General features: G+C 36.0%; 9 protein-coding genes and 2 pseudogenes across 16 annotated transcripts; 9 read left to right on the forward strand and 2 right to left on the reverse strand.

The window, feature by feature from the left end:
• Window positions 1-3834: 3834 nt before the first annotated feature.
• LOC110738797 lies at window positions 3835-7754 on the forward strand (annotated as a pseudogene).
• A 1089-nt stretch (window positions 7755-8843) lies between these two features.
• Window positions 8844-11538, forward strand: LOC110738785 (alpha-amylase-like). The gene is made up of 4 exons (XM_021919222.1): window positions 8844-9591; window positions 9880-10009; window positions 10181-10986; window positions 11081-11538. The coding sequence occupies exons 1-4, from the start codon at window positions 9502-9504 to the stop codon at window positions 11333-11335; spliced, it is 1281 nt and encodes a 426-aa protein (XP_021774914.1). The 5' UTR covers window positions 8844-9501; the 3' UTR covers window positions 11336-11538.
• Window positions 11539-12987: 1449 nt separating this feature from the next.
• Window positions 12988-17725, forward strand: LOC110738804 (F-box/LRR-repeat protein 10-like). Its single transcript, XM_021919240.1, has 4 exons — window positions 12988-13401; window positions 13910-14115; window positions 14366-14459; window positions 15958-17725. The coding sequence occupies exons 1-4, from the start codon at window positions 13207-13209 to the stop codon at window positions 17404-17406; spliced, it is 1944 nt and encodes a 647-aa protein (XP_021774932.1). The 5' UTR covers window positions 12988-13206; the 3' UTR covers window positions 17407-17725.
• Window positions 17726-18760: 1035 nt separating this feature from the next.
• Window positions 18761-23222, forward strand: LOC110738810 (protein FAR1-RELATED SEQUENCE 9-like). Of its 4 annotated transcripts, XM_021919252.1 has the most exons (7): window positions 18761-19274; window positions 19799-20907; window positions 21152-22154; window positions 22233-22322; window positions 22398-22481; window positions 22565-22630; window positions 22717-23222. In XM_021919252.1, the coding sequence occupies exons 2-7, from the start codon at window positions 20480-20482 to the stop codon at window positions 23197-23199; spliced, it is 2154 nt and encodes a 717-aa protein (XP_021774944.1). In that variant the 5' UTR covers window positions 18761-19274; window positions 19799-20479; the 3' UTR covers window positions 23200-23222. The 4 variants fall into 4 exon arrangements, with proteins under 4 accessions (XP_021774944.1, XP_021774955.1, XP_021774948.1 ...); XM_021919263.1 differs by lacking the exon at window positions 22233-22322; XM_021919256.1 differs by lacking the exon at window positions 22565-22630 and having other exon boundaries at window positions 18764-19274.
• LOC110737016 (protein FAR1-RELATED SEQUENCE 5-like) lies at window positions 19175-20472 on the forward strand. The gene is made up of 2 exons (XM_021917366.1): window positions 19175-19274; window positions 19799-20472. The coding sequence occupies exons 1-2, from the start codon at window positions 19175-19177 to the stop codon at window positions 20470-20472; spliced, it is 774 nt and encodes a 257-aa protein (XP_021773058.1).
• A 128-nt stretch (window positions 23223-23350) lies between the features above and the next one.
• On the reverse strand, window positions 23351-25021 carry LOC110738840. The gene is made up of 6 exons (XM_021919281.1): window positions 24655-25021; window positions 24408-24567; window positions 24177-24305; window positions 23958-24101; window positions 23643-23843; window positions 23351-23543 (listed from the first exon to the last, which is right to left on the reverse strand). Exons 1-6 carry the CDS (start codon window positions 24699-24701, stop codon window positions 23430-23432), a joined length of 795 nt encoding a protein of 264 aa, XP_021774973.1. The 5' UTR covers window positions 24702-25021; the 3' UTR covers window positions 23351-23429.
• A 22908-nt stretch (window positions 25022-47929) lies between these two features.
• Window positions 47930-57557, forward strand: LOC110738870 (serine/threonine-protein kinase STY46-like). The gene is made up of 16 exons (XM_021919319.1): window positions 47930-48418; window positions 48523-48637; window positions 49269-49336; window positions 49426-49545; window positions 50172-50226; window positions 50462-50572; window positions 52001-52051; window positions 52466-52662; window positions 52747-52854; window positions 53235-53308; window positions 53836-54011; window positions 55710-55805; window positions 56118-56198; window positions 56301-56354; window positions 56600-56734; window positions 57128-57557. Exons 1-16 carry the CDS (start codon window positions 48183-48185, stop codon window positions 57203-57205), a joined length of 1755 nt encoding a protein of 584 aa, XP_021775011.1. The 5' UTR covers window positions 47930-48182; the 3' UTR covers window positions 57206-57557.
• Window positions 57558-58851: 1294 nt separating this feature from the next.
• Window positions 58852-63328, forward strand: LOC110738877 (annotated as a pseudogene).
• A 706-nt stretch (window positions 63329-64034) lies between these two features.
• On the forward strand, window positions 64035-81082 carry LOC110738849 (serine/threonine-protein kinase ATR-like). 3 transcript variants are annotated; one of them, XM_021919307.1, is made up of 19 exons: window positions 64035-64504; window positions 64630-64774; window positions 65600-65712; window positions 66621-66955; window positions 67068-67192; window positions 68440-68584; window positions 68708-69292; window positions 69387-69462; window positions 70327-70636; window positions 70911-72164; window positions 72637-75985; window positions 76078-76641; window positions 77216-77839; window positions 78077-78271; window positions 79293-79493; window positions 79810-79949; window positions 80053-80289; window positions 80397-80551; window positions 80668-81082. In XM_021919307.1, exons 1-15 carry the CDS (start codon window positions 64345-64347, stop codon window positions 79458-79460), a joined length of 8148 nt encoding a protein of 2715 aa, XP_021774999.1. In that variant the 5' UTR covers window positions 64035-64344; the 3' UTR covers window positions 79461-79493; window positions 79810-79949; window positions 80053-80289; window positions 80397-80551; window positions 80668-81082. The 3 variants fall into 3 exon arrangements, with proteins under 3 accessions (XP_021774999.1, XP_021774991.1, XP_021774984.1); XM_021919299.1 differs by having other exon boundaries at window positions 80044-80289; window positions 80678-81078; XM_021919292.1 differs by having other exon boundaries at window positions 80678-81078.
• Window positions 81083-86313: 5231 nt separating this feature from the next.
• LOC110738886 (DDB1- and CUL4-associated factor 8-like) lies at window positions 86314-91787 on the forward strand. Of its 2 annotated transcripts, none has more exons than XM_021919341.1 (5): window positions 86314-86702; window positions 87252-87503; window positions 88230-88373; window positions 88991-89749; window positions 91027-91346. In XM_021919341.1, the coding sequence occupies exons 1-5, from the start codon at window positions 86589-86591 to the stop codon at window positions 91339-91341; spliced, it is 1584 nt and encodes a 527-aa protein (XP_021775033.1). In that variant the 5' UTR covers window positions 86314-86588; the 3' UTR covers window positions 91342-91346. The 2 variants fall into 2 exon arrangements, with proteins under 2 accessions (XP_021775033.1, XP_021775040.1); XM_021919348.1 differs by lacking the exon at window positions 91027-91346 and adding an exon at window positions 91353-91787 and having other exon boundaries at window positions 86317-86702.
• A 191-nt stretch (window positions 91788-91978) lies between these two features.
• Window positions 91979-119343, reverse strand: LOC110738899 (protein DJ-1 homolog C-like). Of its 2 annotated transcripts, none has more exons than XM_021919369.1 (9): window positions 118687-119343; window positions 118388-118588; window positions 118006-118155; window positions 117710-117889; window positions 94486-94554; window positions 93477-93677; window positions 92917-93054; window positions 92428-92762; window positions 91979-92344 (listed from the first exon to the last, which is right to left on the reverse strand). In XM_021919369.1, the coding sequence occupies exons 1-8, from the start codon at window positions 118927-118929 to the stop codon at window positions 92550-92552; spliced, it is 1395 nt and encodes a 464-aa protein (XP_021775061.1). In that variant the 5' UTR covers window positions 118930-119343; the 3' UTR covers window positions 91979-92344; window positions 92428-92549. The 2 variants fall into 2 exon arrangements, with proteins under 2 accessions (XP_021775061.1, XP_021775052.1); XM_021919360.1 differs by having other exon boundaries at window positions 92420-92762.
• Between the last annotated feature and the right edge of the window lie 17833 nt (window positions 119344-137176).

The raw sequence follows: 137176 nt of genomic DNA on the forward strand, positions 1-137176 counted from the left end.
ATAAACTATCTTTGCGCTTGGGGCAATGACGCAGCTAGTGAGGTACTAACCGAGGCGCGTCAATTGCTGGTTGAAAACTATTTCCAAACCCCCTCTTCGACCTGGGCTTGACCTTGGTCGTCGAGAATTTCTGGAAGGGTTCCCTCTCATGAGGGTAAAGCCCTGCAGTTCAAGTAAAAATATTTATTAAGTTCGTTCAATTCACTTCTATCGTACATGAAATACTGTTTGTTAATGCATTGGATGCTGGCAATGAAGGACTTAAGGTGTATAATGTCATGAGACTTGCAGTTTCATGTAAATGCTACAAGTTTAAGAAATTACTAATGTGGTGATACATCCATGCTTAACAGAGCTCTGTCATCATGTGGGCTTTGCTTGTGGAGGCCTGTTCTAATTTTGCCATTCACAAAAATAGCTCTCTTAATCCATCGATGAGCCTTGAAATTTACTCAAATACTGTGACAACGAAACAAATAGAACATTTTTGTTTTAGGTCCATTTCAGCATCTGTTATTACATACGTAGTATAAACTTCTGATTTTAATATTAGCGATGTAGAGGATGTGTTTATATAGATTGATTTAAAATCAGATTTAGCAGATATTGATCTTAGTAGTACAGTAATCAAGATCTTCTATTCATATAAAATGGTGATTCTTTTAGTCCCACATCGCAAACAAAAGAAAGTTGAAGATTCTATTCATATAAAATGGTACTCAACATCTGTTCAATACTCACGCAGCCACGCAGTGAGCACAGAGCGAACTATTCTTTCGCCTTTTACTAAAGAATACCGTGTGCTCACTGCATTGAGTGGCATACGTTTATTTTTGGAGGGAATCCTTATAGGATCTCCCAATAAGTACCAGTGTTTAAATTGTCTTTTTACATTATACGGAGCAAATTGTTCTGAAATTATATGGGCCTTCGCTATCCTAACCATAATTTTATTAATTCTGGTTTAAAATTGCAAAAATGAACTGACTTGTATGTGAAGTGTATATTGAACACAACTAGAATTTACATGGGATTTGGCTGCGCATCTTTGAAATGACAATAGTTTTTCCAAAAAAATAATGCACTGCATTTGAAATTACAATAGATTGTTATATACGTGTATTAAGAGGTCACTTTAAAATTCAGCAGATTAAATGGTTAGATTGTTATATTAAAGTCTGTTAAAAATTCAGTAGATTTTGGAGAAAAAAATTTGGACCATTTCTCGATTTGTGCGTGTCATCCTTGCGCAGGGGCCATGCTAATCTTCTCTGTATCGTTCCAATTTTATCAGATGTCTCCGAAGAGATAATATGTATTGTTCCTTCACGATATATAAAAATGGCACTTTGTTTCAAATAAGATGATGTGGGACAATATATACACTTGTATAAAGTTGCTCCCTATTCCCTATTGCTGAGGGAAAATCAATCATACATACTACATCAAAATGCAAATTGTTTTCACCATTATAACCCTGAATGGGGCAGAGGAAACTCAGTAAAGTCAAAGGCTGCTTCAATGGAGGAAAATAAGAGAGAGAGAAGGAATGCAGTGTAAAAGTGAAAAGCACCAAAGGAGCAAAAAAAAATTTATAGGAGGAAGATTAACCCTGGAAAAATATCAATTTCCGTTAGCTTTTTATTACTAACCCAGCTTCTGCACAAATACATTGGAGAACTCAACTCACAACAAAGGTTCTAAGGCCACTAATCCCATCCTCGCACCGTGATTGCTTTGCCAGAATCCCCCTCAGCTCCCTTTCTGGCAACCGAAAACCTTTAAATATACCGCGGTCTTCTTATATCCTTCATATAATTGGTTAAGGTAATTTGATACATCCTACATCCTATAAGCGAATGGTCGAATCAAACTACCAACTTCAAATTTTTAGTTGGGGGTATGACATGAAAATATCAGTGAAGGAAATCATTTATGTTTCATACGAGTGCCAACACAAGGCTTGTAATTGCCAGATAAGTTGAAATTACAATTTGCTAAATGCACTAAAACCAACAAGACGCTAATAAGAACCATTTTGGTTCATAAGAATAAACAAACAAGACAAATGAACAAGGAAGATAAAATCTACTTCATATAATATAGCTATAAGTAAGTTCCTTACACAGACATTTACTATTATTGACTACGTCCATGTCAAATGATATGAGAAAAAAAAAAAATACAGGAAGATTATAATATAAATTGGTGGGGTGTGCCAGGCCAACGCAGTAGTGCAACGCAATGGCGACACTCAAGGATTCCAATAGCAAGGGGAATTGAGTAAAAGTTTACATTTTTCTTCTCTTCAACCTTTTTGACAGTAGAGATTCTCGAGTCTTGACACTAGTCAAAGACAATTTGGTCACAATATATGACTGAAAGTAGACTTACATTTCATAAGAGTTTTATTTTATTCAACTTTTATCAGACATTGTTTTATCTTAAAAATTAAAAATTACATTCTTTTAATTTAATATAAATAACACGTTGTGTGATACATGAAATATGCTTTGAAACCAATAACTAAATTTACATCTCTTCCCAGCCAAGTTATGACTTCAATCACTAAGTGCATGCCTTGGATGATTTTATACTCATCTGAGTACGGCGTATTGGCTAACTGATAATAACCACTCTGGGAACCAACCTCTGAACTCTCAACACTGCACTAAAGAGACATTGGAAACACTACAGAGTACAGATACATTGTGCTATGGTCTCCAATCAAGGCATATATACAATCTTGTTAGAATTATTCATATTTACTAACATTTCAGAACAAACTTATGATAAAATTAGATAGGGGCCGCGCGAACGCAGGCCCCCACTACCACAAATTATGACGTAGACTCTCCCGCTTGGGGAGATCTTAGGCTGATGCTCTTCCTAAGTGCAATGGAAGCCATCACCCTAGGCCATGAGCCTTCTTGATCGCCCATTGACCCCGTCCAGGTAAGTAAGTAATCCAGGGCCACCCAAACGCTACTTATACTACTTTCTCTCTCTTATGTATTTTAGATTTTCGATGTGGGATACACTCTGAACTCCTGCCTTGTTTTGATAATTTCTTTTTCTTCAACTTGGAATTTCAGCATTTACATATAGTACTTCGTATAAGATTTGATTATGTAACTAAGTTTTTTGTAACAAGCACGTTTTATAATTAGTTACACACTATAAAGTTGCAGCTTATAAACATTTCACATTATAACTAGTAAAAGCTATATATGACACACGAATAAAATTATGAAAGATGCGAGTGGTTAAATCCATACGTACGGAGTATATAGTACTATATAAAAAACACATCATATATCTTAACATGACCATTGTATTAATGACAATCATAGGTATTATGGAAAATTATGTAAAAACAATTTTATCAATACAATTCTATTGATTGCTTTACTTGATTTATTTGGATTCCTGATCAAACTTTGCTTGATTTGCATGTTATCAACTTATCATAACATGTAACACTTAACTATTAAAGTCATTATACAACCATTTCACATCTTTATTTTGATAACAAGCTATCAAGAACTAAATCAAGCACCGATTCTCATAGATAATTATTAACAATCATACAATAAAATATTGTATTTTTATAAATACAAAGTTATGGCATGTTCTCGTTGACTGAACTGAACTGAACTAAACTAAACTTATTAGAGTTGAAATGAACTGAATATTTTATGAGAGAATGACATTATGAGTTGAACTGAAATGAAAATAATCAGATGAGAACAGGGCGTTACAAATTACATCAAATTCCATCAATATACTAGTAGCAACACTCTTAAGGTTTGGATTCAATTTTTTAAGTAAGAGAAAGTTAGGTTGTTTAATTTGGTATTAGGGGACCCTCTTATCACATGAATTCCATTCCTCCACTCCTTCCTTTCAAAAGTTCACTACTTTTTCCTCACCCTTCTCTAACACTTGCAAACTAGCAACAAAACTTCCGGATAAAAAAATTAAATCCCCTTTTTATCCTCCCACAAAATGGCTTTATTCTCCCTAACGTCGTCGTTTCACACCCCACACCTCCCCAAACTCCGCCACTCAACTCCACCTCACCGCCTTCTGAGGGTACAAATCAGGTGCTACACTCCCACATCGTCCGCCATGCCAACCACCGCATCATCCACCGTTCAATTCGATCTGCGCACATATTGGACGGCTCTGATTGAAGAGATCAATCAGAAGCTAGATGAATCAATCCCAGTATCTTACCCTGAAAGAATATATGAGGCTATGCGATACACCGCCCTCGATAAAGTCGCCAAGAGGGCCCCACCTGTTATGTGCATCACTGCCTGTGAGCTTTTAGGTGGTCACCGCTCTGCTGCCTTCCGAACTGCTTGTGCCCTTGAAATGGTAACCCCTCATTTCTCTTTAATTTATGTTTTGGGAAATTATGGATTAATGATTGATATAATCATATCCCAAATTGGAAAATTTTGGATTAATGATTGTCTTCAAAATTGCCGGATTTAATCTCATTTGTACTGTTTGGGGATGAACTATGTTACATATTACATATACCAAGTACTAATTTGGGATGTTCGGAAATTTGTTTCTACTAGTTTTTTTAATAGTGCCCTTATATTTGGAATGTGGTTTTGGGAGTGTATGAGGATGATCAAATGTATTACTGTATAAAGGATTGCTGGTTCTTTTATTTTAGCTAAAGTATTGTTGTATCCTAAAACTGTATCTGTGTGATTTTGTGGATGGAGGGAGTAGAATCGGTTCGAGGTTTTGGGTACTACTGCATGATTTTATTGGCTAATCTAGTTGAAATCCATTTGAAATGAGGGTTTGTTATAGGTGTGATTGTGTGGGTGAATGTTTGGGACGTTGCGTAAGACTGCTCTATTTGTAGCCTTTCCTATGATTTACATTGATCCTCTCAAAATGGTGTGCAAACTAAGACTGTTGATTTGATGGAAAACATTTTCCATGGAGAACATTTCTTAGTGGAATGCATAGTTTTCAATTAATCTTCCTATATTTTCTACAAGAGAATTTATAGAAATTAGGAAAATGAAAGTGGAAAGAAGGAGAGAAATTGGGAGATAGGGAGTATGGAGGAGATTTATCTCCCTGTTCTTGCTAAAAGATAATGTGACTTCCTTCTCTTACAAAGGATAATGTTTTCCACACGGAATTTGGAAAAGTTGTTTTTCTTTTTTTTTAGCACCAAACGAAGGGCGAAGAGAATATCACTTTCCTTGAAAACATTTTCCACCTAACCAAGTACTTTCAAAGAGTATAAGAAGATAGGGGCTCATTTTGGTTTGGGCTGAATTGATTGTCATTTAGTAGGAATTTGCTAGTATGAGCAAAGAGGATTTCAGAGCACCAAGTCACTAACAAGTTACAATAACCACTACGAATGTTGCTTTCACTGATTCGTTTATATGAGTATATTTGTATCAAGTTTACTCATAGAGAGTGTTTACGTTTAACGATCTTCCAAAAATATGATTTCCTATTACTGGGATAAAAAATAGTTATCCTAAAGGTAGAACATACTTTTCCCATAATTGGAAACCATTTTTCCTTTTGTAAGGAAGGTTAGCCATGATTTTCTCTCAAACTATGTCCTCCCTCTTTCTCTCCTCACATTTTCCTTTTCTATACAACGTTTCTTGTAATTAACCAAACCATGAAAATCTAATTTGTAGTTGTGTTTTTCCCTTATATTCATTTTACATTGAAAATGTTTTCTGGCAAACTAAATGGATTCTTAATGTCAATTTATCTTGTAACCTTGTTGATAAGATGTATTGTCTACTTCTGTGAAGGAGGAACGTAGGATCAGTAGAAATGGCATAAGACTATGGGCTCAATGTATTCATATTTGAGAATATGGCAAAGAAGTCAAGAACTGTGACTTAGGGTTTGGACTTCTGATTTTTATTTATTTTTTGTTTTTTATTTTTTTATTTTTTTTATTTTTGGGGTGATATCTGAGGTTGGTTTGTGAGTGATTATTGAGAAGCAGTAACCGTTGGATATTTATGTTCATGGAAGAATGTACATATAAGCAGCGAATTGCTATTTCTTTCTTTGTTGTTTTTGTTTATTTCTTGTTCTATTTTGTGGTTGAGTGATTTTGGTACTTAACTTTCATTTTGGTAACCTAGTGTCATGGTGATACCCTGTGAAGATTATGGGGAAATGAAGGGGCCAAGGGGTGCACCCAATCCAAATTACTATATTATTAGGCATCAGACAAAGCTAGATAATAACCATCAAGCACCCACCGGGTTGTTGACTTTTGTTTAGATCTCCATTTGAAGGTTGGTGGGAAATTCTGTATTGAGCTTTCCCCCATGATCTTAATTGCCTCAGGCATCTTTATAGTATTCTTTGTATTCTAAGCGACCAGCTGAATTTTGTGCAACGGAAAACAAAAAAGCCCTCTTTAAATCGAAAGTTAATATGAGGAGGATTAGTGTAGTATGTCCTCTAAGTGGCTCTATTGATTCCCATTCTCTTTTAGAGATTTATCTTATGTATTCAATCTAATTTTGCTTAGTAAAGTTATTAAGTAGAATGCTGTTGAGACTAATTACTACAAGTATACCACCCTCTAGTGTATTTGTATCAAAATTATAAACATTCTACTTGGAATCATCATTTTATTAATCTATTTCCTTTAGATTTTGTTAGGTCTTTTTTTGTACTATGTTTTGCTAAACAGCATTTATGTGCAAACAGGTTCATGCTGCTTCACTAATCCATGATGACCTACCATGCATGGACAATGACCAAGTAAGACGAGGTCATGCAGCTAACCATGTTGTCTATGGGGAAGACATGGCGATTCTTGCAGGAGATGCACTTTTCCCTCTTGGCTTCAGCCACATTGTCTCACATACCCCGCGTGAACTAGTCCCCGAGACACGAGTTCTGCAGGTCATTGCCGAGATAGCCCGAACTGTGGGATCCACAGGTATGGTTGCAGGCCAATTTTTGGATCTTGAAGGTGGGCCAAATGGTGTGGACTTCATCCAAGCAAAAAATTTGGGGAGCTTGCTGAGTGTTCAGCTGTGTGTGGAGGCATCTTGGCTGGTGCCAATGATGATGAGATCCAACGGCTGAGAAGATATGGTAAAGCTGTTGGCGTTCTGTATCAAGTGGTGGATGATATTTTAAAAGAGGGAGCAAAGACTGAAAACAGTGAAGGGGGTACGAAACGTAGGGGGAAAAGCTATGTGAGTGTTTATGGGTTGGACAAGGATAAAGAAGTAGCTGAGGATTTGCGATCTCAAGCAAAGAAAGAGTTGGATGGTTTTGAAAATTACGGAGAAAAGGTTATTCCACTTTACAGCTTTGTGGACTATGCTGCAGACAGAGGGTTTAGTGTTGGCGGGTGAGATAAGATTAGGTATGTTTTGCTTCTGCTCAACCTTAAGTAGCCTATTAATTCCGAAAATGGCTTTACTTTTCCATCTATTTTGTAAATTAGGAGGTATGCAAATGTATAATATGTAAGTAGAGGTCGCAAATGGAAGAAATTTTACTACACAAGTGAATGTTTGTAGTGTTGCTAGATGACTCCTCTTGCAAGTAAATGGGGATGTGTAATTGGATATGGAGCATATTTATATAGCTCCTTCTCAAGCTGAGGATTTTGTAATATTAACTGTGTAAGAATTAAGAAAACTTGATCCCGCAGGAATTATCTGCGGGTAGCATATTTGGGCTGCTTTGAAGACCATATTGTTCTTTTGGAAGTTCTGCTCTAATGTTAACCTTGAGAGAGGGCTGTTCTGAATCTGAGAATGATGCCCTATCTCAGATATGGACAATATATGGTCGAATCTGAAGGTTCGTCACAAATCAGCCCTAATAATTTGCACTTATCGAATCAAGAGAACCTTATAATGCTACTATGAATGTGTCGTGAATATCACTAAGATAGTAAGATTATGGTACAAGATGAAGTGAAAGTAAATACATTAGTCGAGCTCTCACTTATTGTCTCCTAGGTTTAACTTCCATCTGAATTTGTTTGTTACTTTGTTGCTGCAAATTATATTATCAATGTGATAATCAATTTCGTAAAATTAAACATGTGATAATTGCATCTTTTACTACTAATTTGGGTGCTTAGGGATTTCTGCCGTTTGTGGCCAAATACTAGAATTTGAGTTGTGCAAAAATTATTTAGCTTTAACTCCAAGTCTTTAACTATGTAATTTCAGCTAGAGGGCTGAGTGAAATGCATATTGCTTACTATGAAAGGTGGCTTTGAGACTTTGAGCGGTAAGTGGGTCTCAATCTTCTTAGATCAAACTTATCATTACTCACATATGTGATCATACCGTGGTATTAAACCGAAAGTGTGTGCTATATTGCTACTAATAGGATCACAACAATGTGTCATAATTCAAATTGTGGGAAACAATTGTGTCTTTTATTTAAGGAGCATCAATTTGTTTGATTAATCTTGTTTTTAAGTACTTCCTCCATTCTAAAAATTTCTCACTTTGACTTTTGCACTATTTATGTGCTTAAATTAGATTCTTTAAAAATAGAAATGACATACCGAGTATTATATTATGAAAACGTAGTTGGACTAGTTTTCATGTATATTTTCAAAATATAAAATTTGTATGGAGTATATATAATTTGCAAACAAATGATTAAAGATAATGATCAATACTAAGGGCCTCTTCACTTCAGCTTAATTTTATTTCATCAGTTCAGTTCAGCTCCAATCAATTCAGTTCGTTTTAGCTCTAATTAGTTCATTTCAGTTCAGATCTTGCTTTCTTTCTCTCATAAAATATTCATTTCAGCTCTATTCAGTTCAGTTCAGCTCCAATCAGTTCAGTTCAGCTCCAGTCAGTTCTGTACAGTTCAACTCAGTAAATGTGAACATGCCCTAAGTGTGGGCAAATGTGGCTAGAAGAAATGAAAGTTTTTTTTTTTTTAATTATTTTTTAATTATGCGGCGAAAGGAGTACTAGATTTGGAGTACTAGATATGAACATACCTAATCAATTCTCGTTGCCCCCATGCATTCTTATCATAAAACAAAAGTGCAATTTATTTATGCGGCAAATGGAGTACTAGATATAATATACGTAACCAATTCTCGTTGCATCATTAGACAACATAGACTAATCGGTTGCATAGTACATTAAATTATATAACTGAAATGTGAAGAGCTTTTTACACAATCTACATCCATGATACACACATAATCTGTTACAACTAATCAGATATGAAAGGATAGGAGAAGCTATACAACAAACTGACCCATCCAATTATAAATTTTATCCATATAACATCATTCTGCAAGCAAAAACGTCAGGAAATGCGGCTAACATTACATTTTCAACCAATTTTACGTTCACTCGTAAAACTGGCTACTTTGTTTCTCATGCATTTGTTTCTATATATACCTCTTATTGTTGTTCATTATACCATATCTTCTTCCAAATTAATTCTGAATCTTTCTAAATTGTAGTGAAGATGAAGAGTTTTAATCTTGTCTCTCTTTGCTGCCTTTCTCTTTCACTTTCTCTTCTCTTTAATTTTGCAGCTTCTGCCTTGTTGTTTCAGGTACATTCGTCTTGCAATATGTTTTTGAATTGTTATATGCACATACGATTACTCGTTTATCTCTAGTTTATTCAAGTATTTCACTCAATAAACACACAATGTCACATTTTTTTTAAGAAAAGGAATGAATTTGGGGTGGTACAACAAAAATTTAGTAGAAAAAGCATGAAACAAACATTTAGAACAATGCCATTTTCCCTTCTTTGGTTAACATTTCTTGACATGATTTGATCATTTCTTTGTGGTTTATTTCATTGGCTAACTTTCGTTATTGATTGATGTGATTAGGGGTTTAATTGGGAATCCAATAAGAAAGGAGGATTTTATAACTTCCTTCAAAACTCTATTGATGATATAGCTAAAGCAGGGGTTACCCATGTCTGGCTTCCGCCCCCAACTCATTCTGTTTCGCCTCAAGGTATATATATAATCATTGTTTTGTTTATACAGAAACTATATATGCAACTAATGTACAAAGTCCTAAACAAGTTGAACAAATGTACTGTTATCTTCAAACGTAAAATAATACTTTTAAAGCTGTTTGGGTAGTGTTAATGTTTTTGAATGTAAATTTCTTGTTGATTTATAGGATATTTGCCTGGGAGATTATATGATCTTGATGCATCTAAGTACGGAACCAAAGCCGAATTGAAGAACTTGGTTAATGCCTTCCACCAAAAAGGAATCAAGTGTCTAGCTGATATAGTGATAAATCATAGATGTGCTGATAAGAAAGATGGCAGAGGGATATACTGCATTTTCGAAGGTGGAACGCCTGATGATCGCCTCGATTGGGGTCCTTGGGCTATCTGCAGGGATGACACTAAATACTCTGATGGTAGCGGGAATTTAGACACCGGAGCTGGTTATGATGCTGCCCCTGATATTGACCATCTTAATCCAAGAGTGCAAAAGGAGTTGGTGGATTGGATGAATTGGCTCAAATCCGAGGTGGGATTTGATGGTTGGAGGTTTGATTTTGTTAAGGGATATGCTCCTAGCATAACCAAAATATACATGGACAAGACTAAGCCAGATTTTGCTGTAGGAGAACTTTGGGATTCAATCACTTATGATCCAGATGGTAAGCCAGACTTTAACCAAGACGGACCGAGAAATGAACTTGTAGGGTGGGTGAATTCAGGAGGTGGTGTTGTTAATGTGTTTGATTTTACTACCAAAGGTGTTCTCCAAGCTGCTGCTGAAGGAGAATGGTGGAGAATGAAAGACTCTAAGGGTAGGCCTAGTGGTATGATTGGAATTATGCCGAAAAATGCTATTACTTTCATTGATAATCACGACACCGGATCCACGCAGGAGTTATGGCCCTTTCCTTCAGACAAGGTCATGCTAGGATATGCTTACATATTAACTCATCCAGGAACTCCATCCATAGTAAGCACTAAAACTTAAAAAATACTCGATTTAGACTTTAATCAGCTAATCTATATCTAAACTAATGTGTGTTTTTCTGATATTTGTTTTGCAGTTTTATGATCATTATTTTGAATGGGGACTGAAGGAAGAAATCCTTAAATTGACCTCAATCAGGCAAAGAAACAGTCTAACTGAATCAAGTAGCGTGAATATAATGGACGCGGATGCAGATGCATATGTAGCAATGATCGATGGAAAGGTTATTGTTAAGGTCGGACCAAGGTTTGATGTTGGCAAACTTATTCCTTCCAACTTCAAGGTTGTTGCTATTGGTAAAGACTATTGTGTTTGGGAGAAGCAAGCTTAGCAACAGATCGATTGTTCATCAAATTCATGTGCACTATGCATATATACATGCTATGAAGGCCAAATGAATTCAAAATATCTATACCATTACCGTTTTTAAAGTTTATAGATTTTTTTTATACACTAAAACTTCTTCTTTGTCATTGTATGACATACGGAGTATTGCTTTTACAATATATAGAGCACATCATGTTTTTTCTTTTAGTAGTATCATTTTGAGATTAATAATAACAATAGTGTGATGATGTTCACCTATTGAAGCATTTACGGAAAAAATAAGTTTAAATAATCATATTTCCTTCGTTTTTGAAAGTTTGACTCGATTATTTATTATTTTATACAGTTACAATGAACTAACTTTAACTACGTAGTATATTTTATAATTTATACATAAAAAGAAATATATTAAAATGGGGATTATCCTTAATATTCACCTTAACATAATATTAATGGTCAAAGATGCACATTTAAAACTGCACAAATACGAACTGAATTAAAATTTCAGAAACAAAACTAATTATGTGATCATATCACTTTAAGTAAATATTACGGATTAAGGCTGTAAGGTCTTTTGATTTGTTCATCTACTAGTATTTGTTTGGTATTGAAGGGATACACTCACATCACATAATCACATTACTTGTAAAATGATATAATCCTCATTAATCACTAAAGAAAGAGGTTTGCGTAATTAAATGAGAAGTAGGATTTGTGAGATTAGTTAATAAGATTAATGATTTAATGTTAATCAAGTAATCAACCGACAAAACAAACTAATGAAATTGAGGGAAGTTTCTTTAAAAAATGCATGTGGACTGTTTCTTGATCTAATAACACAAATTTTTGCTGCAATTAACCATCTTCATACATACATCAGCTTAACTACGGAGTATTTAACCCATGTGAATGAGTATATCATAATGAAAGTGAACATATTGCCTTACTCCCTTTTACTTCGTATATTGTCCTTCATTCAAACAAAAAAATACTAAGTAAATAAAAGTATCACTAAGGACCTGTTCACATTTAGTGAATTGAGCTGAACTGAATTGAGCTGAAATGAATATTTTATGAGAGAATGAAATTAAGTGCTGAACTGAACTGATTAGAGCTGAAATTAAGTAAATGTGAACAGGCTCTAATACTAATAAGGATCTGTTCTCATATGTTGAAATTCAGTTCAGTTCAGTTCAGTTCAACTCCTAATTTCCTCCTCTTATAAAATATTCATTTCAGTTCAGCTGAGTTCAGTCAATGACAACAGGCCTTAAATCCGATTTGATCTCAAATCTTAAACATCATCTCTCAAGACTTTAACCAACTACACTACGCAAACATTAATAGTTTTTTTTTTTTTTTTTTTTTTAAAGATTGCGTATACTAGTATGATATTATAATACTCTTTTTTACTTTAAAAATAAGGGTAATATTATATGTAGTTTTTTTTTTTTTTTTTTTTTGAACAAGATGTTGCCTTTAAAGCTATGAATAAGCAAAAAATACATGATAAAATTATGAGCAAAGAGTAATATATATATATATATATATATATATATATATATATATATATATAAAATAAAAAACAAGGACTTCATCTTTTTTTTTTTTTGACTTCATCTAGTTAATGTTATATTTTTATCTTTAATTCCCTATATGTAACCCTTACTTAACCGCATAATTTTCCTAAAAACTAAAAATAAAACACAAACAAAAAAATCTTTTTAATTTCTTGTTTCCTTCTCCTTGCAATTTGCAAATTAACAATTCCCCATTAATGAAATGATTCTTGTCTTGAAATTGCAATAAAAATCTTCAATTTCCACCAATTTTAGATCTCCCCCAAAAAATTAAGAAGCAGAAACAGAGAGAGAAATGGAGAATAGGGAAGAAGGAGAAGGGGATGAAGGAGGAGAGAGAATGGGGTTGGATCAACTTCCGTCAGCTTTGCTTGCGACGATTATTTCCAAGTTAGACATGGCGTCAATCTGTTCCGTCGCTTCTACTTGTCGCACTTTCAATTCCTGCGCTTCTCATATTATGACTTTCCTTCCTACTGTTCACCTCCTTGTAAATCTCTCTCCTTCTTAATGCCTTTTGTTTTATTGTAATTATGATTTATTTCTGTTAATTTGTGGAATTTGATTCAATTCTGTGCTAAATGTTAGAAAAAGTTTTGTTCTTGGTTAGATTTGCTTTGTTTTAGGGCTAACTAATCTGCATTTTGGCTGTATTTTATTGAAAGTTGTCTAATTTCATGTTTCTGATGAACTAAAAGTAAGCTTCTTGTGAGAAATCTGTGCCATTAATGTCAATTTTTACATATATTTTTAAGTTTATAATGAACTTGATTCGATCCCGGGTCTTGGGTACCAACTATATGAGTTTAACAGTGATATTATATATTATAAGCATAAAGAGGAGCCTATTTATATGGGATTTGTTGATTCATTTTGTTGGTGAAATATTATTTAAGAAAGCAAGCTAGATAGTGGAGAAAACTGTTGAATATGTGTTCATAAGGTGTTTATTTGGATGGATTTTGTTTGTTGATTTTAACTAAACTATTGGGTTTCAGGATGTTGCACCATCAATGGATCTGTTGGCTCCCTTATTGCCCCCAAACCCTTATCTCACAAGCCTGAAAGTTGACTGTTGCCGGCTTGATGACTCTGCGATTACTCAACTCATCCGACCCTCTTTACATGAGCTTTTTCTTCACAATTGTGGGGATTTTAGTGGTAGATTGCTCTCTGAGATTGGTGCTAAATGTCGTGATATTAGGTACGATTTTTATTCTATTGTTCTTTATTTTATTACTGTATCATGAGCAATCAGTGCTCATATAATGCCAACTCTTGTGATATTTTTTTTGTTGCCTGACTTGCTACTAGATGTTATGGAATTTTGTGTGTACTTGTATCATTGTGATGTGTTTTTGTTTATGTTCTGTTGTTGAATGTGGTATACTCTCTGTTTGATTGCTGTATTAGGTGATGTTGTCATCTCTTCTATCTTGCCTTTTCCCCTTCAGGTCTCTCTACCTTGGGTGTGTGGGCGACAAAAGAGGTCGTGCAATCCATATTTCTGATCTGGAGGAGTTACTCAGAGGTTGCAATGAACTGGAAGTAAGATTCCACAGCTAAAGTAAATTTCTAATGACCTAATAAGATTGCTTACAGGGAGATCATTAATATTATCACAGGGAATGATTACTTCAATTTTATGATGCTCTTCATCATAGAAGTATTTGCTGCTCTTTATTTTTCTAAATGACAAAACAAAATAAGTTCTGGTGAAAACTTAAATGTGCTAAAGAGTTATGCACCGATCATAGTTTTTCTCTGTTTCACACATTTTGGCTGACTTGTATGAAGAGACACTCCTTTTCTGGTTGTGATAATCTTATTGGTGTAATTTTATGCAACTACATATTGACCATCCTACCCTAGTGTATTAGTACCATGTTAATGGCGGGACACATGCTGGGTGGTTTTGGTTCTTCAAGTATTGTGAGGTTTTTTACCTGAACTCTTTTGTGTTGGTATAAATGATGTCTTCCTCCGTTCTTTCTTCTTTTTATTCCTCATTACTGTGCTTCCGTGCCTCCCTAGTGTTACTAGACTACAAAGGAAGAATATTGTATCTAAGATACATCTTTCCAACCTGTGTTGACTTAATTTGTTGGAGTTCGGTGGTTGAAGCTATACCGTTTTGGTTACTTTCTCCTCTATCCTATTCTGTAAAGTTGGACTTTGCACCCACCCGCTTACTTGTTAGGGATGGAGATAATATATTATGGAGCAGTAAGTTTACTTGTGTAGAGATGCATGGGTTTGGATGATTGGGCTTGAGGGTCTATAGTTTGTCAGATTGAATTACCACTATGACTTATGTGTATGATGAAGGTTAGATAGAATGAGCATAATACTTTTGAATCCTAGTTGGTGACTTGTTAATTGCCTGTGTCATATTGCCTAGTTGGTGTGTGGGTTAACGTCTAGACCTTGATCAACTCACTTCTTGTTTATTGGTTGAGATGGGCAAACTGAGATTGAGTGAAAGCAGGTGCAGTCTGCTTAGTATCAGTTTTGACAGCCAAAATTTTCAAGCTTTATCCTCTTGAATGTTGAACTGTTTGTTCCTTTTGGAGAGCTATATGGTTTTTGTAGAAGCTATTATGTACGCCTTCCGTTCTTTTTTGCTCTACTTATGGAAGTGTTCAAGGTGAAGTTTTTTTCGTGTAAGGTGTTCTTGAAGAAAAGGATATGTACTGGTTCCCATTCTAACCTGTCAAATACCACGTATATGTGACCAAACTTTATCCACATATAAGATATAACGATCATTGGCTTATGTAGTTATGTAGCTATAGAAACAGTGAAGGCTCTTATTCTTGTTTTTGGACTATATGAGTTGTAATGACTTGGCCCATATTGGGATGAAGTTTCCATTTATTTGTGAGATATTCTGGAGGACCTTTGTCTGAAAATTGAAAGAAGAATAGTAGAATTTGTAATGGACTGGATTATACATGTCAATTGTCTATATTGAGCAGTGCTAAAACATTCATAATGGACCATCAACTTTGTTAATCCTATCTGATTTGTGCTCTCTATTTTGCAGACTCTCAATCTGATGTTTGATGTCTCAACATTTCTTCGGCATAATTTTGCCCGGGCATGGACTTTGGCTTCTGATAAACTAACTTCTCTAGAAATCGGTTATATCTCGTCAGTCATGGTGACAGAATTACTCAGCCCAACTCCTGGGCCTAGTCAGTTTCTGCAGCAAGAGCAGCCACCTGTACTACCGAATCTTCAGAAGTTGTGCCTTTCTGTAGATTATATCACTGATACTATGATCAACACAATATCCCAGAATCTCACTTCATTGACTCATTTGGATCTTCGAGATGCACCTATAATTGAACCAAGGGTGACCTTTGACCTCACCAACAACGGTCTCCAGCAGATAAACCGACATGGAAAGTTGAAACATCTTTCATTGGTACGTAGCCAAGAGTTCCTCGTAACTTATTTTCGTAGAGTCAATGATCTAGGTATCCTCTTAATGGCTGACAGTTGTGCAAGTATGGAAAGTATATCTCTTGGTGGCTTTTGCCGTGTTACAGATACAGGTTTCAGAGCTATTTTACATTCATGCACTAACCTTTACAAGATAAAAATATCGCATGGGACCCAACTCACCGATCTGGTTTTTCTGGACATCTCAGCTACCCCTCTTTCGTTAACACATGTTGGCTTGAGATGGTGTAATCTGCTGACCAATCTTGCAATTACACATGTGGCATCAAATTTGGATCTGACTGTGCTTGACCTGAGAGATTGCAGAAGCCTTGGGGATGAAACTCTGGTAGCAATCAGCCGTCTTCCTAAATTAAAGTCATTACTTCTTGATGGATCTGATATAAGTGATTTTGGAATCTCACATCTGAAGGAAATGGCAGCTAGCTCATTAGTTTCTCTTTCTGTTAGAGGCTGCAAGAGACTTACAGATAAATGCATCACGGCCCTATTCAGTAGCACTTCAAAGCCCGTGTTGCAAGAACTGGACTTGTCAAATCTGCCTAATCTGAGTGACAATGGAGTTCTACTCTTGGCTAAAAGCCGAGTTTCAATTTGTGAACTCCGTATGAGACAATGTCCTCTCATTGGTGACACTTCGGTCATGGCATTGGCCTCAATGCAGGTTGATGATGAAAGATGGCATGGCAACTGCCTACGTTTGCTGGATCTCTATAACTGTGGGCGTATATCTGCACTCTCATTCCGCTGGCTGAAGAAGCCATACTTTCCGAGATTAAAATGGTTGGGGGTGACTGGAAGTGTGAACAGGGACATGGTGGATGCATTAGCTAGGAGTAGACCTTACTTGCATGTTGCTGGTCGTGGTGAGGAGTTAGGAACTGGTCAATGGGATCATGCGGATGGATTTTACATCCATGATTACGAGGAAATGGATGAACTCGAAAGATTTATTTTGGAGGGTGATGATGTAGTAAGCGATGAAGAAATGGCAGAGGCTGCTGAACATGAAGAACTAGAGGAATGAAATGGCAGGTAAATTCCTTGTAACTTGTACGCATGTCTTTGTTCTAAAATATGCCGATTACGGCTCTAAGTTGATTTGTTGTAATTTTAGTTTTGTTCTTTTTAGAATGGTTTCAGTTTCTTGTATTGATTTGTTGTAATTTTATTTATGTTTTTTCGAATATTTTTTTAGTATGTTGTATTGATTAATGGATTATGTTGAACTGGTTGCAGCATGTTGTATCTAATTTGTACCATGGTTAATAAATATGGTTTACAAGCAAATTAAAACAAGTAATTCATGCAATTTCTGCTCTTTTATCAAGCCCACTGTTGCCCACATTAAAATGTCATTTACTGAAATTCTGTTTTATGACTTTTTTAAAAGTATGCTTATATGTTAGGCTTTAGCTCCTGTCTATAGACTAAATATGGGTTAGTATAGTAGGAGTGCATTGTTACGAAGCCAAATTTTGCATGTTTTTTGGTCAATATCCCAGCCCAGCAGGGGTAAATCCATTGCAGGTCATATGCTGGCTCAGGCCAATTTGTTCTAGATTATGTATCATTTGCTTCGAGTTGGGTCATATTCAAGTCTATATTTGACGATTGGCTTATGATAACAAAATCAATCAACATTAGCCATTAATTTTCAAATCAAGTTAGGTTGGTTCGATTTTAAGTTTGGGTTAAACTCGGCTCATGTAATATCAGGTATTCAGGTGTCGTTCGGGTACACCAGTTTGACTCAGTCCAAAATTCATTACAGCTTAATTTGTCATCAAATTTGGCAAGTGCGCACCCAAGATGAAGTTATATTCAATCTTCTTAAACTTGTCTTGGTTTCATTTGTAAAATGAAGTTCAAGTTTCCTCCTGAGTGATTGGGAAATTACTGTTTACTGCTGTGAACTAAGCAGCAAACTTCTCATTAACTTGATTTCCTGTTTTTACCAATACACTAAACTATATACTGGTAATGTATCTCTTTTTTGGTTTGATCAATACTGGAAATATGCAACACTTTTCCATTTGCAAAGTGTGAAGAGCTGCCTTCTGTTGACAAACAAATTTCTGCGCCTTTTTGGAGAAACATAGCATTCGATCTTTTGCTTCTGTCCGTCGCCCTATATAAACCCTCTTGCAGTCAATGGATTGATCATTGAACCATCCATTCATTCAACATCCGTCTTATAATAGTGGTGGTATATGTTACATGGCTACCATCAGGTCATCAGCATGTATCCTAGCCTTTACAGTACTGCTGGGTGTTTCTTTGTTGGAAACATGGATGAGCAACAAGGAGCCAGAGCCGACAACGACACAACGTTGGGGCAGGGATTGGGGTAGGAGTCACGGTGAAGGTGCGGGTTCTCCTCAGGGACAGGGTGGGTGGCCTGCTCCTGCTGGTTACAATTTTAGCCGCAGTGGTTGTCTCTTGTTGAAAATTTTACCCTACACCCTAGTGTAGGGTGTGTTCCCTACACCCCCCCTATGCTACGTCGTTTTGTAGCTGGTATTGAGTTCTCATGTGCAGCTTCTTTCCTTTTGCGATTCTTTCCTTTTTTTTTTTTTTTTTTCCTTTTTTTCTTTTTTTCTTTTCTTCCTCTTTTTTCCTTTTTCCTTTGATTCTTATTATTCAATTTATGTATATATATGATTTTAAACCCTATTTTTTCTCTCTCTTCAATTGATCAACCAACCTCCATTTTTGATCTACATTTTTCTCTCGCTAATTCATCTTCTTCATTTGATTTTTTGAACGAATTCGTTAATTGTTACCGATCATCAATGGCGAATTCTGCATCTGGAGATTGCGTTGATTTTGATCGCGATTGCGAGCGTGTGTTTCCTTCTGGACTTCGTTTCGTTGATTCGTTTGTGCAACAATGTGAGTAATTGTGATCATAATTTTTCAATTTTTAATTATCCCTAATTTGTTCTGTTATAATGCTCTGTTAATTTGAACTTAATTGATGTATTATTATTCACTTTCGATTTTTGAATTTACTACTTTGATTACATTATGATGAACGTTTTTGGATTGTTGTACTTTGTATGAACATTTTGTTGCTTCATTTGTTGTTTCATTTGTTGTTTTCTCTGTGTTTTAGAATTGTGTGTTTTTGTCGTATATTTTGTAGATTATACTTTCAATTAATCGTTTATGTTTTCTTATTCATTGTTACTAATGTGTTTATGTTCAGTCTTAAAGTCATTTTTGATCATTTATTTTTACATTTTTATATCGATATTATGTGTAGTGGTAAATAATGAAAATATTGTTCAAAATATTATGTGCTGAAATTCTTTTTGCAATTGATCATGTGCTGTTTTGATATTGAACATTTTACTTATTTGTTATTGTTCATTCATGAAACTCTTTATGATCATTTATAATTGTATATTGTGCAGTGGAAAAAAATGATGATATTATGTATTTAGAAGCAGAACAGTCTGAATTAAAGGATAAAGAATTTAAATCTGAAGATGAAGCTTTCGAAGCGTATAATGAATATGCTTTTAGGAAAGGTTTTGGAATTCGAATTGGGAAGAGTAAGAGAAGAAGAGATGATTCTTTTTTGATGAAAAGATTTGTTTGTTGTAATGAGGGATTCAAAGATAATAAGTGTAAGAATAAAAGGATTTATGAGAAGTTGGATCATCGAACTGGTTGTTTAGCTTTTGTGCAGTTTCATATTGATCATTTAGGGGTCTATACATGTACAAGACATGAAATGGTTCATAATCATGCTATGATTCCTCCTGAAAAAAGGCATTTGATAAGGTCTCAAAGAGATGTGAATAAAGAGCAGCTTCTTTTCATTTCAACAATGAAATTGAGTGGAGTCAAAGTTACTGATTCTTTGAGGGTTCTAAAGAAGGAGGTTGGGGGATCTCCTAATCTTTGTTTTACTGCTTCTGATGCTTATAATGCATTGTCATCTGAAAAAGCTGCCCAAATTGAAGGATGTGATGGTAACCAATTGATTAAATATTTTGCCAAGAGACATGTGGATGAGACAGATTTTTATTATGATTTTGAACAAGATGATAGTGGTGCTTTAGTTAGTTTTTTTTTGGCGTGATGGTAGGATGATGAGAGATTATCATTACTTTGGAGATTTGTTGGTTTTTGATACAACTTATAGAACTAATAAATATGGAATGATATGTGCTCCATTTGTTGGGATGAACCATCATGGTAACAATGTCATGTTTGGTATGGGTTTTATTCTTAATGAGCGCACCGAGTCTTTTGATTGGTTGTTTGATACATTTTTGCACTCAATGGGGAGGAAAAGTCCCATTACAATTATGACTGATCAAGCACAAGCGATTGCAGCGGGTATAAGAAACATTTTTCCTTCAACTGTTCATCATCGTTTATGTGTATGGCATCTTGAACAAAATTCTAAGAAACACATTGGAGCATTGAGAGCTTTGGAAGGCTTTACAGATTTGTTTGGATATCTTTTGAAGTATTGTGAAACTCCTGCTGAATTTGAATATTTCTGGAAAAGGTAAATTATTGTTTTTTATATTTATTTTTTATTTTTATTATGTGATATATTTGATTATTATGTGATATATATATGAACATTTAGTGTTTTACATATGATCATACAATTTACTTTGTTATGTATGTTATCATAATATTATTAGTGTCCATATTGTTTATGATCATTATTCTTTACACAAATGTACATATTTTAATTTATATTTTGTTCATTTTTAAATTAATATATGATCATTTCTGTTATACAGGATGTGTGATAAATACAAATGTGAAAATGATGATTGGTTATGTGATTTGTATAAAATAAAGGAAATGTGGTGTCCTGCTTATTCTAAGAAGTATTGGTCTGGTGGTATATTGTCTTCTCAACGTAGTGAAACTACTAATAAGTCAGTTTCACAACGTCTTAATAAGACTCAAGGTTTATGTGATTTTTATCATGTTTTTCTTGATGTCATTTCTGAGTGGAGAAGTAAGGAAGGTGCAAGAGATTACAATACTCTGAGGGGTAATAGGCACCTAGCTTTTGCTAATATTGGTATATTAGTTCATGCAAGATCATTGTACACTATTCAAGCTTATGTTCTTTTTGAAGAGGAGTTCATTAGGGGGACAGCTTATGATCATGTTGATAATGGTTTGCGTTTTCCAGAATATTCATATCTTCTTTGGAGGCCTGGGAAGGATATAATTAAGCATGAAGTTGTTTTTAATAAGGAAACACATGCAATTTGTTGCACATGCATGTACTTTAGTGAGACTGGTTTACTTTGTTCTCATTCTCTTCGAGTATATCATTTGCATTGTGTGCGTAATATTCCACAAGAGTATATAATGAAACGATGGACAAAGGCTGCCATGTGTAGTCATGGTATTGAAGAACCTACTTTGAGGACAAATGTTGTGGCTACTAGTGTTTGGAGGTCACAAACAATCAGAAAGTTTGTTAAGTTGATAACAAGTTGTCAGAATTCTTTGAATGCAAGGGCAGAGGTTGAGTGTTATTTCAATCTGTTAAAAGAAAAGGTTGAGAGTGTATCAGGTGTAATTGACTTTAGTGAACCTGTTAAAGAGGTTGAAATTGTTGATCTTGAGATCAAGAATCCTCCAAAAGCTAGGCCTAAAGGTGAGAGGAATGTAAGGCCTAAGAGTACCTTGGAGAAGCAGTGTAACAAGGCAAAGGGTAATTTCAAGAGGAAAAAGTCTCTGTACACTCCTTACAAAAGGGGTATAGGGCAAGCAGTTGTACAGGTATATGATCATTTCATATTTTCAAATTGATCATTTCAGTTTTCGTAAATGATCATTTATGTTTTTTTTTTTAAATAGGAACTTGATGAGAACGGTTGTGCTGTTACTTATGCTAATTCTATTAGTGATCCCATTGAATTGATTGTTTTGAGCAATAAACGGGCTCAGGTAAATTCAAATGTGCCAAAAAAAACATTTTATTTATATTTTATTAATATTGATTTTTATAATTTAAAAATATAGGTCGGCTTAAAATCAGCTGTTGTAGAAGAAATTCCTTCTAGTTCTAAGGAATCAAATCATAGTATTTCCAATGATTTTGATCAGGTATATGAACATTTATGATCTATATTATAATTTTTTTTTATTTAATTTTTTATTTTTTATATTTTTTTTTGGTTTTTTTGTAGGCTACTGGTGAAAGCTCTCTTTCATCTATCATATCTATTGATGTTGATATTTCATCTATTGCTAAGGTTTTTTTTTTTCCATATTTGTTTGTATAAGTGTTTGTAACTGATCATATACTGGTTTATTAATGATCAATTTAATTTTTTTAAAGGCGAAGGATTTAAATCTTGAAGGTGTTTCTGCTGTTCAACCTTGTTCTAATTTTGGTGCAAATGAAGGTGCTTCTGGTGTTAAAACTTACTCTCAAATTAATCCAAGAGTTCCAATTCATACTAGTGCGTCAACAAAATCTCCTGTTGTTATTCAACCTACTGTTCCCAGGAATGTTCAAAATCAAACTCAGAATTGTTCAAACACCAATCCAGAAATGATCATATCCAACTCCAGGAATGTTCAATCAACAAATGTTCAAGTTATTTCTCCTACGGTTCAAATAAATGATCAAGGATTTCCTGTTCAGAATGTTCAAGTTACTCCTCCCACAGTTCAAAGAAATGATCAAGGTGCTCGTGTTCCAATTCTTCAATCAAGAAATGTTCAATTAGGTTCTAAAAAGATTTCTTCTAAATATGATAGGTTGTTAGCCTTTTTTGATACAAGTGTAGCTAAACGTTTGGCTAATAAAGATAAATAATTAGTATTCCAGAACTTTATAAACATTAGACTTTTTTGTAATGTTGATTTAATTACTATTTTGTAATTTTGAATTTTCGATCTATTATATAAAAAACTTTCATTCAAAGATTAAAATGAAATATCAATTACAATAATATTAAAATAAAATCCATAAGTCTACTTCTAAAAAAAAAAAATAGTCATATATAAGAAATGAACATATACATAGTTGTAAATGAACATTTGAAACTACAAAGTTGCAAATTTTCTAGCTTTCCTTCTATTTGCTCTTGATTCAGTGTTTTCTTCAAATAACATCAGTTCTGCTGTGTATTGGAGCCTTAGATTTCTAATTTGTTCCACCTGTTGAACAAAATGAATTGTCAAATTTTAATTAAACAATCTTTACTGTTTCATAAATGAATATTATATCTTAAATAATTGATCATTTATAACTCTTACATTGTTTGGTTTTAAATCACAAATCCAGCTCTCATTAGGATCAGCAGTGAAGGTTTCCATATGCTTCATAATGTAAACTCCACAGTTTGTATAGTCATTGTTGCTACGCCATTTCATCTTTTCCAAAACAACTGTGTAGTCTTCAATTCTTTTTGCATCTTGATATCCAAGGTGTTTCATGTACTCTGCCAATCCTTTTAACTGATAGAAAAAAGAGTAAAAATTGTTTAGAAGTTTGTATTGTGATGAAGACATGAACAATTAATAAAATATAATTGATCATGTAGTCAACTATAAATGAACATATTATCTCACCATCATTTTTGGTTGTTCTTCATATTTTGCTTGGACTGATACCTTTTTTGGTAGTTTTCTATTGTCAATTATATGAATTTTGTCTTCTATATGATTGACGCACAACAGAAAAAAATGTTGAGAAGTTGATACTGGGAAGAAGACCTGAACAAATTATATAATGTTATTGGACAATATATTGAAGGTAATTGAACATTTGTATTAAACAAGAATTAATACCTGTTTATATCCAACAATGCTGTCAATTTTATTCAACTTCAGTTCATTGTCAATTCTTTCTATGAAGGCATTAATTCTTGTCTTCATTGATGATCCTTCTTGACAAACTCTATTTGTGCACATAATGTGCTGTTGAAATACAAACAAACATATAGAAGTTAAATGAATTTTTAGCAATTATTTATCATAGGAAAATAGAATCAATAATATAAAAAAAGAAGAAAGACTAACATGAAGCACTGTTGAGAAATAAATCTTGTTTCTCGGCTTTTTATGATTAAGAAACCTTGCCCATCCATCTATGACACAATTTGTCACTTCAACATCATCTCCAAGAGTTTTCATTTCATTTCTATTGATGAGATTCAAGCCATCATAGTATAAGAGTGCACTGCATTATGAACATTTAATAATATGAATGTGAACATATTTTTATAAAAGATATTAAACCTTAAGTTTAATTAGTGTAAGTAATTACCTTTCATCTTTTCCACCAAGAGCAAAGTCTACTGCAATTTGGTTCATGGCTTTCTCATCTTTAAACAGATCCTTGTACTTGACCAAGTAAGGAGATCGGAAAGCAGGAGGAAGTGTTTTCTTTTCGCGTTTTGGTCTTGTTGTTCAATATAAAATATTGTTAAATTAAGAAAATTATGAGGAACATAAATGAACATTTGAGTGTATATAAATAAATTTGAAATTATACCTTTCAACCTTTTCCTTTTCAGTTTTTTTCTTCTTTTCTGCAATTGACTTTTTCTTATCATCATTCCTGGTCATATTACATAACACAAATGTACATTTAGGTATATGAAAATGTTCATTATTATTTTTGAACATTTACTTAATATAAATAATGTACCTTTTTGTGACTTTTGAGGATGAAGCAACAATCTTCTTGTTTTCACTGAAAAGTGAAACAATGTCAGTACATATTAATAAAATAAAAGCTTCTTATGTAACACCCTGAATCATTTTCAATTCATAAAATGAAAGATATTGATTTAACATAAACCTATTGATTTAACATAAACCACACATTCATATTACATATTCAACAAAATAATGTTCACACATACAATAGTTTGAGAAACACCAGTTTCAAGTTACAACACGATAGTAACATAAGTTAAATTGTTCCATCTAGATATTTTATCCTACACCATTACATAACCCTAATAGTAAGACATGTCTTCAGGATTTTACCCCTCCACTTTTTCATCATTTTTTGTTTTTTCAAAAACATCTTCCTTGTTTTGTTTTCCACCTCCAACTGTGTTTTTTGGATCATCACTTTTTTCACCACCATCTGACCTAGGGTCAGCATCAACCACTGAACCAGATCCTGCATCTAAGAAAAAATTTAATTAGATATAATATAATTTCTTTGTAAATGAACATTTGAGTATTTATAATTGAACATTATACCTGTTCTAGGCAATCCTTCATTATCTGACCTAGTGTCAGCATCAAGTTTTGAACCAGTTGCTGCGTCTAACAAAATAATACAATTAATAATGAATATTTCTTGTTTGTAAATGAACATTTTACACTTTTTAATTGAACATTATACCAGTTCTAGAAAATTCTTCAATTCTTTGTTCTGAAGCTGCTGAAGTTTTACCCACATCCTTTTCTCCAGCTGTATTATAAATCATCATTTTGGAGATACACTAAGTTAATAGTATTTACACATAATAATTAGAAATGAACATTTCTACTTAAGTTTATGTACATTATTATTAAATATATGAACATATTACCATTTGTTGAAATTATTGGTTGTTCAATTATATCACCAAGTGTTGAAAAGGTGGGCCCTGTTTCTGTTTAGGACAATTTAGACCACAAATTTAGAATTTTTCATATAAAAATTAGGATATATAGTCTCTTTTAGTTAGAATTTACCAATGGCTGGAGAAGGTGGAGTCAACCCCAAGCTGAAAGCTTTTCTGATGTCATATTCTTGTTCTTTTTCCTTTCCCTTTTTGGTTAATTTCTTCCCAGTCATTTGCTTCTCAGTTGTTTGCTTTTCAGACCCTTGCATCAGATTCTTCTCAGCTTGTGCAAGTGCATTTAGGAAATCCTCACTGCCAAAGAATTCTTCATCTTGGCTTAGAATTGATGGTTCCCTAGCTACCACCTTTCCTAAAACTTCATCAACTTTTTTCACCAAGTCATTTCCAGGGAAGATATCCTTTGCCTTCACCAATTTTGAAGAAAGCTTTGACAGGTTTGAACAAGTTGTTTTTACCAGGGAAACAAAATCATCCATAAAAACCTATATGAATGAATATTAAAAATTATGCAGTTGAACATTTCAGATTATACAAATGAACATTTATGTTAACAAAAGTGATCATTTTATAACCTTAGGACTTTCTTCAACTTCTGCAGCAATCCTTGGTAGAATTTTCCCTCTCCCAAATCCCAATTCTAATTCAATCTTCAACCTCTCAAGAACCATGTCTCTATTCCATGCAGATATGATAGGAATTGTTCTTGGAGGCCTTTTGTCTAACCTCTGAACTCTATCAAAATAGAACAACTACAAGAAAAAAGAAAACATGGAACAGAACATAAACAATAAAAAAAAGTGCATTTATTTAAATTTAAATGAACATCTTGTATCTAAGAATATACCATCAGAAATTGAAGAGGGCCTTTGTAGAACCCCTTGCCTTGCTGCTTTCTCCAATCAACATGACATTTGATAAGTGAGTCATATACAAACTGACACCAGTTCAAATTTTTTATGTTTTCTTTGTCCATCATAGAATAAAGAAATTTGAAATGGCATTGATTGTTTGATACACATTTCATCAAGCAGTTCACAGCCACTGCTAAAAAGTTAGTAATGAAATGTTCACTTGGTGGTCTGTTGTTGGTGAATTTATCATTTATGTATCCATTCACAATCTGCAAACAAAATGAACAAAACATTTATACTTTTGATCATTTAATGTATTTAAAATGAACATTTAAAACTGATCATACCTGACTCACTGATGGAGTTTTTCCTGACCATGATTTTCTCCATTTCTTCAGAAATTCTGCATACTCCTCACTAATTTTATCAGACTTTGGCTCAACAATTGGAATTTCTCCTGTAGGCAAGCCATAAACTACCCTAACATCCTCTACCTCAATTTCTATTTTTTCATTCTTTGGTAGTTCAAAATACTGGCTATTTTCTTCAAAACTTCCCAATAACCAGTTACAGAACTTTTGATCAAGTTGAGGTAAACTAATGTCAAGAAGTGATCCTAACCCTATATCAATAATTTGTTGTTTTTGGGTAGGTGTCATCTTTTTTATCCATGCAATGAACTTCACATGTCCTCCTCTCTTTGAAGATTTCTCTTCCTCAAATTCATCTTCCTGAATTTCCTCAACTTCATCAGTTTCTATTGCTTGAACCATTTCAGTTTTCATTTTCTTTTTTCTCCTACCTTCAATCTTTCCTTCATCATACAGTACCATCTTTTGCTCCTCCTTTTCAACCTTTGCCTTCACTGAATTCCCTTTCTTTGCCTGTTTCTTCCTTGGCTTTACTTCTTCCTCTTCCTCCTCTTCCTCCACCTCATAATCATCCTCACTGACAGGCTCTTCTTCTGCTCTATAAACTGACTCTTCACTATCATCATCACTGTCAGGATCTTGAGAGGGTTCATCTGATGGTACTTCTTGTATTTTTTTTCTCTTTCCAGCATTTGTCTTGGCAGGACTGACATCTGAAAATTAAATATATAATTTTGTTTAAGTATTGAAAATGTACAGTAAGCAAATGATAAAATGAACAAAATTGTTTTCTCAAATGATCATTCTATATATAGAAATTGAACATTTATAATATATCATTATATACCTGCTTTTCTTTTGCCAGCAACCTTAGAAGTTTTCTTCACTTCTAGAGTTTTCTTTTTCCCACCTATATATTGAAATTGAACATTAATGATATACCATCATAAATGATCATTCTATACATTAAGATTGAACATTTACCCTTTTTGCCTTGGTCTGGAGGATATTCAGCAGGAGCACCTGCCATTTTTTTTATTGGAGTAGGTGCTGGAGGTGGTGCATCAGCTTCCTTTTGAATAGGAAAATTCCTTGTAGACATTCTTCTCTTCTGTCCTATTTTTGCGGTTTCTTTAGCAGGCTCAACATCCTTCTTCAGGCTTCCCTTTTTAGATTCATCTAACAGAACATCTATTGTTTTTAAAAAAATTTATGTTAGTATATTTGAAAGTGTAATATTTATTGTGTAACAGAAAAGTATTATGATTACCTTGGCTCCTTGTAATTCTACCACTTGGCACAACAACAAGGCTTTTGTTTTTGTTTTTCCTTGCAACCATTTTGTATCTTGTTTTCATTTTGGTTGACTGATCACTTTTTTGTGATGATGGAGCTGTCTCCTCACTAAGTTTTGTGGAAACTTTATCATCATCTTGATCTAGAAGATAAGTTTCATCCTCAATTTGAACAAAATCAGGTGCAATTTGTGCTGCATATGAAATGATCAAATATAAAAGATTAAATAAACATTATTAAATTGGATGACAAAAGTTTACTATATACAATATAAATGAACATTTCAGGTAATGAATATGTACATTTTCCACTATTTACCTTTCGGATCTGTTGTCTTTGTAGACTCATCTTCCACTGTTTTCTCTTTAGGGATTTTCTCCTTTTCAGGCTCTTTTTTTCCCTCTTGTCCTTCTATGAAAATTTAATTAGTTAATATTTATATATTTTTTTAATCTTATTGAACATTCAATATTATGTAGATCCAATATGAACATTTTATGTAATAAAAATGTACATTTATAAATTTTTACCTTCTACATTTGTTGTCTTTGGAAAGACATCTTCCACAGTTTTGTCTTTAGGGCTTTTCTCTTTTTCAGTCCCTTTTTTTCCTTCTTGTACTTCTATTAAAATTTATTTAGTTAAAATTTAATTTTTTTAATCTTATTGAATATTTAATATTATGCTTTTCCAATATGAACATTTTTTGTAATAAAAATGTACATTTTAAAATTTTTACCTTTTTCCACAGTTTTCTCTTCTATTGGCCCTTTTTCTTTCTTTTTTGCTTCACCTTCAAAAGTAATAGTATTGTTAAAATTGATATTTATGACTATTAAACAAAAATATTCAATAAATATGATCATTTACCTTTCCTGATTTCCTTGCTTGCCTTTTCCATTCTTTTGAGATTTCTCATAATTCTGATTGTCGATTCTTTGTACTTTCTGTAAATGTATGATATTAACTTTGAAATATATTCATTAATTGATTAAATTAATTCAATTATTTAAATTTAAACATACTTTGGGTTTCTCTCTATGTCTAAATGTATTTCTTGCATCTTGTCCTTTAATGTTGTTATTCTTGAATCATCTTTGGGTTTTCTGATATTTCATTAAAAATATGTTTGAATTTACAATTTTGATTAGTAAATAAAAAAATGAACATATAACTTATATTACTATTGGCCATGAGCAAACTTTTTTGTACTGATTTTCAAATGAACATATAGTCTATCTAAATTGAACATTTAAGTTTTCTTACTTTTGGCCAAGACTATTCTTTACTGGATTGCTTTGCACTTTTGGTTGAACTTCTTCTTGCTTGCTGAAATCAATATTAAGAAATACTTTAAATAAAAAATGCACATAAATTGTACATAAAATATACTGTTATAAAAATGAACATTTGTTTATATAAAATTGATCATTAGTATACCTTTCATCCCTGCTCTCTTTGTCAGTTGTGTTATGTGTAGCAGACACACTCTTAGTTGTTGCATTAGTAGCAGGAATGTTCTCACTTTGTTCACTTAAAAAAAACAGAATTATTTTATATAATATGATATTAAAGTATGAACTAATTTATACAATGAAGAAGATAATTAGTTATTTTGTATAAAGCTTTTATACCTTATTGTTTGATTTGTCTCTGGTGGTCTTGATTTTGACATAACAAATTTCACTCGAACCTTTTTTTTTTTCACTAAAATTTTAAGAATTACCTAATAAGTTTGGTATATATATACAATGTACAATAATTGAATGTAAAAACAATTATTTTATACATATAAACTTACTTGTTTAAAGTGTATCTTTCATAACTATTACCATATTCATTTTGTTGTATAACCTTCTTTAGAGTTAATGGTTCAGATTTCCCATCTCTAAATTGAAGCAAGTGTATCACTCTAAATGGCACATCACTACATTATAAATTAATTACAAGACATTAGTTTGAATGCATATCACTGAAATGATTATTATCATATTTATATATGTGCATGATGATTTAATGAAATGTATATTTGTTATTTAAATCTCAATGACTACTCAAATGAACAAATATACATATATGATCATAATTATATCTATAAATGAACATTATGAGTATCAAATATGATCATATACAATGATGTTTCAATGAAATGTACTTTTGTTTTTAAATCTCAATAAATACTCATATGAACAAATATAAATATATGATCATAACTATATCTATAAATGAACATTATGAGTATCAAATATGATCATATACAAATAACATATTAAACAAAGATAAAACCAATTTTATCAAATACAACTAGCATATTAGACATGAACATAATATATTCTGTAAATGACTAATTACCTTGGTAGTGGAGACATTGTTAAATCCGTACCAATTGACTTGTCAATATCTTTTAAAAGTTCCGGATCTACAATTGGATCATTTTGGCGGTTTTTTTTTCAATTTGTCTACTCTTGACTGAAGAGGTACATCATCATCATCGTCTCTGTTTTATTTAATAAATTGTTAATGTTTTAGTTATTTTCAGTAAAATCTTAGAACAATTACTACAATCGCAAAAAATTTTAACAAAAATTAGGTTTTACAAAAGTTAGGGTTCATACATTTCTTCAGAAATTTTCAACAAATTACTCGTCTGTGAAGTATTTTTCTCCAAAATCATACTACAATTGCAAAAAATTGAACAAAAATTAGGTTTCACACATAAAATCGCACTATAATTGTCATCGCAAGAATATGAACAAAATTACTTACTCTTTGGTAACATTTTGCTCTGATTTTCCAGTTTTATCTTCCATGTTCTTCTCTAAAGCGTTTTTTTTGCAAAATCACTCTACAATCACAAGGAAAAGAACCAAAATTATGCTTCATACAAAAATTGTACTAAAATCGTAATCAAATGAACAAAATTACTTACTCTTTATCAAAATGCTGCTGCGATTGTTTAATTTCATCTCGAATATCAGACATTTGAAGTAATTATGAAGTGTTTTGAAGCAATTTTGCAATAATTTGAAGAGAATTTCGTTCCGATTCGACGGTGTTGATGAGAGAGAAATTCTACAAAAATGAAGAAGATGGTTTTTAGAGAGAGAATAATTTGATATGGATAGTTTTTTTTTTTACTGTGGTTAGTGGGGGTAGTTACTGTAGTTTGTGGGGGTAGGGGAAAAACGCAAAACGCTGCGTTTTGTAGGGGGTGTAGGTTATGGTACCTACACTAGGGTCTAGTGTATACTAATTAGTCTCTTGTCTAGCATAAATCGCACTTGTGGGCCTAACAGGGTCATTGTAGGAGGATCTAACAATTGGAATTTTGGCTTCAATTACTCTGATTGGGCTCTCAAAAATGGGCCGTATTTAAAGAGCTATCGTTTTAAGCATGCTCTCTTTTGCTTATACAAATATACACTACTAAATTACTAATAGTCTAAATGTTGTTTGCAGCAGTATTCAAATATTGTGCACCAGTAAATGAGACACCAGCTACTTAAAGTACGTGCGACTTGAGCCAAGCCAAGCGAGTGGCTGCTACCACCCAAGGAGGCGGCAAGGGGTTCGAGTTCAAGCTCACCAAGTGGCAGCCTCATTACTTTGCTTGTGGAGAACACAATAGGTTCACTGCAACCTTGGCATGATGAAGTGTTTTGTCATGCCTATCTTTCGCTACTCGAATTAATCAATCACTTATACACCCTAGTTGTACTCACAACACCCGCCAATGGCTTGCTAGGGAAAATTAAAACCCGTTACTATCATACTCAAATTCCTATGTACATTTTGTTTGGTTAAGTAAATTTTATTCTAATTAATTATTTGTTGTTTGACGAAGAAATAAAAATTTGAACGTTCTGAATTATCGATGTCTAAGACTGTAAAAATGTTTGTTGATCATCAAATTTTCGTATTTAATTAGCTTACTCCGTAGTAAGTAGTTATTACTCCGTACTTCGTATATGGCAATGGAATGCATGCAAATATATTGAAACGAAACAACTATGTCAACTAGTTGGAGTATAGTACGAGTATAATTATATAAATATTTATTTGCTTTATTAATTTCTCGATGAAAATGTGAAATTTGTTTCCGAAGGACCACCATTATCTGGTGGCCTTATAATCACGTGTCTGTTGATATCATAGCAGGGAGTATTTTTCTTTTTCTTCATTAAGCCTTGTCTTCGCGACTTCGCCCATGTATTCCCATATACAATACGAAGTATATACGTACATGTAAATAAACATATACCGTATCATGTTACACTGTTACGGAGTACATATGATACTCGTCAAGATTTGTCGTTACCTAATTGTTGCATTAATATTGTGTATCAATTGTGGTCTCGAGAATAAACACACATGTTAAATTATATAAATAGTCGAATATGTCCATGACCTGGTAGTTAGTGATTGTTAGATTTAGGGTATGTTTACATTTATTAATAAATGAGTTAACTGAACTAAATTGAAATGAATATTTGACGAGATAAGGTAATTAGGAGCTGAACTAAGTGGATCGGAACTGAACTGAGTGGATTGAAACTAAACTGAAATTAAGCTAAAGTGAACAGACCCTTACACAGTTACACTTATACTTCCTCCTTTTTTTTAATTGACACCGTTTGACTTTTACACTATTCACACAACACGCTTTGACTCGTTTTTGTGGTTCATAGATATGATAAAATATATTCATATGAGATCTTATTTAAATCGTTTCAATGTATATATTATTAATAACCACTTGGCGAACGTGATAATAAAAAGGTGTCAACTAAAAAAACAGAGGAAGTATAACATAAAATAAAGAAAAATTAGTATTATAATTGTAACACGTAATGGCAATACATTATATACAGTATAAAGGGCATAATCCTACTGCAAAGTAGATCATACACGCACACTCTCGAGCGAATATATATTAATTAAGTTCAAAATTAACTATCCTAAATTCTTTGAGCTGTTCATCTATTTTACTTAGTTTTGATTAGCTATTTTTGTTAGGAAAGTTTATGTACCATATCTTATAATTCGTACTTTGCTGACAATCGATGGGATGATAAGAACAAATTATATATGAAAGTTACGCATTCAACGTTAACATAGTAAACTGCAAGTTGGAAAATTAAACTCAAGACCCAAACAATGAATGAAGTCATTTTCTAGAGATGTAGTCAAGTAATTTCAAGACTTTATTTTTGTAATTAACAAGAAAATTTAAGACTGGTTGTATGATGTTGGAAATAAAATAAGGAAAATGATATACATAGCCCTAAGGGCTACATATAAGCATTTAATTTACTCTTGAAAATTGTTTAAATTTAGAAAATCATGACAAAAACACACTAATTACACCGATTTGCACGTGTTTTTGTTATGAATTCCTAACTTTATACATTTTCCAAGAGTAAATTCATAAAATAAATCAGGAGATTTTTTTTTTAATTTTCATGTGCTTTCTGCTACTGGATATTTCCTGCCAGCTTCGTTTATTGAGATGAAAGCGTTGCTTTAAGATAAACTATAAAGTTCATCGTCATCAATGATTCAGACTCCTCAAAGGTATATATCACATTATTTAATTAATTATTACTCCATGTTTTGTATTTTCTCCGTTTTTAAAAGATATATTGTCCTCGTAACACCCAACGCTTAACTAGGGTACGGTGAAGGATATTGGTCACAAATTAAAATGTATGTCCAGGACCAATAATCGTTCTCACATAGGAGTATATATTAACACAAGTTTTCGTGACACATAGCCTACTCGGCTAGACCCAGCCAAGCACGTTTAACTGTGGGGAAATTGAAAAGTATTACAATCCTACAAGTACTATTCAAGATAGGTTATTATCATTCTTATGGAGTATATATAATTATTGATTAATATAAAATAGTTTTTTTTATAATTTTCAAACGTTTATTATAAAATTTTCATCATAATTATAAAGAGTTAGCAATCTTAGGACTATATTAAGTCTATCGGGTGGACAACCTAACCATTTATTTGTGACTAATTGATTTTACGGGTGAGATACCCGCCCCAACATATTCTATGCAAAAGTTATATGGTTGATCAAAGTAGACTAGTAGAGTACATGTAGAAGATTAGAACAACATGTAAAAGGGTAAATTTAAGTTTCTCTTTAACATAAATGTGTAAATATATGGGAGCAAATATTGGAAAGTACCTACTCCACGTATCTATTTCTCAAGAAAACGTCACATATTTGCATGCAATGTGCTTTACATTGTTGTTTTTTAAAAATTAAAGACTCCAAAGCCGTGTATGACTTCAATTGTGATTTGTTTGGGTAAATATTGATTAAATTAATATTAAAAGCGACACTAATAATTCATTGGTTGGTTGATTGCATTTAAAGCAAAAAGTTAACGTAAAAATAGATAGCGGATCGATTTGTTTCAATTAATAAATTCGAATAATTGTAGGTCATTATGTTTAATTAGTTGGGTCTACCAAAAAAGCATGCAAGTATTTAGCCATAATTATTGGAATTGGAACTCACTCGTTTTAGATTATTAGCTGACTTGATTTCCAACGGAATGGTATTGAGATGGTTTTAGGTTGGACAATGATCACTCTAACAGCTATTGTTTAAACTATATTTCCTCTATACTTTTATAGTTTTTAAATGTTGTTCTAATTTTAACGGTATAGTTTCATTCTAAAAGCCAAAATAGTAATAATATTTAGAGTCTTAGAGACACCACTCTGTATCAAATAACAAGAGGTAAATAGCGAAGGAATATTGTACTATACGTGGCAAGGAGGCTGGGAATGTGGGCTTATTTTAATTTAAAGTATGAAAGTTGCAAATTTATAAAGGTCTTGTTTGATAATTAGCTGGTAGCTGATTGTATTAGCTGGTTATAATAGCTGATTTAACTAGTTGGTTATAGTAGCTGGATTGACTAGCTGGTTATGATTAGCTGATTGTATAAAAATATTTGGTAAATAACTGTTAATTATTAGCTGTTTTAGTGTATTTAAAAAACAACAAACTAATTGTACAATAAGCTAATTTTAAAAAGCTCTTATAACGAGCTTTTTCTAAAAGAGCTTTTTGAACCCAAAAAGCTCTTTTAATAAGCTATATACCAAACACCCAAATTAGCTTTTTTAATTGGTTAAACATTTAATTGGACAAAATAAGCTAAAAGCTCTTTAAAAAGCTTTTTACCAAAGACACCCAAAGACTTCAGCAAAAAGTGTCATATAGACACAAATTTAATACGGAGTAGTACATACAACAAATAAACTCTTGAAATATAGTGGTAAGATTTCGAATTGTTTATTTACGAATATATAAATGAGCTCTATTGAGCTAAGTAGCTAACTCATTTTATATTTTATTATAGTTTGTGAACAATTTGCTTCTACTATATATTAAACTCAATGCTAGCTATTCAATGAGTTCTAGTGACAGTTTATTCGGTTTTTTATGCGAATAATTAGCTCCTACATACATATCAAAAGACTCCTATAGAATTATAGAATGAGTCATCTATAAATTTAAAATGTTACTCGGTATTACCAATTTAGTAATTGATACTAGAATACTTCGTATTACTTAAACCAAAAGTAGTAATAAATTATACGAGTATAAATACAAAAACAATGTAATTGATTGGATATCCATATCCTATATGCTTGTTTAGCTTTTATTTTACAGGTTGTAATTTGGAAGGAAAAAAAAAAAAGTTGGAAGTATAAAATAATGCTAAAAAACATAAAATAATGCAAAACTGCCGACTGCAAATTAGAAGAAAAGCAGTGGGTGATCACTGACACCTAATTCGTAGGTATCGACCAATGATTCCATTTATGATGCGAATCGTCCAAGTAAAAGCCTTACTTGCCATGTGAGTGTGCAACGATTCGATGCTCAATGCTCATTGCCTATTTTCCGCGTATTTTCGCTCAACAAAATAATGCAACAACAAGATTTTCTAATACTATTATTAGAAGTTTCAAGATCTATAAATCTCGAAAACCCTAAAAATATCCCTTTTAATAGTATTATTATTAATTAGAATATTGAAAAAAAAATTACTCTTATGTGTATTTGCTATTTCACACACTTTATGATCTTTGTTAGGAGTATTCATTATTTCTTCATTCTATGATCTTTATTTGTTTTTACTAATAAAAAAACGTACTCCGTGTTGTACTCAAATAAGTTCTTGTGCTATGACTTTATTTGATGTGATTTTATTAATATCATTTTGATGATCTTGAGATAATTTGAAATGTTCTCGATTTCGTGTCTCATCTCCAAGAGATAAAGATAATTCTTAATATAGTATACAATTTTAATGATATTTTTTTTAAACCCCGATTAGGGTCAATTTTAATGATATTTATGCTTAGAGCTTATTAGAGCTTATCTTGAAAATTATGGGGAAAATTAGCACTCCATTTACAAAATAATCCTTAGAAAACAAGTCTAATACTACAGAGTACTAGATATAATAATAAGGCATCGCTATCTCTTTATTTGAAAAATGAAAGAGATTCCTTGACTTGATTTCTACTAATGGAAGATGATTATTCGAGGAAAATGCTTTCAAAAACTTTCATCAAGTTCAATAATTTCCTCGACAATATCTTTGGCATCGCTTTCACGCTTAGTTGTTAGTTGAACATTTCACCTTCTCGCATCTACTAAACAATTCCCTGATAGTAAACTCATGACAATTGTCAACTTTATAATTACTTCTTGGCAGGACTAACTTGGTCTTATGTTATCAATGAGCTAGTAGACCTTGGGCGGGTAAGAACATATTGATGCTGGTTAATATCCGGTTGAATTATAAGTTTAAATAACATTTAAAGTTTGTATGTTATACCAATTGTTTGTTAGTATAGTGGTAAACTGGTAATTGACTAATTGGGATTTGCCCCCCAAAAAAATAGTGGTAATTGGGATGACCCTTGGTAGGGAGGACCCGTGTTCGATCCCACACAACAACAATTGAGAGGGGATTGGAACCTAACCACCCACAACTGATCCCTCGTTGTCATACATGGTTATAAGTTGGAACTTCCTTGGTCATATAAATTTTAAAACCGGTCTTGGACCAGATTGATATTTTCCGTAAATCTATGCATAAAATTTTAAATAATTGTTACGATTAATAACCTTTGAAAACCTTAATTATATTAGCTTTTAACATAAAAAATAATAAAAAAAAAAGTTAAGTAGAGTTTTTTTTATACTTTTCCGAGTTTTCCGTAATATTATTAAAATTTTAGCATTTTTTAAATTAAATTCTAAAATCGGTCCAAAGTGATCCGGTCCGGGTTTTGGACCGAATTTTTCCGGTTCGGGTTCAATCCCACCTTAGTCAGTCTGGTTTTTGGTTCTTGAAATTAATATTTTCGGTCCGGTCTTGAACCGATGAACAAACCAGCTCGTAATACAATGTACTCCGTACTTATTAATTATGATTTTATGACTATTTTTCCACCTAGATTCTAATTAATGATTTTAGAAAAACACATGTTTTTTAAATTGGTTGAAAACCTACACGTATAAACTTATCAGTGGGTCTTGTGTGAGGCTAGCTACTCCATTGCACGTGGCCACTTGTGAAAGAATAAAGTAATCCCTATAACACAAACTCGAAAATCCCTGTAATACTGACCAAGTAACTCTTATTACATCGATGAAGTAACCCCTATAAAGTTGAACGAGTAACCCTAATACACTAACGAAGTAACTCTTATGATGGATGGTCACACTGTATGCTCAGCCACATATAAGACTGTGTTTAAACTTATTAGGTTAGATTCTACACTATCTGCATATTTTGTTCACTAGGGGTTCAATGAATGTGGTGGATCATCAACAGGGGCGGACTTGGCCTTGTGCCTGGTGGGTCAAATGACTCACCAGGGCCCAAAAAAATTTCTAAGTCTTTTTTTTAAAAAAAAAAAAAAAAAAAAAAATATAAAAAAATATTAGTTTGTTAATTTTAGTCTTGTCAATTTTAAGCTTGTTAAATGTTAGTTAGTATTGTAATCTTGTCAATTTTCTATTTGGATGATCTTTGTAAATAATTTTTTTTGGGAATTTTGGTAAAAAAAAATTTTTTTACATATTTGGTTATCGATTGTGAGTTTGTGACTCACCGGTCAGAAATTCTTGGGTCCGCCACTGATCATCAAATGTATATGTCCAGATTCATTGAACCTATCCATTTGATGAAACATTAGTGACAGCAAACAAAAAACACATACTGTATTAACGTCTCATTAAAATTAAAATCTCAATAATTTCAATTGATATTAATGACTCAATTTTAAAAACACATGTAACCCAATCTTTCCGAATGGAGGTTTGAAAGGTAAATAATTTTCCAAAAGAAAAATAATTTATAAAATAATTTAAAATTAGGGTTTGTTTCTACAGGTATTTTGAAAACAGCTGCTTGCCTAATATCTACCAGATCAGATATATTCCGTACTTTAGGAAGTGTTTTTAGACTAGGGAATACCACAATATGCACTAATAATACTTCCAAATAACACAGCTATTTTTAAATTAAACAATCATTTCGATTATTACCTCTCCCATCAGGTATCACCCCCTTCTTCACTCCATGCTCGTTGTACGCCTGTAGATCCGGCATCTGAGGTGGGGGCCGTGAGGCGGGGCGGAGCGAGGCGAAACATAGCTTGAATGAGCTCAAAGTACATTGCTTATCAAGGAAAGGCTCTGTATTTTCAGTAGATAAACGGAAGTGTAAATTAAAGTATGTATTGGAATTTTTTTAAAGTAGGGCAAAAATGCAAAATGATGTTGACAAACAATATACTTAGTACTGTATTACCATGCCCTATAATTCAAAGAGAGGTTGCATGCCCTTAATTAATTGACAAGTGCTAAAGCTTGCTTAGCTTGGTAGATCTTCTTCATTAAATTATTATGGCTCTAATAATCTTAGATTTTGTGTTCATAGTTCAATTTTTTTTTATATGCAAGTATTTCTATTTTTTTTTTTTAAATTGATTGTTGTTATGCTTATACTTTGTGAATAAATAAATTGTGATTTCTGAAAAATAATACAAGTATAAAGAGTAGAGGACCTGAGCTATCGAATCTCACAAGCTAGCTTCCAAATTCCCTATAACCCCAAGCTATATTAGGATTGGCATTTGGTAAGCAATAATATACGTGATTACGTTTAAAATTTGAAATCACTCGATAGATCCTAGTTATTGTATTTGTACGAACATAAAATGATTGTGTTATAAAATAAAGATGTATTAAATATTAAGGATTATAGAGAAGCAACATTTAAACTACCAACAATAGATAATTATTTTTAGAAAAAGAAAGATTCTACAAGCCTCTTTCACCAACCATGCTCCACGCACAAATCATCAGTGTTTGATGAATTTTTAAAATATTTAGATGAACTAAAATATTAATATAAGTTACAGATAAGTTCAAATCTGAACTCTTATTGGTCAAACATACGTGTCTACACTCTAAAGGCTATGTCAATATGTGTACAAGTATGTAGTAAACAACTGTCCATGTTTTTTAATGCTTCAAAAGCCGTAACTACTACTTGAAATTTAATTTTGTCTACATGACTTATTATTATGGTTATGTTTTTATAAAAGGGTATGAAAGTTTCTTATATGCTTAAGAAAATTGTATTTTCCTCCTATTGGGTGGATAAGACCTAATTAATACCGTACATAGGTAACATAGAAATCCTTCAATTTACAAGTTTATTACTCGTACATTATTATTATATTTAATAATTTGTTGGATTTATTTAGAATAATGTTTGGGTCTATCCCATGCTATATTTTCTGAAGTTTGGATAATGTTTAAAAATGAATTTCAGTTCTTTAGTAGATTGTGAACTCGATAAATGCGTGGATATTCTTGCCAAATGCCTCAACGGCGACCACTCGCCACTTCACATTGTCTGGTCAATGTTTTTGCCTCTTGCATTTCTCCAAAGGTCACTTTGCCATGGAATACCTCTGTTTTCACGTGATCTCCACGTGCTTTCTCGTTCCTTCAACTTGCTCGCACACCCTCGTTTGAAGAGATTTTTTTTTCAACTTAAACATTTTTTTTTTGAAAAATAAACATTTTTTATTTCATTTTTAAGAAAAACATTGTTAAAAAATGATGAGCATGTGTGGTAAAGCTACTTTTTTTTTTAACGGATTCAATTAAACTACGGAGTATTATTGTTATTGAATGTTTGGTTAAAAACTTTGGTAACAGTCACTGTACCATTCTAAGGGTAATAATCTCCACTTATTTATTACGGGCTTGTTCTGATTGATTTAGTAGCAGATCTTGGTCAAAACTATTAGAGGAGGCCGGAATTTGAATTTTTTTATCTCTCACTAAAAATAATCACTATGTTCTAATATTTTATGAGAAAAGGAAATTAAGAATTGAACTAAACTTATTAGAGTTGAACTGAAAATAATCTTTTTTAAAAAAAATGTAGTATTAAAGAAAATTAGAGTCAAGGAATTCATTTTTATGTTTAAACCAAACAAATTTAAAAGTGAGTAGGAGTTAAAAGATTTATTTTCCCCTTTAATTTATTCCTTTTCCATCCTGTTTTCAATGTCATACCAATTGCCCCTACCACGTGAATAATGTGTAAGATTTCCAACTCATTATGCATGACTTTAGGTTTTACACTCCAATTCCACTGTTATTTTAGATGAACTACTACAAGAGGGGGGGTGAATGGTAGTAGGTTCCAATCGCGGAACTTATGCGGAAATTAAAAACAAAACGTAAAGGAACTTAAAGCACACAGCAAGTTTTACGAGGAAACCATCCAGTGCCTAACTGGAAGTAAAACCTCGACCCTATTGGGACTTATAAACAAATTCCACTATAATAGGCAACTCTCCTAGTACAACCTATTACACAGTCCTTTGCTTTGCAAGTTCCACCACGGACACTTGACTATATGATAGGACACCTCCTACCAGACCTAAGACACCTCTCAGGACCCTTTTTCTCCCTTTACCCAGGACACTTCCTAGGTGACCCAAGACACCTCTCAGGTTCCTTTCACTCATTGTGCAACCCAAGACGCACTCAGGGTGACTAACTACCACTCGAATTTTACGAGATTTCAAACTCATACACAAGCGTGAATTTAAGAGAATTCACAATTTCACCCCAAAATACAAAACACTCAAAACCCCTTTTTCCCATTACAAGATCTCATCGAATATCCCTAAATACATATCTATGAATAAAGAGATAAAACTAATATGTTGAACACTCAAGATCTGTCTGGAACTCACTAGACGTACTGTAACCAAAAACCTGATAGGAACTTTGACCAGGAGGACTGACTTAGCTTCGTGGTGAAGGATAAAACCATTAAGCACAACCACTACACTTAGTCAGCCTCGACTTTGAATGAATGCATATGAGCATATTTATAGTACACTCGAATTATTCATTTCATCTTGAAAAAGATAGATTTTCTGAAAAGATAAGTTTAAAAGATATTTTCTAAAAATCAGTTTTCCGAAAATATATCTTTTTGTTAAGAATAAAAACTGTCAATAATAATAAGATAAACTTAGCATAAAATCAGATTTTATTCAAAACTTATCTTTTTATTTAAAATACTTTTTAAACAATCTTATCTTTTTCCAAAAAGGGATTTATTAGAAGATAAATATCTTTATTCAGTAAAACCAAATCCCTAAAAGATATGCACGTATAAGGTAAATATATATATCATTAAAATCGACTTTTAACGACGTGCATACTTAAGTTCCTATTAGGTTCCTAAACTCTGACAGTCTCCGAGTTCTTGACAAGTCAGTTACTCTAATTTCATTGACTGTTTGGAGTTCACCTTGGTTCTATATAGACTTGTTCCAGACCGAATTTTATGTCCAACATACTTACATGAATCCTAGAGCAATATACTTCTATTTCTCCGTCTTCATGTTGCTTCTCTGAAACTCTTGTTCTGGAATCCTATAGTCTTGATATATTCTGGATCTTAGGGTTTGCCCCAGCATTACACCGGAACCAGGTCGTTACAACCCGTTTCGAAGTTCTGTTAAGAAACTTCTGGAAGTTCCATTTCTGGAACTCTTCTTCTAGCTTTACTTGTATCCTCATGGATCCTCTAAAGTTCCTCTGTTTCAGTTCCTACTTCAGCCCTCAACGCTTACTGAACCTGCAAACATCACAACACTAAAAAATCCTTATTAAATGGAAGTTTGCTCAATCATAACTATCATCATCAAAACTTCATAAGGGTCAACAAGTTGCCCCTTTTTAATGATGACAAACTGAGCAAACTTCTGAGGATAACAAAGTAAAACAGAAGGTTAGTTTTTTTCATTTATAAAAACAATAAAGAAAACTAAACTAAATTAAAAGACTCCTACACATACATAACCTATATATGTATATGATACTTACCTTATGAAGCTAACATATGTAAACACATGTTTACATAGTTACCTTCATGGTTCCTTAGCCATCATCATGCTTATCAACCATAACACTTATCGTTGTTCTTGTTCCTCTATTGCTTATCCTATATTGCTCAAGATCCTTACATATATACCTGTCATTACTCAGGTTCCTTGTATCCTGTTCCAAGCATAACTTGCTCTTTCTATACACAACTTAACATAAACGTTAGATAGAAAATCATCATTAGTTTATAATCATCAAAACCTAATTGCTCAACATCCACGACATACATTTTGCTGTTTAAATTTCCTTACAAAGTCCTATCTTTCGCCTTCAAGGTAAGATAAATATTTTTCCTTGTAATTCTAGGAGTATCTTTTTTGTTTTAAAATTAACCACAATAGCACATCAAAAATGCATAAGATTCAATTTAATAGAATATTGAATGAAGGTAATATAACGGAGGATTTCTAGCTTTTAAACTCTACCCAAAAGAAAATAAAAAATGCACAAAGTATTTAACTCCAAATTAATTTGACAAAATTTGACCATTAAATTTCATTTATGTTTGGTCAAACATAATAAAGTATATATAGAGTACAATTTTTCTTAAAAAATTAGGACTAAGGGTCTGTTCTCATGAACTGAACTGAATTGAACTAAGCTGAACTGAACTGAATTGAACTAAGCTGAACTGAAAATTTTATAAGAGAATTAAATTATGAGCTGAACTGAATTAAACTGAAAATAAACATATGAGAACATACCCTAAATCATTGATTGAAACTCACATGAATTGTATAATACGGTAGTATGAGTCCAATACATATCATCATATTGGATCAAATAAAATGTACTCCGTACATAAACGAACACGATTATAGTCACTATATTGTAGGCTTGTAAAGTTGTAGGTAATTCTTATCATTCTGCAAAGGGAACAAGGGGTTAAAATGATATGAAATAAAGTGAAATTACAATAAATGGTCTTTGCATTTTTTCATAATATATGCAAAATGATAGTAGAACTTACTAAGTGCTCAACCCACAAGTGAATCATTGATTGATATATTCAATTCAATAACCAATAAATTAAAGTTTTACTTCTTGTAATGCATAGCAATAATGGAATATTCTATCTAGTATTCCATTTCTATTTTTTCCAACTTATTTATAAACGGCTGCTAATCGCCGCTTGCCAAATGGATACTCCAAACTTTATTTGGGCTCTCTAGGTTATTTCCAAAGGTCATTTGCCACGTAGGAGGTAGTTTGGACATCTCACTTTCAACCAATCTATATCCTCCATGTCATTTGGATAATCTCTAAGACTTCTACCTAGGTTACTGTATTATGAAAAAGTTCATTTAAAAAAAAGAAGAGCAATAAAATATATTCTAATAATTTAATCAAATTCAAAAAAATAAGATAAGTATTAAAAAAAATTCATATGGCATGTATACAATAAGTTTATGAAAAATAAATTTTGGTAAGAGTTAATAGGGTTGTTAATCAAAGTTAATTTACGACTAAAATAAGATGTAATAAATTCATATACATGGCTATGAAATTTTAGTTTAGATAAGTTATAAGTAAAATAAGATAAGATAGGATAATAACATCGAAAAAATAAAATAGGATAATAACATCAAAAAATAAAATAAGATAAATTCATTCAAATCAATAAGATAATAATTGGGATAAAGTAAAATAAATAAATTACCTTAGTACGTATCATATACGAAGTAATAATGATAAGATTGGATAAGATAATAATCTGATCTATTTGAATGGATTGAAGTGTATCATAAATTAAATTATGACAATAATATACGAGTAGTATTTTATTGGCGATAATCGATAATACATCACGGGCTCATAAAAGCTTCATATTTAGTCATTTACCGGCTATCATGAAAAGTATTCCCGAATGTATGAGTTTATTTTATGATAGATGATCGATTGATGCTTGAACAAACAAACAAACCAAACAAGTTTTGTTGTCCTAGTAGTAAGACAACCCCTGATTGCTCTTGTTCATTATGCAAACCTCCACTAGAATGTAGTCACGTGTCATTTGTATTGCATTGTTTTTGTAGGAAAAAAAAATATTATCCAAAACAAGCAAATCAAAATTTAGTATATAATATAATTTTTTTCAAGTCTTCATGGATTAAAATACAAGTAAAAATTGTTATAATATCAAGAATTGTGATCAAGAATTTTATCTTAATGTTAAATTTCACCTTGACATATAAATTTTTTTTTTATTTTTTTCTAATTTTTTTTTTACATTGACGTACATAATAATGAATAATAGCTTGATAATTGATTTCAATATCATGAAATTAGGGCACAATGACTTGTGAGAAATATATATGATATGAATGGCATGCATTTATATGTACCCAATTCAATTTAGCTTTCGTGATCACTCAACTTAGTTCATAACATCCAAATAAGCAACATTCAAGAATATTCATTACTCTCCGTATATGAAGAATATTTAGTAAAATGTGGATTTAATTGTCACGAAGCCGGCCGTACAATGATCAACATAGCATTAATAGGAATAGCACTATTGCTGGATCGAGTAGATGGTCCACAAAATTAAAGTGGTCCAAAAACATCAACTCTAAAGAAGCTTTTTTAGTGTAAATAATGTGTAATTGTAAATGTTGTTGGGATATATATATATATATATATATATATATATATATATATATATATATATATATATTATGCCCTATACTTTTTGTGTTGTGGGATCATCCAAAGAAAGTGACCCAAATGACCAAGGACATTTTTGTTAACCAACTCATAAAACTCGACATGTATCTGGCTCCTAAATGCTAGGGTTTTGTTACTACCACACACATAGCTACCAAAACACAGGATATTGAATTATTGTTGATTTAATGTCATTTTTATTTTATTTTTTATTTTATTTTAACAAAGTGACACCTTTTGTGAAAGAGTAATTATTCTCATCTTATCCACGTTATTGTTTCATTCTCAACCATACATGGAAGTTTTCATCATTCAATTGAATGCACCTCATGAAATGAGCAACTTAAACAATGTGCTTGTGATCTCTTGTGCACTTTTATCCAATCCACTTTTTTCGAGCATAGTGGTCCTAGATTTATTATTATTGTTTTGTATGATGTATGTGAGTCATATTTGATATGTATTGTATGTGATTTCTATCCATACATATGCTTAGGTTTTATCATGGAGCAAAATATTACTAAGGCATGATGTCGTGAAAATTGTTTAGACTATCTATGTTGCATATATAACGTGTTTGGATTATAAACACATTAATTTAACATTATAATTGTCCTTTAGCTGAAAGATGAGTTACGTAATAAGGGCTTGTTCACATTTAATTAATTTAAGTTCAGCTCTAATCAATTCAGTCAGTTCAGCTCCTAATTCCCTCTCTCATAAAATATTTATTTTAGCTCAGTTCATTTTAGCTCCAATCAGTTAAGCTCCAATCAGTTCAGTAAATGAGGTCCTAAGTCTTTTTAATAATTTTTTTTTGCAGTTTCAGCCGGTTCATCCTAGGGCTAATTCGGATTCGGGAATCACTTTTGAGTGGTTAAGTTTCAATCCCCTTCCAATTATTGTTGCGGGTGCATGAGACCTCCCTATCAAGTATAGTCTCAATCACCACTACACCAACAACCAATCGATAAAGTCTTTTTAATATTTAACAAGCGAGTGAGCAATAGTAATAGACTAATTAGCTTGCCATAATAGAGAAAGTTTATATTCATGCACCCTAAAACATAATTATTTAATGAAGTTTCTTCTAAAAAATAGTGTATTATGTAGATTTATAAGTACTAAAATAGTATCGAGTGGCTATTGGATGACATTCATATGTCAATTGATTAGTCACACGTGTAGACCAATCAATTTTGAAATTTTGTCCAGAAAATTAAATTCATAAAAATTGTGAAGAAATAAGAAAGAGATTATTCTCTATATGACTTGGTAATTAAATTACCCTATTAACTATCGTACATGTTATAGCAAATCAATTAAATCGAGTAGTTAATCAATTATTACACAGTATAATACTCCCTCCGTATTTAAATACTTGCTCCACTTTCTTTTTTCGGTCGTTTTTAAATACTTGCACCATTTCCTTTTTTGGAAAGCTTTTACAATATTTAATTCATTTCTCACACTTAATGGAACCAACATAATACTTTCTCTCTTCCTATTCTTTCACTGCTAGTACTTTTTACAATTTTTTATTCTCTCAACTACCTCACTACCTTCATATTTTATTACTTTTTTCAATTTCTTCTAAAACTCCGCGCATGGAGAAATGAAGCTAGTATTTAAAAATAGAGAAAGTACTTTTCTACAAATAAATCAACTATACAATATACTCGGTACTTTGTATACAACTTTAAAATGGTACCGTGTAATTAATCTAAATTTGTACTCCGTACACAATTACCCCGATACTTTCCTAAACAAGAGATCAAGAGAAAACAACCCTAAGAGTTACCATCACCTACCTCGATATTTGTTAAACAATTGTGGTTAAGGAGGTGGATTCACGTGGCTTAATTTAGACTCTACTCCATTAGTCACAAATTACAATATTCTAATCCCTAATTCTTGTAGTCAATTAAGTAAAATAAGAGGGAAACATGCGAAAAACTTTTGTTTAATCATACCTAAATTTGACTACATTATCTTAATTTTTTAAAAAATATTGACCAAAATAATTCAATAGTAATTAATTACACTTAATTAAATTTAGCTAATTTAATGCCTTTTCAAGTGGATCAGTTCTAAAGCATAATCCACGTCAGCTCTTCATCGGATTGGGTCACCACTACGACACCGTTAAAATCCTTTTTTTCTTTTTTTTTTTGAACAGCATTACATATTGTTAGAGAGAGAAAAATTAAACAAAATCCTAATTATTTTTCATTATTATAAAAAATCTTAACAAAAAAGGAAAAAAATAAAACTTATTTCCTTTGTTTTCTTTATATTATCACCTAAATCTGAATCATTTCTTAATATAATCACTATTATGAAGAGGAATTAAGATTGATATAAAAGGGTAGAAAGAAGAGAGAGAATTTTAGTTTTTTTAATTCACTTTTTTTCCGATTTTCTCTCTCTAACGTTTCAGAGCGAAATCGGAGGAGAGAGAAAGAGGAAAAGGGAAATGGTGATGGAAGATAACGAGAGTAGTTGCAATAGTAGCAGGGCGGCAGCAACGGCGGCGGCGGAGACGACGTCTTCGGCGTCTGCTACGGCGGCGCTAAATTCTAGGCAGCAACGCCAGAAACTCGAGGTTTACAATGAGGTTCTTCGAAGGTTGAAGGAATCGAACAATCCAGAATCTTCTCCTCCTTCTTTCGACGACGAACTTTGGGCTCACTTTCATCGTCTTCCTGCTAGGTTTGATTATAATTTTGAATTATTATTTTTGCTATATTTTTTGGTTAATTCTGTGTGATTTTTGAGGAATTTTTATTGATTTGATTTTTGGTGGAAAAATGTAGATATGCGTTGGATGTAAATGTTGAGAGAGCAGAAGATGTTTTACTGCACAAAAAATTATTGCATCTTGCTCATGATCCAGCGAATAGACCTGCATTTGACGTGCGATTAGTTCAGGTTACCAATTTTTTATATTTGAATTATGTTTATTATAGAGTAATTTCCTGTTTTAATGTTTGCATAATTCCACAATTTTTTTTTTGGTAATTTTATTGATTTTAATGGTGCTGTAATGTACTGTGTGAATTTTGATTATCATAGGAATGGAATTTGAAATTTTAGGTATCCTATTTTGTGAAGATGTTTATGGAATCCGGATTACTTTAGGTTGATGTTAGTTGTAGGTGTTAGAGAAATTTGTAGTTGAATTTAGAGATGATCAGCATTATCGTGTATGTTTTCCTTGACGACTGTTTCAGTGAGTTTATTATTGTAAGTTTGAGGATCTTTCACGGTTTTATGTATATTTTATTATCAAGTGGATGGTGGTGTTGTTAAAGAATTAAGATCCGATTTCGTGTGCTTTTTATGCATGATTGGTTTTTTGTTGTTTTGTAATACGAATGTAAGCATTGATGAATTGCATCATAGGCATTTTGCATTGATGAATTGCATCATAGGCATTTTAGTTTCAAATTTCAGAATCTCGAATGAATTTCACTGATTTGTACAAACCATGGTTATTCAATTTGATGAGTCTGTTATTCCTTGGTAATTTGCATGCATTGATGGATTATGCTCTGATTAGGTTGCTACCACTTCTGATGGGAATGCAGAAGATAAAGATCAAGAATCTTCTCCTTCAATTCGAAAAAGGTGTGTATTTCTATGTTTTTATCGAGTAAGGCCTTTGCTCATTGCGTTGCTGATGTAACTTCCACTCCTTTTTTAAATTTTGTTTGTAGTCATCCACCACCTGCATTTGGCTCATCACCTAATCTCGAGGCCCTTGCACTTGAAGGACACAAACCACATGATGATGAGGAAGACGATGATGATGAAAATGCTACTTCAAAGCTGTTTCGGTAAATGCTAGACGTAATTTCACCTCATTGTGTACACTTTTGTGAATATATATTCCATGTCTAGGGAATTATCCTTTGGAGATCCTCTGGGGAGATTTCTTCTCTCAAGTTTCTCTCTCTTTTGTGTAGATACTGCTTGACTTTAAACTATGTTCTCTGGGAGGCACTTCTAGTTATAGAGCAATGTTATCGAAATGAATTTTCAGGCAGAGTATCATTGAAAGGTTGATCTTATCTGCAAAATGGCTCTATCCAGACTACTCTAATATGACACTTGCTCAACGGAGGAGATGTCAACTGTATATGATCAAGAAAATCTTGATAGACTAAAAGGATTCTGCTATTAAGATGAGTAGACGACTCTTTGTTCTGGCACTCATACCGGGACCCTTCTTTTTTCCATTAATATGTAGGGCTGGAAAAGCTATTGCTGGATGGTATTAATCCAGTTTGTAAGGATGTTATAATGCCATCCTCCTCACCCATTTGATATCTAATTGTGTGTAGTAGAGTTCATATATTGCATAATGGCTCCTTTTCACTTATATACTTGTGGTTGCTGTTCCTTGTGCATTCCTTTTCATATTGTACGTTGATACTTACAACTCAAGTTGATGTCTTTGCAGGCCCATGCACGAGATAACCTTTTCCACAGATGACAAACCAAAACTTCTTAGTCAGGTTGGTGTTTCACTTGTTTAATTGCACTGGCATAAGATTATTGAGTTACACAATGAGACATTATCATAGAACTAATATTATATTATCCATAAAAACATATGGTGTTGTTAGATAATTTCTTTTGTTTGCTTTGTGATCTCAATAACTGTGTGATTATTTCCTTATAGGCTTATACTATGGAATATGTTTCTCAAAATTTATGTTTGTCTGTTATTTGGTGTTCTAATCATTGCAGTTAACATCCCTACTGGCCGATGTTGGGTTGAATATTCAGGAAGCACATGCCTTTTCTACCACAGATGGTTACTCTTTAGATGTTTTTGTTGTTGATGGTTGGCCGTATGAGGTACTTTCATCTATATCTTTATATTCATACAGTTAAGCTGGCCTTGATTATGGATATTTTAGTCATCTCTATTTATCACTTTTTGAATAGGGGATGGGGGACTGGGGAGGGATTTATTGTGTTGTTTTGTATGTGAATCCTTGATTAGTGTTCTTGTTAAATTGTTATATGGACAATAGTTGTGACTTTATGTGTGAAATTCATGGTGGGATTCTTATTCTAATTTCTAAAACTTTTTTTTTTAATAATCATTGTTGTATCTTGTTTGAAAAAGATAACTTCAATGTGAAATGTGTGATATAAAGTGAGATCCTCCACTAGCAATGTTTGTATCATTTTACATGTGTCTATGTGAAATTGTGAATGACATAAATTGAGATTCTTGGAGAATGTAATGTGATGGATGCAACATGCAATGTAATAGGAACGTTTTTTGATAGATCAATATAGATATATTTAGTTTGCTATCTTAAAAGCTTATTGTCAATTCAAAAAATATAAGCTCTTAAAAGTGATTGATATTTCATTATGGTTCTTCAATAAAGTAGTCACCGTAGGCTTTCAAAATTAGTAAAGAGAAAGGAAGGGAAGAGAAGGGAAAAGAAAGGAAAAGAATGGAAAGGAAGGTGTTTTTATCTTCCAATATTTGGTTAATCACACTAATCTTTTGGCATGTCCGCTCTCTATTTAAGCTAGTCTGTTCTTGTGGGCCATGTCTTGATCAATGTCACCATATTTCTTGACCGACCTAAGATTTTTAAAACATTTACTCATGGCCAAGCCCTTTCCATCCAAACTCACCACATCATCGCTTGTTCCCCTCTGAGTACCAAACCGGCATAGCAAATATTTGGTCTTACTCCGACTTAGATTAAACCCTCTAGACTCTTACCTTTGTCTCCATTGCTCCAATTTGGCATTAACCCCATCTTTAGTTTCATCCACTAAAACAATATCTTCCGCAAACAACATACACCACGGAACCTCATCTTGAATTAGTTAGGTTACTTTATCTAGAACCGTTGCAAAAAGAAAGAGGTTTAATGTAGACCCAATTGTAATAGGAAAATCTTTTGTCAACCCTCCACATGTCCTCTAACATTAATATTCTATCACTGAATGTTACCAATGTGGCAGTTGTGCTCTAACATTCTGTAATAGTTATAAATTATGCAGTGTTAGGCCTGTCCATTTTGCTCCATTGTATTAAAATTTTGTTACCATTACTATTAAACCTTTTGATTAATGATACTATTACTCTTAATGAATACCTCATGGTATTCTAGAATACATGGGCTGCTTTTTTCATCACTCATTTTTCTTTGTGTACCTTGACCCAAGCTGAACTGCGTTATCTTTTGGGATGTGTTATATGAAATGCTCTTCCAATAAAATTTGACATTGACATCTTCGTATTCGATTTTTTAGGAGACACTGAGGCTCAGGTCTGCTTTGGAAAAAGAACTTAAAAGAATTGAGGTAATTGTATTGCTTTTATATTTCTTTATATCTTGTTTAGTCTAGCTGTTGATCACTTGACAAGGTGACATGCTTCATGTCTATACTACTCTTCTTCATGCTATCAATGACTATTTTGGAACCTTGGAATTCTTGACATTTGTGTATGTCAAAATTTTTGACCTTTGTATATGTCAAATTTCTCACCCAATAACCACCAATTCCACCAGTCTACCACCCAATTTTGGTTATTTTCTAGTTTCTAAATCTGTTTGTCAAATTGTAGTTCTGATTTTCTTCTCAGTTTAGAAGAACATAACTCTCAGACTTGTATTTTTATCATCTGAAAAAGGGGTTGTCTAATGTTTGTGGAAAACGACTCTTTTTTGTTTTGTTGTTCTTAGTTTAAGGACAGGGTGTTTTTTGGCTTCGCAGAATTCATCTTGGCGCAGTCAACAATCATCATCTCCTATGGATGAGCAAGATCAATCCCCAAATGAAGCTAGTGAAGATCATGTGGTGATACCAAATGATTACGTGGCTATACCAAATGATGGAACTGATGTTTGGGAAATTGATCCTAGACTTTTGAAATTTGAGAATAAAGTTGCTGCTGGATCATATGGTGATTTGTAAGTTAGAATTTTTTGTTGGTTGTAATAATTCATTTTGTGCTTTGTCTATTATAGTTGCTTACTTGTTATTTATTTGTATAGGTATAAAGGTACTTACTGCAGTCAGGATGTTGCAATTAAGGTTTTAAAGCCTGAGCGTCTTAATACAGATTTGCAGAAAGAGTTTGGTCAGGAAGTGTATATCATGAGGTGATTTTTAGCTCTTAAGTTCCTGCGTATTTGGGATTGTGCTTCTGACTTGTTTTCCCTTTTAATGTACGTCATTCTTTAAAGACTTGTATAATCTCATTTTCTGCTTATAATGATGACGGTTTGTTGAGTTCTTTTAGTTGATTTTGCTGATTGCTGGACTACTGATATCTTGTTTGTAATCTGTTAAGAACAGTAGTGGTCTGAGTCTATGGTGCCTTGGATAGTTGAACTTAGTATTGATTCTTGACTTGGCTCTGATTAAAGATGTTTTCTGTTATATATGCGTGTTCTGTTGATGAAATGAAGTGTTTAATTTTGGCTATCTTCCTAGGTTTCCTTCTCACTGTTTTTGAGCAGAATTTTGTTTCATGTTGCAGGAAAGTTCGCCATAAAAATGTTGTTCAGTTTATTGGTGCTTGTACAAAACCTCCAAGTTTGTGTATTGTCACAGGTAACATGTGAACATATCTTGAGCTTTACTCTGTAATCTTAAATCTGGGATTTTGTACTGTAGAAGCTTTTTAGTTCCCTTATAGAAAGCTGTACATATTTAGAATTGTAAAAAGAGGGTTAAAAATTATCGGTAGAGTTTGTAGCAGATCACTTGGTCTGCCTGATAAACTGTCATAATGATATTAAATGTGGCTTATTGGCTTTGTATCATTGTATTGTACTCCTTCCGTCCCATAATATAGTTCCTGTTTTCCTATTTTGGAGAACCAAAATGTTGTTCCTGTTTTCATTTTTGGATAGTATGTAAAGACCATTATACCCTCATTTTTGTTATTTTATTCATTATACTTCATACATTACCCTTGAATTTTGCACATGACTGGTACTTTTTTCCACTTTCTCTCTCTAACTTTTGACTATAGTTGTACTTTTCACTTTTATTAATGTACTTCATCCACTTTTCTTATGGTTCATTTATTTGTGTCAAGGCTTGAATATATTCTTTTTCCTTGGTTTTATGCTCAGAATTTATGTCGGGTGGAAGTGTTTATGACTATTTGCACAAGCATAAGGGAACATTCAAGCTTCCATCTCTGCTGAAAGTAGCAATTGATGTTTCCAAAGGAATGAACTATTTGCATCAGAATCATATCATCCACAGGGATTTGAAGGCTGCCAATCTTTTAATGGATGAAAATGAGGTATTTACTTTTTTTTTTAATATTTTTTTTATTAAGTACAAATGTTTACAGTTATATTATTAGTAATGATCCTTTGATGTGTACTTATTACGGCTAGCAAATGTTAGTATTGAATTTCTTTGATCCTGTAACTTAGGATTTTAGTAGTTCCTGCATCTATATTAATTATTCCAGTTCTATTTGTATTTTAACACACCCCCAACTGATTTTTTTTTCTGTTGCTTTAATACTAGTTTGAAGTTGATAGTAGCTATCTGCTAATAGGAGTGTATTTTGTGCCAAGACTGCCAACTACACTGGACTTTACTGTTTGTAACTCTATAATAAGCTTAATTTGACTTTTTTTTTCCTTTGATTAACTTAATTCTGAACTTGCTAGTCCCTCCTGGAACTATGAAATTACGATTGCATATGTGATTATATTATGCACGACATAACAAGTACCCATTATTTTATCAGCTGATTTTTTCTGAGTTAGCATCAGTTTTTGAGTGTTTTACACTTCTACCTAACCAGAAATGCAGTTCCCCATTAAAAGTGCATGAAATTTAAGGACGACTAGCTGTGTTCTTACTTAAGATTCAAGATCTGAATATTTTCACTTGTAGAAAGCATGCTTTTTCAAAAAATGGCATAAAATAAAAGAGAAGAGTGGCGGTCTGCTCTGAGTTGAAATTTTTACAGCAGAATATTACGCTCTAAGTTTTTTTCTTAAAAATGCTGGGTTGAAATTTTGATGGAGTGTTTGTTTTGGCTGTTTGGATCCCTGTGATAGCCGTTGACTGTTTCTGTGTAGCGGTGGTTCTAGCAGTTTTCTTGGTGCGAGTTGTGATGTGCATGCAATTCTCATTTTTGCTGCTCTGTTTTGAATTGCAAACTCTGCTCTGGAATTATATTGCTTGTGAGTTATTTGTTCCTCCACCACGGAATTACCACTTTTAAAACTGCATGACCATGACTCACGTTGCACTTGCTTCGTTGTCCGCCTTAAATAGGAAAATTCTAAGAATAATGGCTTTTTTTACTACTACTTTTGCTAGGTCTGGCATACGTTTATCTAGTGAGTGAATGCTAGATTGCCCGACAATTACAAGTGCTGCTTGTGGAGGACACCTTGGATGTGCATAGGGTTAAAGATACTGACTTTGGAGCGCTATGTATACTTAGCTTTGGTTAATGATAAGGGCCATTAGTGATCGTTTCATGTAGCCAGAAGGTGCTATGTCTTTAAGTATATGCATCTGCAAAATAATTACAAGTTTAATGAATCTAAGCAGATAATAATATTGTGGAGTAATATGGTCCTGAACCTTAACCCAACCCTAGTTTGGTTTGTGGGAGAGGGTAGAATGAATGATGACATTTTATTTTTGTCATGCTAGTATTGTGGTAGATTCTTGCAGAGAGTATTATTTAATATTTTTTTTTTATTAATAATTTTTAATACATATTACCTATATGTGAGTTGTGAGGTTGTAACTACTAACTAGACCTGGTTCAAATGTGTTACGAAGTATACTTTTGAGCCCTATAGTTTTATCGTGATAAGTAATAATTGTTCAGTTTATGGTCATTTCACTTGCTATTACTTGCACTAGTTTGCACTTGGCTTTTGTTCAGATTCTAATTTTATGCATTCATTGTGGCATGTGAGCATTATTTAGTCTGTAATTTATGACTAAAATATTTGTGCTGCAGGTAGTAAAAGTTGCAGATTTTGGAGTGGCAAGAGTAAAGGCTCAAACTGGTGTTATGACAGCTGAAACTGGAACTTACCGGTGGATGGCTCCAGAGGTTTGTCTCTGTCTTGGACAGTATGGACACTGTGTCGTTATATATAGAGATTAAATTTTAAGTTTTTCTTGCATCCTAGCCAATGTTAAGCTTATGATGTACTTCTCCCGTTTCTATTTTAGTTGCACAATTTCTTTTTGGTTCACCTCTCATAATTTTCGAGAAAAAGTAGGGGCATGTGAAGGGTACTGTAAAAAAAGAAAATTAAGGCAATTGGGAATTAGTCTTTTTTTTTTTTTTGGTGATATAACCGTGTTTCTTTGATCAGTTTTTGTTATTTTTGCATTGTTCTAACTTCTTATATTATTGAAGGTTATTGAACACAAGCCTTATGATCACAAAGCTGATGTCTTCAGTTTTGCTATTGTACTGTGGGAGTTACTGACAGGGAAGGTGTGCATTCTTTATTTCTGCTGCTTGTTTTTGTTGAATTATAAAACACTACAGCTTGTTCATTTTCTTGCTTGAGTGTATTTAACAATGTTTTTTCCGCAGCTTCCATATGAATACTTAACCCCATTACAAGCAGCTGTTGGAGTAGTTCAGAAGGTAAACATAAATTTTTTCCATCATTATAAGCATACAATAATGTTTGCATGGTGCGACTACTGGGCTTAGGAAGTGGGAGGTAGATTGTTGAAGTAATAGGTATAAAAGTTTTCTGATATGCCACACCATTGTTTTTTTTTTTTTTTTTTTCCCTTGTCCAATCCTCTGCTTTTCTAAGTATTCAGTTTCTTACAACTTTTAGAAGTTGGAAAACCTGGTTAAGGTTGTCTGTTAATTGTGATCAGGGCTTAAGACCAACTATGCCAAAGAACTGTCATCCCAAACTTGTCGAGCTGCTTGAAAGATGCTGGCAGCAAGATCCTCGGACAAGACCTGACTTTTCTGAGATCATACCAATTCTGCAGCAAATAGCCAAAGAGGTAGAATTAATTTCTCGTAGCAATTGATAAAGTATAGCTGCACTTTTGCACTTGAAATTTTTTTAATGTTTTCACTTGAAAGACCGCTCATAGTCATGCTATATCTATTAATCCTTGCAATTGATTGGGTAGGACTGATCTGGATCATAATTTCTTATTTACTATAAAAAAATATTTTTCTTAACATATGGCAAAAAGTTAGTTTAGAGGCTGTGTTTAGAAAAGGAAAAGGAGATGAGGGAAAAGAAGAGAGGAAAATGCAAAAGAGTTCTGATGCCAGTAATGTTTAATATGGGAAAACTCGGACTACAAGTGCATTGATGCTGTTAGAGGTTGCTAGTGTACGTTTATTTTTTTTGGACTCTCCTGTCTAAATTGGCTGTATTGGAACAGGTTGCAAGTGCTGAAGGTCAGAAAGACAAACATGGTGGTGGTGGATTCTTCTCAGCTCTCAGAAGAGGTCATCACTAAACCACAGCAAGGTTTTCTGCTGCATTGAGTGTTAACTCTGTACTAATTTCTAATTGTCTAGGTCATTCTGCATATGCTTTTTGCCCATCTTTATAGTGTACAGTGATTTGTCAATACGGCATATACAACTACTACAGGGTTTCTTTTATGTCACCTAAGAAGTAAACCATATTCTTTATACTATTGCCCACACTACTGCGTTTGTCCCCCGTCTACAATCTGCATCCATAGAGAAGGGGCATGATGAGTTAGTTTTTTGTAACTTTGTTAAAACCTTCTACGGCCAGATGAAGAAATGACAAATTACTGAAATTTTCTATTAAAGACAGTCATTCCAGTTTTCTGTTTTTAACTTTCTACAATTAGTTATTCTGTATATGATACTTGTTATATATTGTACATACATCGAATCTGAGCACAATGTGCGACTCATAGATTATGAAGCAGACTAATTCTTTGCGGTGGAATGACTCAAATGAATAATAAGTGGCATGGGTGTACGGAGTAGTTTATTGTAGCCCAACGTTATCCTAATTTGTTAATGTTATATCATCGTAATATAATTCTTTTAAAATTAGTGTAGTTTCGAGTTAAGCTGAACCTGACAATCAAATTCTTGAAAGCAAAAGAATGGTATAGAAGCTCAATGCAAGTAATATGAGCTAAGCTTTGCAAGAATTGCAACCAAAGGTTGATGTCAGCTCAATTCAGCTCAGCTCAAACCACTAATATCCATACACATAAATACATAATCTGTAATAATATACTTCCTCTTATTTTAATTCTAGGAAGTTTTACAAATATCACAACTTTTTCTTATTTGTACATATATTCTTTTTTCTCTCTCCTTATCGCATGAGTCACTATTTTTGTTCCCCATTAAAATCAGTACGGAGAAAGTATAGCATTGATTTCATAATCACATGAGCCGTACCTGTTTTTTCTAAGATGAAAAATAACTCCGAAGAAAATCTAGGTTGTCACCGTCTTTCTTGCAGCTCTTTGTCAAGGTCAACTACAGATTCACGTGATATGTCATGTTCTGTTCAACACCCCCTGCTTTTTCCCGCCAAATAAATGAAAAATAATGATTCACCAAAAACCCGTTAGTACCATCCTCAGCCCGCCAACTATTTCCTCTCTCTTTCACATGTACACTGTGCTTTTAGCCCTACATCCTTCTTCTCACGTTAATTTATACGAGTAATCCAAATACTACTTCGGTTTCATATTTTTTTCAACGATTAGAAATTTTTCATCTCTACTTTATGTTAAATCGTTGTAAATAATATGAAATGAAGGCAGTACAAAACCTTTAAAATAAAATTAGAATGTAGCTAGTTATGTTCAATTCATTCAGCATATGGACATCTGCTTTTGTATCTAGTAATGTTGGTGTTCTATGCTAATATTAAACAACTTGTTGTAAACGTAACACGGAAAAATAAAGAACTTGATTTGCTTATAATTTAAAAGCAAAAAAAGGTGTGAAATAACAATGAGATAAGCGTTAATTCTGGTATCAGTTTCAAATTACCAATGCTAGCTACCTAGCTGGTTGATTTTGTTCTTCAGTAATTTATTCATTTACTGCTAATTTCTTCTTTTTTTGGTGCAAATTATACAGCTAATTCTTATTATGTTAAAATAATTTAAAATAAGTATTGGTACAAAAAAGTAATTAAACTATTATTATATATACACATCTCTTAGATTATCTCTTAATTCCCTTTCTTATTAACCCAGAAAACTCAAGAATCTCATGCATTTCTTTACATAAACATAAAATCAGCCTACAACCACATTTCCCCAACCACAAGTTATATTACAAACATCCCAAATACAAAAATAAAAACTCCTAAATTCCTAATTCTTTTTTAATTTCAACTATATTTTCCCCAAATTTAGCAAACACAATCTATCTTACCTGTCCTTTGAAATTTTAACCCACTTGTATTTTGTTGTAATTATAGGTATAGAATTTGTTTTCTAAAAATGGAGTTTTCCTTGAGAAAATCAATATCCTTCCCTTTCAAACGCCATAGCTGTCAAAGCATCTTCTCCTCTTCTTCTTCTCCTTCCATTGGTGAACCTCACCCCATCCTCCCTCCTCCTCATCATCATCATCATCACCGCCACGACGAACACGATGATTGTACAGGCCATCATCCTATGACCTCTATCCCTCCAGGTGACCACCAAGTCATCATAAAAGTCGACTCCTCAGACGACATCATACAAAGCAATACAACTTTTAATAATGGTAATATTACCTCTTTGTATCATAAGGAAGGTGAAGAGAATAAAATTGGACGTCCTCCCTTTTCCGCCATGGCAGAATTCTCCTTCAGACAAGCAGCCGTGGACGACCCCACGTTGTCGCCTTCGGATTCATTGATAGGTAAGTTCTTGGAGCAAGAACAAGAGCTACAAGGCCTACAACGACGACATAACATGTCCGGCGAATTGTCCGTAAATATCGACATAGATGAGGTAGACATGGAAGATGATCATCTAAGACGCCAACAACAACAACAACAACACCAACAACAATTGCAACAACAACAACAACAACAAATATATGAATTCACATCATGAAAATCATAGTATTCGACGACAAGTATTACAAGGTTTGCCACCTTTGCCTCCTGATTGTTTATCGAGGCAGAGTTTGAGTTATCGAAGCGATATTCAAAGTCCGGATATTGTTAATGGTAATGGAAATAAGTTAACCCCAATGTTGAACACCCGTAGCAATAGTATTAGTAGCAATAATAACATGGATGCTGCGTCGAGGGAGACACGTGTTTCGTTCCAAGAGTCGTTTAATCCGGACAACCACCCGAATATGATAAGGCAATCTTCATCTGAGGTTGATGATGACGACGACGACAATGATGATGATGCCTCCTCCTCGAAGGCGGGTGATCATGATGGGAATAATAGTCACCATGATGTTTATGATGAAGAAATTGGATCAACAACGAGAGTTATGGGGGGTGGTGGGGTGAGTGTTCATAGGAGGAGATCTAGAAATTCGAACAACAATTCTAACAATACTAACTTAAAGGAGAGGGAGATGATGAACAATGCTAACAGTAGTAGTAATCATGATCGAGGGGATGATTTGAATGAGGTTATAAGGTGTACATCAAATTCTTCGTCGAGGAAGATGAGTAGTACGGTTTCCATAGCTAAGACAAGGTCTAGGCTTATGGATCCTCCTCCTACTCCATTTGATCAAAGGTCCGCGTCAGGGGTTATTCCAAAGTCGGGCCAAATCTTGAACAACAGCAACAGCAACAACCACAACAATGATAATAATAAGTCGGGTTTGCTTGGGAAATCGTCGATTGGTGATGAGGAGGAGGAGGATCCTTTCTTGGAGGATGACCTTCCAGAGGAGTACAAAAGGGGACAAATTAGTACCATACTAATTCTTGAATGGGTGAGCCTTGTTATTTTGATAGGTTCTTTAGTTTGTAGCCTTGTTATTCCTGGTTTAAGGCATAAATCTATATGGAGGCTAAAGTTGTGGAAATGGGAAGTTTTTGTGTTTTCACTCATTTCCGGGAGGTTGGTTTCGGGTTGGGTGATTAAAGTTCTTGTGTTCTTCATTGAGAGGAATTTCTTGCTTAGAAAGCGGGTTTTGTACTTTGTATATGGTTTGAAGAAGGCGGTCCAAAATGTTATCTGGTTAGGGCTTCTTATCTTAACTTGGCATTGCATTTTTGACAATAAAGTTGCAACTCGAGCTACGACTAAGCCTCTTAAGACTGTCTCAAAACTCTTGGTCATATGTGAAGGGGGTGCTGTTCTATGGCTGTTAAAGACCTTAATGGTTAAGGTTTGTGCATCGACGTTCCATGTGAACGCGTTCTTTGATAGGATTCAAGAGTCATTGTTCAATCAATTTGTGATCGAGACACTTTCAGCCCCTCCTTTGTTCGACTTAAGAAGTGCTCGAGAAGAAGAGGAGAGGGCATTGGCCGAGGTACAAATGCTACAAAATGCCGGCATCAATATTCCAATTGACCTTAAATCATCTGTTCTCGAAAGAAGTAAGAGTGCAACCATAGGTTTGCAGCATCTATATAGCCAGAACAGTAAGACTCTCGGGACAGGGACCGTGTCGCAACCCATCAAGAGTCCCGTGAGACAAAGTGTAGGCCTTTCAGGGCCAATTGGTAGGAAGTATCATGACGAAGGTATACCAATTGATCGGTTGCATAGGCTAAACCAAAAAAAATGTCTCTGCTTGGAATATGAAACGATTGATAAGAATTGTAAGACACGGGTTTTTGACTACATTAGATGAACGTATAGAGAATACTAATACGACTCATGAAGACGAGTCCACGACACAAATTAGGAGCGAGGTTGAGGCTAAAGCTGCAGCAAAGAAAATATTTCGCAATGTTGCTAGACCAAGGTCTAGGTAAGTACCACATATAAGAAGTTGCTTAAAATTTCTAGTGTTCTTTACATTTTCTCTACATTAATTGGTTCCTCATTACTTGTTTCCTTTATTAATTAGTTCCCCCTTTAACAAAATCACGAATTAAATAGTTCCTTGATGTAGTCCACATCAATATACAGTAGCTTAGTTCAGTTGATTAAAATCTTACCTGTATATGAATGTAATTTCAGGTACATATATTTGAATGACCTTATGCGATTCATGCAAGAAGACGAGGCATTTAAAACAATGAGTCTTTTTGAAGGAGCTTCTGAAGCTGGAAGAATAAGCAAGTCGGCATTGAAGAATTGGGTGGTAAGAACACTCACTAATAAAACCCATAGGCCTTATTATCAATTGCTTAAAGTTTTGTGACGATTAAATTTCATCGTATCTTCTTACAATCAACTTCATTCACAGGTTAATGCATTTGGTGAACGAAGAGCTCTGGCTTTAACTCTTAGTGACACGAAAACAGCGGTTAACAAGCTACACAAGATGGTGGATGTTTTAGTGAGCGTAATCATAATTCTGATTGCTGTAATCGTGCTTAACATCATACCTTCAAAGTCCATCTTATTCCTAAGCTCTCAACTTATTGTTGTGGCTTTTGTTTTTGGTAACACTTGTAAGAATGTCTTTTGAGTCCATCATCTTCTTGTTTGTTATACTCCCCTTCGATGTTGGTGATCGTTGTGAAATCGATGGAGTTCAGGTATAAATAAACACTAGAAATATATCAAACTTGCTTAATATTCATGTCTACAATACATTAATTTTTTTTAATCAACTTCGATTTCCTCATTTGCAGATGGTTGTGGAAGAAATGAACATTTTAACCACAGTTTTCTTAAGATACGACAACCAAAAGATCATGTATCCGAACTACATTCTTATATCGAAGCCCATTCATAACTACTATCGTAGCCCAGATATGGGAGATGCTGTCGAATTCTGCCTTCATGTTGCTACTCCTCCAGAGAAAGTTACACTTATTCGACAAAGAATAACTAGGTAAATAAAATTTGTTATCGAAGCTAAATTAAATTTGTTTTTGTAGTTATACAAAGTATGCTAATTATTCTTATAATTTTTTGTGCAGCTACATTGTGAACAAGAAGGAACATTGGTATCCAGACCCAATGATAGTTGTGAAAGACGCGGAAAATCTATACATGTTGAGGATAGCAATATGGGTGACACACAGAATGAACCATCAAGACATGGGAGAAAGATGGGTAAGACGCGCTCAATTGATAGAAGAATGTGTAAAGATCTTCAGAGAGTTGGATATAGAGTACCGCGACTATCCTATGAATGTTAATGTTAATTCCATGCCTCCTGTGTTCTTCCCTCCTTCTAACATGGGTGCCGATCCTTTTATTGCTGAAGGAGCTAAGGAGGTTGCTCATCATTGAAGATCATAAAATTATAGTGGGGTGTAATTTTGGTTAACTTTATTTTGTGCTCTCTTAGGAAATGATTGATGATTAAATGCGAAATCTTTTGTTGTAATCTATTTAATCCTATGTCTTCTTGTAAACAAGTAAACAATTTGTATTTAATTTTGCCATTGCCTTTCTTGCATACTTCTTTTCATGGTTTATAATTAGATTATTAGTGCATATACTCTTGGTCTTCATTTTATCTATAGTCTTATACAATATGGAACGATTTAATCTCATGTCTTGGATATCACCTTTAAGACTTTAAATAATTAATCTAATTGACATCTGCATCCATGTTCACATTCTTACCTTAAGCATTTTGAATTTTTTTAAGTGCATCATTTTGACTTTCTACAATGCGTGCTTTATAAAGTAAGTATATTACTCCGTGTTAATTTTTATTTTGATTATTTTATTATAATTAATACAGAGTACAAGTAAGACACCCGTTCACTTCACCTTAATTTTTTGTTGAAATGAAATTATTTTTATTGAACTAAATTATTTTTAATGATTTTCTATTATATTTTTTTCTTTAAAGTTACTGAATTTTGCTGAATTAAAATTATGTTTACTAAACTGAAATTATATTTAATATTTCGTATTATTTAATTATAGTGAAGTGAACAAAGTCTATAACTATCTAATTTGACATATATGCCGATTAAAATGATGCACTCGATTACAAAATCAAGCAAGTAGTACATAGTACTCTTTATTGAATTAGGTCGTGTTTGACAAAAATAGCGGTAGCGGGTAGCTTTAGCGGTTGAGTAGCGGGTAACTGTTAAGGTAGTGAGTAACGGTCAATTAGTAATGGGTAGAGGTTAGTTGTCAAAGTAACGGTTGATAGTATGAGTGCTTGGTAAAAGTAGCGGTTGTAATGTTTAAAAAGTAATAAAAAAATTGTCAAATGCTACCCGCTACTTCTAAACGCTACTATTTTTGACGTTTGAGAAAAGCTACCTCTATCGCTACTAAAATCACTATCTTGCCAAATACTCTCAGATTTTTCCTAATATTATTTTAACTGGTTAAAACGCTAACCGCTACCTCAAACGCTATTACCAAATAGGGCCGTAAGAAGAGGGAAAATCACATAGCGCGACACACATTCGAAACAAAGAGGGAAAAAATAATTAAAAAGAAAATGAAAACACAACTTGTTCTTCGTCGTCTTCGTCTTCGTCTCTGACACTAGAAGCTACAGAAGAGAGAGAAAAAGCGACGCCATGGCCAGCATCTCAAGCTTGGTACACGAACTCCGAGAAAGATTCGCAGCTTCTTCTTCAACACCTACCAACAACAAACGAGACGACGTCGCTTTGGAAACCAGATTCCGCTCCGTTCTCCCTAATCTCCTCAACGCCTACGTCATCGCTTCTCCTTCAGGTTCACTTTCTCTCTCCTCTGAAATCGAATTTTACCAGAAATTAACCATCAATTTCACCTAGGGTTTTCGATTTTACCAGAAATTAATCATCAATCTGATGCAATTTCTTGATTTTTTGGTGCAGCAAATGAGAGAGAAGTAATTGCAGTATTAAAGTTGTTAAATCATACCGCCAAGAATTTTCCTGGCGTTTTCTACCACGGAAAATCGAATGCAATTTTGCCGGTTATTGGCCGTCTCTTGCCGTTCTTTGCTGAGCCGACTTTCCGGTACCGAGAATTTTAGTTTCTTTAATTTAATAAGTTGCTTGAATTCAATATTTTGAATGCTATTTTTGGATATTTTGACTTATATGAAGTACTAAAAGCTTGTATGTTGGACTTTGTTTACTGTAAGCTTCTAAATTAGGTCACTAAATATTTGGACACATTTTTTTCAATGTGCTGATGAATTTGATTGATTTGTGAGCTGTAAGTCGAGGAATTCGTTGCGAATGCTGAAAAAAAAGGGTTGTGTATTGTTTAATTTTGAGGCTTGGTGTCTAACTTTTTATCATTTGATGAGTTATAGCTGTATAAATTATGAAGTTTATGAGGAATGTATTTTATAATACTGATTAATGCAAGTGGAGATGCCTTCAATTTTTGTGGTAATTTTCCAATAATGCATCTATGTGTATGCCTGTATGGTGTCCAATGGACCTCAGGTCTTAGGCGTGCCTTGTTATTAATACTTACATAACCAATGTGGGACAATTTTGGAATGTTAGTTGCTTTTTGGATGATATTGGTAAATATGAGCATAATATCAAAAAGGATGCTGTTTTTTTTTTTTTAATAATTTTTTTTGTCTTTGAGTAAATGGACATGTCAAGCTCTAGTATTACGAAGCAAAAGATTTTTTTGTTCATTTCCATACTGTTTTGCTGTGGCGTAGATCCAAATTTCTCCATGAAGGAAACTAGATAAGGAGCTGTTTTGAATTTTTTTTTTTTTAAAATCCCTTTACCCTAGGCTAGTGCCTAGTGCCTTTGGGGTGTCATACTGTCATTTATTCATTGGTCTCTTGTTGGAGAATTAATAAGAACTACACAGGGACCGACATGGAGTGATTCTTGAAACCATCGGCTCTCTTCTAGCATTGCTTCGAAGTGGGGATCAAGATGCATATCGTCAGTTTTTCCTGGATGCCATGTTGTTAATAGAAGGTATATAGATATTGCGATTCTTTTTTTGTTTTTGTTTGATGATTATTTTACTCTTTCTTTAGTTTAGTATGGATTATTGCATGCCAAAATGGAAATCAGTAGTTACTGATTTGCAGAATTTGAAAGTTGGACATCTGTACCATGGGTGGGCCTCACTTTGATCGTTGGGTTTCAAAGATATTATTTTATCCTGTGTTGGTATGCAATGTGTGCTAGTATTAAGAATGACTATGGGAGTGTAATTCTTTACTCTTCACTTTAACTTGTCTAACATTGATTATAGAGAACAGAAGCATGCAAATCATATCAACAATGACATATCTGGAATGTGGTTTGCCAAGGTTAAACTAATTGGAAACTGTTAATTGTGCCTTTATTCCACGACCCTTTGTATATGAGTTAAGTTTTTTCTTTTTGATTCTTCCTCACTAGTCATATTGGATACACGTCCAAGTCAAACTAGGCTGGCATCTGTCTATCTTTAACTCTAAGCATATTAAGAAGTTGTTGGGGTTAGTAGGTTTAAGTGGGTTTTATATTGTGGGATTTTCGGAAAGAGGGGAGATATCGTGACCTAAAACAGTATAGTAGGAACACAGAAAGATAAAAAAAAATAAAAATAAAATAAAATAAAGGAGAGATTGAAAAGGTAGAACAAAAAATAGATAGAGGGAGCACTTTATGGGTTTGCTGCTTTTCTGTTGCTTCTTTCCAAATTACCCTTCCCCTCCCATACATATAGGCTTATATTGTAAATTAGTACAAGTTTATTGAAGTTGTGGGTTTCTAGTTATGTTCCCCACATGCTAACATATTCAAGGTATCGGAAGAAAACAATATTTTAGATGCTATTCATGCCAATTTTACAAGTTACTTTCATTTTCTAAATTAGGTTTCTTATGGTACAGATCTTGGGTATGTAGGATCACTACACTACCGCAAATCAAGCATTATAGAATCTGCTCAAGTGTCTCTTAAATGCTTTTCAAAGTCATTTACCGAAATTTATAATGGTGGAGCATTACTCGGTGATCTCCCAGAATGTAACAAGCCTGGCGATGGGTATGGTATTTTAGTTGATCTCACGCTAAAGGAGAGGTGGAAATTATTTTCTACTTGGATCATTTGGCTCCTAAGTAAATGCTTGACAGAGGGAACTCTTTATGTGGAAGGACTTGTGACCTCTTCTATAATTTTGTCTGTGTGCTCCATGTTAAGCTATGAGGATGCTGATTTGCATATGGTTGGTGGCACCTTCTTCTATTTGACATTTGTTCACTTTTCCCTTTCTTGAAATTGGTTTCTTCTATACATGGTCTCATTCTAGTATGGCTATTAATCATGTTTTATGGTAGGCATGTTTTGATTTCGCTCGGATTGCTGGAATGGCGATGAACTATGAGATTGTTCCATATGAGAAACTAATTTTTTCCATGATAATCATATTAAGCGAAGCTGATGGAAACCTTCCTGTTTTCAGGTATGATTTTTAGCGTGAAGTTTGAAAAATCAGTCTCTGGCTTCCTTAAGATTGATGTGTCAAAATATTTGTAGAAGTGGGCATTAGTTTTGAAGCTTTTGCCTTATTTTAATTGTTTCCTTGTGGAATCCTGTAAAGTTTTTGCTCTTTTTTAATTTAGGTGTTGCTCCTTTGAAATCCTTTACTTGTGAAAAAAGAGCCTTCAATTCCAGCCACCTGTTTTCATATAGGAAGTTATTTCATGATTGTTTAGGACGAGAAAAGGTAATACCATAATAGACAGTCTGTATTATTGAATCTTATGCCAATATATTAATTATCTGAAATTTCTGTTTCTCTTTGGAGTTTTGTTACTAATGAAACAAACATAGCAGCCACTGACTGACCAGTCCAGGCCAGGATGCCAGTGATTTTCTCTCAACAGATGGCTAAATCTCAGAATTATGATATAGTTTCTTTATTGTTCAAATATTAAAGTTATCTACACTACTTGCCTTGACCTATTTTCCACCTGTTCCTATGACTTGTTTCATATTATAGATGGTTGACAAATCTCCTAGTCTCCCAGAAAATTCCAGCTTTCCGTCGCAGTACTTTTTGTAAGTATCATTATTAAAGGAGTCAGGTGTAAAGTCAGGATTTATGATAGAAGATGAATTTAAATATTTTATTTCTTGTGCATGTAAAGCACAGAGAGGAAATGCACCATTTAACTTGGAGTATTAAGTATTTGATGGTTTGTGGATACAAAATATTTATTCTGCTGGTTATTTATGACAGTTCGGTTGATGTGAAGGATCAAATGCCTCAGTACTTGAGATTAGCTGTTGAGGATATAGTAGAATACTTGAGAAACAAGCGGACATATATTTGTGCAAACATAACCTTCACCCTATGTTTCTTTGACACCTTGATTTACCTCAAAAATTGCTTGTCGTGTAGACGACACTTGGATACTTCATTATCAACTAAAAATTTGACTTTTAATACAAAATAGCATAGTCCAACGCTTGGACACCCAAATCCGAGTAGACACTTAATCCTTGTCTGAGTAACATAGGTAGGTGCCATCACCTATTACCCACTTAAGTCTCATTTGTGTATGTGCCTCTTTCCTGGTAATAGTTATTCTTTATTTGTTCTTTAACAAATAGCATATCATTCTTAAATGGACTTCTATTCTGATATAAGCATATCAAATGTTCCATTGTTCTTTGCCTTAGAAAATATGTTGTTTTTCCTTGCAGAAACATGGCTTTTGACTCCACTATAGGTAGCTGTCTTGATGTTCTGCATTCCAGGTGCCCTGCTAACATTGTTAGATCAACAGCTGCTGAATTAGTTATTGTGTTCTTTAACTCTCTTCCAAAAACTAAAAGTTCCGAGTTACAGGTCAAGATTAACCCCCTTTTCTCCTAATTTATCGCCTTTTTCCTTACAAGACAAATTGGAAGATATTTTGACTCATACACGGCCTCTTGGTTTGAAAAATATTATTTGTATGTTGTTTGACAGGCTGCCCTGTGTAGTGCGTATATCCGAGTCTGTAGAATTTGTCATCCTCGTGTCTGGAAGCCAAAATCTCTACTAAATATGATTTGTTCCTCAAGTGTTTGCTTAATGCTACAAGATTGCTTTGAGGTGGCTATTTCTATTCTTGGTCCTGATAGGGTTGGGGCCCTTGGGGGAGGCACCATTAGTGATACTACGAGTTGTCATTTAGCAGCATGTGACAATAGATCAGATAGGTTCAGAGTAGATTGTAAAAGACCAGCAGAGGATTTAGGGACTTCCAAGTTAAAGCGCCAGAAGACAAATGGAGAAGAGGTCACATCTGATTTTGTTGGGAAGAGAGAGGATCGGTGTTTTCACCTTAATTTGGAGACAAACAGAGAATACACTGCTGATATGTGCACATCACTTCTTTCAGCTGTTGAATCTCTGAAACCTTCAGGTCTTCATACAAAGGCTACCAGAGATGAACTTGCTCTAGCAACTCTTAGCATGTTTTGCACGGTCTTCTGCAAATACCCAAACACCAATATATCAGCAAAAATTTTTGAGCTGATATATTTGTGGATCCCATGGATTTTCCAGCAGGTATGAAGTAGGATGAAGTTAGGTCTTGTATCACCATTGGTTGCTACCTCTTGGAATCATTATTTCCGAGTCTGATACAATGTCTCTCATGTAGGCAAATCATGAGAATTCTATCCGAATTGACTTGTCAAGCTATTTTGAAGCATTACACAAAACATTGTTATTGCCAAGTAAGAAAAAAAAAATGTACTTCCTTCGTTCTCTTATTTACTTTACCTGTTTCATTTATCACGCTTGCCAATGCATAACTCTAACCATAAATAGCTTTAATTCTCAGTGAGTAAAATCAGATATTATGAAAGTATTAATAGAGATGGAATTCTAAGAAGATCCCACATAAATATGTTTTTCCTTACATATAACTCACAAAAGACAGTCAATGGTGGGGATTTGAATAGTGTAAAAGTAAAAGTAGGTCAAGTGAAAAAAGAACCAAGGAAGTACTATCTTTGTGGAGGAAATTTAAGAGTATGCTCTTCCTTTTAGAATATTAAGCTCTAAACCATAATAATCAAAGCTGTTTGCTTTTGTTAAAGAAGATTTCAACCTGCACTTGGACATTTAATCTCGTGTTAATCTCATGCATGTTCTGTATGCATTGCTAGGCTGAATCTTTTATTTATTTATTTAGTTATTTATTTATTTTTAATAATCTGGGTTTTGCTATACATACATATTTTCTGATCTATCTATGATTCTATGATATATAACATTTACCTCTTCACTCCATAGTTAGGTAATGTAGATACATCAATTGTTTACTCAATATCCTCCTAAGAACTGATTATCATTGCTCTTTTTAAATCCTTGTTTGTGAATTTGGCTGTAGGTTTGCTGTAATGTTATTTATTGTCGCGTGACATCTAAATGAAACATACTTTTTTTTTTAATTTATTTATATTATCTTGTTCTTTCTCTGTCTACTGAATACAGGTGCTTTTTCCATGTAGTCTTTTGCATTATGTTTCGTCAAATTCAGTTTGCTTTTAACAATTATTTCTTGACTTTTGATGTTTTGGTAACTTTATATTTAGGTCCCTTTCTTGAAAATGTGAAGCACTTTTGCAATGACAGTTGTAACATGGATCTTATCTTTTCTGTGCTCAAGCTTCCATGGACTCATCATCTTGAGGTGGTCAAAACCCATCAGCCATGGAGAACTAAATGCCTTTCCATTCAAATCTTGTCTCTGATCGGTCCCAAGTTAGAACTTCAACTTGATGTTTTGAATTTGGGACTTCATGATGCAGTGGAAAAAGTCAGGATGGAGGCTGTCATGGCTATGCCAATTATTGTCATGTCATCTGATTTTTGTGCACTCTCATCTATTTTAACATGGCTCAAGTAAGTGAAGGATGTTTTGTGCTTGCATATGATCTGAAACTGGATGTTGTCTCTTACAGGCACAGATGATTGCCTTTAATCCTTCTTTCCCTTTTTTTTTTTTTTTTTAAAAAAAAAATTCTCTCCTCATGAACAAAGCATACTGATGTCTTTAATAAAAAGTATCCTAATGTCCACTGTGGATTGTAGCTACAATTGAGTCTGCTTTTGAAGACCTTATATACAAGGAAATGCTAATATTGCTACTGTTTGCTATTTGTTTCTCAATTTGTAGGTATCTTGGGGAAGAGGTGCATGAGAATGTCAGAAAAGTAATTCCTTTTTCTTTAGGATATTTGTCATGCCTGACAGAATTTTGTCATAATTCTGATGGTAGGAGTGCACATGGTTGCAAAATTTCCTTTCATAGCGATGAAAAGCACAATCTGATGCTGGATTCTTTATTTCAAGGATTTTGGTGTGCGAAGTGTGATAAAAAGGTTGTTCATGCTGATGCTCGGAATTCATTTGTCATGCATGTCCCGGATAATATATGTATAAAGGACACTGCTTTGTGTGACTTTGGCTACATACATTCATTGTTCTTCAACTTTCTTTTTGATGAGTCTTCCGAAGAGGTCCAAGTTTCCTGTGTAACAATATTTCACCGAATCATCATGCATGCAGAGAGAAAAGTTCTTCTAGAAACAAGAGCCCAATGGATTAAATGTATTGAATTCCTGCTCCTCCATAAAAAGAGGTCTTTGAGGGAAGCATTCTGCTCTCAGCTCAGGTTCTTTCTGGATGATAATATTTTAATTTGTCTGTTTCCAGAGATGGAGATGCCTAATGCAAGTAAAAGACAGATGTTTTTTGATAAAATAGTAAAAGCACTTGCAACAACTGAAGACCCCCAAATTGTTGAAACTTTATTGGAGTCAGCTGCTGAGATTATGATGGCAGTGGATATAAACTGTCAGCTTTTCTTAGCTTCGCTTATTTTGCTAGTTGACAAACTTGACAATCCCCATCTGACTGTTAGAGTGACTGCTGCAAGGTTAATTGATCGGTCTTGCTACTTTCATCTTCAAGGAGGAGTTGAACTAGTCCTTTCAAAGTTCACTCATATTCGAAATGAGTTATTTGAGTATCTTTGCCTACGGCTTGTAAACCGTTCAGAAATGGTGAGGGAATTTGCCGAGGCTGTTCATGGTATTGAAACCAAGAAGCTGGTCCTCAAAATGATTCCGGTTGTTCTCCCAAAGCTTGTTGTCGCCCAAAAGAATGACGAACAATCAGTTGCTATTTTGCATGAGCTTGCCAACTACTCGGACACAAATATGGTGAATATGATTGTTCGCTGGCTACCGAAAGTACTTGCTTATGCTCTTCAGCAATCTGATGGCAAAAAATTGCTCTCTGTTTTGCAATTTTACCACGAGCAAATAGAATCAGACAAGCAACAATTATTTGCTGCTTCATTACCTGATTTATTGGAGGAATTAGTGTGCTTTGTGGATGGAAATGACCCAGAAGAGATTAGCCAAAAGTATGTATTTTGGTTTGTAAATCTTGGTGGATGCCTCCTTTATATCATTCCAATCTATGGCTATTGAGATCTGTGCTACTTGGAGCCAGGTACTTGTATCGGACTTCGGTGCTTGTTCAGTCAGACTCCACAATTTTGTGAAATCTGCACTTGTTTTCGGCCTAAAATGAATGTTCATAGTGTCTATACCCATGTCAGAGTTTCGTGGATCTGATACAAGTACTTGAGGTGAAATGTAGAGTCCGAGTAACATAGGTTTCTTTTTTATTTTACTTTGCTTTATGCGAGGCTTCACATGCAATTCTAGTGTAGTACAAGATATTGTGCATATATGCCAATTATCCTTACCTTTTTTCTCATTCTAGAATAAGTTCTCATGATTTAGTATATCACAGAAATATGATATAAACTATCCTGTATTATTCATGTTCATCTTTATTTCATTGTGTAACTTTCTTATATTCGTTGACAGGTTGGGAAGAGTACCACAAATGATAGAAGAAGTTGCAAAAACTTTGACGGGAAGTGAAGATCTTCCTAGCTTCTTGAAGAATTATTTTGTTGTCATTCTCAAAAGAATTGATACGAAAATGCTCCAGGCAAAGGACATCTCTTGGCAGAAGCAAGCTATTAAAAGAATAGAATTGTTGATTAAGTTGATGGGTCCTCACCTAAGTACCTATGTACCAAAACTTATGGTGCTTCTCATGCATGCGATTGAGAAGGAATCCCTGCGAGGTGAAGGTCTCGCTGTGTTACATTTCTTCATCAAGCAGCTGGCAATGCTGTCACCATCTAGTGCCAAGCATGTCATATTTCAAGTTTTTTCTGCTCTAATTCCCTTTTTGGAGAAAGAAAAAGACAAGCCTTCTATGCATTTGGATAAAATTGTTGATGTTATAGAAGAGCTTGTGTGTGAAAATAAGGATATACTAAAGCAGCACATTCGTGAATTTCCTCTGTTGCCCAGCATTCCTGCGTTAATAAAGGTAAATCAAGTGATACAAGAAGCACGAGGGTCAATGACTTTGAAGGATCAATTGCGAGATGCCGCTGATGGCCTGAATCATGAAAACTTAAATGTAAGGTATATGGTTGCTTGTGAACTAAGCAAACTACTGAACCTTAGGAATGAGGATGTAGCAGCAACAATTGGCACAGAAATGGGTTTAGATGTTACTGTTTTAAGCTCTCTGATTACATCTTTATTGAGAGGATGTTCTGAAGAATCACGGACTTCAGTTGGGCAGAGGTTAAAAATGGTGTGTGCGGACTGTCTTGGCGCTCTAGGTGCTGTTGATCCTGCTAAGGTAAAGGCAGCACCATGTCAAAGATTCAAAATCCAGTGCTCTGATGATGATTTGATCTTTGAACTGATCCATAAGCACCTCGCCAGGGCATTCAGAGCAGCCCCTGATGCTAACATCCAAGATGCTGCTGCATTTGCTATTCAGGAGCTGCTAAAAATTGCTGGATGCAATGCTGTGGCCTCTTTGTCACAGATGCTGAAAGTTGGTGTACTGGGGTCTAAGGGCTCTAATGATTGTCAAGTGATGAGTGAAAGGGGTCAACGGTTGTGGGACCGATTTTCTGACTATGTTAAGGAGATCATTGCACCATGCTTAATTTCTCGGTTTCAACTTTCCGATTCATCAGAATCTTCCTCTTCTGGTGCTATATATCAACCTTCTTTGTCATTCAGGAATTGGATCTTTCGTTGGATTAAAAAACTGATTGTGGACGCTACCGGATCTCGTGCAAGCATTTTCAAGGCTTGTCGTGAAATAATGCGCCATGATATGCAAACAGCAACATATTTGCTACCTTATTTAGTTCTTGATGTTGTTTGCCATGGTTCAGAGGTAGCCCGCTCCGGTATTACAGGAGAGATATTGTCTGTCCTGGATGCAGCTGCCTCAGAGAATAGTGGTGCTGCAGTTCTTGTAATTGGTGGTGGGCAAGGTGAGATTTGTATCCAAGCTGTTTTTACTCTGCTTGATAATATGGGACAATGGGTTGATGATGTGGGTCAAGAAATAGCACTTTCCCACTCTCCATTTGTTTCCTCTAAAGAAGCTTCCAAGTTAAGCAACACAACTAGCAACTCTGCAACTGATAGGGACAAACTTCGTGCACAATGCAAATATGTTTCTGAGCTTTTGGATGCAATTCCAAAGGTGACCCTAGCAAGGGCATCCTTTAGGTGCCAGGCTTATGCTAGATCATTGATGTACTTTGAATCGCATGTTCGGGTAAAATCAGGTTCGTTTAACCCAGCAGCTGAGAGGAGTGGCATCTTTGAGGATGAAGACATTTCATTCCTGATGGAAATCTATAGTGGTATTGATGAACCTGATGGTTTATCAGGGTTGGCTAGCTTAAGAAAGTCAGTAAGTTTACAAGATCAGCTGCTAATAAACAAAAAAGCTGGAAACTGGGCAGAGGTCCTGACTTCTTGTGAACAAGCTTTGCAGATGGAATCTACCTCAGTTCAAAGGCATTCAGATGTTCTCTATTGCTTACTTAATATGTGCCATCTTCAGACAATGGTTACCCATGTGGATGGCCTAATATCTAGAATTCCTCAATATAGGAAAACATGGTGCATGCAAGGGGTGCAGGCTGCGTGGAGACTTGGCAAATGGGACCTAATGGATGAGTATCTAGATGGAGCTAATAAAGAAGGCCTACTTTGTAGCATTTCTGACAGCAATGCTTCGTTTGACATGGATGTTGCTAAAATTCTTCAGGCAATTATGCAAAAAGATCGATTTGTGGTTGATGAGAAAATTGCTTTATCAAAGCAAGCTCTTATTGCTCCATTAGCTGCTGCTGGCATGGACTCATATGCGCGGGCTTATCCGTTTATTGTAAAACTTCATCTTTTGAGAGAGCTAGAAAACTTTCGTGATCTACTCGGTTGCCATTCTTTCCTGGAAAAACCTTTTCATCTTGGACACCCAGAGTTTTTGAAAGTTATAGATAACTGGGAGAATAGGCTAAAATTCACACAACCATCTCTCTGGGCAAGGGAACCACTTTTAGCTTTCAGGAGACTTGTTTTTGGTGCCAGTAAAATGGGTGCTCAAGTTGGAGACTGCTGGCTTCAATATGCTAAGCTTTGTCGCTCTGCTGGTCATTATGAGACAGCTAATCGAGCTATTCTTGAGGCGAGTTCTTCTGGCGCTCCTAATGTCCATATTGAAAAAGCCAAGCTTCTATGGAGCATGAAGCGGTCTGAGGGTGCAATTGCTGAATTGCAGCAGTCTCTCTTAAACATGCCTATAGAAGTTGTTGGGTCTGCTGCAATATCATCTATTACTAGCCTTGCCTTGATTCCACCAAATCCGCAACCCTTGCATGGTGATACTCAAGCTCAAAATGAGAATCGTAATATAGGAAAGACCCTTCTCTTATACTCAAGATGGATCCATTATACTGGACAAAAGCAGAAAGAAGACGTAATGAGTCTGTATTCTAGGGTGAGGGAATTGCAACCTAAGTGGGAGAAAGGTTACTTCTATGTTGCTAAATATTGTGATGAAGTTCTTGTTGATGCTAGAAAACGTCAGGTGGAAAATGTTGATACTAATCCAAGGATACCACCTGCTTCTGGTATCATCTCTAATAATTCAAATGCTGAGAAGCCTTGGTGGGTTTATCTTCCTGAAGCACTTTTATTTTACGCTAAAGGCCTTCACAGAGGTCATAAGAATCTTTTCCAAGCCCTCCCAAGATTGTTGACCCTTTGGTTTGACTTTGGAAGTGTATATCATCAGAGTGGGTCATCAAATAAAGATCTAAAAAATGTTCAGGGAAAGGTTGTATTTTGGTTGTGAATTCTCAAATATCATTTAACATTGTTTAATGCTTCATTATCTTCTTTTGACATCACTATTAATGTATTACACAGGTAATGAGTATTATGCGAGGCTGTCTGAAAGATTTGCCAACTTATCAGTGGCTGGCTGTTCTGCCACAGTTAGTTTCTAGAATCTGCCACCAAAATGAAGAGATTGTTCGATTGGTCAAACACATCATTACTTCTGTTCTCCGGCAGTATCCTCAGCAAGCTATATGGCTCATGGCGGCTGTTTCTAAATCTGCTGTTTCTTCAAGGAGACAAGCAGCTGCAGAGATCTTGCAAGCTGCGCGCAAGGGGCCCAGTCCAGACAGCCGTCGTAATGAATTTTTTTCTCAGTTTACCAGTTTAATTGATCATCTGATTAGGTTGTGCTTTCATGCCAGCCAATCAAAAGTGAGAACAATCAATATCTTAACTGAATTTAGTTCCCTGAAGAGAATGATGCCTCTAGGAATCATAATGCCTATTCAGCAGTCTCTCACAGTTAACTTGCCTACTTGTGAGTCACCCTTGACAGACTCATCTAATATCTTTTCAGCTACTGAACTTCCAACAATAGCTGGAATAGCAGATGAAGTTGAAATACTTTCATCTCTTCAACGTCCCAAAAAAGTAAGTACTTGCACATTCCACTTTCATTCCAGACCATGCTTGCTTTAGTTAATAAATATGATGGTATATATTGATTCCATATTTAAGTGATGCTGCATCAATCTCTCCACCATCATTATAACATGACCCGAGTGATATCAAATACTTGAAAATTGGATATTTCAAACTCTGCTAACTATTAATGTTTTCTCTTACTTTGTTTTTAAAATTTTATAATATTAGGAAAATGCTTTTGATTTTTTTTTTTTAACTATTTTTTGGAGAAATAATTGGTTCTTATTTGTAATAATTATTAGGATTTTTAAAGAAAACCTATCTGTAAGTGCTCCGTATATTCCCAAAACAACCATAAGTTAAAAGTTTAAATTAAATGATTGAAATCACCCATTAAATACTATTCTATCTACTCTGAAATCTGAGCACTTATTTAAGAGTTAATTATGTGAATAGATTACTTTGGGCTTTGCCTTTTGGTAATCACTTGGCATAACATTTCAACCTTTGAGCCTTATTTATGAAATGCTCTTAAAGATTTGATCAGATACAAGATTTTATAATCAATTTGCTTGTGCAGGTTGTTCTTGTTGGAAGTGATGGCATTGAGCGTGCGTTTCTCTGTAAACCCAAAGATGATCTACGAAAGGATGCTCGTATGATGGAATTTAATGCCATGATTAATCGTTTACTGTCAAAATGTGCTGAAAGCCGTCGAAGAAAACTATATATTCGCACTTTTGCCGTAATTCCTTTAACTGAGGATTGTGGAATGGTGGAATGGGTGCCTCACACTCGTGGTCTACGGCACATTCTTCAGGATATCTATATAACGTGTGGAAAATTTGACAGACAGAAGACGAATCCTCAGATTAAGCGATTGTATGATCAATCCCAAGGGAGAATGCCAGAAGATGAGATGTTGAAGACCAAAATACTTCCAATGTTTCCCCCTGTTTTCCACAAATGGTTTTTAACTACATTTGCTGAGCCAGCTGCCTGGTTCAGAGCCAGAGTTGCTTATGCACATACTACTGCAGTGTGGTCCATGGTTGGTCACATTGTAGGCCTCGGGGATCGACATGGAGAAAATATCCTTTTTGATTCTACTACAGGGGATTGTGTGCATGTTGATTTTAGTTGCTTATTTGACAAAGGTCTGCTGTTGGAGAAACCAGAGCTTGTGCCTTTCAGGTTGACCCAGGTGAGTGGAGTGCATGGTATTTGCATGTTTGTAAGAAAGTGATGTCCTGTAGTCTTTTGTGCCTTTACTGCTACCTTATTTTATTTTACTCCCTCTCATCATCTATTGGTATTTTGGTATCAAAAATAGGATATCCCTTGTTAAGCCTTTCGATTTCTTGATCTGAAATTTCATGGATGATTTATGACCGATGACAAGTTGATGCTCTAATTTAAGCTACTTTGCGGTGAATGTCAGAATATGATGGATGGATTGGGAATCACTGGATATGAGGGCGTCTTTCTCAAGGTGTGTGAGATCACTCTTTCGGTTCTCAGAACTCACAGGGAGACACTAATGAGTGTTCTTGAAACATTTATCCACGATCCCCTTGTAGAGTGGACTAAATCTCATAAATCAAGCGGAGTGGAAGTTCAAAATCCCCATGCCCAGGTTTGATAGTTTCTTCTGCACACTCAATCTTACCTCTGTTTCAGTTACTATGTTATTGACTTATTGTGTTAAAGCTGGCTCAGCTGTTTTGTAGAATAAATTGGTATTGAAAAATCTAATCTCCTGTAGCAATAAAATACTCATCCCCAAAGGCCCACACTAGAAAGGGAGGGAAATTGTCCAGGGTCACCTTATGCATCAAAGTATACCTCAATAGTCAATATACAAAGCATCATTCTCCCGTAATCCTTGATACCCCTTTTAGTCTGGCCATCCTTGGGAGTTGAGATAAATCACTAATCCCAAGGATGATGAAGTTTGCTAATAACCCATCGTGTCTTCCTTCCTTGGCCTTTTCTTTGATAGCACAGTATGCAAAAATGAAGTTAGGTTTGGCTTGAACATCTATGTGTGGTTTCTTGGTCTTAAAGGAAAATGATTGTCTTTTACATGAAGAAATTGGTGGTTTGTCTCAGGAAAGTTACTTCTCCTTGATATGGCTTGACAGACATATGCTTTTCATTTCCCCTTCCCATCATTCTCTAAAAGTTGATTTTACCAAAACAAATTTTTAAAAAAGGCTTAGTTTTGGAAGTATGAGTTTGCCGCTTAGTATGTAAAAGAAAGAAGTTGTCTGGTAAAGGATGAATTCTTGTAGTTCAAATTAATAAATCAACCTGTTTTTCACATAATACTATAACTGTATCAATGGGTGGGATAAACTCAAATCGATATCAAAGGTGCAAATATTACCGAGTATCTGACAGAAAAATCTTCTGCAATTCATGCTGTTTCTAGAAGTTAGCATCTTTATTATGCACGAGTTAAGAAAGGTAAGTTGGATTGAGACTAAGGAGGAATTTGTTCCTTGATGATTGTTTATTGTGAGAAAGGAGGGAAGAACTAACAGCTGTTGACAAATGTACACTTACGTAATCTCATACAGAGATAGTGCAATTTGACAACTCAGACACTTATGTAATCTAATACCCTTACTGAATTGCATGTTCGTTAATTGCAGCGTGCTATTAGTAACATTGAAGCAAGGTTGCAAGGAATTGTTGTTGGGGTTGCAGCAGCACCATCTTTGCCTTTAGCTGTGGAGGGGCAAGCTCGTCGGTTGATTGCTGAGGCAGTTTCTCACAAAAATCTTGGGAGAATGTACATATGGTGGATGCCTTGGTTTTGATTGCAGTTTCTCTTGAGTCTACTGATCCTTGAGGTATTTTAGCTCAATTTTTTCCCTCTAAATTATGATACTGCCACTGAACATAATTATTGCTCATACTTTCTATTTAGAATGCCCAGACAAATATATGACCTGCTGTCATGCAACATTAACATTAACGTATGACCTGTTGCTATGCAACATTAACATTTGATCACCACCCCCGGCCCGGCTTTTCTCGAGTTGTGGGGTGCCAAATATCCAACTTCATTCTTCTGCTTGTATGCTTTATTAACAACTATGTGTGCCTGCCTGTATCCTTAGAAAATACTGTGTATGGTTCATGTTTGAGATTGGTGTATTTTTACAGGAGCAATTACTTTCTTGGATAATTCCTGTGACTCATTTTGCTGCGAGTAATAGTGACAAAATTTGTGCCTGCTGGAATTCTATGAATTGGTGTTTATTGTGAAAGAATGCACTATTTTCAAAGCTGGACAGTTATGCCTAGTTAAGTGTTTCTTTGATTAAGCATATGAGCTATCTTCTGTTCATCATATACTGTTTAAGTAGATTATCTGACACAAAGTAAGGTTATCTTTAGTGATTTCAGGTTTAATACAAGTATGGAGCTTGATATTGGTTTGAGTGACCACATGCTGAGAGATGATGCTATCTTTCTCATCATTAGTTACAACAAAGTATATGATGTGTTTTGGTGTGCCTCCAAAGTCGTCCTGGATACTTATAAGCAATTAAATCTGAAATCATCAAAGTTTAGGTTTCCATGTTTCATTTTGCTGCTAAAGGCCCAGAGCAACATTGTGTTTCATGTTTACTTAAAATCAAGGTAAAACCTACTAAAATCCTATCACTAACAAGGACTGCTCTGGGCATATTATCAAAATTGGGCTTCTCATGAAATTACATTTGACCTTTAATTTACCACTAATGCAGGTGTAACTGTAGTCGGGACAGGATAGTTTCGACATTTATCTCTTAATCTAGGCAGATACTCCGATGAGCTCCTCATGATTTGTACATATCGTATTGCAATCAATTATCACATGCTATACCTGAAGACTGTTGTATTGTAGGGAAAAAAAACTAAGGTAAGTTTATGCAAATTCTGACAATTTTTGGCTTGAAAGCAGCCAAGAAATTAGCATTCCATATCTTTGATCTTTTTTTAACCCTCTGGTTATCTGCTTACTGTGTTTATACTAAGTATATGACAGGACTCTGCTACTGCGCGACAGACTACAGAAGTTGCAGTCATTTGGGGAAAAAAAAAAAAAAAAAAGTCTTCTGAGATTCCCATAAGAATAGGGTTAGAATTAGGATAGTAAAATCATAGCACCCAAGTAAATCTGGGTGCCACATACACAGTTGCTCTAGAAGCTCCAATGGAGGCGGAAGGAGTTGAGCGTCACTTTGCTCATTGATGATGTAAATATAAACAAAAGACAAAGTAATTAGCTGGAGTTTAAACTCTTTAAGTTTTATAAATGATGATGATGTAAATTTTGGATATTATATGGCTCAAATAACTCAAATTTTATCCTCGTTGCACAAGAATACACTTGAGTTTTGTCCCTTTACAGAATTGGCAAATATATATTCTTCAAGTTTTAACATTTATTCACCTCTGCTCATTTTTCTTTCTTGTGCATACTGTTTTGAGTTTTGACTGACCACACTGTGTGGCCTACCATAAATAATAATTTGTTTTTTTTTTTATTTTTTATTTGTATATCGTGATTCAAGTAATTTATGTTTTGTAAAATACAAAAGTATTTGTAGATTAATTAATCTTTTCTTTTTCTTTGTTTATTAATTGTCTTTTTTTTATTATCTTTATTCGATATTCAAAGGAAACGGGTGTTGGGCCTTTTTAAGAGAATTATAATAAAGATGGTAGAATAGGTTTGTCCAAACAGGGGACATGAATATAAAAATAAAAACCTTATGGGATCAATTTTGTTAGTGGTTATTTGATTAACAAATTGAATCAAATTATATTCTATTATGATTTTAAAATTGTATTAAAATCAAAGCTTTTGAGAAATGCAAAGCAATGTAGACTAGAGCTGCCAATTTGGGTAAACAGATCGGGTTTGGATCGGGTAAGAGTAGGTCAGGTCAACTCGGGTCGGGTCAATTTGGATTAACTCCATAACCTATGCGGGTCGGGTTTGGGTTGGGTCATGCTTGAGTCAGGTCACGTCCGGTCATACTTCTTATCGGGTTTCGGTCGGGTTAATAATATGTCGGGTTACATTCGGGTCGGGTGAACAATAGGTCGGGTTTAATTCGGGTTTTCACGGGTTAAAACGAGTTAGAGTAATTCTCAGATTCGAGTCGGGTTCGGTTCAAGTCAATAATTTGCGGGTTAAAATCAGGTCAGGTCATTCTCGGGTTTGAGTCGGGTTCGGTTCAAGTCAATAATTTGCGGATTATAATCAGGTTGGGTCATTTTCAAGTCGGGTCATTCTCGGGTTCAAGTCGGGTTCGGTTCAAGTCAATAATTTGCGGGTTATAATCAGGTTGGGTCACTTCCAAGTTGGGTCATTCTCGGATTCAAGTCGGGTTATGTTCAAGTCAATAATTTGCAGGTTACAATCAGGTCGGGTCATTTCCAAGTCAGGTCATATTCGGGTTCAACTAACTATAAATAGATAATTATCATTTTTATCAAGCTAATTATTTCCTTTGACTATATACATATATATGACAATGTACTAGAGAACTATAGTCTATAATTTAGGTAGAAAATTATCTACTTTGACCATAAGACATATATATACTATATTTAACTCTTAAATTTGAGGATGATGCCCCTTTCTTTTGTTGGCCTGCACCGACTTGGTCTCCCTAGACAAAATGCTTTGATCAACAATAATAAAGTGGTCTAAATTGCATTTAATGTGATTTGAAATCGGGTCAAAACAATTTGGGTTGAATTTAGGTCGGACCAATAACAAGTCGTGTTAATTTCGAGTCGGGTTAGTAACAGATTGGATTGAACTTTAAGGTCGGGTAACTAATAGGTCTGGTAATTTTTGGGTCGGGTCAATAACAAGTCGGGTTGAATTTGGGTCTGGTCAATAACAAGTCGGGTTGATTTTGGGTCAGGTTTGTAATAAGTTGGGTTAAATTCGGGTCGGGTTAGGAACAGGTCGGGTTGAATTCAGGTCAGGTGAGTAACAAGTCGGGTTAAATTCGGGATTAAACGGGTTAAAACGAGTTAGGATCAATTTCGGTTCAAGTCGGGTTCGGTGCAAGCTAATGAAATTGGTCGTTGTAAACTGGTAAATCGGTGCAAGTTGTAAACCGGTAAATTGGTTGTTTAACAGCAAATTGGATGGTTCCACACACCCAATTGGACTCCTGTAGGATGTTAAGGACCATGGTAAATATTTCGACAATTTTTATTTTCGGGCAAAAAAAAGTCAAAAAATTCCAAAATAGAAGGCTAATAATATCCATGCTTTTTGAGAAATTTTGGAGGTTTCGTCGCCCGGTGTCGAAACGTATTGAAATTCTATAAGATACATCTCGGGGTCATATAATGCCGTTTGGAACCATATAAGATCATTATTTGTTGTCATAAATGTTTGTGGTAGGCTTGAATTAATGAAATCGGTGCAAGTTGTTAGCCGGTAAATGGGTCGTTTAACATCAAATTGGATGGTTCTACACACCCAATTGGACTCCCAGAATGTATTAGGATCCATGGTAAATATTTCAGGAATTTTTATTTTCGGACGAAAAAAAGTAAAAAAAAGCCAAAATTGAAGGCTAATATCCATGTTTTTGTAAAAATTTTGGAGGTTTCGCGGCCCAGTGTAGAAAAGTTTAATATTTTAGGGGATACATCTTGGGGTCATATAATGTCGTTTGGAACCATATATGATCATTATATGTTGTCATAAATGTTCATAGTATGCTTGAGTGAATGAAATCCATGAAAATTTTTAAACCGGTAAATTGGCCGTTTAAAGGCAAATTGGATGGTTCCACCTACTCAATTGGACTCCCGGAGGATATTAGGGACTATGGTAAACATTTCGGCAATTTTTATTTCCGGGCGAAAAAAAGTTGAAAAATTCAAAAATGGAAGACTAATATTCACGTTTTTTGAGAAATTTTGGAGGTTTCAGGGCCCGGTGTCAAAACGTCTTGAAATTATAGGGGATACATCTCGGGGTCATATAATGTCGTTTGGAACCATATATGATCATTATATGTTGTCATAAATGTTCATAGTATGCTTGAGTTAATGAAATCCATGAAATTTTTTAAAACGGTAACTTGGCCGTTTAAAGGCAAATTAGATGGTTCCACCTACTCAATTGGACTCTCGAAGGATATTAGGGACCATGGTAAACATTTCGGAAATTTTTATTTCCGGGCGAAAAAAAGTTGAAAAATTCAAAAATGGAAGACATCTTTATTTCCACGTTTTTTGAGAAATTTTGGAGGTTTCAAGGCCCGGTGTCAAAACGTTTGAAATTATAGGGGATACATCTCGGGGTCATATAATGCCGTTTGGAACCATATATGATCATTATATGTTGTCATAATGTTCATAGTATGCTTGAGTTAATGAAATCCATGAAATTTTTAAACCGGTAAATTGGCCGTTTAAAGGCAAAATGGATGGTTCCACCTACTCAATTGGACTCCCGGAGGATATTAGGGATAATGGTAAACATTTCGGCAATTTTTATTTCCGGGCGAAAAAAAAGTCGAAAAATTAAAAAATGGAAGACTAATATCCACGTTTTTTGAGAAATTTTGGAGGTTTCGGGGCCCGGTGTTGAAAAGTATTGAAATTATAGGGGATACATCTCGGGGTCATATAATGCCGTTTGGAACCATATATGATCATTATTTGTTGTCATAAATGTTCGTGGTAGGCTTGAGTTAATGAAATATGTGCAAGTTGTAAACCGGTAAATTGGTCGTTTAAAGGCAAATTGGATGGTTCCTCCCTGCCAATTGGACTCCCGGATGGTATTAGGGACCATGATAAACATTTCTCCCATTTTTATTTTCGGGTGAAAAAAGTCAAAAAATTCCAAAATTGAAGACTAATATCCACGCTTTTTGAGAAATTTTAGAGCTGTCAATTCGGGTAAACGGGTTGGGTTTGAGTTGGTAAGAGATGGTCGGGTCAATTCGGATTAATTCCATAACCTATGGGGGTCGGGTTTGGGTTGGGTCATGCTTTAGTCGGGTCATGTCGGGTAATACTTCTTATCGGGTTTGGGTCTGGTTAATAACAGGCCAGGTTACATTCGGGTCGGGTGAACAATAGGTCGGATTTAATTCGGGTTTTCACGGGTTAAAACGGGTTAGGGTAATTCTCGGGTTCGAGTTGGGTTCGATTCAAGTCAATAATTTGCGGGTTATAATCAGGTCGGGTCATTCTCGTGTTTGAGTCGGGTTCGGTTCAAGTCAATAATTTGCGGGATATAATCAAGTCAGGTCATTTTCAAGTTGGGTCATTCTCGGGTTCAAGTCGGGTTCGGTTCGAGTCAATAATTCATTCATTTGCGGGTTATAATCTGGTTGGGTCATTTTCAAGTCGGGTTATTCTCGGATTCAAGTCGGGTTATGTTCAAGTCAATAATTTGCAGGTTACAATCAGGTCTGGTCATTTCCAAGTCAGGTCATATTCGGGTTCAACTAACTATAAATAGATAATTATCATTTTTATCAAGCTAATTATTTCCTTTGACTATATACATATATATGACAATATACTAGAGAACTATAGTCTATAATTTAGGTAGAAAATTATCTACTTTGACCATAAGACATATATATACTATATTTAACTCTTAAATTTGAGGATGATGCTCCTTTTTTTGTTGGCCTGGACCGACTTGGTCTTCCTAGACAAAATGCTTTGATCAACAATAATAAAGTGGTCTAAATTACATTTAAGGTGATTTGAAAACGGGTCAGGAACAATTTGGGTTGAATTTAGGCCGGGTCAATAACAAGTTATGTTGATTTCGAGTGGGCTTGGTAACAGATCGGGTTGAATTTTTGGGCCAGGTTAGTAATGGGTCTGGTAAAATTCGGGTCGGGTCAATAATAAGTCGAGTTGAATTTGGTCAGGTCAATATCAAGTCGGGTTGATTTCGGGTCGGGTTTGTATCAGATTGGGTTAAATTCGGGTCAGGTTAGGCACGAGTTGGGTTAGATTCAGGTCAGATTAATAACAAATCGGGTTAAATTCGGGTTTTGACGGGTTAAAACGGATTTGTCAATTTTGGTTCAAGTCGGGTTCGGTTCAGGTCAATAAAAATTTACGAGTTACATTCGGGTCAAGTCATCTCCAGGTCAATTCATGTTTGGGTTCGGGTCTCACATACTCGGGTCAACTCGGGTCTAGGGTTGGTTTCAGGTCGGGTCAAGTCAGGTTTGGGTCACCATTTTTTCGGGTTCAGATGGGTCGGTTAATAATCGGTTTTGAGTCGAAATTTGGGTCGGGTTAGCTTTTGACAGCTCTAATGTAGACGGTAGTCCCACCTTTTACCATCGATGTTCAATTAAGTTGATAAAAACACGTAGTAAAGTAAACGAAGTAGTTATCAACATAAATACTCAATAATTAAAAGGATAATATTTTAAAAAGTGCAATAAAATCCTATGTATATTGTATAGTAGTATATCATATCCATATGAAATGCTAAAATGCCAAATCATACAATCTATTAACCCTTTTATTGATAAATATAAAACTATCTTATTGTTATTGGTAAATATATCTTATTATCGACTTGTGAAAGGTTTTGCATAGGTAGGGTAATTCAAGTTACCTACCAAAATAAATACAAGTATATAAGAATTGCAAACTTTGTAGCTCTATAAAGTTTTAAACCAAAGCAGTGCTTGCACAGTTGCACCAGGCTAATGGCATAAGCATTGTACTGCCAACCTCTAGAAACCCCTTTTTTTAACTTTAAACTCTCAACAAGATCCTCCTTGATCATCTTCTTCATATAATTCCAGGAATTTCTATCCCTAATTTTTTATGGTTTTCCTCTATATAATCAATTAAATTTCTCTGATTCTTTTTTCGATTAAACGAAGAACAATTAGAATTAGAATTACAATTTGATTCATTGATCAATGGGTGTGAAGAGGCCAAGAAGTGTGCATGACAAAGCAATTTTGGATGTTTGGCGAAGAGAGGTCGGACAACTCTCTTCTAGAAGCTTCGCTCATCGTCTTACCGCTTCTGAGGTTACTTCCCAAAACCCTAATTCTTCTTGCTGTTGATTATGTATTTTTATCTTTTTTATGCATTGATTAATTGGTGTTTTTTTTTTTTTTTTTTTTTTTTGGATTTTTAATTTGGCTTTAATTTTCAGTGATGTGTAGTAGTGTGTCTCAATCAAATTAAAGTAGAGTAGTGATTATGTTAGCTTGATCACTGGTTGGTGCATTAACATTGTTAAAGTTACAAATTTGGTTAATTGGAACAAAATTATTGAAGAATTTGATGTATTAAGTATTCAGATTGCAAATGTTGCCTTACTAAGGTAAGATCATGAGAATCAGTGCGTGTTCGAGTTCGTTCATCTGCGTTTGTAAAAGAATTGATGCATTGTACAATGTGATTTTGTAACCAATGTAGGATATTGCTTAAACTTATGTAGTAAAATGAGAATTTCCTAATTTTTGTTACTTTGTTTGATAAAGTTTCATTGTTGCATTTTCACTATATATATTTTGGATTTGTAGTTATGTTTTAACTAGATTCGCCGCATTAAAACTGTGCTTCTGGTCCAGGATTTTGTCCTTAGACTTGATATTTTGAGGAAGTTGGAGAAGCATAGAGGCTGTGTAAATACAGTGAGCTTCAACGCGTCTGGTGAAATTCTTGTGTCTGGTTCTGATGACAGGAGAGTTATATTATGGGATTGGGAAGTTGGCAAGGCCAAACTCTCATTTCATTCTGGTCATAATAATAATGTGTTTCAAGCGAAATTCATGCCTTTCAGTGAGGATGGCAGCATTGTTACTTGTGCAGCAGATGGACAGGTATTTTTCTCCCCAAACTCTAAAAGAAGGTGAGTGTACATTAAATTTTTTTTAAAGCGGGAGTAAAGGTACCCTAAAAATGATTTTATATATTATGCTTGCCATGCTAAGTCATTCTGATAAAATATAAATGTCACCTATATTTTACTGACAAAGTTGCTCTTTTTACAAAAGATTGCCCCTTAAAATCTCTCCTGAATGAATATAAATAGTCTGATAGTCATATCACTCTTTAAAATCACTTCTAATGTACAAAGATTATCAAAGCAAGCCAAATATGGTTAAAAGTTACCTTAATATAGAGCATTGAACGGTAATATTATTGTTCACACCTGAGGCACACAATATTATTATTGTTCACACCTGAGGCATTGAACGGTAATATTTAAACCTTAATATAGAGCATTGAACGGTAATATTATTGTTCACACCTGAGGCACACAAAAGGTTATGATTTCCCTTGGGGTTGTTTTTGGGGGTGTTTTATTTTCTTTAAATGTTGTTTGTGAAGTTAATAAGGTTTTTTTTTTTTTTTTTTTTTTTTTTTTTTTTTTTTTTTTTTTTTTTAAAGAATTTGGTTTGCAATGAGCCGAATGAGGCTGATCTTTGTAATTCACTGATTTAATCTGGGGAATTTGGCTTTGCTTTCCTGCTTATACCTTGTGCTTTAGAAATTCGACATCAGCGATTTTTGTTTGCTTATTTGCAATAAACTTATGCTTTCAGGTTAGACATGCACAAATTCTTGAAGGTGGGCGTGTAGAGACCTCTTTGCTTGGTAGGCATCAAGGCCGAGCTCATAAGTTGGCTATTGAACCTGGGAGCCCTCACATTTTTTATACTTGCGGTGAAGATGGAATTGTTCAACATGTACTTCACTCCATCTCTTCCTTTGACTTTTGTCTTTCTCCCCAGCCCCACACCCACCCTTGCAAAAGAAAGTTTTTAAATTTAATACACTTGTTACTGCACAGGCACTAAGCAATGGCTTTTAGTTTAGTCTTATATGTCAAAACTTTGATTTCTGAAGAGCACATTTAAAAACAATGCATAGGCTATTAAAAGTGCAGCATAGAATGTAAAGTTAGTTTCCTGGCAATGCTTATATATTTGGAAGTTACAAAAGTCTCTCTTACTTTTTTTGGCTGTCCGGATATTTTATCACCTTTTTTTTTTCCTTTCTTTACTGCTGCCCTCTGTAGAATCTCACTAGAATTCTGTCTCTTTTTATCAAATATTTTGTTTGTGTGTGTGTGTGTGTGTGTGTGTGTGAGGGGGGGGGGGGGAGGGAGTTAAGCGAGCGTTTGTAGTGTAAGTGCAGTTAAAGCATCAAGGATTTAATGTTGTGGTCAACTTCCCTGTACAGTGTACAGCTTGTATAACCTTCACATTTTTCACTTAGCCCATTGTCACCTTTCATTTAGGGCTCTTAGGCAACGTAGCTTGCCTTCACCAACACTGAATCTTTTATTTCTATGTTGATGCAGTTTGATCTGAGAACTAAAGCTTCTACAGAACTTTTTACCTGCCATTCAAATACTAAGTGGGGGAGTGACTTTACAATTGTGCAACTAAACACTATTGCAATTGATCCTAGAAGTCCTAATCTGTTTGCAGTTGGAGGGTCTGATGAGTATACTCGGATTTATGATATTCGAAGATATAAGTGGGATGGCTCAACTGATTTTGACCAGCCCATAAACTTCTATTGTCCTGAGCATCTGGTTGGTAATGCGCAAGTAGGGATTACAGGTCTGGCGTATTCTGACCAAAGTGAGCTTCTTGTGTCCTATGATCACGAGCATATATATCTCTTCGCTAAAAATATGGGATGGGGACCAAATCCTCCTACTGCTCCATCATCTTCTGAGTCAACATGCAGTGATATTGATGAACCTGGCCGTAATGACTCTTCTGAGGCAGTTACATCCATCATGGATACAGAAAAAAAGCCTGTTCCCCTAGTGTTCAAGGGCCATCATAATCGTGATACAGTCAAGGGTGTAGGTTTCTTTGGGCCGAAAAATGAGTATGTGGTAAGTGGATCTGATTGTGGCCGGATATTTATCTGGAGAAAGAAAGATGGAGAGCTCATTCGTGTCATGGAAGCTGATAAGCACGTGGTTAACTGCATTGCGGCACATCCACATACTGCAGTTCTTGCCAGTAGTGGAATTGAGAGTGACATCAAAATATGGACTCCAAAGGCAGAGGAGAGAGCTACTTTGCCTGCCAACATAGACGAGGTATTTCTTCTCTTAGATTCTTTGAATGTTAATATCCTTGTGGTCTTGTGGAGTAAATTCATTTTTGTACATTAGTTCTCGATCTAATATGCTTCAGAAAGGGACAAGCTACTCTAATGCTCAACACCAAATAACTTAGTGCTGCTCCAGAGTTGTACATAAAAAATCTAATGAAAGAAAGGAATCATGTGCTTGTATAGTTGTATGTGTTGTTTTTATTACATGAAGTCTTACTCTCTCTGTTCCTTTTCTAAGGTTAAGACGTATATTATAAAAATGCTTTGGGAGTATGTTAAATGGAAATGTTTTGGTAAATGGGAGTTTCTGCTTTGGGAGTAATATTTTGGTAAATAAGAATAGTTGCTTTGGGATTATGTAAATATTATGGTAAACGAGGATAATTACATTGGAAGTAGGTAAATTTGAGGGTAAATGTGTTAAATTTTTACTTAAAATAGATTGTAACCAAAGAAAGGGAGCACTCTAACTTGGAAAGTAACTATAGAAAAGGAACGGAGAGAGTAGTTGCTAGTCTATTTGAAAACGTTGGAATTACAATTTTCTTAAAGAAATTATTCTTAATTGGTTTCCTTTTAGGTATTTTTCAAGATGATGTAGATGTCCATTTTTCCGCTACACGCACTGCTCCTTTAAAAACTCCACCCATTAGGTCTTTTCTACTTTACCTAGTATTACCATGGCCATGGTGTTTTGTTTTGCTTGGAATTTCAACGGCTCACCACCCACATGCCTCCTACATCAATCAGAAAAAGAACGCTGACATACTTCCTGTGATGCTGAGAAAAAAAATTCCAAATAAGATTTCCTACTCCCTCCGTTCCCAAAAATAGTGTCATATGCTTTTTGCACTTGTTTTTAGGAATGTGAATATATATATAACAAGAGGTGGGATTTGGTTGATTAAAAGTGAATAAAGTAGAAGATAGTGGGGTTTGGTGAATTGAAAAAAATAAAATATATATGGGGGTAGAAATGATACTTCTATTGAGGACAATATTTTTGAATGTAATGAAACTTTTATTTTGGGATGGAGGGGGTATTAAACATTGTACTCTTTTCATAGTTATTGCAGTTTGTATTTTTTAATGAAAAACGTTAATGAAAATAGCCTTAGTTGGTTACAAGATATAGTTGTGTACAAAATTACTCTAATGACCCTGCTAGTGACTCAGTGAGAATCTCGTTAACGACATTGTGGTATGTCAGATAAGTGGCGGAGGTAGTCTAATTTATCTCTGCATTGCTTTGCTGAAAAGGTTTTGATAAGTGATCGGTCTTATATCTTTGAGTTTGGTGATTCCGATGATGATGATGACGATGATTCATCATCTGATGATGATGACGACGATGGCGACTCTGAGGATGATGACGAAATGTATGATGAGGTTAATTTTTGTTATTATGATGATGATGAGGATGATATTGACGACGACGATGAGGATAGTAATGATGATGATGATGATGAAGATGAGGATGACGTTGATGAAATTAATATGGATGCTGATAGAAATATTGACAACGATGATAGTTTAAATGATGGTGATAATGATACTAATGACAATAATTTTTAATCCATTTCCAGTTGAGGCCAAGGCAAAGGGACTGGATGTATCATGTGACTTCGCCTCAGGAGCTGCTTTTGCAATTAGTTTCTCTGGAAAATCGCCTATCAAGACCAGAGCAAAGCGGTAATTCTGGTTCTGGACAAGATTTCATGGAACTTATACTGTCTCTGAGCAGGCGCAATGGTGATTCATCTGATGATGGAGGAGATGATGACAGTGGCCCTGAAGATTTCTTCAGCTGATTCTACTTAATATTGCAGGGTCATCTTCCCTTTCATGGAAAAGGATTTTGAACTTAAGTTGTAAATATTGACATAGAGAATTATTGTCAATTACTTCTTGTAATTGTTTAAAAGATTTATCAACAGTCGCCTTTTTTATTAAAATAAACTGTATCTTAAGCTTTTGCTCTTCCTCTGATGTATATATAATTCCTGAATTTTCGCATGCATTCTGACAAGGGCTTCTGGTCACTCGCATTGTTGATTTCATGGGAAGAACCCTTTTAACCAAGCTTGCATTTTCAAGTTATGATAAATTGTACGGTAATTTTCAACCACATTCCTCTGAAGGAATGCTAACTTGGCATCTTCTTAATATTGCATTCAGTTAATTAACAATCTTTATTTCAGTCTTTAGCTATATTGAACGGAAACGGTGAAACATTGGTGATTTTGGAGAAAAATGTTTTTCCTGCGTTCACAAGTTAAAACAACACAGAAAATTCAATTGCTTTACATTCTATTCCAAGATAATTTTACCAAAATTACACGTACTAGTTTAAGTTAAATTATTGTAGTGACAATATCATCACTATAAGCAGCACTCAATTAACTAAAGCTTAACCAATGCAACCTCTTGCTTGCGAATGATTCCTATCAACACCTCAACCATAGCACTCTGACATCATGGAAAAATTGAATCAGGAGACAGCAAACTGGGTGCTGGTCTACCATCTAAAAATGGCAAACATCAGTTGAGGTCTTCAAAAGTTAATGCAGCCAAAGATCTGCATATATTACAAAGCAATTAGTCATTTTACGACCAACATCTTTTTCAATCAGTTGGTATCATGAAGAGTTACCTGACTACCTCAAACCTGTCAAGGGTAGGTATGCTTTTTCTGCTTTTCCAATGATTCGTGCATGATCTACCGAGCACTAAGCTCTGCCATGACCATAGGACAGAACTACAGTCTTGTCATTAGTTACTGGTTAGCTCCTTGGGTATTCAAAAACAAGACCTTCTGCTACACTTCTTGCCCTGGCATGTCCGAAAAGCTTGCTCACAATAGCAAGGGCAAAGTCAGTTGCAGTAATTAGTCCCTTGGACGTAATAAGCTTCCCATCAATCACTACCTTGGCACCATCAACCATCTCGATTTTTAGTTCATCTGATAAGGAGGGATGAGCAACTATTTTCTTATCCTATATTCACCATCATGAAATTGAGTCAAGTACCATCTCTTAGAGTAATACGAAGTAGTAAATAAATAAAACACCACCCTCTCTTTTCTCTTTTTCACCAATGCAGCAGACAGATGTAAAAGCACATACCAGATCAGAAAGAACTAGCACTTACCTTGAGCAGCCCTTGTTTATGCAGGAGTGTCAGAGAGGAGCATATAGCTCCATACATTCTGCCGGCAGATTTCTGTTCTTTAAGTAGCTTCTTAAGAACCTTTGACTTACTTAGCCTCTTAACCCCATTGAGGCCACCCTGTAAATTACGAAAACCATTATACGAAGTATTAGGTGGGTCAGAAATTCACGTAAAAAGATAAGACACTTGCAACCACCACACACACACCCAACACCCCCCCCCCCCAACACCCTGATACTATTTTCATTCAGTTTTCTTTTGCCGACTAATAATTTAGCAATTATGAGCACAATATTAAAACACCTGCATGCACTTGCCAATTGCCATGTCCAATTGTGCAACTTATGTCCCTGATATCGTATAGCTCTTTTATATTTTTGCCCACTATTCAGTCACACACACCTGCTATTGATATCAAACTCATTTTCTAACCACAAAACAAGCGTCTTAACAGAAATGAGCCATTACTTTGTTAAGTCTGAGAAATCCAAGACATGTAGTATTCTATTAGAGTTGAGAATAAAGGAAACAGTTCTCACCGGAAGAACAATCAAGTCATAAATGAACTCAGAAGCTACATCAATAAGCTTGTCTGCAATAATATTGGTTCCATGAGATGCCAGAATTTGCAGGGACTTTTCAACTGAAGCAACCACAACATTTACTTTTGCTCTTCTAAGAATGTCAACTATGGTCACAACCTCTGTTTCATCAGATCCATTTGCCACTGGAATGAGTACCTTTGTGGCATATGACAAATTAATCAGTGAAGGCATCTCCAGCAAAAAAAAAAAAAAAGATCAAATACAAGTGAATTCTGCTATGTAAAGGTTAAGACTACCAAAGGTGAAAGGCCATCAACAATTATAGAATATGAGCACTTTGTGAGTTTGTGTTATCAAGGACACCCGGTTTCTGCTTGATTATCAGGGTAATTATAGGTGAAGCACTTACAACCAAACTAAGGAAATGAAGAGAAAGAGTAAACTTCCCGTTTTTCAGTCCCTTAAAACAGTGCTGTGCCATTAGAAGATATGCATTGCTACAGAAGCATTGAGCTTAATGATAAGATTCATAATTGGCATTCAAAACAAATCTCATGTAATTGGTATAGAATGGCAGAAAATAACTGGACCAAGTATAACTAAGCTAGCATTTGACAAGAATAAAATAACAAAAAATAATTGAATCAGCACATGGTCATCAATTAACTATGGATTTCCCAAGACTCCCAACACCTATAGCAATTACCACTCCCTCTTTTTCGATGTGCTGGTCTTGGGAGATGGGAGTTGAGGACAGGGATCACCAAGTTCTGTACAATGTAACAGCGTGACACAACATTTTCAAAATTCCTAAAGGATTCAGTTCTGAGATCAGAAAATTACACATATAATTCATTCACTCTACAATCCTACAGAGGAATTCAAACAGCACTAACAATGGCGGATAGACAAGTGTATGCTACAGGAAATGAGAATGCAGATGGATATCAACAGAGTAAATTAGGGCCAAAACTAAACAATCACTAAAGATAAATTTGCTTACATGAGGAGGGTGATCAAGCAACCATTCCACTTCATTGAACTCTTTTCTAGGCTGATCTTCACTAAGTAGCTGAATAATGTGTCCAAAAATACAAGGATTAGTAGCTAGAACATTAATTTATGCAAGTAAGAATGTGGTTAGAGAATGCAAACAGATTAAAAAGATCAATTCTGGGCAAATTGATTAAAAAAAATGCAGTCTTATCTTCTAAAAGAAATTAAGGGTATCATTTTTAGAAGTAGACCACTTGAAAACACAATAAATCAAGAACATTTATGACAACAAATAATGATCATATATGGTTCCAAATGGCATTATATAACCGCGAGATATATCCTCTAGAATTTCAAGACTTTTCGACACCGGGCCCCAAAACCTCCAGAATTTCTCAAAAAGTGTGGATATTAGCCTTCAATTTTGGAATTTTTTGACTTTTTTTCGCCCAAAAATAAAAATTGCTAAAATGTTTACCATGGTCCCTTATACCCTCGGGGGGGTCCAATTGGGTGGGTGGAACCATCCAATTTGTCAATAAACGACCAATTTACCGAATTACAACTTGTACCGATTTCATTAATTCAAGCCTACCACGAACATTAATGACAACATATAATGATCATATATGGTTCCAAACGGCATTATATGACCCCGAGATGTATCCCATAACATCTCAAGCCTTTTAAACACCGGGCCCCAAAACTTCAAAAATTTGTCGAAAAACGTGGATATTAGCTTTCAATTTAGGAATTTTTTGACTTTTATTCGCCCGGAAATAAAAATTGCCGAAATATTTACCATGGTCCCTAATATCCTTCGGGAGTCCAATTGGATGGGTGGAACCATCCAATTTGCCTTTAAACGGCCTATTAACAGGTTTACAGTTTGCACCGATTTCTTTAAATCAAACCTACCACAAACATTTACCACAATATATAATGATCATTTATGGTTCCAAACGGCATTACATGACACCAAGTTGTATCTCTAAAATCTTATTTCTTTTCGACACCGGGACCCAAAACCTTCGAAATTTCTAAAAAAACATGGATATTAGCCTTCAATTTTGGAATTTTTTGACTTTTTTTCACACAAAAATAAAAATTTCCGAAATGTTTAACATGGCCCTAATACCCCCAGGTAGTCCAATTGGGTGGGTGGAACCATCCAATTTTCCTTTAAACAACCAGGTTTACAACTTGCACCGGTTTCATTAACTCAAGCCTACCACGAACATTTATTACAACAAATAATGATCATATATGGGTCCAAACGACATTATATGACCACGAGATGTATTCCATAGAATTTCAATACTTTTAAGACACCGGGCCCCGAATACTCCAAATTTCTCAAAAAACGTAGATAATAGCCTTCAATTTTTGAATTTTTTTGACTTTTTTTTTGCCCGAAAATAAAAATTGTCGAAATATTTACCATGGTCCCTCTGTGGAAGTCCAATTGGGTAGGTGAAACTAACCAATTTGCCTTTAAACGGCCAATTTCCCGATTTACAATTTGCATCGATTTCATTAATTCAAGCCTACCACGATCATCTATGACAACATATAATGATTATATATGGTTATAAACGGCATTATATGACGCCGAGATATATCCCCTAAAATCTCGAGTCTTTTTGTCAACAGGCCCCGATACCTCCAAAACTTCTCAAAAAGCGTGGATACTACACTTCAATTTTGGAATTTTTTAGACTTTTTTTTCGCCAGAAAATAAAAATTGACGAAGTGTTTTACATGGTCCCTAATACCCTTCGTGAGTCCAATTGGGTAGATGGAACCATCCAATTCGCCTTTAAACTACCTGTTTCGGGGTTTTCTGATGTCCTGCGGGAGAGTTACAATTCCGAAACTGGAACCGGACGCAACGGAGACTCCTGGTGGTGGGAGCTCCGCCTCCAACGGTCAAGTTAGTACTTGATTAAGGAGTAATTAATGCGGAAATTAAAGTGATTGGGTCTCTCTAGGTGAGAGTGTTTAATGTGAGTTTTTTAGCGTAATCAGCCTGTAACTCTGTAAATCATGTCATCTCCCTTAATGAGGATTAAGGGAGGTATTTATAACCTTGGGAAACGTGCACATCCTAGGTTTAGGTCAACCTAGGGCTGATTGGGCTTCCCTCGGAAGTTGGGCCTGGGTGGCCGGTTTCTCCATTAGGCATGGAGTATGCCACGTGTCATGACATAATAGGTCCAAGGTGGACGAATAAGCGTGTGCCACGTGGCAAGCCCTGACAGTTCCAACTGGGGGACACTTGGCAGGACCTGATTGGCCCACGTGGCGCATTCCGATTGGTGGGAGCAAAATCCCCTAATCATTTACCCCTCACAGGTGGCACGTGACTGGTCACGTGTTACCTGTGACAGGTGTCGCACTGTAACAGGCGACGGTCTGCTACAGGTGTCAGTCGGCGAAAGGCCGAGAGATTTTCCCGCCCAAATTTTGAATTCTGAAAGTGACCCTTCGCCTTCTCACTTCGCCTATATAAGGGAGTGTTGACTTCAGTCATTTTCACACTTGAGAACTTTGTGAGAGAACATTCGGACCCCTGAACTTGCTCTGACAATTTGGACCTTTTCTGCCTACCGCCTGTTCTGACAAGCCGACTGCAAAGGATTTTCAGAACTTCATCAATCGTCACTCGTTCAGGTAACTGTCGGTTCTCTTACTCTTAATTTTCTTTTTATTCTATTCTTTTTTGAAATGGCACCACGGAAGCACACGACACGACCTAGGTTAGTGATCAGCCGGTCACCGGGGACGGCTGAATCTAGGACTAGGAGTGCCGCCTGCCCTTTTCCGGACCCATCTTTGCCCTTTATACAAAGTCCGACTGTATCTGTGTCTATGCAGAGCATGATGGCCAGAACAAAAAAGACTGCCAGGATCTCAAACTCAGACGGCTCCTCCCACAGGGTGCCGATTAGTGAAACATCTGACCAGGCGCCAGATGTGGAGGTGAAACAAAGCGGCTTGGAAGCCGGCAGTTCTGAGGGAGGAGTCAAAGTGACCCCTTCCCATTTTTCAGTTGACAATTCTTCTTTCTCTCCTGCTCCTTTTAAAGGAGAGGAGGCGGGCCCCTCCGGGAGAGGGGAGGAGTCGTCCTCTTTGGACTCGTCAGAGGACGATTCCGAGTTTAGCTCTTCTGGCCATGCTTCTCTGGACACATAAGAGAAAAACAGTCGCCTGCAAGAGGCGAGGCTTTCTCACGCAGTTGAGAAAGGGGACGATTGGGCGGAGCCATCCGCCTCTTACCGAGAGCAAAATACCCCCTACTACTGCACGGTACCTCGAGGCCGGATCACAGCCATGCAAGAGAAAGTGGAGAGCTTTATCGCAAACAACACAATGGGCCCCGGCTTTTTAGTGTTCGTGCCGGATCCAGAAGACACAGTCGTCTGGCCGGCTGGTACCAGTTATGATAGCGCCTGCTTTGGTTGCTACGAGGCGGCCATCAAGACTGGGCTGCGCTTCCCATTACATCCGGCTGTTCAGCGGATCTTGGATGGGTATGAGTTGGGGTTATGGCAGTTAGCCCCGAACTCCTGGGTCAACGTACTCGGCTATGTGGCCGGGTGCGAACTGCACGGGGTGGAGCCGAGCTTCGAGGCTTTCGCCCACATGAACTATCTCAGCCGGACCCCTAAGGCAGGCGGTACCGGCTGGTATCAATTGAGGAGCCACAGGGGCTACCTCATGACGAGAGGTAAAGCAAACAAATGGAAGGACTGGCGGAGCACCTTCCTCATCATTGAGAGTTCAGACACAGGCTGAACAAGCGCTTCAACAGGTGGAACAGGAATCCGCCCCTTCTTGCAGGCGGCCGCAGCATGCCGCCTGTTTCCCCCAAGGCTAAGAAAGAGATCCTAGATAAAGGACTCTTCAAAGTAGAGTCGAAGGTGAACTCTACTTCAGGGGTACGAGAGCAAGTACCCCTGCACTGCGTCCCGAGCTTCAAATGGCTCTACGACGAGTACTTTTTGGCCGCCTGTGGCCTCAGCAGTCGGTGCTCAAGAGGTAGCCGGCCTGTCGAATACTCTGTTGTTTCATGCATTTCTTGTTATGACTGGTATTAACTTTGCTAATTGTTTTTGCAGCGGACGCCATGAGCAAAATTACCGCCTCCAAGACTGCGGCGGCCATGTTGCGGGCCTCCATCATGCAACAAGCTTCAACCGACTCCCCCAAGAAGGGGGCACCCTTGGTGGGCTTCGAACCTTTCACCCTCTTTTTGGAGTAGTGTTTATGCATATACTGACTCTTTTCTTCTTTTTTAGACGGGCGCTCCAAGAGCTTCTTCTTCCCAACAGCTGGACCCCAAGGCCCGGAGGACGACTGTTGCGAGCTCTCCTGGTTCTGCCAGGAAACATGCGGCGGCTGAGAAACAGCCGGCCACTTCTTCTAAAACTCCAGCTGGGCCGCCTAGAAGTATGAAGTTATCCTTGTAAATTTTAGACTTGCTCCCTTTTTTACTAGGTCTAATCCGTTTGTTTATGCTTGATGCAGCCGGCCCTCATGACTTGGTAGAGGTGGCCAAGTCTATGATCAGGGCCGTTCCTCCAGCTGAAAGGGAGGCGGTCAGGGGTGTCGGCACCCTTGACCTAGACGGGATTGCAGGGGTCCTTGCTGAGGTATACTTAGCATATTTTTTAGTATTTGAATTCCAGGACGCCTGTTTTCTTTTTTGTTGGGAAACTGACGCCTGTTCCCCTTTTTACTTAGGCCCTGCTCCGAGTGAACGGCCTTCGCAAGCCGCTTGACCGGAAAAACAAAGAGGTAAAGGCTGCAAAAGCTATGGCCGCCTCTGACTGTGATAAGGCAATGTTTCAAATTGCCCAAAATGAAGTTCTGACCATTGATATTCTTTATTATCAGGCACAGGCTACCGCCGCTATCCGGGCTCAGTTAGAGGCGGCCCAGAAGAGGAATGGCGAGCTGGAGGCGACCATCAACAATCTCAAGGCCGAGCTGAGACCTCTTCGCCTAAAGATGTACTCATACGAAGCCTTGGAGAAATCCTTGGCCAACGTAAAGGAACGCCTGGTAACCCAGGAGAAGAGTCTTAGTCAGGAGCTCTCGGAAAAGGCCGAGCAAGAAAAGAAAGAGCTGGTCCGGGAGATGATGGAAGACTCTGCTCAAATCCAGCGCATGACTTGGGGCCGCCTCTTCCCCAATGCCGACTTTGCCTCATGGGAAAAAACGTACCGCCAGTGTTCTAACACATATAATCAAGAGATCCTGGCGGCTGCTGAGGAAGAGGCGTTGGAGGAAGCGTTGGAGGAGGAGGAGCCGGTAGTGGCGCTTGTGCCGCTTGGGGGTAATGCATCAAAGAAGGATGCAGCTAAAGCCGAGTCCAGCAAGAAGAGTGCTGACCAGGCGGCAGCTACTAATATTGAAGATCTGCCCCCTTCTTAAGCTTTATGTCTTCTTTCTACGGCCTGCGTGCCGTTTGTTTTGTATTTACCCGGCCAGGGGGCCGGGGCTCTGAATATTTTGCCGGTCTTTGATGACCGGCTTCTTTTTAATGAATTTTTTGTCTTGCTTCAAATTTGTTCAAGTATTGAATATTCTGATATCCAATTGTACACTATACCGACTGTTTTATATGGCCGATAGTTGCAGACAGGTACGAATAGTTAGTCACGCCGCCTATGCCCTTGGACGACTGGTTGTCTGTTTCCAGGATAGACGATCAGTCGGCCATTTATCCAATCGGTATTCGAACAATTTTAAAGACTGGATCCCCTTTAGGCAGGCGGTCCTGTCATTTGTAAAATTTACCAAGTAGGAAAGTGGTTTGACCAAGTAAACATGATTGTTACCTAGTAGTAGTAGAGGTATCAAGCGGTTGGTACCGGTTGTTCCCCTTTATTCGCCAATGTTTGTTGGCTTTTAACTCAGGTTGTTAACCTAGCAGGAGTAGTGGTTGAGAGCCCCTGTTTGCTAAAAACAGGCGGACGACTCATACCTTTTAGGCTCCATACTAAGTTTGAGAGAGTGACTATGAGTTAACTTTGGAGTTACTCAGTCGCCGTCACTCCTGCTTGACTAGTAAAGGTACCGGGCGGCGGAGGCCGGCTGAACCTTTTGATTCGCCAATGTTTGTTGGCTATTAACTCAAGAGGTTACCTAGTAGGAATAGGGGTTTGAGTGCCCCTGTTTGCCAAAAAACAGGCGGTCTACTCAAACCTTTTAGGTTCCATACCAAGTTTGAGGGAGTGACTATGAGTTAACGTTGGTGTTACTCAGTCGCCGTCACTCTTGCTTGAGAAGTAGAGGTACCAGGCGGCGGAGGCCGGCTAGACCCCTTGATTCTCCAATGTTTGTTGGCTATTAACTCAAGAGGTTACCTAGTAGGAATAGGGGTTTGAGTGCCCTGTTTGCCAAAAAACAAGCGGTCTACTCAAACCTTTTAGGTTCCATACCAAGTTTGAGGGAGTGACTGTGAGTTAACGTTGGTGTTACTCAGTCGCCGTCACTCTTGCTTGAGAAGTAGAGGTACCAGGCGGCGGAGGCCGGCTAGACCCCTTGATTCGCCAATGTTTGTTGGCTATTAACTCAAGAGGTTACCTAGTAGGAATAGGGGTTTGAGTGCCCCTGTTTGCCAAAAAACAGGCGGTCTACTCAAACCTTTTAGGTTCCATACCAAGTTTGAGGGAGTGACTATGAGTTAACGTTGGTGTTACTCAGTCGCCGTCACTCTTGCTTGAGAAGTAGAGGTACCAGGCGGCGGGAGGCCGGCTAGACCCCTTGATTCGCCAATGTTTGTTGGCTATTAACTCAAGAGGTACCCCCTGCATTTATCCCAAGTAATACAGGCGGTCATCTGACTCAGATGTCAACTGCTACCACTGGTTTGGTTAGTGATAGAGTTATCCTTGTCTCAAAAACGGCTACGTGGTTGCCCTTGGGGGCAGTCGTATAGGTGCCGTGTAATTAGTTTATAGAGCAATGTTCCACCCAAAAGGGAGCTGCTCTCTGCGACGAATTTCATCCGGAGGGATGCCGCCGGACGCCTGCTATGATGTTGGGACAGGTCGTATTAGTCTTGAAGATTTGATCAGTTGGCTTGGCGCCTGGTCTGATCATTCGGCCTGTGGCCTTGGTTAGTTCTTGGTGAACGTAGGTGCTAAGTAAGAGGAGGGTAGCCGCCTGTTTAGGCACAGGGTCGGCCAGACCCTAATCTTTTTTAGCTAAGTATAAGGGGGGTGGCTGTGTGTTTGGAACCAGTCGGCCCTCTTCTATGGAGAGTAGCCGACTATATGTCCAGACGGCATGCCCCTATGGTGATAGAGTAAAATACTCAATGTAGAGTAGCCGACTGTAAAGGTACAGGCGACATGCCCCTCTGAAGATAGAGTGAAATACTCAATGGAGAGTAGCCGACTGTAAAGGTACAGACGGCATGCCCCTCTGAAGATAGAGTAAAATACTCAATGGAGAGTAGCCGACTGTAAAGGTACAGATGGCATGCCCCTCTAGTAAGAATAAAAATTAAACATGGAGAGTAACCGACTGTTTGTTAGTAGGCGTGCCCCTCTTAGTACAAAATTGAATATTAAGTACGCAAACTTTTATTAAGTAGCCCTTGACTATTTACATCTTTCTAAAGAAATATGATCATCCGGCAGGGTACCGTTTGTCAGAGTCCTGATTGGATCCATCCAGGTTGAGCTTCCGTCTAGGATGCCTTTCTCTTCTTGCCGCCTGCTTCTTGAACAGGCGCACTCTCCTTGACATTGTCAAGGTCTATTTTTCCACCACTCGACCCAGTGGCCATAACAGTGAGCTTGACATCCGAGAATCTCCCCTTAGGGACCCGACTGTTCCATTATCCCTCTCAAACTTGAGCAACATAAGAGATGGGATTATAACAGCCTTGGAATTATTCAGGGTTGGTCGTCCCAGAATCATGTTGTAGGCCGAGAGTTCTTGTACTACCAGGAACCGGACTACCATGTGTCGTCCTTCCCCTTTTTCGCCCAGGCGGATGGGTAAATCCACTCGTCCCACTGGGTGGACGACTCCTCCTCCAAACCCTACTAAAGGGTGGGAGGCCGGATGTATGCAATCAGTCTGATATTTTAGTTTCGACAGACATTTGCTACTGATGAGATCTGAGGAGCTCCCGGTATCTATGAGGATTCGGCCAACTCTCTGGATGGCCACTTTACATTCAATAACGATAGGGTCGTCATGCGGCCCTCTTACCCCTCCTAGATCTTCTTCAGTGATGACAATCTCAGGAAATGAATATTTGGAGGGTCGTTCTTGGTGAACGGAATTTACATCTAACCGCCTGATATTGTCTTTGTTGCCCCTAATAGTGGGGCCGCCTCCTGAGAAGCCGCCTGCAATGGTGTAGACGACTGCATCATCTGTATCGGAGCTGTCGACCTTTTGATTCTTTTTAGCCGACTGCTTTTTCGAGGAAGTGTTCCCCGTAGATTTCTTGACATAAGTGTCAAGATCACCTTGTTCAGCCAGGCGGTCCAGATACCGCATGAGACTGATGCAATCATTGGTGTGATGACCAACATCTTCATGATAAGCACAGAATTTATCTTGGTTCCGGTTGTTTGCAGAACCCTTTATGGGGACCGGCTTCTCAATTGAGATCCGTCCCTTGATTTCTTTTAGGATAAACTGGTTATCCTTGTTAAACGCACACTTTGGGGAGTATGGTTTGAATTCTTTTTTCTTTTTCTGGGCCGGCTGTTTAGAGGAATCAGCCGCCCAGACCTCTTTTCTCTTCTCGTCTTTGTTGGACGACTGTTTCTGTCGTCCTTCTCTTTTGTCGGACCTTTTCCCGTCCGACTGTTTTACCATACTACAAAGATCAGTCGCCTGTATATAGGCTTCCGCTTCAATCAAGGCCTCTTGAAGAGTCGTCACCCTCTTTCGGACCAAATCAAATTTGAAGGTCGACCCGTCTTTGAGACCTCTGAAAAAGTCAGTATAGGCTACCTCATCCGGTAACCCTTGAATCTGTATTCTCATCAGGTTAAACCGCCTGATGTAAGAACGAAGCCCCTCCTTCTCGCCCTGCTGAATTGTTCCTAAATCAAGGGTCGTCTTCTTTGCAGGGATGTTCATGGCGAAGTTGGAGGTGAATAAGTAAGCAAGCGTCCTGAAGCTATTTACACAACCAGTCGGCAGGTTGCCGAACCATTGTTGTGCAATTCCTTTGAGAGTCGCTGGGAAACACTTGCACCAAGTGGGATCATCCAACCCTTGAAGGTACATCAGGTTGGTGAATGCCATCAGATGGTCTTCTGGGTTAGTAGTGCCGTCATAGGCGCCTACTAATACATTTTTCACTTTGGCCGGCTGAGCGGCTTCAGTAATTTCTTTGGAGAAGGCCGACGACTGTTCACCAAGTCTAAGCAACCGAAGCTGCCAGTCCATAGGTTGGACATTTTTTGCTGCATGACCACCAAACGGAGGTGGCTGTAAAAAATACTGTTGTTGCGGTACAAACGGTAAGTTTGGTACCGCCTGGTCGCTATGAAAGCCGGACTGACGGGAGGTGCCGCCTGACTGACTCTCACGATACGACTGAGTATTCCTCATTGAGGTATTTCGCAGACTGTCTTGGAAGTTTGAAGTAGAGGCCGACTCTGACAATCGGTCACTCTTCTTCTGCTCTAGCAGTAGCCGAGCGTCTGAGTATGATTTCCTCGACCCGTCCGCCTGAATATGACGAACAGGTTTCCTATTTCCTGGAGTAGGAAAACTGTATTTTGTGAAATCAAGGGCAGGTGGCTCCCGCTTCCTAGATTTAGGATGAGGAGTCGCCTCTCGCCCTTGAACTGGCTTCCTCTTCTGTGAAGAAGAGGGTTTCTTAGCCGACTGCTCCTTGTCCAGAGCAGGCGGCTTCTTGTTGATCAACTCTTGAATTTCTCCCTTGAAGTCCCTCATGAAGGTCATGAGTTCGTTCCTTGTAATGGGAGCAGATCCATCAGTCGGCTGCTGCCGAACAGGCGGTGCGCCTGCTGGCTCGCTTCCTGTTTGAAGATGTTCTCGTTCCCTTCTTTCGGTATGACGGGTACGTCGGGCCCTTAGGGTCCCGTCTGAAGCTGTGTGAGCTTCAACTTCAAATTCATTCTCAGTATCGTGGTCCGACTGAACTTGAGGGTCGTCTAGGGGACGCCTCTCTTCAGGAGTCGGTACAGACTTGGATGCCATCTCAGAAGTACTCTCCCCACAGACGGCGCCAAATGTTTCGGGGTTTTCTGATGTCCTGCGGGAGAGTTACAATTCCGAAACTGGAACCGGACGCCTGTACCTGCAAAACAACGGAGACTCCTGGTGGTGGGAGCTCCGCCTCCAACGGTCAAGTTAGTACTTGATTAAGGAGTAATTAATGCGGAAATTAAAGTGATTGGGTCTCTCTAGGTGAGAGTGTTTAATGTGAGTTTTTTAGCGTAATCAGCCTGTAACTCTGTAAATCATGTCATCTCCCTTAATGAGGATTAAGGGAGGTATTTATAACCTTGGGAAACGTGCCCATCCTAGGTTTAGGTCAACCTAGGGCTGATTGGGCTTCCCTCGGAAGTTGGGCCTGGGTGGCCGGTTTCTCCATTAGGCATGGAGTATGCCACGTGTTATGACATAATAGGTCCAAGGTGGACGAATAAGCGTGTGCCACGTGGCAAGCCCTGACAGTTCCAACTGGGGGACACTTGGCAGGACCTGATTGGCCCACGTGGCGCATTCCGATTGGTGGGAGCGAAATCCCCTAATCACTACCAATTTACCGATTTACAACTTCCACCGATTTCATTAACTCAAGCCTACCACGAACAATTATGACAAAAAATAATGATCATGTATGGTTCCAAACGGCATTATATTACCCCGAGATATATCTCTTAGAATTTCAAGACTTTTCGACACCGGGCCTCGAAACCTCCAAAATTTCGACACCGGGCCTTCAATTTTGGAATTTTTTGACTTCTTTTCGCCCAAAAATAAAAATTGCCGAGATATTTACCATGGTCCTTTATACCCTCTTGGGGTCCAATTGGGTGGGTGGAACCATCCAATTTGTCATTAAACGACCAATTTACCGAATTACAACTTGCACCGATTTCATTAATTCAAGCCTACCACGAACATTAATGACAACATATAATGATCATATATGGTTCCAAACGGCATTGTATGACCCCAAGATGTATCCCCTAACATCTCAAGCCTTTTAAACACCGGGCCCCGTAACTTCAAAAATTTGTCAAAAAGCGTGGATATTAGCTTTCAATTTAGGAATTTTTTGACTTTTATTCGCGCAGAAATAAAAATTGCCAAAATATATACCATGGTCCATAATATCCTTCAGGAGTCCAATTGGATGGGTGGAACCATCCAATTTGCCTTTAAACGGCCTATTAACCGGTTTACACCTTGCGCCGATTTCTTTAAATCAAACCTACCACGAACATTTATGACAATATATAATGATCATTTATGGTTCCAAACGGCATTATATGACACCAAGATGTATCTCTAAAATCTTATTTCTTTTAGACACCGGGACCCAAAACCTTCGAAATTTCTAAAAAAGCATGGATATTAGCCTTCAATTTTGGAATTTTTTGAATTTTTTTCGCACGGAAATCAAAATTTCCGAAATGTTCAACATGGCCCTAATACCCCCAGGGAGTCCAATTGGGTGGGTGGAAACATCCAATTTTCCTTTAAACGACCAATCTACTGGTTTACAACTTCCACCGGTTTCATTAACTCAAGCCTACCACGAACATTTATTACAACAAATAATGATCATATATGGGTCCAAACGACATTATATGACCACGAGATGTATTCAATAGAATTTCAATACTTTTAGACACCGGCCCCGAGTACTCCAAAATTTCTCAAAAACCGTATAGCCTTCAATTTTTGAATTTTTTTTACTTTTTTTCGCCCGAAAATAAAAATTGTTGAAATGTTTACCATGGTCCCTAATACCCTCCGGGAGTCCAATTGGGTAGGTGGAACCGACCAATTTGCCTTTAAACGGCCAATTTACAACTTGCATCGAATTCATTAATTGAAGCCTACCATGAACATTTATGACAACATATAATGATTATATATGGTTCTAAACGGCATTATATGACCCCGAGATCTATCCCCTAAAATCTCGAGTCTTTTCGTCATCAGGCCCCTGAAACCTCCAAAATTTCTCTAAAAGCGTATTGACTTCAATTTTGGAATTTTTTTGACTTTTTTTCGCATGGAAATAAAAATTGACGAAGTATTTACCATGGTCCCTAATACCCTCCGAGAGTCCACTTGGATGGATGGAACCATCCAATTTGCCTTTAAACTACCAATTTACCGATTTACAACTTCCACCGATTTCATTAACTCAAGCCTACCACGAACAATTATGACAACAAATAATGATCATATATGGTTCCAAACGGCATTATATTACCCCAAGATATTTCTCTTAGAATTTCAAGACTTTTCGACACCGGGCCCCGGAACCTCAAAAATTTCTCAAAAAGTGTGGATATTAGCCTACACTTTTTGAATTTTTTGACTTTTTTTTGCCCAAAAATAAAAATTGTCAAATTGTTTACCATGGTCCCTAATACCCTCCGGTAGTCCAATTGGGTAGATGAAACCATCCAGTTTGCCTTTAAACGACCAACTTACCGATATAGAACTTGCCCCTCTTTCATTAATTTAAGCCTACTACGAATATTTATGACAACAAATAATGATCATATATGGTTCCAAACGACATTATATGACCCTTAGATGTATTCCCTAGAATCTCAAGGATTTTCGATACCGGGTCCTGAAACCTCCAAAATTTCTCAAAAAGCGTGGATATTAGCCTTTATTTTTGGAATTTTTAAGACTTTTTTCGCCCGAAAATAATTATTGCCGAAATGTGTACCATGGTCCCTAATACCCTTTGAGAGTCCAATTGGATGGGTGGAACCATCCAATTTGCCTTTAAACGGCCTATTTACCCGTTTATAACTTGGACCGATTTCATTAAGTCAAACCTACCACGAACATTTATGACAACATATTATGATCATATATGGTTTCATGATCCCTAATACCGTCAGGGTAGGGGTGAAAGTAATACGGATTAAATCCGCAAACCGAACCGAATTAGGAATTCGGATTGGATTTTTAACATTTCGGTTTGGATTGGTTTAGGATTTTAAAAAAATATGGATTGCGGATCGGTTTCAGTTTTGGGATTTAGCAAACCGAAAAACAAAATTTGAAACCAAAATTCTAATAAGCCTAATTACCCAGCCCATTTTCCCTTCATATATAAGCCTCTAGAAAGCCTAACTCCTTTTCCCTTTCTCACTCAATTGTGTATTGCGGCAACCCCAAGTCCAATTTTCCCTTTCACCTCATTCTTTGTCTTCTACGACCACCCACAAGACTTGATCTCAAGCGCTCCTTTACTAAGCACAGTCGCACGCTCATCCACTAAGCATCGTCGCTGCCGCTATCACTTTAAGTCTTCTCCAACGGTCACCGCTATCGATTTAATTATCAGACTTCAATTTAGTTTTTTAAATTTAGAATTTGGGGTGCTGGTGTATGTTAGACTATATGGAAAATCAGGTGGGGGTGGATTTTCATATTATATATTGATTTTGCTTGAATTTTAATTAAATTTCCCAAATTATGTTCATTTTCTTTGTAATATGATAATTGCTTTTTGTTTTGCTTTAATTAATTTGATTATATTATATATTTGCTACTTTGCTTGAAATTCCTTAAAGAAGTTCGGTTTAGTTTGGATTCGATTTCCAAAACCGAATTAATTTGGTTTGGATTGGATTAGACTGAATCCAAATTCGGTTTAGATTCGGCTTAAAAAATGTAAAACCGAATTAATTCAGTTTGGATTCGGTTTGGTGAAAAATCCAAACCACAAACCGAACTTTCATCCCTACGTCCGGAAGTCCCATTGGGTGCATGAAACCATCCAATTTGCCTTAAACAGCCAATTTACCGGTTTAAACTTGCACCGATTTTATTAACTCAAGTCTACCACGAACATTTATGACAACAAATAATGATCTAATATGGTTCCAAACGGCATTATATGACCACGAGATATATCCCCTAGAATTTCAAGACTTTTCTACACTGGGCCCCGAAACCTCCACAATTTTTCAAAAAACGTGGATATTAGCCTTCGATTTTGGAATTTTTCGACTTTTTTTCGCCTAGAAATAAAAATTGCCGAAATGTTTACCATGTTCCCTAATACATTCCGGGAGTCCAATTGGGTGTGTGGAACCATCCAATTTGCTGTTAAACGGCAAATTTACATATTTACAACTTGTACCGATTTCATTAATTCAAGCCTACCACGAACATTTATGACAACAACTAATGATCATATATGGTTCCAAACGGCAATATATGACCCCGCGATGTATCCCATAGAATTTCAAGACTTTTCGACACCGGGCCCAGAAACCTCCAAAATTTCTCAAAATGAGTGGATTAGCCTTCAATTTTGGAATTTTTTTACTTTTTTTTTGCCGGAAATAAAAATTGCCGAAATGTTTACCATGGTCCTTAATACCCTACAGGAGTCCAATTGGGTGTGTGGAACCATCTAATTTGTTGTTAAACGGCCAATTTACCGATTTACAATTTGCATCGATTTACCAGTTTACAACAGCCAATTTAATTAACTTGCACCGAACCCAACATGAACCAAAATTGACCAAAACCCGTTTTAACCTGTCAAAACCCGAATTTAACCTGACTTGCTACTAACTTGACCTGAATTCAGCCCGATCCGTTCCTAACCCGACCCGAATTTAACCCAACCCGAAATCAAGCCGACTTGTTATTGACCATATTCAACCCGACTTATTATTGAACCGACCCGAATTTTACCAGACTTTACCTGACCCAAAAATTCAACCCGGTCTGTTAATTAACACGACTTGTTATTGACCCTACCTAAATTCAACCCAAATTGTTCCTGAACCGATTTCAAATCACCTTAAATGCAATTTAGACCACCTTATTATTGTTGATCAAAGCATTTTGTCTAAGGAGACCAAGTCGGTCCAGGCCGGCAAAAGAAAGGAGCATCATCCTCAAATTTATGAATTAAATATAGTATATATTTGTTGTATGGTCAAAGGAGATAATTATATTCCTAAATTATAGACTATAGTTCTCTAGTATATTGTGATATATATTATAGTCAAAGGAAATAATTAGCTTGATAAAGATGATAATTATCTATTTATAGTTAGTTGAACTCGAATATAACCTGACTTGGAAATGACCTGACGTGATTGTAACCTACAAATTATTGACTTGAACATAACCCGACTTGAATTCGAGAATGACCTGACTCGGAAATGACCCAACCTGATTATAACCCGCAAATTATTGACCTGAACCAAACCCGACGTGAACCCGAGAATGACCCGACTTAAAAATGACCCGACCTGATTATAATCTGCAAATTATTGACTTGAACTAAACCCGACTCAAACCCGAGAATGACCTGACTCTAACCCGAGAATAACCCTAACCCGTTTTAACCCGTGAAAATCCGAATCAAACCCCACTCGACCTGAATGTAACTTGACCTAAACTCGACCCAAACCCGATAAGAAGTATGACCGGACGTGATCTGACTCAAGCATGACCCAACCCAAACCCGAACCGCATAGGTTATGGAATTAATCCAAATTGACCCGAGCCGAGTTGACCCGACCCACTCTTACCCGACCCAAACCCGACCCGTTTACCCGAATTGACAGCTCTAATGGGAGGCACCCCGAACAATTTCCTTTTCAGGTCCAAAAAAATTGAAAATTGTCCAAATTTGTAGGTTATAATACACGCTTTCGAGCTAATTTTGGAAAAAAAATTCAAAAATAAAGTGAATGCGTGAGGTGCCCCAAGGATCATATACGTTTTTAAACCATAAAAAGCATATCAATTAGTTTATAAAGTACCGAGAATGAGTTCGTTCACTTTGGCTATTTTGGAAATGTTGCATTATTAGTAGTGAAAAGCTACTAGAGATTGTTCTAATAATAACCAACTCGGCATCCCAGTGTCCTATTAAGATCTATGAAGTCCATCTTCATTGGTATTGTTGATTATTCCCAAATTCTTGACTTGAAAATTCCATTATGATGTTGAAATTTTATAACATTATACTATTACATTATATTGTGGGGTAATTGTTACTCACCCTCATTATATAATTAGTTTGTTCACATCACGTCAATCAATCAATCAATCATTCAATATGTGTATATAGACAGTGGCGGACTTGGGCTTAGACCTGGTGGGTCAAGTGACTCACCAGGCCCAAAAAAAAAATTTTAAGTTATTTAAAAAAAAAAAAATCAGTTACAGGAGACTTCAAGGCTTTCAAGCCCTAGCCTCTTCGTGCTCTGGCTTCTCCTTCTCCGCCTAATCGCCTCCATTCTTCTCTTCGTGAATCGTGACTTCTCCTTCTCCGCCTAATCGCCTCCATTCTTCTCTTCGTGAATCGTGAGTCGTGACTTCGCCTTCTCCGCCTAATCGCCTCCATTGTTAATCGCCTCATCTCCATTCTTCTGACTTCTGTTCGTGACTTCGCGTGACTTCGCCTCTTCGCTCATCTCCATTCTTCTCTTCGTGACTTCGCCTCTTCGCTTCGCCAGGCAGCCACCGTTCTCTTCGCCTAATCGCCTGGTAGTCGGACGTCGGTGACTCGGTGGTCGTGACTCGTGGACTCCGTCCTCTTCGTGAAATCACTACTCGAAACGTCGGTGCTAGTAAGTTGATTTCTAATTTTTATTTTTAATTTCTAATCTTCAAATTAATTCAGTCTAATTTGTTAATTTTATTAAACTTTGGTTTAAACTTTGGTAATTTGGTTGATTTGTTATTTTACTGTTGGGCGTTGGCTGTGCTGCTGATTGCTGAATGCTGAATTGGCGAATTGCTTAAAGTCGAGTGATCTACTTACTCCTATTTTGAATATCTTTCAGTGGCTTAGCTGCTTTTATTCTTTCCTATTCATTATGCTGTCTTTTATTGCATCGGCCCGTTCATAATCGAGCTATTAAAGACTATTGATCTTTGTTATTGTTGTAACAACTGATTTGCTAAGCTGGATGATGAAATGTGGTTGTCTGATGTGGTTATTGCTGTGATTACACTCCTGCAGTCCTGCTCCTGTGATCAGGAGAAACCCTGTTGCCTGTTTCTATCTACAATCTACTTGCTCATATTTGTATTTTATGCTTTGAGGATGTCACTGCAGAACTCAGTGGGTATCATCTTATCAAATGATCATAAATTATCAATTTATCAGCCTTCTTGGTTAGATCTTGCTATTATCTGGTATCCACATTTTTGTACGAGATTTCTCTTATTCGAGCCAATTTAAGCTGCCATAAATCATGCTATTCATTTTAGAGATAAAGGGGAAGAGAGTTTAATGTTTACTATCTAGATTCCCCAACCAATTTAGCTTCAGGATAGCTAGAATATCACTGGTAATATGTTTGTGGATGGTGACCTTAAGTATGTAGGTTTTTAAGTAAAGTCTTGATTCATGTTTGCACTTTTTACATCATATTTTATCATATATACTGTAAATTGGTCTTTTCTCAGAACAGTTATTACAGCTATCCACAAACCTTAGAGTTAACTTTTTTGTCTTGTGTTGCTCAACTGGAAGTTTTGTTTTGCTAGGCATTGAAGCAAGAGGTTTTATCTTTGGTCCCCCTATTGCCTTGGCTATCGGAGCAAAGTTTGTGCCATTGAGAAAGCCAAGAAAGTTGCCCGGTACTTACTCCCAAGCAAGGTAGGTAATCAACTAATCATCAATTGATTTTTTTTGTGAAATCTGTTTTGTGTAATTGTGTTTTGTGTAATTGTGTTTTGTGTAATTGAAATCTCTTGAACTTATTAGTTATTACTTATGTGAAATCTATTTTGTGTAATTGTGTTTTGTGTAATTGTGTTTTGTGTAATTGAAATCTCTTAAACTTATTAGTTATTACTTATGTGAAATCTGTTTTGTGTAATTGTGTTTTGTGTAATATGTTTATGTGATTATGTCATTATGTGAAATTGCTTGATTTAGACCATTTAGTTGAGTATTTATTCAAATAATTTTTCTGGGGAATATTGCTTGATTTAGTTCAATATTTATTCAAATTTCAGAATGAAGAGAAAACATACTCCAAATGAAATGCAAAACATTACTAGCTTCTTTGCTAAAAAAAATCCTACTCCAACTTCTCTTCCACATCCAACACAAAATGAACAAACTATAACTCCACCTCAACAAAGTGAGCAACTTTCATCTCCATCTCATTATTCAACTCAAAATTCCCCTCAAAATGAACAAGGCCAATGTTCTCCTAATGCCCCAATCTTTGGAGAAAGATTAAGTGAACATGAATTTGCTAATCTTCCACAAGATCCAGGAAAGAGGAGAAAAATGAGTCAATTTCATAAAGATGATAGAGATTTAGTGAGAAGAATTTACATTCAAAGAAAGCCTTGTTAGCCCAAAGACTTTATATTTCCTCAAACTTCTATTTTTGGCAAAAATCGTCGCTTTTGTGCTAAGTGGTTTGATACTTGGACTTGGCTTGAGTATAGTGTGGAAAAGGATGCTGCCTATTGTTTCCCTTGTTATCTATTCAAGGATGAAAATGCCTTTGGAGGTGATGCTTTTGTTAGTGATGGTTTCAAATCATGGAATCGATCGGATTTAATAAGAAAACATGTCGGTAAACACTTGAGTGCACATAATAATGCTGTTTTAGCTATGGATTTGTTCAAGAAACAAAATTCAAGCATCACACAAGCCTTAACAAAACAAACCGCTGAGAGTACAAATGCATATAGGACGCGACTTGAAGCTTCAATTGAATCTATCCAATGGCTTTTACTCCAAGGGTTGCCTTTCCGTGGTCATGATGAAAAAGAAAGTTCCTTAAGAAGAGGTAACTTTCTTTCACTTTTATCCCTTATTTCCAAAGGTAATCCTGAATATTCTAAAGTTGTTTTCAAAAATGCTCCTAGTAATTGTCAACTTACTTCTCCTAAAGTCCAAAAAGATATCATAAATGCATGTGCAAAAGAGACCACTAAAGCAATGCTTGAAGATATTGATGGTGGTTTATTTTCTATCCTTGCTGATGAGTCCGCTGATGTTTCTGACAAGGAACAATTGGCTCTTTGTTTGAGATATGTTAATAGAAAGGGAGAAGTGTGTGAGCGTTTACTTGGTATTGTGCATGTAGTAAACACTGCTTCTTTGACTCTCAAAACTGCTATTGAATCCTTATTAATGGAGCATTCTTTGTCTTTCTCTCAAGTACGGGGTCAGGGTTATGATGGGGCAAGTAATATGCAAGGTTCTATTAATGGCCTTAGGACTCTTATAGAGAATGAGTGTAAAGAAGCTTATTTTGTCCACTGCTTTGCTCACCAACTTCAATTAACTCAAGTTGCACTTGCTAAAAAGAATTCAGATTGTGCTTGGTTATTTGTTGATGTACTTGCACCTCTCTTGAATTTTGTGGGGGGTTCACCAAAAAGGAAAGAGTTTCTTCGTGAAAATCAAGCTCAAAGAGTGGTGGATGCATTGTCTCTAGGTGAACTTGAAACGGGTTCAGGTTTAAATCAAGAACGTGGATTAGGTAGACCTTGTGATACTCGTTGGGGATCTCACTTCAAGACAATCTTGAATGTACTTGATTTATTCCCTGTAATCCTTGGTTCTCTTGAGGATATTGCAAAAGTATCTGATACAATAGATTCTAATAGAGCTCAAACACTTACAAATCTTCTGATGTCCTTTGATTTTGTGTTCGTGGCACACTTGATGGTTAGTATATTTGCGATAACAAATGCTTTGAATGTGGCCTTACAAAAGCACGATCAAGACATTGTGAATGCAATGGCCATGGTTAATGTAACCAAGACTAATTTGCAAAAAATGAGAGATGAAGGATGGGATTCTCATATGGAAAAGGTAATTTCTTTTATTGGTGACTATGACATTGCAGTTCCAGATATGGAGGCTAAATATGTTGTTCCCGGGAGGAGGTTGTTTAGAGGTAAATGCCCACAAGTGTCCAATCTACATCATTTTCGAGTTGAAGTTTTTTTTGGTGTCATTGATCTTCAATTGCAAGAACTTGAAAATCGATTTCCCGAAATAACTAAAGAACTACTTGTGTGTATGTCTTGTTTGAGTCCTGTGGATCGTTTTTCTAAGTTTGATAAGGAAAAATTGATTAAGCTTGCAAAATTCTATCCTAATGAATTTCCAAGTTCAGAATTGATAGTCTTTGGTCATACACTTGATAGTTACATTTGTTCTGTTAGAGGAGATGAAAGGTTTTGGAATTTGAAGGGTCTTAGTGATCTTTCAATCAAATTGGTTGAAACGGGATTGTCTGAAACTCATGATAGGGTCTATTTACTTTTGAAATTGGTGTTGCTTCTTCCTGTCGCAACGGCAAGTGTGGAAAGAGTATTTTCTGGCATGAAGCAAGTGAAAGACAAACTACGAAATAGCTTGGGAGATCAAATGTTGAATGATTGTTTAATTACTTATTTGGAGAATGATTTGTTTTTGAATGTTAGCATGGAAGATATCATGAATCGATATCAAAACATGAAAACTCGTCGAGAACTATTTTAATAAGTTTGCATTACTATTTAGTTGTCTTTTGTAGTATTATATGAACATTTGGTTGTATTTTGTACTGTTTGAATATTTGGATGTATTTTTTAGTACTATTATTTGGTTGTTTGGTAAAAAAAAATTTTTTACATATTTGATTATCGATTGTGACTCACCAGTCGGAAAATCCTGGGTCCGCCACTGTATATAGATAGTAATAGCATACAAATAGTTAATTATCTTATTCCCTCATCACTTATAATACAAACAACCCCAACCACCCAATTCCCTATCCCAAATAACCCCCAAACCTTAAAAAAAGATGTGCTAAACGGACCTTTTGAGATCAGGGTCATATAATATTAGTTGGAACCATGTACGATCGTTGGTCGGTCATATAAATTCTTGTGGTGGCTTGAGTTAATGAAAGGGGCACATGTTGTAAATGGGTAAATTGGCATTATAAAGGCAAAGTGGACATTTCTAGTCACCTAAATGAACTCCCAAACTGTCATCCAAAAAATTGAAAATTGTCCAAATTTGAAGGTTAAAATCCAAGCTTTCGAGCTAATTTGAAAAAAAATTCAAAAATAAAGTGAATGTGTGAGGTGCCCCCCGGGATCATGTACGTTGGTTTTAAACCATAAGAAGCATATCAATTAGTTTATAAAGTACCGAGAATGGTTCACTTCGGCTATTTTGGAAATATGTTGCATTATAGGTAATGATAAGCTACAAGAGATGGTTCTAATAATAACCAACTCGGCATCCCAGGGTCCTATTAAGATCTATGAAGTCCATCTTCATTGGTATTGTTGATTATTCCCAAATTCTTGACTTGAAAATTCCATTGTGATGTTGAAATTTTATAACATTATACTATTACATTATATTGTGCGGTAATTGTTACTCACCCTCATTACATAATTAGTTTGTTCACATCACATCAAACAATCAATCATTCAATATGTGTACATAAATAGTAATAGCATACAAATAGTTAATTACCTTATTCTCTCATCACTAATATTACACACAACCCCAACCACCCGATTCCCCGTCCCAAATAACCCTTAAACCTTAAAAAAAGATGTGTTAAACGGGCCGTTTGTGATCGGGGTTTGGAACCATGTATGATCGTTGGTCGGTCATATAAATTTCTTGTGGTTGCTTGAGTTAATGAAAGGGGCATAAGTTAAAAATGGGTAAATTGGCATTATAAAGGCAAAGTGGACATTTCTAGCCACCTAAATGAACTCCCAAAGTGTCTTGAGACCTATGGGAAGCACCCCGACCTGTTTCCTTTCCGTGTCCAAAAAATTAATCCACGCTTTCGAGCTAATTTTGAAAAAAATTAAAGTGAATGCGTGAGGTGCCCCCCAGGATCACATAAGTTGGTTTGAAACCATAAGAAGCTTATTAATTAATTTATAAAGTCCCGAGAATGAGTTGTTCACTTTGGCTATTTTAGAAATATGTTACATTATTGGTAGTGAAAAGCTACAAGAGATGGTTCTAATAATAACAAACTCGGCATCCTAGGGTCCTATTATAATCTATGAAGTCCATCTTCATTGGAGTTGTTGATTATTCCCAAATTCGTTACTTGAAAATTCCATTGTGATGTTGAAATATTGTAATATTATACTATTACATTATATTGTGGGGTGTTTGTTTCTCACCCTTGATACATACTCCCTCTATCCCTAATTGTTTGCTCCACTTTCCTTTTTAAGGTGTCCCTAAAAGATTGCCCCATACTACTTTTGGCATGTTTTTCCACTTGCACTCTCTTTATCTCTCTCCTCATTGATATTTGTGTCAACCCATGTGCACCAATTTTTGCCCAAAGCCTTAATAAAGTAGATTTATGGTTTGGGGCAAACAATAAGGGACAGAGGGAGTAATTAGTTTGTTCACATCACATCAATCAATCAATCATTCAATATGTGTATATAGATAGTAATAACATACAAATAGTTAATTACCTTGTTCCCTCATCACTAATAATACATACAAACAACTCCAACCACCCAATTTCCGAACCCCTAAACCTAAAAAAAAAAAAAAAACGCTAAACGGGCTGTTTGGGTTCTACTAAAGTATCAACCCCCCCCCCCAACCCAACTATTCCTAACCTTTTCCCTGCTACTGTGATCTTTTCCCTCAACTTGCCTTGTTTTTCTTATAATCGCGTTCAAACCCATTATTGTGTTAGTTTACATATTTTAGTCATGGAAATTTATGAGAAATGAGTTGATAATACATCATCATTTATACTTCAAATTTGGTTTTCATGCATCATCTTGCATAATTGCAAAGTATCAAATTCCCTCTTCATATGCTTACTGTCTCCTACTCCTTATTAACTCTGCATTCCTTAAATAACGCATCATATGCATGGATAAAATCAATAGACAGGTTCTGTCATAAACTCCCAAGAAAAGTAAAAAGAAAAAAGAAAATGAGAATATCAAAGATGATACAGAATTTCCTTAAATCAAACAAATGCCAACAAGCTTACCAGCAAACCTTTGACTTCCTGAGCTGCAGACTCGCCAAACAATTGTTCTACCAATGCCAGGGAAAATTCAAAAGTAGTTCCAGGGCCACGACTAGTTGTAAGCTCTCCGGATACTTGGATATTGGATTTGACAGCCCAAAAGGAAGAAAGCTTGCCCATGAAAGCAGGGTGACAAGTGATCTTGTAGTGAAAGGTAATGAAAAATTAATCAGCTACTTTAATTTGATATGAGAAACTAGGTGTGCTTCAAAGAAAATCAGAAAGACCTACAAGAAATACCAGTATGCAAAATATACCCGCTTTCTTCTTAGTAGTCCCCATGGTTGGAGGGCAACAGCTGGAGCAGCACATATAGCACCATACAACCTTTTTGCCTCAGCATGTTTGCTAGTAATATCGCGCAGAACTTCACAATCTCTCAACCGAGCAGAACCAGGCATACCTCCCTGCATATATGTCAGTAAACTCTGTAAGACACGGATTTTGTAGAACCAAAAGGAGGTGTATGCAAAACTTAGCTAAAATAAGGACATCCAAACACTAGAAATTTTCTAATATACACTCGCCATTCAAAGTATTGCAACTACATATCACTGATTATTCTATTGAAGATAAAATTAAGATACATTCAACTCACAGCCACACATAATGAAACAAAGAAAGTGCAAAAGAACTAACCGGTAAGGCGATCAGATCAAATATCTCATTAGTGCAAGAATTGATAGAGGTATCAGCAACAAGCTTCACACCACCAGACGCCTCGACCTCAAGCTGTGGTTCAACAGAGGCCACAGTCACACAAGCACCAGCTTGGCGCAAAACTTGCACCATTATCACAGCTTCCATTTCTTCTGTTCCATACCCAATTGGGATCAAAACCTGTCAACACAATAACATTAAGCACTTATAAGGACACAAAAAACAACTCATTTATCCTTGTTCCAAATAACACCAGAATTCATAATACAAAGCAAAACCTTTTTAGGAGAGACAGTATCATGTATAGTTGGTATGCCTGTTTCTACTGCTTCAATTGCAGCAGCTGCAGCTGTTGGACTTCTTTTCAAAGTGGGTACGCCACCGCGAAATGGCACAGAAAAGGAGGATGAGAGTGAAGGTAGGAAACTAACTGAACAAACCATGGAAATGGGGTGAAAGTTGAGGTATGGCCTATGAAAGCAACATGTTTTTGAAGCCAATACCGATGATAAACACTCCATTAGTATTCTACTTCCACTCAGCCCCACCTATCTTCTTGCTTTTTTCACCCCAAAAAGAGTAAACTTGCAAGAAATAGCAGAATCAAAACTCAGATGTACGATGTTGGTTACAGAGCATACTTAGCTAGAAATGTCAGTCAAGCATTTCATCGAACACATGGTGGGCAATTTTCGAAAACTTACTATACACTAAATTTGGTTAAAGTAAATCTGAAATTTATAGATGGGTGTTTATCTTCATCATCTCATGTACATGAAGGGATAATTCGAGCTCGATTAGCACTCTAAAGAGTGAAGGGGTTGGCGTTCTACGAAGTTGTTCAAGTGATTGTGAAGTGAAGTGTTGGCTATTCCATTATCCATAGTATAGTATTGATATTTGTAAACAATTGCTCACTACGGAGTAATTAGCATGTGTCCGTACGGGTTATTAGTTATCGAGAATGTTTATCCAATATACTCGGGCGTATCATGGTACACTCACACTCTCGTAATCACCTCCGTGATTAAATTTGAGTGTGTTGTCACGGGTCATCTCCCACATCAAGGATGGGCGTCAAGAGGGTCACTAGGCAACAATCGGGGCTTGGGGGCCTGCTAAGTTAGCACGTGACAGTGTGCTCAAGTATCTAGTAGAGGTTAAAGTAATACTACGTAAGTCTTTTTCAAAAAAAAAAATTAATACTGCGTAAGTCTTTTTAATTACTAAGGTGTGTTCAGTTCAACTTATTTAAGTTAAATTAATTAATTTATTTCAAAATGATCAAATCAAACAACATTGGTTATAATCTATAGAGTCTTGGACTCCTGGCCCTTGGCCTTAACCAATGCCTCTTAATTACTGATATAAATGATTACAAACACGTTTCTTTTCATCGATCATTGTCATCCTAGATTTTTACGTGATTAACTAGGGGATATACTTTATGCCAAATAGCATTTAATGATCAGAGATGCTTCCCCCACCAATAGTTGAGCCTAGAGTTGTCAAACGTTGACCTGACTCGAAATACCGACTCAAACCCGATTATTAACCGACCCATCTGACCCCGAAAAAAGGGTGACACAAACCCGAACTGACTCGACCGGAAACCAACCCTAGACCCAAGTTGACCCGAGTATGTGAGACCCGAACATGAACTAACCTGGATGATAGAACAATGTATACTACAATAGGGGGGGTGAATTGTAGTATATGTAGACTATGGTAAATTTTGCGGAATTAAATCTACTACTAAGAGAAAAGACACTGAGATAGGCAATGAATAAATTCACTATGTAAAAATGATTTACAATCACTAATACGTTGCCTAGACTCAAGTTCCGTGAGGAACTCAAGTTACCCAACTGTGATCCCTCAATCACAGTTTCTCACACTTTGTGATTCTACTCCGAATCACTTGTACAGTGTAAACAACTCTCTCAAGTCTCACACTTTACAACTCTCACAACCCCAATCCCAATTACACATTAATTACAAGGATTTCCTAAAGAACTTAAGAGACTTAAGGATGGAAGGAACTCTGGTTTCAAAACACTTAGAAACTTTTACGCTCAGAAAACTGAAGTTGTTTTTCCACACTTTCAAAACTTAACGTTGATCTGTTTTTATAAGGAGTTAAACCAAGCTTCCATCAAGTTCCCACTTCCCCCTTAATCCCACGTTCTCTTTGACTGAGAAGTTGGGATGTAGGCAGAGGAAATTTAGGAACATGATTTCCTTAGCTTGACTCCCAAGTTCAACGTTCTCCTTAATACTAGGAGCCAGTATTTACCAAGTCAAAAAAATCAGTTATTCAAAAAGATAATTATTTAATAAAAAAGATAATTATTTATTTATTAATTAAAAGATAAATAATTAATTAATTTAAAACTTATCTTTTTAAATTAATGAATTATTTATTTATTTATAAAATCTTTTTAAATCTTTTTCAAAACTGATTTTTATCACTTCCTTAAATTAAGGGATATGAAAACTGTTTTAAAACTTTCGTTTAAAACTTTCTGAGTCAATCGTCAAGTTCCTTCGGGAACTTCAGGTTCCTTCAGGAACTTCGAGTTTCTTCTTAATTCCTTCCATTCCTTCCAACACTTTTGTTTCTTAAGCTCGTACACTGAGTAACTAAGTATATAGAGTTGTGAGGACATCTTGAAAGCTTGCATTCATCATCAAGTCTTCCAAACTCTGTTGTTCTTACTCCGGAACATGTATTTGTGTACCTGAATCTTTCTGTTCAACCAAGACTCATAAACATCATTAGTCAGAGTTTGTTTTACGTAAGTCAATCATCAAAATATTAAGGTAGTCAATTCAACAATATTCCCCCTTTTTTATGATGACAAACAAAAACAAACTCGGTTAAACAAAACAAACATCCAAGCAATCAGAGTAACCAATACTTAAATAAAACAATTAAATTATTTAACGCAATAAAATAAACTAAGGATAAAGAAGTCTGCATCATTCATGAAATCAATAAATTGTGAAATTTATACCTTTACTTAAATGATGAAGACTTGAAGGGAATCGGTTTGAGTCCAACTTTCTGAGTTTGTTCTTCTCTTCCCCCTTTTGACATTATCAAAATGATAGAAAGAGCATGCTATATATAGTACTAAACTACGGAGGGAGTAGTAAATCTGAATTCATGAACGATTAAGCATGCGCACACAATTCATATGCAACCAAAATGAAAACATCAAATTCAAAGACAAACTTAGCCAGTTTAATACAAACCGAAATAAAAACAAAATAAAGTGTTCAAAACAAGCCAAACAAAATAAAATTGAAGGACAATATCACTGTTTAATAAATCACAAGAAAGAGTGGGGTAGGTTTATTTTGCAAAGGGCTAGGAAATGGTAGCAGCTTCATGGTAAGGTAACATCCTTGATCGCATCGAGAATGGTCTTGTAACAACTTTGCTTCACTTTAGCTTTGAGTTCCTGAGTCGAGGAGTCCATATGAGCGTTTACTTTATCTTCCAGAGAAAGCATCTGAGTTTGCAGCCCCTCAACTTTAGTAGCCAGGTTATCCACTTTAGAAGAAAGGTTAGTTATACAAGAAAGGTTAGTTATACTCTGTGTAAGTGTAGTGGACAAAAGCTTAAGTTCCTCCTGGATTTGCAAGAAACTTGGACCAGAGCTAAAAGCACTGAAGCCGAGACCAGAAGTACGAGGTTGTGAAGCAGGTGGAGAAGGTGTGGTTTGGTGAGCAGGGGATGGAATTGGAGGTGGTGATGGAGTTTCTTCTGGAACAGATGAGGAGGGACCCTGAGGAACTTGGATGGAAGTTCCTTCAGAAACTTTGGTTGAATCATCATCCAACTCAACAATAACAGGCTCAGATTACAGGGTTCTGGGTTTAGATGTAGCAAGTCTGATACTTCTCCTTCTTCTGCCTGTTACAGGGGCAGTGTGTTTGACAGAGCCCCCAATTTCCTTAAGCAACTCTTTCATTAATTTCTCTTGATCATCCTCTTCCTCCTCACTCTCACTCTCTTTTCCAATTGTGTCTTTCTCTTTTTCTTTTTCTCCTGCTTCCTCTGATTTACCTTCTATTTTCTCTCCTTTGCTACTCTTCTTTTCTACTGCCCCATCACTCTTTTCTTCTTCGTCCTCTTTGTCACTATCTTTTTCTGTTTCTTTCTCACCAATTTCTTCTTTATTATTCTCACTATCTTCCTCTCTCTTTTCTCCTTCCCCCTCACTGTGTTCCCCCTCAGACTCACTTTGCACATCAGATGCAAAACAAACATTCCCATGCACCACTTTTAAATTCAGCTTTAACAGTGATTTTTCTTGAAGGATGTGTTCAGGCTTGAGAATGTAATTCTCGGTTTGTGGCAAAGGAACTTTCAAATTCTTAAACACAATTGTCAAAAGGGAACCATAGGGTATGTGTAAGTCGGGAATGCAATGGTCCAGGTGGGCTATCATTAAAGCAAGAAAGTTAATACTAACTTTCTTCGCCAAACAGAAAATGAGGGATGCATCTAACAGAGTTACAACACTCCGTTTCTGGGAATGAGGAAGAATTCCTCTCCAAATAATATTGAACAATAGTTTATGTAAAGAGGTTAAGGCTTTGTGGTTAGTTGTAGTAACTTTTGGGTTTCCACCAATAAATTTGATAATTTCGGTTTCATTGTGGCCATCAACGACGTTTTTGGATTTGTTTTTGACATAGGTTCGATATCCAAAATTTGGGGTTTTGAACAATTTAGCCAAATAAATAGCATCAAACTCAATATCCACACCACTAACGGTAGCACTACATACACCATTAACGCAAGTAAAAGAGGAGCAAAATTCATCCATCAACTTAGGGTAAATTTGAGATTTTGCACACGAATCCAACATGTAAATCCAATTTTGATAATCTAAAATCTCCAAAAGTTCCGAAAACTTACAAGCCTTGCACCAATCATGGTCAATTGCGTACCCAAGTAGGAACGTGTCGGTTTTTCTTTGTTGGGTTTTTTAGGACGAGGTGCGAGGAACCTTCTTCTTTCCTTTTTTTCTCCTTTGATTCTTCGGCTTTTCTTTTTGGTTCCGTCGTGTTGTTCTTTCCAGATCTTTGCTCCATTGGATTTGAATTTAGGTTGGTTTTCATGGTTTGAGATGAGTTTTGAGGAAAGAGTTTGGAGGTGAGGAAATTTCAGTGAGTGTATTGGAGAAGATGAAGGGTTTAATGGAGGTGAGGTGTTTTAATGGAGGTGACGGTTGAGGTGAATGGGTTGCGTGTGGTAAGTGGGGTGAAGTCAGAGATGAATGATGGTTGAAAGTTTAGTGGGGTAAGATAAAGGATTTTGTGATTTACTTACAATAATAAAAATTAAAGATAAAATTAAAAATAAGATAGAATCTAATTGAGAAAAAAATCTTTTTGTTGTTTTTAAAATTATAAGATAACAAAAAAAATTAAAAAGATAAAAATAAAATTTTAAAAAATAAAAATTACGAAAGAAAAAAAAAACTTCCAGTAAGTTACTTCAAAGTAAAATATTGGTTAACATGTACAGAGCTTTACAAAAAGGAACTTGGAAAATAATATGGATTAATTTGTCTTCTTCATCAACATAATCACATGATCACATACTCATTAGAATTACACACTCTTTCATTGCAAGATTCGAGATTATGTTTTTCACACCAAGGTTATATATAGCAATGCTCAGTCATTTCACTAAGACATACCTTGGGGTTCTAAGAAGAACTGCTCAATTCAGCTTAATCATTCCGAGTTCCAATCGCATCTTTTCGAATTTTTCTCTACTCAAAGGCTTTGTTAGAATGTCAGCAATTTGATATTCAGTTTGTACAAATTCTAGTTTAATAGAGCCTTTTTCCACATTGTCTTTTAGAAAATGATGCCTAACATGAATATGCTTTACACGTGAATGATGTACTGGATCTTTTGATATGCAAATAGCACTTGTATTATCATAGTATATTGGAACACATTCAAGAACTATGCCAAAATCACGTAATTATTGTTTTATCCACAACAGTTGTGAGCAACATGCAGCAGCTGCTACGTATTCTGCTTCTGCTGTGGATAGAGCAACTGTATTCTGTTTCTTAGAACTCCAAGAAACTAAACAAGATCCTAGGAATTGGACCATACCTGATGTACTTTTTCTATTCACCAAATCCCCAGCATAGTCGGCATCGGCAAATCCAGTAAGATCATATGTGTCACTTCTTGGGTAGAATAAACTCAAGTCGTTAGTTCCTTTGAGATATCTCAGTATTCTCTTGACGGCTGTTAGATGCGATTCTTTGGGGTTTGATTGGAACCTAGCACACAGACCAACACTACAAGAAATGTCAGGTCTACTTGCAGTTAAGTATAGTAAGGAACCAATCATACCTCTGTACTTTGTCTGGTCCACACAAGTTCCTGAGGGATCTTCGTCTAACCTAGAGTTAGTTCCCATAGGAGTGTGGTTAGTCTTTGCGCTGTCAAGGTTATACTTTTTCAGGAGTTCCTTGACATATTTTTGCTGATGTATAAATATTCCTGATTCTGTTTGTTTGATCTGCAGTCCTAAAAAGAAATTGAGTTCCCCCATCATGCTCATTTGGAACTCACTGCACATCAAGTCAGCAAAGTACTTGCACAAAGATTTGTTAGTTGCACCAAATATAATATCATCAACATAGATCTGCACAACTAAGAGATGAGTTCCTTTAGATTTTAAAAACAAAGTTTTATCAATTTTTCCTCGTTTAAAATCATTTTCCAAAAGGAACTTGGACAGTCTTTCGTAGCATGCTCTTGGAGCCTGTTTTAGCCCGTAGAGAGCCTTATCAAGTTTAAAAACATGGTTTGGAAAGTTTGGATTCTCGAATCCAGGGGGTTGATCGACGTAAACTGTTTCTTTTAATAAACCATTCAAAAACGCACACTTTACGTCCATCTGATACAGTTTAAAACCCATAAAAGCAGCAAAAGATATTAAAATTCTAATAGCCTCAAGTCTAGCAACAGGAGCAAATGTTTCCTCAAAATCAATACCTTCCTGTTGGTTATATCCCTTTACAACCAACCTAGCCTTATTTCTTACAATTGTACCATATTCATCAAGTTTGTTTCGAAAGACCCATTTTAAACCTATGACCTTTTTATCTAGTGGCTTAGGTTCAAGATGCCATACCTGATTTCTTTTGAATTCATTAAGTTCCTCTTGCATGGCTATAATCCAGTCAGGGTCTTCTAAGGCTTCTTTATGGTTGCGAGGTTCCAAAGTAGATAGAAAAGCATTGAAGGCACAGAAGTTCCTCATTTGCGATCTAGTCTGAGTTCCTTTGCATAAGTCACTGATAATTTTGTCCAGTGGGTGTGACTTTTGGTGCTTCCAAGGTTTGGGCTGGAAGGTTTGGATAGTAACTCGACTATTCTGATTTTCTGAGCCAGTTGCTTCTTCTTCAGTGATTTCCTCTTGTGTTATTGGTTCCTCGACAGGTTCTTCAATCTGAGACTGTTCTGTCAAAGGAACTTCAGTCAGTATGTCGAGTTCCTTCTCCAAATTTTCATGAACTCGAGTTGGCTGCTTATTTGGAATCACTGCATCTTCTTCTTGTTCTTGAGAACGTACTAGACCAATTTCAAAGTCATAGTCCTCATGTTCCTGTGTACATGGAAGTGGATTAGTTTCATCAAATATAACATGTACACTTTCCTCAACACACATAGTACGATTATTGTAAACTCTATACGCTTTACTATTAGTAGCATATCCAAGAAATACGGCTTCATCACTTCTTTCATCAAATTTTCCTATGTTTCTTTTACCATTATTATGCACAAAACATTTACAACCGAATGCTCTAAGATGAGATATGTTCGGTTTTCTGCCTTTCATCAGTTCATAGGGTGTCTTATTTAATATAGGCCTTAGCATGACACGATTTATAATATAACAGGCTGTATTCACGACTTTTGCCCAGAAGTTCCTTGGAAGATCGCTAGCTATTAACATGGTTCGAGCCATGTCTTCTAAGGTTCTGTTCTTCCTTTCCACAACTCCATTTTGCTGTGGAGTTCTTGGAGCTGAGAAATTATGACTTAAGCCTTGTTCCCTGCATAAATCATCAAATTTAAAATTCTCAAATTCAGTGCCATTATCGGATCTAAGGTGTATCAGTTGATGACCTGTGGACTTTTGAATTCTCCTGGAAAATGTAACAAACTCGTCAAAAGTCTCATCCTTACTAGACATAAAAATAACCCATGTAAATCTAGAATAATCATCAACAATTACTAAGACGTACTTCTTTCCATTTCTACTTTGAATTCTCATAGGACCACATAAATCCATATGAATTAACTCTAAGGGTTTCGTGGAACTCACCATCTTCTTGGATTTAAAGGATGTCCTGACCTGCTTTCCTTTCACACAAGCGTCACAAATTTTGTCACATAGGAACTTGATTGAAGGAAGTCCCTCTACCAAGTTCCTTGTTCTTAACTTATCAATCAAAGAGAAACTTGCATGACCAAAACGTTTATGCCACAGTAAAGGATCATCCTCAATGACACTGAGGCAAGTTAAGTTGTTCCTCGGAACTGTATTGAGATCCACTGTATAAGTGTTTCCTTTCCGAGTTCCTTCCAGCAAAACTTTCCCAGTGTCATTCTGAATGATGCTACATTTTTCAGAATCAAAACTTACAGAGTTTCCTTTATCACAAAATTGTGATATGCTTAATAAGCTGTGTTTGAGGCCCTCGACTAAAAAAACATTATCAATAGCTTGGGAACTTGACCTTCCAACTTTTCCTACGACAATAATGCTGCCTTTCTTGTTATCACCAAAGGTCACTGTTCCTCCTGTATAGGCCTTCAGTGAGAGAAATCTTGATTTATCTCCTGTCATGTGCTTGGAACAACCACTATCGAGGTACCATTGGTTGTTCCCCCTCACTACGACCTGCAAAAGAAACTAAGGGTTAGATTCAGGAACCCCATCTTTCATGGGTTCCTGCGTTGACACAGTAGACTCAACTTTCTTTTGCCATACATAGTTCATGTTTTTAGCAGACTTGAGTTCCTTCCTTTTACATTCAGTGTCTTTGTGTCCTGACTTGCCACAGAAGGAACACACAGTCTCACTAGGGAGTTCCACATACTTTTTCTTTTTACCACTGTTCTTCTTTTTGTGGTTGAAACCCAAACCCTCTGTCCTTCTGGTTTGAGCTTCAGATATCCACTTTGGAACTCCCATGTGGATTGCACTTTTGTTGTTTCTAGCTCTTTCTAAATCCTTTTCAAGGGATTCATTTTTGTCTTTAGTAACCTGCAATTCTTTTTTCAAATTTTCAAGATCATCATTAAAGGTTACTAAAGGCAATTGAAGAGCATTATTAGAACCAATGTTAGTGCATAACAATTTATATTGAGTCAATTCAACATTTAACATGATATTTTCATTTTTTACTCTTTCCAATGTTTCCTTTAGCATAGAGTTTCTATCTAGCAAATCAAAGAATCTTCCCTAAACATCTGTTCTTTAACTATTCAAATATTTCATATGATCCTTATATATTTCTAGAGATTTTTCATTTTGTCCAAGTTTAAGACATATTTCTTTATATTCATCCAAAGTTTCTATGAGCAAAGAAATTAATTTGTCTTTTGACAGGGATTTCAGAAATTTAGGTTCGAGATTTACCTCCTCTGACTTTGTAGCAGACTCACTGTGTTTAGCCATCAAACACAGGTTTGTCGTCTCTTCTTCGGTGGATTCTTCTTCATCCTCGGAACTTGTGTCTCCCCACGCAGCTATCATGGCTTTCCTGTAATCAGATTTTGAAAAGTTTGGAGTATTAGATTTTCCGTGTTCCTTCATTTTGCCTTTTCCTTTTTCTGATTCCCAGAGAGGGCATTCCTTGATGAAGTGATCTGTGTTCCCACATTTGTGGCATCCTCCAGTTTCCTTGGAATATTGGTTTTTCTTGAAGTTCCTTTTCTTTTGGTCACCAAACCTTTTGTTGCGGTACAACTTTTTTAGCTTCTTGACTAGCATGGCAGCTTCTTCCCCTCCAGATTCGGAATCCTCTTCACTTGGTTGGACAACCTTTAGAGCAATTCCTCGGCTCTTTGAACTTTCTTGGCTTTTGTTTGATAGGTGAAGCTCATGAGTTATTAAGGAACCTGCAAGTTGTTCAAGGTTGAAAGTTGTAAAGTCCTTTGATTCCTGCAAAGCTGCCACTTTGGATCTCCACCGTTCATCTTCAGGAAGACTCCTTAGAATTTTGCGTACCTGTTCATCCATAGGAATAACTCTACCAAGAGAAACTAATTCATTAGTAATATTTTTAAAACGAGTAAACATTTCTTGAATAGTTTCTTTTGAACCCATTTCAAAACGTTCATATTTAGAAAGCAGTATATCAATTTTAGAACGTTTAACTTCATGAGTTCCTTCGTGGGTTATTTCTAGTAAATCCCATATTTCTTTTGCTGTTTTACATCCCATAACACGAGTGTGTTCATCTGGCCCTAAACCCAAAACTAGGAGTTTTTTAGCAGTAGCATTAATCTCTTTCTTCTCAAAGTCGCTTCTATCGTATTCAGAAATAGGTTTAGGAATTACCTCGTTTTCTGCATTGGTCTTTGTTACCACGTAATCTCCTACCTCGATAGCTCGCCAGACTTGATAATTCTCGGACTGTATGAACATCTCCATCCTCGTCTTCCAATAGGCGTAGTACTTCCCATTGAAGAGTGGAGGTCTTTGTGTAGAATAACCTTCAGCTAGTCTTTCGTCCTTCGACATTGTTCCTCCAGGAACTTGACTCGACAGGGCTTCCTGCTTTTCCGAGTTCCTTGCTCTTATACCAATTGATAGAACAATGTATACTACAAGAGGGGGGGTGAATTGTAGTGTATGTAGACTATGGTAAATTTTGCGGAATTAAATCTAATACTAAGAGAAAAGACACTGAGATAGGCAATGAATAAATTCACTATGTAAAAATGATTTACAATCACTAATACGTTGCCTAGACTCAAGTTCCGTGAGGAACTCAAGTTACCCAACTGTGATCCCTCAATCACAGTTTCTCACACTTTGTGATTCTACTCCGAATCACTTGTACAGTGTAAACAACTCTCTCAAGTCTCACACTTTACAACTCTCACAACCCCAATCCCAATTACACATTAATTACAAGGATTTCCTAAAGAACTTAAGAGACTTAAGGATGGAAGGAACTCTGGTTTCAAAACACTTAGAAACTTTTACGCTCAGAAAACTAAAGTTGTTTTTCCACACTTTCAAAACTTAACATTGATCTGTTTTTATAAGGAGTTAAACCAAGCTTCCATCAAGTTCCCACTTCCCCCTTAATCCCACGTTCTCTTTGACTGAGAAGTTGGGATGTAGGCAGAGGAAATTTAGGAACATGATTTCCTTAGCTTGACTCCCAAGTTCAACGTTCTCCTTAATACTAGGAGCCAGTATTTACCAAGTCAAAAAAATCAGTTATTCAAAAAGATAATTATTTAACAAAAAAGATAATTATTTATTTATTAATTAAAAGATAAATAATTAATTAATTTAAAACTTATCTTTTTAAATTAATGAATTATTTATTTATTTATAAAATCTTTTTAAATCTTTTTCAAAACTGATTTTTATCACTTCCTTAAATTAAGGGATATGAAAACTGTTTTAAAACTTTCGTTTAAAACTTTCTGAGTCAATCGTCAAGTTCCTTCGGGAACTTCAGGTTCCTTCAGGAACTTCGAGTTTCTTCTTAATTCCTTCCATTCCTTCCAACACTTTTGTTTCTTAAGCTCGTACACTGAGTAACTAAGTATATAGAGTTGTGAGGACATCTTGAAAGCTTGCATTCATCATCAAGTCTTCCAAACTCTGTTGTTCTTACTCCGGAACATGTATTTGTGTACCTGAATCTTTCTGTTCAACCAAGACTCATAAACATCATTAGTCAGAGTTTTTTTTACGTAAGTCAATCATCAAAATATTAAGGTAGTCAATTCAACACTGGAGATGACTCAACCCGAATGTAACTTGTAAATTATTGACCTGAACAAAACTCGACTTGAACCGAAATTGACCAAAACCCGTTTTAACCCGTCAAAACCCGAATTTAACCTGACTTGTTACTAGCCTGACCTGAATTCAACCTAACTCATTCCTAACCCGGCCCGAATTTAACCCAACCTGTTACAAACCCGACCTGAAATCAATCCAACTTGTTATTGGCCTGACTCGAAACCTTCGAAATTTCTCAAAAAGCGTGGATATTAACCTTCAAATTTGGAATTTTTTTACTTATTTTCACCCGAAAATAAATATTGCCAAAATTTTTACCATGGTCCCTAATATTCTCCGGGAGTCCAATTGGCTGGGTGGAACCATCAGATTAGCCTTTAAACGACCAATTTACTGGTTTACAACTTGCACCAATTTCATTAAATCAAGCCTACCACGAACATTAATGACAACAAATAATGATCATATATGGTTCCAAATGGCATTATATGACCCCGAGATGTATCCCCTAGAAATTCAATACTTGTAGACACCGAACCCCGAATACTCCAAAATTTCTCAAAAAGCGTGGATATTAGCCTTCTATTGGAGATATTCTAGTGTATCAAGAATATTATTATTGTGATATTATTGTGCATAATTTAGGAAACATATCTTATGAAAAGATATGATATAATATTGAGGATATTATTATCCTAAGTGTTATATATTCTTGTATTGTGATCTTTGTGATGAATGAGAATTACAGAAAGTATTCTTGACGTTTTATGCTTAGTTTAACATGGTATCAAGATCCAATTAAGGTCTAATTTTTTTTTTCGTGCGTTTGATTTACATAATTAACGTTCGATTTGCTGTGAGTTCTTGAGTCTGTGCACCGAGTTCTTGGTCCAAATTAATTTTTTTTATTTTTTCCTGTGAGTTGAGAGCAATGACAGGAGGTAGAGGCTCTGGAGATGGTGGAAAAATTAAGGTGTACATAACTTATCACCTTGGTTCGAGTGATGGACATGTGAATATTATCACTCCGATACAACTACGGGGTGAAAATTATGATGAATAGGCGAGGGCTATTCGAACCTCGTTGAAGGCTAAGCGCAAGTATGGTAGAGGGAATAATCGGTCGTTGGACAATCACCCTAAAGCCAAACAATAATTCTACCTAAACCCACCTAAGACAAGTCTAGGGTAAGTAGAGGATCGTATCCACAGGGAATAGGTAAGTACACCGAGAGTATGAAACGGTTGCAATCTAGTTCGGTCACAAATTGGGGGTTTTGATTAGGTAACTACTATGGAGACAAACACTAGGGGGAAATAGGGGTCGACTCCAACCAAACCAATGGATCAAAACAATAGGCAAGCATGAACACAAATTGGGTGATAGAGAGGGCACTCAACATTGCCTTCTTTCGAATCCACAACACTAAGCATTCCTAAACCAAACTCAACTAACAAGATAGGCCAACCAAGTCTTAACAATGAGAAGTAGACTACTAACTCGGGTTTGTCTTTCGATTGGTCCAAGAAAGCATTAAGGCACAAGCAATTGGGATTTCTCACCTAATTGTTGCAACTAATACTACCACATCATTCAAACAAGGAACCATAATCAAGAGGAATTTAGCATAATCATATAAGAAAAGGCTCACAACTAGACTCCATCTCTCAATGCAAGCATAAAAGTGAATACATGAGCAATAAGTGGTCATCCAATTACACATGCAATTAACCAATTCTTTAACAATCAATCATCAACCCAAAATGAACATGCAAGCACAAACATCAATCAACCCATGGCTTGGTTGGGTCTTCACCCAACCCCTAGCTAATTAACTACTCACTAAACATGGAGAAGGACATCAAAACAAGTTCCAATTCAAACTTAAATTAACAAGTTGAGAGGAGTAGTAGGAATAAGATAGATTGGACATGCAACAACAATTAAGCAAGATCAAGAGAGGAATTTAACAATTCAAAATAAATAAAAACTGAAATTAAAGAGTAAGAGATAGAGGAAAGAGATTACTTAAAATGCTTCAAAGTTGAGAAATTGTTGAATTCAAGAGAACAATCTTCAATTAATCTACTACAATGATTGAGTTTGAGAAGATCTAAGCTAATTAATGAGGGTTGAGAGAAACTAGGGGCCTAAGAAAACTAAAGGGAAAGAAGATTCCAAAATCTAAAGTCAAGCGTCCTATTTATATGCCCAAAAATTACATCGTAAAATCCGTCAAAATCGGGCTTCAGAACAGGAGGAGCGCCCGCTGTGGAGCGCCCGCTCCTGGGCTCTCTGCATGCCCTACCCTCTTGCAGCAATTTGGGGCAGAAAGTAGGAAAACAGGGAGGAGCGCCCGCTCCTATTTAGGTGCACGCCCGCTCCTCTATGTGCAGGGGGAGGCAGATTGTGGCAGTTCAGGTAGGAGTGCCCGCTCCTACTTTCCATTGCTTCCAAAAGGTATTTCTTCATGCTTATGCTATTTAACCCATTTTTCATTGCACCTACAAACATGAGCACACACATAAAAAGAAACGGGGAAGCCAAAAGATGCAAATTAGCACAAGAGGAGTTAGAAAAGGGGATTAAAGTAGGGAAAAGAGTACAAAATTGTGTTTAGAAAGCCATGATAAGTGGACAAATAAAACACTTATCAAATTCCCCCAATCTAGCCAATTGCTTGTCCCTAAGCAATTCACTTGGCGCAAAATAAACCAATAGATCAGTCCGCTCAAAGAATAGCACATGTAAAGATAAAAGAATCCTTAAGCAATAAAACTCGAGCATGAGGTATATGCCTAAGATCAACCACGGTCATGACTAGCCAAGGCTTAGCTAACCTTCCCGAATGTACAAAATCTTGGTCCATTCAACCAATCTTACCGCGTCCCCAACACAAAGTTCAAATTCCCCCAAATGGTAGTGTCTCATGACTCCTCGAAGGAGTCGGAAGAAAAATAGACAAAAGAAGGTTTAGAACACTCGACATCTCAATGATAAGTACCCTATCCATATGCTTGTGAACCAACTCCCTCCACCGATTATGGCTTCAACTACTCTACTAACATTACAAAACTCAAGGATTACGGCACAAAGTTAAGGCATAGAGAAAACTAGAAGTGCTTTGCAATTAAAGTCAAGCTAAGATATATAGCACTAAGAGCAAACCTAAAGAGGTTTCTAACTTTGACCCAAATTACAAACTATGAATAAACTTGAAACAAAAACGCACCCCCAAGATTGTTTAGTTGCTAGGGTGGTGGCTATTCATCACTTCTTTTCTTTCTTTCTTTCTCTATTTTTTTTCTCTTTTTTTTTCAAACTTGGGCATTTACATCACAAACTATTATTTATAATAACTTAAAAATTGAACTAGGGAAACAAGAATGACATGCCTTAACTTTGTGCGAATGAACAATACATAACAACCTTCATAATCACTAAGAGTAGTTTAGGCCGCGATCTTGGGAGTTAGGACTCAAGTTCTCGATCTAGGTACTAAATCAAAGAGGATCCTTGCCACTCATTCAAAATGTAGTAGGCTTGAAAAAATATTACAACCTCACTTTTGGGAACAATGTGGGATCAATTACTACCTTTAGGGGTTCAAATTCCTTTGATATGGGCGACACCTTCTTACCACAATCCTAGACTTTTAGTCTCGTACATTCGGTAAGGTTATTCTCACACTAGCCTGAACTAGCCAATTCTATGTTCAACCAAGGACATCTAAACCATGCTCGAAATTTTAATATCATCATTGAGGACTATTCTAAAAGCAAAATTTTTTTTTTTTATTTTTTTTTTTAGATTTAAAGGGGCTAAGAGGAAAATATAAACAAGAATAGAAGGGAAGGAGTTACCATTGATCTTGATGTAGTAGTGTCTCTTATATACAAGGGGTAAAAGAGTAGTGATTAGTAGCAAAGCAAACAAGGACTATTATGAGTGGATCATACACATAAGAGTTAAATAATCATTCTATAATTCATAAATAAACCTTCATTTGCAAAACTAAGGCAATTATATCACAAGCTCACTTGAAATCTTTTTACCATCAAAGACACTAATCGAATCATCAAGCCAAATGACTACAAGCAAAGACAATATATACAAAGTCTAGACTAATTAAAGGAAACACTTTTTTTTTTGAAATAAGAAGGGGGGGAGAGGTACTAGCTAAAGAATTTGGATTAAGGGAAGAGGAACTAGCTAAAGAAGATTAGGAGAGGGGAGGAGAAGAGGAGGAGAGGAGAAACTAACTAAAGAATTTGGATTAAGGGCTTTGGATTTTTGGGTTTTGGTTTTAGGGAAGGAGAGGAGGCTCATCAACAAATATCATCATCAAAGGAGAAGCACATAAACCAAACCAAACCAAGCTCATCAAAATGCAAACACTCAACCATTAACTAACCAACCAAGATAAACGGAGCATAATTAAATTAAGCACAAAACTAGCAACATCAAATCCCAACTCTATACAAGGCCTAAATACTCCCCCAAGCTAGACATTTAGTTACCGCTTCAATGAAATAAAATAGGAAATGAAGTAACTTCCCCCAAGCTTGGGATTGGCACCGTCCTCGGTGTCCTAAGAAGTGAAAGGGGCATTGAAACAGTAACTAGAATGTCTAGATCATCTATGGCGCCCCGGCGAATAGTGATAATTGTAGTTGAAATCTACATCACTAGAACCGGTCGGGTCGTCTACATATGGAGGTAGATCATAGTTGGGGCAAGAGCGGTAGTGACCATAATCCGGCATACCTTGCTCACCCCAACCACCATCATAGCCGGGTGGGAACCCGTAATGCCCCCTTAGGGGGGGATCAAGCACCTCCGAAGATGAACTAGCACCACCAACCTCGGGGACGTAGTAATAGCCAGGGTCGCCCCTATAATCACATCCCTCGGGTTCTGAGTAGTCATAAGGGGGATAGGAGCAAAGCTCATCAATTGAATGGCGCGGGCCTTGCCAATAAGGGTAGGTGGCTTGACCATTATGTCAACCTGGAACCGGCCCTTGTTGAACGGGTCGGTTAGGATAGTTGAGGTAAGGGGGAAAGTCTCCCTTCTCAACTTGATGCTGGTAGCTTCTTTCTGCTACAAAACTTTGATATTCATTTTGCTCAAGGAGTCTTTGGTTGGTTAAATTCAGTTGGTTGAAAGCAAATTCTACATCAAAGAGGGAAGGGGAAGAGGAGGAACCACCTACCCTAGATCGGGGGATGGAGGATGTACTCGCACGATGGGGTATAAGTACATCCTCGTCATTACCGGCCATACCACGTGGGGGCTGCTCACGTGGCACTTGCCACGTGGTCCCCACCGAGCTATTAACCACCGGGCTTGGGAGAGTGCAATAATGCTTCCCATTGACTTTCCAACTATAGCGAATATTACGGCCCTCAATTTCAGTAAGGAACTTCATATCAGTAAGTGCCTTAATGTCAAGCAAAGTGGGGCCATGAATCGGGGTCATTTGGTCTAGCTTAGACCCAAACCCTAGTTTTCTCGCTATAATTGAAATCATCCCCCCACATCTAATCTCACCACTCATCTCTCCGCTCTCCCTAATTTCCTCGCATCTTTTAATGAACATGTATCCCATGTTCACATACCCTTCCTCATTTCCTTCGAATCTTGAAGCTAGGAAGAGGCATTTGATCTCCTCTTTAGTTAGCTTCCCTAAGTCTTGTTTAGAGAAACAAGCATAGCTCATGATTCTCATGAAGATTCGAAGGACGGGGTGGATGATGTGGCTAGCATGGCTAGACCGGGTTGTGAAATTGGGATACCCCGCAATGGTATTCCACCAAACTTGCTCCTCATAGCTTGAGAAGTAAGTACCAATGGGGTCATAGACTTGGTTAAAGACGGGCCATTCAAAAATTTCGTTCAATCTCGTTAAGGTTAGGGTCTTCTCGACATTGAATATTTGAAATTTAATTTCACACTCTAATGGCTCTCCCTCTAGGTTTATGTGCTTCATAGAGACCGTTGATAGGAATTCAAGAGTTAGGGACTTGTAAGTCTCCTCCCTATTGTTTAAGAAGTTTAGCCAATCGAAGTTTTTGGCTACCCTCCTAATCCCATCATCGACCCCTAGGAGCCGCATTGAGTCTTGATGATAAAAGCGGGTTGGGATGATTTTTCTTTTTGAGAGTTCATTGAAAGCCTTTTTGTACTTTTCCTTGAGTTTAGGAGGTTGAATTGGGTTAGGATTTTCTTGTTGTGAAGGGGTAGAGGATGATTGAGGTTCACTAGTCTTTCTTTTCTTAATCCCTCCGATGAATTTCTTCATTTTTGGTTTAGAAAAGGCTATTTAAGAATATCACTCAACAACAAACAACTCCACAACACCCTTAACTTCAAACCCCCTTAAAATCCAAGAGTACCTGTTTCACAATACAACCAAAATATATCCCAACACACAATTTTTCAAGAACAATGCACTTCAATTTCACAAATTCCCAAAGTCTAAGAAATTTTCAATTATAAATTCAACTATTCTGAAAATCATTCACAAAAATTTTCTAACAACCCTCCATAGACAACAATACTTGCTTAAATTCACCTAATCATGCAACTAGTCACACAAACTAAATGAAATTAGCAAGAATTAAGAAATTTTAAAGAAAGAAGTTGAGTAGAGTAATGGATTATACCAAATAGAGTATGAAAACACTCTAAAATCCTCCAAAACCACTCAAAT

This window comes from Chenopodium quinoa, unplaced genomic scaffold (genome assembly GCF_001683475.1).
Source record: "Chenopodium quinoa cultivar QQ74 unplaced genomic scaffold, ASM168347v1, whole genome shotgun sequence".
NCBI classification, from domain to species: domain Eukaryota; kingdom Viridiplantae; phylum Streptophyta; class Magnoliopsida; order Caryophyllales; family Amaranthaceae; genus Chenopodium; species Chenopodium quinoa.

What these genes read in the sequence shown, in the direction of transcription:
- LOC110738785 (XM_021919222.1), top strand. Translation starts at nt 9,502, where the DNA reads ATGAAGAGTTTTAATCTTGTCTCTCTTTGCTGCCTTTCTCTTTCACTT. An exon ending in CTTCTGCCTTGTTGTTTCAG is followed by an intron (nt 9,592 to 9,879) that starts GTACATTCGTCT and finishes TGATGTGATTAG; the next exon opens with GGGTTTAATTGGGAATCCAA. An exon ending in TCATTCTGTTTCGCCTCAAG is followed by an intron (nt 10,010 to 10,180) that starts GTATATATATAA and finishes GTTGATTTATAG; the next exon opens with GATATTTGCCTGGGAGATTA.
- LOC110738804 (XM_021919240.1), top strand. Translation starts at nt 13,207, where the DNA reads ATGGAGAATAGGGAAGAAGGAGAAGGGGATGAAGGAGGAGAGAGAATG. An exon ending in TTCCTACTGTTCACCTCCTT is followed by an intron (nt 13,402 to 13,909) that starts GTAAATCTCTCT and finishes ATTGGGTTTCAG; the next exon opens with GATGTTGCACCATCAATGGA. An exon ending in GAGGTTGCAATGAACTGGAA is followed by an intron (nt 14,460 to 15,957) that starts GTAAGATTCCAC and finishes TCTATTTTGCAG; the next exon opens with ACTCTCAATCTGATGTTTGA.
- LOC110737016 (XM_021917366.1), top strand. Translation starts at nt 19,175, where the DNA reads ATGGCGAATTCTGCATCTGGAGATTGCGTTGATTTTGATCGCGATTGC. An exon ending in TGATTCGTTTGTGCAACAAT is followed by an intron (nt 19,275 to 19,798) that starts GTGAGTAATTGT and finishes TATATTGTGCAG; the next exon opens with TGGAAAAAAATGATGATATT.
- LOC110738810 (XM_021919252.1), top strand. Translation starts at nt 20,480, where the DNA reads ATGATGAGAGATTATCATTACTTTGGAGATTTGTTGGTTTTTGATACA. An exon ending in TGAGCAATAAACGGGCTCAG is followed by an intron (nt 22,323 to 22,397) that starts GTAAATTCAAAT and finishes TTAAAAATATAG; the next exon opens with GTCGGCTTAAAATCAGCTGT. An exon ending in ATATTTCATCTATTGCTAAG is followed by an intron (nt 22,631 to 22,716) that starts GTTTTTTTTTTT and finishes ATTTTTTTAAAG; the next exon opens with GCGAAGGATTTAAATCTTGA.
- LOC110738840 (XM_021919281.1), bottom strand. Translation starts at nt 24,701, where the DNA reads ATGAACCAAATTGCAGTAGACTTTGCTCTTGGTGGAAAAGATGAAAG. An exon ending in ATTTCTCAACAGTGCTTCAT is followed by an intron (nt 24,306 to 24,407) that starts GTTAGTCTTTCT and finishes GTATTTCAACAG; the next exon opens with CACATTATGTGCACAAATAG. An exon ending in GCATTGTTGGATATAAACAG is followed by an intron (nt 24,102 to 24,176) that starts GTATTAATTCTT and finishes TAATTTGTTCAG; the next exon opens with GTCTTCTTCCCAGTATCAAC.
- LOC110738870 (XM_021919319.1), top strand. Translation starts at nt 48,183, where the DNA reads ATGGTGATGGAAGATAACGAGAGTAGTTGCAATAGTAGCAGGGCGGCA. An exon ending in CAGGAAGTGTATATCATGAG is followed by an intron (nt 52,855 to 53,234) that starts GTGATTTTTAGC and finishes TTCATGTTGCAG; the next exon opens with GAAAGTTCGCCATAAAAATG. An exon ending in CTGTTGGAGTAGTTCAGAAG is followed by an intron (nt 56,355 to 56,599) that starts GTAAACATAAAT and finishes AATTGTGATCAG; the next exon opens with GGCTTAAGACCAACTATGCC.
- LOC110738849 (XM_021919307.1), top strand. Translation starts at nt 64,345, where the DNA reads ATGGCCAGCATCTCAAGCTTGGTACACGAACTCCGAGAAAGATTCGCA. An exon ending in GGAAACCTTCCTGTTTTCAG is followed by an intron (nt 67,193 to 68,439) that starts GTATGATTTTTA and finishes TTTTCCTTGCAG; the next exon opens with AAACATGGCTTTTGACTCCA. An exon ending in CCAGAAGAGATTAGCCAAAA is followed by an intron (nt 72,165 to 72,636) that starts GTATGTATTTTG and finishes ATTCGTTGACAG; the next exon opens with GTTGGGAAGAGTACCACAAA.
- LOC110738886 (XM_021919341.1), top strand. Translation starts at nt 86,589, where the DNA reads ATGGGTGTGAAGAGGCCAAGAAGTGTGCATGACAAAGCAATTTTGGAT. An exon ending in ATCGTCTTACCGCTTCTGAG is followed by an intron (nt 86,703 to 87,251) that starts GTTACTTCCCAA and finishes CTTCTGGTCCAG; the next exon opens with GATTTTGTCCTTAGACTTGA. An exon ending in AAGATGGAATTGTTCAACAT is followed by an intron (nt 88,374 to 88,990) that starts GTACTTCACTCC and finishes ATGTTGATGCAG; the next exon opens with TTTGATCTGAGAACTAAAGC.
- LOC110738899 (XM_021919369.1), bottom strand. Translation starts at nt 118,929, where the DNA reads ATGGAGTGTTTATCATCGGTATTGGCTTCAAAAACATGTTGCTTTCAT. An exon ending in ATACTGTCTCTCCTAAAAAG is followed by an intron (nt 118,589 to 118,686) that starts GTTTTGCTTTGT and finishes TTGTGTTGACAG; the next exon opens with GTTTTGATCCCAATTGGGTA. An exon ending in ATGACTTGATTGTTCTTCCG is followed by an intron (nt 93,055 to 93,476) that starts GTGAGAACTGTT and finishes CGTAATTTACAG; the next exon opens with GGTGGCCTCAATGGGGTTAA.